This window comes from Neospora caninum, chromosome Ia (genome assembly GCF_000208865.1).
Source record: "Neospora caninum Liverpool complete genome, chromosome Ia".
Taxonomy (NCBI): Eukaryota; Apicomplexa; class Conoidasida; order Eucoccidiorida; family Sarcocystidae; genus Neospora; species Neospora caninum.
The window spans coordinates 1,954,754-2,092,986 of NC_018385.1; the positions used below are offsets into that span (position 1 = coordinate 1,954,754).

General features: G+C 57.4%; 12 protein-coding genes across 12 annotated transcripts; 3 read left to right on the forward strand and 9 right to left on the reverse strand.

The window, feature by feature from the left end:
- Nucleotides 1-1,580: 1,580 nt before the first annotated feature.
- NCLIV_002115 (uncharacterized protein) lies at nucleotides 1,581-6,129 on the forward strand (the record flags this gene model as incomplete). The annotated part of the gene is made up of 7 exons (XM_003879710.1): nucleotides 1,581-2,024; nucleotides 2,757-2,990; nucleotides 3,377-3,441; nucleotides 3,650-3,715; nucleotides 4,009-4,317; nucleotides 5,038-5,213; nucleotides 5,969-6,129. The coding sequence occupies 7 exons, from the start codon at nucleotides 1,581-1,583 to the stop codon at nucleotides 6,127-6,129; spliced, it is 1,455 nt and encodes a 484-aa protein (XP_003879759.1).
- A 2,823-nt stretch (nucleotides 6,130-8,952) lies between these two features.
- On the reverse strand, nucleotides 8,953-39,285 carry NCLIV_002120 (hypothetical protein; the record flags this gene model as incomplete). The annotated part of the gene is made up of 17 exons (XM_003879711.1): nucleotides 8,953-9,094; nucleotides 9,485-9,615; nucleotides 9,861-10,118; nucleotides 10,254-10,320; nucleotides 10,703-10,883; nucleotides 11,292-11,519; nucleotides 11,933-14,165; nucleotides 14,396-20,545; nucleotides 21,006-25,415; nucleotides 25,977-28,345; nucleotides 28,483-30,235; nucleotides 30,725-31,574; nucleotides 32,044-32,600; nucleotides 33,019-33,564; nucleotides 33,894-35,087; nucleotides 35,404-35,634; nucleotides 35,854-39,285. The coding sequence occupies 17 exons, from the start codon at nucleotides 39,283-39,285 to the stop codon at nucleotides 8,953-8,955; spliced, it is 24,732 nt and encodes an 8,243-aa protein (XP_003879760.1).
- Nucleotides 39,286-43,999: 4,714 nt separating this feature from the next.
- On the reverse strand, nucleotides 44,000-45,397 carry NCLIV_002130 (putative ubiquinone/menaquinone biosynthesis methyltransferae; the record flags this gene model as incomplete). Its single annotated transcript, XM_003879712.1, has 1 exon — nucleotides 44,000-45,397. The coding sequence occupies one exon, from the start codon at nucleotides 45,395-45,397 to the stop codon at nucleotides 44,000-44,002; it is 1,398 nt and encodes a 465-aa protein (XP_003879761.1).
- A 2,074-nt stretch (nucleotides 45,398-47,471) lies between these two features.
- NCLIV_002140 (wd repeat protein, related) lies at nucleotides 47,472-56,101 on the reverse strand (the record flags this gene model as incomplete). The annotated part of the gene is made up of 10 exons (XM_003879713.1): nucleotides 47,472-47,638; nucleotides 48,750-48,987; nucleotides 49,321-49,443; nucleotides 50,101-50,250; nucleotides 50,413-50,495; nucleotides 50,828-51,050; nucleotides 51,481-51,750; nucleotides 52,306-52,612; nucleotides 53,146-54,674; nucleotides 55,520-56,101. 10 exons carry the CDS (start codon nucleotides 56,099-56,101, stop codon nucleotides 47,472-47,474), a joined length of 3,672 nt encoding a protein of 1,223 aa, XP_003879762.1.
- A 4,204-nt stretch (nucleotides 56,102-60,305) lies between these two features.
- Nucleotides 60,306-61,391, reverse strand: NCLIV_002150 (hypothetical protein; the record flags this gene model as incomplete). The annotated part of the gene is made up of 3 exons (XM_003879714.1): nucleotides 60,306-60,784; nucleotides 61,005-61,115; nucleotides 61,334-61,391. The coding sequence occupies 3 exons, from the start codon at nucleotides 61,389-61,391 to the stop codon at nucleotides 60,306-60,308; spliced, it is 648 nt and encodes a 215-aa protein (XP_003879763.1).
- Nucleotides 61,392-64,924: 3,533 nt separating this feature from the next.
- Nucleotides 64,925-83,729, reverse strand: NCLIV_002160 (e3 ubiquitin-protein ligase ubr11, related; the record flags this gene model as incomplete). Its single annotated transcript, XM_003879715.1, has 14 exons — nucleotides 64,925-65,155; nucleotides 65,711-65,851; nucleotides 66,132-68,865; nucleotides 69,142-70,466; nucleotides 70,794-71,895; nucleotides 72,665-76,131; nucleotides 76,510-76,879; nucleotides 77,142-77,297; nucleotides 77,391-78,892; nucleotides 79,398-79,491; nucleotides 79,847-80,005; nucleotides 80,341-80,527; nucleotides 81,046-82,836; nucleotides 83,174-83,729. The coding sequence occupies 14 exons, from the start codon at nucleotides 83,727-83,729 to the stop codon at nucleotides 64,925-64,927; spliced, it is 13,815 nt and encodes a 4,604-aa protein (XP_003879764.1).
- A 3,362-nt stretch (nucleotides 83,730-87,091) lies between these two features.
- On the reverse strand, nucleotides 87,092-90,460 carry NCLIV_002170 (conserved hypothetical protein; the record flags this gene model as incomplete). Its single annotated transcript, XM_003879716.1, has 4 exons — nucleotides 87,092-87,124; nucleotides 87,635-87,799; nucleotides 88,354-89,123; nucleotides 89,491-90,460. The coding sequence occupies 4 exons, from the start codon at nucleotides 90,458-90,460 to the stop codon at nucleotides 87,092-87,094; spliced, it is 1,938 nt and encodes a 645-aa protein (XP_003879765.1).
- Nucleotides 90,461-94,582: 4,122 nt separating this feature from the next.
- NCLIV_002180 (hypothetical protein) lies at nucleotides 94,583-97,066 on the forward strand (the record flags this gene model as incomplete). Its single annotated transcript, XM_003879717.1, has 1 exon — nucleotides 94,583-97,066. The coding sequence occupies one exon, from the start codon at nucleotides 94,583-94,585 to the stop codon at nucleotides 97,064-97,066; it is 2,484 nt and encodes an 827-aa protein (XP_003879766.1).
- Nucleotides 97,067-100,397: 3,331 nt separating this feature from the next.
- On the reverse strand, nucleotides 100,398-101,654 carry NCLIV_002190 (conserved hypothetical protein; the record flags this gene model as incomplete). Its single annotated transcript, XM_003879718.1, has 3 exons — nucleotides 100,398-100,697; nucleotides 100,977-101,055; nucleotides 101,554-101,654. 3 exons carry the CDS (start codon nucleotides 101,652-101,654, stop codon nucleotides 100,398-100,400), a joined length of 480 nt encoding a protein of 159 aa, XP_003879767.1.
- A 4,617-nt stretch (nucleotides 101,655-106,271) lies between these two features.
- Nucleotides 106,272-110,644, forward strand: NCLIV_002200 (putative zinc finger (CCCH type) protein; the record flags this gene model as incomplete). Its single annotated transcript, XM_003879719.1, has 4 exons — nucleotides 106,272-107,124; nucleotides 107,328-107,460; nucleotides 107,606-107,657; nucleotides 107,900-110,644. The coding sequence occupies 4 exons, from the start codon at nucleotides 106,272-106,274 to the stop codon at nucleotides 110,642-110,644; spliced, it is 3,783 nt and encodes a 1,260-aa protein (XP_003879768.1).
- Nucleotides 110,645-114,236: 3,592 nt separating this feature from the next.
- On the reverse strand, nucleotides 114,237-133,951 carry NCLIV_002210 (putative SET domain-containing protein; the record flags this gene model as incomplete). The annotated part of the gene is made up of 11 exons (XM_003879720.1): nucleotides 114,237-114,306; nucleotides 114,897-114,988; nucleotides 115,271-115,418; nucleotides 115,784-115,876; nucleotides 116,154-116,262; nucleotides 116,570-116,654; nucleotides 117,302-118,095; nucleotides 118,616-119,110; nucleotides 119,500-125,597; nucleotides 126,132-128,661; nucleotides 129,025-133,951. The coding sequence occupies 11 exons, from the start codon at nucleotides 133,949-133,951 to the stop codon at nucleotides 114,237-114,239; spliced, it is 15,441 nt and encodes a 5,146-aa protein (XP_003879769.1).
- A 2,888-nt stretch (nucleotides 133,952-136,839) lies between these two features.
- Nucleotides 136,840-138,033, reverse strand: NCLIV_002220 (srs domain-containing protein; the record flags this gene model as incomplete). Its single annotated transcript, XM_003879721.1, has 1 exon — nucleotides 136,840-138,033. The coding sequence occupies one exon, from the start codon at nucleotides 138,031-138,033 to the stop codon at nucleotides 136,840-136,842; it is 1,194 nt and encodes a 397-aa protein (XP_003879770.1).
- Between the last annotated feature and the right edge of the window lie 200 nt (nucleotides 138,034-138,233).

Here is a 138,233-nt window from a genome sequence, read left to right on the forward strand (position 1 = left end):
AGTGCTATTCCACAAAACCCTGAGATCGCACCGTGCGTGTCGAGTGCCTAGCAAAAAAGGCCCGGTAAGAAGGTTCGAGTCTAGCCAGATAGAGGGGGGACACCCCCCGTTGCTCGAGCTTTTCTCCGTGTCTCCGTGGTCGGACCTCCGCGCGGTTCTTTGTAGACACGTGCAGCAGGCCGTCTCCTTTTCTAAACGGGAAAGGAAAAAGCAGTCTGAAGCACGTGTCTTGCGGCCAAGCTTCATTTGAACGAGGTCGAATGGTGCGCCTGTCTCAATCTTGACAAACGGCCCGGCGATGGCACGCAAAGTTCCTTCTTTTCACTCTGGAGCACAGCGTCATACCAGGACGTCTCGTTTCAGCGCAAACTGACTAGCGACTGTTCCCTCCTGGTAGTTTGCAACGGATTTTTTTCGCGCAAGCCTCGATCACACTTGAAGTGGTTCTACCGTCGCTCACTTGCATGTTTTGATCGGCTTCTTGGTCTCCTTTGCTTGTCTGCTTCTTTCGCCTTCCGCACGGTCAGGCGGTTGTGCTCAGCCAGCAGTTGCTTGGTAGCCGATCATTCTGACACGTCTTTCGAGCCTACCCGTCTCCGCCTCCATCTCTTATTCACCGTTGTCCTTTCTGGTGTTTTGTTCTTCCTCGTCGACAGGAGAGGGAAGGAGAGGGCCCAGCCTGCTTGCCTCTCTGTTCTCTCTTGTGGGCAAAAATGGTTTCCGTTTTGTCGGCGTGTATCTCTGTGCATTCGTCACGCTTTACCTGTCGGTGCATTCTCCGATGCATCGCGTCGCGACCGCATGCCTTTCCCTCACATTTTCAACAGGAAAGGCTGAATTCGCGGGCCTGCCTCGTAGGTGTCTTCTCGTCTACTCGCTATCCTCTCCCATTGCCTCCTCCCTGTCGTGAATCGGACCTTCAGCGTCTCACCCAGGCTTCCTTGCTTGCACACAGAGGGCGGGAGGTTTCAGCTTCTTTTCGTCTTCCCACTGGGTGCTCTGCCGGTGTTTTCCCTTCGACCTCGCGTCTCTGTGCCCGTCTTGTCTCCTACTCGTCTTTTGGTTCATCTCCGCCGCGGGCCTCCGTTTTACAGTCGTCCAATTCTCTCGCATGGCTTCGACATCCGAGTCAGGCAGAGAGGTCACCCGGTACGAGCCAAGAGGGCAAGGCATTGAACGAAAAGCGTCACAGGAGAAAGCAAAATGCCCATACTTACTGGCAAGAGGATTTTTCGTTATCTCCGTGGACCCTTGCTGTCGCTGCGCTTCTTTTGTCTTCTTTCTTCTCGTCTCGCCGGCCATCCTCATCTTCATCCTCTCCTGCCTTTCCCACCGCCCCTCGTAGGCTCAGCAATAAGGCTTTCGTCTGGTCGTGCCGTTATCGGTCTGAGGGCGTCCTGTGCAAGGGTATCTCTCCTTCTCCTCCGTCCGTTATCGCGTCTTCTGACCCAACTTCCTGTCCGTCTCCCGCTTCGCCTCCCTCTACCTCTCCTTCCCCTGTTGCTCTCTCAGCATCCTCCCCATCTGCATCTTCTCCACCATCCCACTCTTCCGCTTCTTCGTTTCCTTTGGCAGGCGAGATGCGAGAGGACCTGCCTTTCTACACTGTGTCAGATTTGAAAGAGCACGGGACAGTGGGAGAGGGGAAGCGGCTGTGGGTCGCGTATCGAAGGGGAATCTACGACGTGACGGATTTCCTGGACAAACATCCTGGTGGACGAGACCGTCTGCTGTTGGCTGTGGGCAGGGAGTTGGATCCGTTTTGGCGCGTTTATGGCCAGCATAACTTGGATTCTGTTCACGAGCTTCTAGAGTCGATGAGGATTGGAAACCTTGTAAAACTGGAAGAAGCAAGTGACTCTGCCCTCGAAGACGCTTATGGGAACGAGCCGCTTCGTCATCCGGCCTTGATTGTACGAAGTGAGAAGCCCTTCAATGCTGAGACGCCTCTTACCCTCTTGGCGGACGACTTTTTCACACCGAATGACCTTTTCTTTGTCCGAAACCACCTGCCAGTGCCCCAGGTAACAAAGACGAACTAGTTCTTGCGGAGCGACCTGGAATGCAGCCAATCCCAATATGCACTTCCCCGTTCTAAACCACCTGGTATCTCATGCAGAGAAAAGATAATCCTCTTCTGGCTGGTTTCTCTCGTTTTCGTTGTCTGTGGTGACGTTACCCGGAGAAAGGGTACCGGAAGCCGACAAAAAATTGATTGTAATGAAAGCATTCATTATATTCTCTTCTGTGTGTTTCTTTGCACCCGCGTCGAGACTGTGGTGTGGCCGGGTGGATGCTGCGCTTGGATACGATTCCTTGATCTCGCTCCCCTTAGGCAAATAAACACGTTTTGGAAACCGTAATCATATGGAGCGTTCTATGCATGGCAATATGAGTTCCGCAGTTATTCTCCTGCGTAGCCGCGTGCGTTATTTTTGTGGAGCAATATGCACCAAATATGCCTCGACCATTTGCTCAGCGTTTCTCTCGTCGTGAAGTGTCTGTTATTGCGTGCGCGACCTGTGACCTACCGAGTACATCCGGACAAGCCGTGCAACTCTAGTGTTACAACGATGCGGATGCAACCTGGATAAACAAGGGCGTCACATTCATGGCTACCGTTTGGGCGCTGGGATTCTTTTGCGGCTTCTAACAGGTGGATATATGCATATCGAATATTAAACGTATATACAAATGTTCATACGAATGTATACATTTTTGCACATCCACAAGTAAAATGTGAGCATCTGGCGGAGAAACTGAATGCACATTCATTTTCCGGCGTTCACTTTTTGCCGGGGTCTGTGCAGGTTGATAAGGAGAAATACGAGGTCGAGATAGAGGTCGAGCTCCCGGGTGGCGAAAAGAAGCGTCTTGCCTCCCTCTCCCTGTCTGACCTGCAAACGAAATTCTATCCCCATCACCTCCCTTGTGCACTCCAGTGTGCCGGGAATCGAAGGGACGATTTCAACAAAAAAGGCGGAAGACGAGTCAAAGGTGAAGGCTCAAGCAAGCTACCTCCTTCTCATGTTCCTTCTGTTTTGTCAAAATTAACCTAGATGGATCTTCCCTGATATGGTGCTCGTGAATCTGTATCCGAACAAATGCATCATGCAGATATCCAAGCGCAAAGGCGAAAGTGTGTGTGTGTGTGTGTGTGCGTATATCGTAAGACATTCATATCTGTGCTTGCCTGTTCATCCTCTTGCAGCGTCTCTTCATTACTCCTGGTCCGGCCTGTTTGCTCTTTCTGCCTTTCCTAGTGTCCCGTGGTCTTCACTGCTGCGCCTTCTCTTTTCGTTTCGGCATGTCGTTTTTTCAGTGGAAGTCGCGCTCTTTGTTTTTCTTCTCGTTTCCCTTCGTCGTTTTTTTTCAGGTCTTGAATGGCGCGGCGGTGCGATCGGCAATGCCATCTGGACAGGTGTGGTTGAATTGCTTCTCGTTGGTGTGCGTGTTTATGCTGTCTTCCCCTAATATCGCTTCTGTATAGAGGGGTGGAAATACAGGCCTCGAGTGTGGAACGACGCGGAAACTGGGAACCCGCGCATCTCCCTGGGCCTTTCGACAACACGGAGCAGGGGAAGCATTAAAAGAATCGGGTCTGCTTGTCTTGTGCGTTGCCAGGGTGCCTCCTAGCAGATGTGCTGAGGCACTGTAGTATTGGTGAGGAGGATGCGAGAAGGCTGGGCATTCGGCATGTCCATTTCGAAGGCCAGTGAGTAAACGAACGTAGGTAATACTGACCAGAAGTGTGAAGCCGACATGAACAGAAACCGCGTATACCCTCCAGTGAAACGGTAGCGAGAAGTCATTTCAGAAAAGGAACGCGTTGCCTTGCTTCTGTTGACAATCTTCCCCTTATGCCTTTCATCCGTTTCTCGTCTCCGCTTGCGTGCACATTTCTTCTGTATGCGCTGCCTCTCTCTTCTTGCTCGAGCATGGTTGGTTTTCTGATCGTCCCTCTCACACGCTTTAGGCTGCGTTTTGTTTTTTGGTCCCCTGCGTCAGCGACTGCGATCCTCTGACACACACTCACTATGCGGCTTCGATTCCGATTCACCGAGCTCTTCTCGGACAAACACTCGGCAGGTGGGGAGGGGAAAACGAAGAAGACCCTTTTCAGTCGACAACAAGTTTTGGCAGTCGAGACGTCCTTCTCGTCTACGAAATGAATGGCCGAGACCTCCCACCTGACCATGGAGCTCCAGTCCGTGTGCTGGTGCCGGGAACTGTGGGCGCGAGATCGGTGAAATGGCTAAAGAAAATTACTCTCAGTCCAAGAGAGTGTGGATCACACTGGCAACAACAGGATTACAAGTACGGAACACGAGTCTGAGAAAACGAAAGCAGACTAAAATGGAAGAAGAGGAGGAAACGAGTTCCCCACCATCTTTGTACATAGAATGCGAACCAAAAAGTTGTCTGAGGCGGCAGGCACGAGTTCCTCCAGAGGGGACTGCACAGGTTGAGCGGATACACACTCACTTAAGAGAAGCTTGTAAGCACCGAAAACAGATTCTGTCGGTTGAGCGTGAGGGGACAGAATCAAATACGTACGGGTGCATCACGAGAAACGCAGACCAAATCAGACCTCCGAATCAACACGCACCTTCCCAGCCCAAAGTGCTCGTGGGAGCGGGAACCTGTGAGGGCGAGGCAAAATGCCATAGGCTGGTAGCAGTGCACAGGCTGAGAGAAAATGCCCTCGCGACTATTTTTCGTCAGAGGTATGGGGACTAGGAGTAAGACAAGCGAACCTTGAAAATAAATTGAGGCGGGAAACGAAGAAAAATGAAGCATCAGTGGGTGAGCTTCTGGGAGGCACCGTGGAGTTGCAAAACAGATTGTGAATTAAGGACAAGGCATCCGAAAGTGGTTGTTGAAGTAGCTGCAAAACTGCGTTATGCCAGAACCGCAAGTTTAGGAGACAGGAGCAGAATGTGTTGGACTTTGCAGCATTTGGAAGGCAATCATGGGAAAGGGCGAGTGTCTTTTGTCTGCCCGCGCTCCTGCAAAGCGGAAGCAGTCTCTTGAAAGAGACTACGGGAATAGTACCGTTAAGACTGGGGTTGCCCTCGACATCGAAACAGCGAACGAGAAATGCAGCAGGATAGAGAGGATATGTGGGGGAGGAACAGAGCGAACGAGAGACCCTATGTCGACGGGCAATCACGACGATGCAATAGAAAGCTGCACAAGGCTCTGGCTTTACTGTTGCGCGTGGACAACGCAGACACTGCTTAACACATGACTTCACCAAACACCAGGCACACTTCAAAAAACATCGACGAAGCAGTCGCGGCAATTAGGTAGTAGACGGCTGCATGGCACCATGGGAATAACGTTAAAAATGAGCCGTAGCTCATGTATAGGTCTAACGTCCATCGCGATGCAAGAGCGAAGCGAGGCCAGTGCGAAGGACTGGGACACTCGTGGGGAAATTCTTTTCTTTCGTCTGCTTTATTTGCTAAAACGTCGTACAGAATTATGTCTCCGACGGACGAGCCTTCAAGCACGGATGAGTGGCGCTCCAAGCCTTCTATTGTGGACCTTCCCGTCCAGTCGGCAATTTGTCTCCCAACTCCAGAATCCGTCCTCCCCCCTGGCACAGAAGAGGTAGACCTAAAGTAAGTGTCCCCTCCGTTGTCTTACATTGTTAACGAGAGACCAGGAAATCAAGCTTTTCAACTGTTTTGCGGCCTTATAAAGTCGTGTCTCATGGGTGCCTCTCGATATGCCTCTCCACAGGCACGCATACAGAAACGAAACCAGACGTTCGAATGCATCGGGTGGTCATTTCCAAAGTCACATTACATTTATGTACATATACCATACTCGTATATATACATACATATATAATGAGATAGCCTAGACGTGTGTGCATGGGCGCGCTGCATGTAAACATTTCTGCAGATGTATGAATGACTACCCTCCTGCGTGTACATGTACATCTGTATCTGCCACTGAGCTCCCATCAGGGTACCGCCGTGTATGCGCATTTGGCCTGCTTTATATTCGTCCGTCCAGTTTATTTTTCTCAACCGGTCTATTTACCTGTTGGTCAATCTATGGTGGTGCGTTCCAAAACGTGCGGGCTACCGATTCTGTCGCTGCATGCGTTGTGCGTAAGTCTACATCGTCCAGAATTCTACAATATATATATATATATATATATATGAGGCGGAGGGGAGAAGATCGCAACTCTGACCAACACGAGGGAGCGGAGCTTTCAAAGCGGAGAGTCGCCTACCAAAGTCATCATCACGGGAGGTCGATGAAAACAGCACTTTCTTTCGGTTTTGCATGCCGCCTGCTCGAGACAAGACGACAGTGCAAATGATTTCAGATTTCCTTATCGTTTTGGATGCATTTCCTCAGGGGGTATGCGTGGTGTGGAGGAGGAAGGCGTGTTGTGCGCGTAGATGTGTCTCTAGACGGCGGGGAGACCTGGACGGAAGCAGACCTTCAGCGCCGGCCAACGAGGCAGGAGAACAACGGAGATGCAGGGACAAAGATGGAGAGCGCGTCAAATGAAACCCACGAAGATAAGACTTGGTCGTGGTAAGAGGAACGGGGAGCGATCCACTTCCCCGGAAACAACGACATCCCTCATTTTTTGACGTATGAATCGATCGTGATAGACTGAAGTTCTAACATAGAAAACGACACAGTGACACACATTATAAGGCGACGCAGAAAAAAAGTAGGAGAGTCACACGAAACAGGAAAGGAGTAGTGGCCAGGCTCGGGAGGAGCATCGGCTGCGCGAACTGCTAAAAGCCAGGAAATACTGAACCAGTGGCAGCTCCACACATGATGTTTGCCGAGGCAACGCAACGGTGGAGCAGACGTGTGTATTCTCGCAGTCGTCTATATCTATCAGTCGGTGGCAGAATCTATGTGTCTAAAACCCCTTTTCGCATCCTGTGTAGCGGTCGGCATCTGCCTTTGCAACTCGGTTCAGCCGAATTCACACGTTTGTAGAATTCCAAAGATGTACAAAACCGTAGACGTAAATAAATGGATAGACCGCGACCTCACTGTCACGGGAAAAGGGGAGGATGATTGGCCTGGCGGGTAGGAAAAGAGGCGGGAGAGGTACGCATGAATATCTAGGAGCACGTCTAACAGTTTGTTTCATACAGGGTACTGCTGTATTCCTACTCATAGATATGTTTCTTGGATATGGACATAACCTCGCATTTTGTAACGACAAACGAAACAAATTCGCCGACTGCTCTGCTTTAGCCTCTGTCTGCGTGTCGACAGTTCTCCACAATATCTTGGGCTCTTCCTTCTCTCCTCTCTTCTGGTGTATTTTCTTCCTGGCCAGGGTTCTGTGGACAGCCACACTTCCACTTCCTTCCCCTGAAGTTCTGTCTGCTATAGCATCTTCGCCCTGTTCTTCTGGACCAATGCTGGCGACAGGCCAAGGAAGCTCCTCGAGTAGCTCTGTTTCTGCGCTGGTGGACGGACACGAGAAAAAGCAGGACAGGAATTTAATTCCTGTTCATGTGCTCTGTCGCGCGGTCGATGCACACAGTAATTCACAACCGGAGACATGCAAACCGATCTGGAATGTTCGTGGATGTCTTAACAACTCGTGGCACACCGTGACCCTTTACGTGTCTCCTCCGCCTGAGAGGACATGCGGCGCACGAGAAGAAAACGATTAACTGACAGCTGCGAACGAAACGGTGACTGACTTTATGTAGCAGAGTTTTTTAATCGACTTCGCAACTGAGGCCTGCCTGTGCCCAGACCCTTTCATGTCATGCACGTGCAAACCCCAACCGGGCTGTTTCAGGCGTATGAGACCATGTGCGTGATCATTTTTGTGTAGCTGTCCTCATATGTGCGATGCTGTGTAGCCAGACAAGTGCACACCATGGCAAGCCTGGGAAACTGGGCGTCGCTATGTGGCCACGGTTCCTATCCAGAAGTAGATGGTCCGTCGCCTAGTTCCCCTGTCCGCTTAATAATAAAATATGTGAAGTTTCTCATTGCCCGAATCAACGCTGCTGAGCGAGGGGGCAGTCGCACCGCCACATCTACAGTGGAAACCAAGAAAAAGGCATGTGCAAATACCTAAATTGAGGAAGTGTATATGAATAGACGCAATGGATAGAGAATGGTAGATCGCCTAATCGAGGTGAGGCTGCGTTTATTCGACAGATGCTGTGCATGTTACTACTCAGGGGAAAAGACTAGATCCAGAGAAACAAGAAAGTGTGCGTCCAGGGAAAGCCGCGCGCGCGTTTCCCAGCGGTCGGAATTGATGTGTTTTCTTCCTTTCGTCCACGTTGGTCACAGCGACTACCGCGTTTCTCATGCATCACGCAGGCTGCCTTCAAAAGCAGAAGAAAACAGATGACGGAAACAGGCCTCAGCAACATCCGCGCCTTAGTACACAAAAACCTAGAACGCAAAAACGCTTCTTGGGTCCGGCGCGCTACAACTATACGTCGAGCTCGCGCGTATGCGAAAACAACACCACACGAAAACGCGTGTACACCGCAGCCACAGGGAAACGCGTTCCAAGTCTTGTCTTCGAAGGGACGAGTCTCTGACAACGGCGTATAAACACAACCATATGTGCAAGCGTATACGTGAACTTGTTCATCACACTATGCAGGTGTACATCCCGCGGCTTGGATTGAGTCACGCAACCGCCGCACGCAGACGTCACGAAGGAAAAGGTGAACAAGACACAAACACCACGAAACCAGGTGGGGGAGAAGGGAGACAGAAAAGGCGAATCAAGCAGTGGGGGAAACGTCTGAGTTTTCTTCCCCCGTGCTCCTCGCGGCGCCACTGCCACAAGCGGAGGCAGATTACCGTCAGCATGCATCCGCAACCCTGTACATTTATCTTTCAACAGCGACAGGTACACCGTGCAACCACGAAAATCACGACAGGCCCCAATCGCTGTGCACTTTTGGTGAGGCCGCTTTAGACAAACCCAAATCCTTCCTTGCCCTCCGTAATCGCCAGCAGAAGCTTCTTCTTCAGCAGCTGCTTGCTGCTGTATCCCGGTAGATCCAGTTGATTGAAGCACGTGTGCGCAGTCGGCAGCTTGTTTTCGCCGTACGCTCTAAAAGCACCAGCACACAAACATGACAGACTCGCCAAGGAGATTTGGAACGCTTCGCAGTGACCGCGAATGCGTTTCTAACTGCGGAGGGCTTGTGTTTGCCGAAACAGCTGTACCACCCGAGAGAGCCGCCCGCGAACACACCGCTCACGCCATTTCTGTGTGCACGGACACCAAAGAAAATATCTCTCGTCTCCTTTTACGCGCCCATCGTAGAATCGCTGCTGTGGCCTTTCTCAATAGCGGCACGGGCAGGCACACGGTAAAACCCGAGAAAAGAAGAGCGTGTCCCCGGACCGGGCGGCTACAGATACACTCTCCTACGGCCAGTGCATGCGTAGGAGACTTTCCTCGTGCAAACCAAGTTCCGTTTCGCGAAACGTCGCTTACCTCTGGATGGAGAATTTTTGCGGCCCGCGCATGCCAACGAGGAACTTGAAGCCCCCGAGCGGTACCCGCGACGTCCCTGTGACGAACTGGAGGAAAGCCGCACGCTGCTGTTCATCCAACTCGTTCATGACCTGAAGAGAAAGCACACCACACCAAAGCGTACCGCACCGACATGGCCTCTCGTGTTTTTCGCGAAGATCTGCCACGGTGAATGCGGAGAATGCGGAGCATGCAAACCCGTTCATGCCCAAAAGTGCGTTGGATCTCTTTGTCTTGAGTGAATCGAAAATGCGTCTGCCTTCCGCAGTGAAGGATCTCCACCCTTGAGCCGCCCCTTTTTCCACTTGTCTAACTGCCGAGACGTCGCTGCACTCACCTCCCAGAACCAGATGATTGTTTGATCGGTCGGGAGGAAGTTCACGTAATCGGTGTTGGCTTTCAAGTCCTCGAGGTTGACGGTGGGGAGACCGGAGAGAAGAAGTTCGAGTTCCTTGTCGTCGAAAATCGAGATAAGCGCCGGCGGAATCAACTCGTGAAAGCCCGAAAGGAAGGCTTCCAGTTGCTGTTGAATGCCGCCGACAATCTTCCGCTGGCATATGAGCTGTACGTACAGGTGCTTGTTGGCGTCCGTCACCTGCGAACGCCAGAAAGCCAAACCGCAAACAGCGACACGACGCATCCACTTCCTCTCTCAGTTCCCGACCTCCCCCCTGGAGAAAGAAGAGAGTCTCGACACGAAAAACAAAGAGAACGCCGCAAAAAGACATACCGGGATCGTTCGGCCCTTCGGAATGAGGTCCTCGACTCGGTGCATGCCGAACTCGTCGACTTCGGTGCTGCAGAAAAGGAACCGCCGGCAGAAGGGGAAGGAAATATGCAATGCGGGGTTCTCCAGTGTCTTCCTTTCGACACCCAAAGACTCGCTCCACTTCGCATTCCCGGCCAGACAGGGAGAAACGGAAGACCACTTGGTGCGGCCGCGTCCCCGCTTCACCCCTTCTCGGTCTTCCCCGACTCTCACCATTCCACACACGCCCAAACGCGCAAAGACACACACCTGCATGCAAAAGCGCACAACCCCCTTATCCCAGCGTACGACAGAGACACGCCTTGCATCCCAACCGTAATTATCTGCACTCTTTTACCCCCGGTTCATTCGTTCCTCTCTCGTTACAAACGCGTGGAGAGGCGACGGGGCGGCAGAGTGGGGTGCCTTACCTGAAGGTGAGTTCGAGCCCGAGGTCCTCGAGGGAATACTGGAGCATTTTCAGCAGGTTGTTGTACAGCGTCGGATCGATGCTCTCTGCATCGGCTGTCACGCAGCGCCTCCCGAGCATGTGCTTGTAGAACGACCGACAAAAGTACGCGTTCAAGTGCTGCCCGTCGAAAAGAGCCTTTCCTGGAAACGGAAAAGGCAGCCCACGAGCAGCCACTTCCGTCAACGCACTGAACGCCAGTCCCGAGCACGCCCGCGGCTTCGGTTCAGGAATCGAAGCCGCCCAACCCCCCACGAAAACGCAAAGCACGAACTGTCACCTGGACAGACACCCCATGTGCGCCTATCAGCGAGAGTGCACAGTCTTGCGCTTCAGAGCGCCTCCCAGCGCCCTCTCCATCGAGACTGAAATCGAGAAGCACTGCCTACACACATCCACGTATCTGAAAATAGGTCCACACATAACATACATATATACGTATATATGTACATTTATATATAAATGAATATATATATATATATATATATATATGCATATAAGCTGAGAGGGAAGTGCGTGCCTAGTGGTACACTGGTTGTGTCGGGTCCTACCGATGATTCGGCCGATGAATTTGAAGTAGTGCAAGTGCTCGGGGTTGATGGAGGAGAGCGGATTGGGGTGATTGAACTCGCTCTTCGCTCCCTCTCTGCGGAAGAGGGCGTAGTTCGGATTGAACATGTCCCGAGCCAGCAGCGAGAACCACTCCCTGGTCAGGCCGCCTGCGTCGACGCCTTCTTCGCCGGTGAAGTGCACGTTCAGTTTCCCTTTCATTTCTTCGCCTGAGGAAAAAGGGAAGCATGACACGCAACAGCCAGTGAGAAGCAAGGCCGGCGAGCCGCGAGATCCGCAACGGAATATATATATATATATATATATATATATATATATATATGTGCATAGATACGTAAAGGTAAGGATGTGGAGAGGACGGCGTACGCGTGGACACGCATGCACACGAGAGGACACCATTCAGTGGGTGAGAGAGGGGGAGGCGAGAGAGCGGGGGCAAGAGACGGACGGAAGATGGCAAATGCGCGCGTTCAGGACATCAGAGTGTCGCCCCCGCCGGGCACTTCCGTCTCTCTCTCGAGTTTACACTTCGTCCAGAGAGTCTGGGCTCTTTTCGCCTTTCTCGCCTCTGCGCATTTTCTCCCTCTCTCCAGGCGCTTTTTCGCTGCTGCGTGTGGCGTACCCGATCGCATGCGAATTTGGTGGTAGGAGTCGGTGAAGACTTGGTCGCGGCGGACCGACAGGCGGATGGTCTCGAAGCGGGCACTCTGGCGCATTTCGCGGATTTTGTGGCGGAAGTAGAGCCGTTTGTTTTCGAAGGCCACGGTCATCGGGGCGAGCTTCAAGAGCGGCTGCAGGGAACTCGTCAACAGCGACGGGGTTTGCTTGATCAGGGCGTTGATCGACGCCTTGTGCTTCTCGCCGAATCGGCACAGCTCTGCGTGCCGCTGGCTCGGGCTTGCCACCGCTGCCGATGCAGGCGGCGACGAAGTCGGAGACAGAGGAGAGAACTGCGAGTCGGAAGCGTTGCGGGTGTCCACGCGCGGCGAGAGCGCGTCTTCTTGCGTGGTTGTTCTCCGTTTCTCCTCGTCGAAGCCACGCACAGCACTGTCGGCGGGTTTGCCGCTGAGGCACGGCGCATTGGCGGCCTCCGAAGCGAGAGAAAACAGGTCCAGCTGCCCCAACTCCGCGACGTCCTTCACCTCGTAGTCGGCTGCGATGCATGTCTGGTGCACCTGAAGATAGGCCTCGAGAATCGGAAGCAACTGGGAGAGAATGAGAGGCGCTGCGTCATCTGTCGGCGCCGAGCTCGACGCCCCGCTCCCCGACTGCCAGGCCTCGCGGCCTCCCGCGAGCGAGGTGTCTTCTTCGCGGCGGCGACCGTCTTCTTCCTCCTCCGCTACATCTTCGCGCGGCGCCCGTCTTCTGCCCTCACGGGCTCTGTCCTCGCCACTCTCCTCTCGTCGACTCTCGCCTTCGTCCTCGTTCCGCGGCCCGCGCCCTGACCCTGCGATCGACCGTCTTCGTCCCTCCCCCGCAGGGAAAACGCCCGTCGAGGCCACCTGCGTGGTGAGCGACGGGTAGCACTCTTCCACGGCAGTAAGGACCTCGTCCAGTTCGTCCCAGATCAACGCGACTCCCGACTCGTCGAAGAAGTTCCGGAACGCGACCAGGGCGCCTTCGCGACTCTCCAGCTCGCCCCGCCTCCCGTCGCGACCGGCTCGGCCGCCCTGTCGAGAAGACGCCGTCGCCATGGCCACAGTGTTCAAAGATTCGATCGCCTTGAGAGCCGCTGCTTCCAGAGACTGCAGCGCGGTATCGCGTCCGTCGGGTGTCCCCCTTCCTTCACCGCCCGGAGACGCTGAGTCCGCAGGCGCTGCGTCTCGCGGTGCGGGGTGCGGCGACGAAGTCGAAGGCGCAGTCTCCCGCGTCTCTCTCATCTCGGCCTCTTCGTCCTGTGCTGCGCCGTTCTGTGCTTCTCTGCCGGCGCCCCCACGGGTCCCCCGAGACGCCGAGGCGGAGGCGTCGCCCTGCGACCGCGGGGTGCTTCTTTCTTCGCGCTCTCTCTCCTTGCCGCTCCCCGCTTGTTCTTCGATCTGGCTGAGCACGTCGCTCAGCGTCGAGCACAGCCGGTTGAAGGCCGCGAGTTGCGGATCCAAAAGGTCCCGGCGCCTCCACAAGTCGTCGTGGGGGCTGAGTGCGGGCGCTGCGGGCGCGTCCACGCGGGACGAAGAGAACCGGGCCGACGTTCGCAGAGTCTCTGCAAGCAGGTCCAACTCGTCGCTGATGCCCTGACTGAGCATCGTCGCGTTCCGCTTCAGCGCCTCCTCGACCCAGGCGCGGTGCTGCGTCGAGCTGTACAGACACCCGACGACCTTGGCGACCAAGTTCAGCTGCTGCTGGTGCGCCTCGCGCTGCTGCGGCGTGTAGACGCCTTGCGACCAGGACGCCGCGACGCTCGGCGAGCACAACAGCTGACACAACGCGCGGCCAGCTGTCGGAGAGACCACCCGCAACATCGCGTTCTCCTTCTTTTCCTCCCGCGACGAGCCCGCGCCGAGCGCCCCGCCGCTCCCTGTTTCCTCTCTCCGGGCCTTGCCGGCCGCCGGAGTCGTCGACGCCGCGCCGCTGTCTCCGGAGACAGTGGAGGCGCCAGCCGGGGCTGTCTCCAAGTGGGGACTCGCGCCCTCCGCGGAACTCGCGCCGGACTCGGTCCCCGAACCGTGCACCCCCGGTGAGCCCTCGCGTTCAGGGCCTGACGCCGAGGCGCCCGAGCGGCGCTGCGAACTGCCTGGGCTTTCGCTTTCCCGGGGACCTGTCGCGTTTCCGCCACCCACGAGAAGGAAGTAGACGGCCGAGAGCAAATGGTTCATGAGGCGCGGGGAAGACTGGAACAGCGTACCACTCGTCAGCGTCTGCAACACGAACAACAACCGGACGGAATCGCGTGGGTGAAAAGGAGGGACACAAGAAAGAAGCAAAGACCGATCGCAACGGAGACGTCGCCCTGTCGTGTTTCCGGGCCGATTTCGGAAAAGCGGTCTGGGTTCAAAATCGATAGAGGCGAGACACGAGCGGCGACACGCGAGAAAAGAAACGCCTGAGACGCACCCCGCCGCGCCCTCCTCTTCTGCGTCGACCTTACCATAAGGACGTTGATAGGGTACTCGAGGGCGGCGTCCTCGACGCCGTCTCCAGGCGTCTTTTTCTCGTCGTCGGCCTTTCCAGCTGAACACGATTGAGACCCTGAGCTGCCTGTCGCTCCAGACTTCTCGTGTCGCGACCCTCGTCCCGCTGAGGTTGCAGCCTTCTCTTCCTTCTTCTCTTCCTTTTCTTCGTCCTGGCCTCTCTCGGCCTTCTCTCTCGTCTGCGACGCACGCTCAGTCGCTCCTGCGCCGGAGGCGGCCATGCGAGAAGAAGAATCGAGAGAGGCTTCCGCTGCGAATGCACTGTTTTCGGTTTCCTTCTTGACCCCTTGTGCCCCAGGAACCCCTTGGGGTCCAGAAGCCGAGACCACCGTCCCCGGCACTCCTGTCTCCTTCTTCTCTCCGCTCTTCTCGCCTAGGCCCGCTCGCGTCCCGTCGACTGATGAGAGAGCAGAAGCACTGGTTGCGCTGCCGACTCCAAAGCTCAGAGCCCCGTTCCAGTCTCTTCGCTTTTTCTTCCTCCGCAGTTCGTTGACGAGGTCTTCGCCGTCTCCGCTTCCTGATCTTCTCGATCCCAGTGCGTCGTCTTCCTCGCATGCGCTGCCAAAGCGGCTGGTTCCGAACACCGCGCCTCCGTCTTCTCTTCCTCTCGCTCGCGCTTCGTCGTCCGTTCCTCGTCCCGTTCTCCGCAGCCACGCGGCTGAAGCGAATGGGGAGTCGCGTCCTTTCTCCGAGCCGGCAAGGTCTCCGTTCTGCGCACCGACCGCGCCTTCTTTCTTCGCGCCGCCTCGAGCTTTGGGGCCTTGACTCTCTTCGCCTCCAGTTGCATCACTCGCCCGCGACGCGTCGCCAAGTCGTTCTTCCTGTCCCTCTCCGCGCTCGCTTGCCGCCCCTCTGTCCCTGGTGCCTCCCTTTTCCTTCTTCCCACTCTTCTCCTCGCCGTCCTGCGGCCTGCGGTCGTCGCCTGGGCCGCGCCCGCGCCCGCTCCGCCCTCCACCGCCCTTGCCCAAGTGGCTTTCGCGCTTTTTGTCCTCGCCCTTCCTCGGGTCGTCCTTCCCGTTCCCAGAAGGCCCGCCGTCGTCTGGAGCGCCTGCGGCCACGCGCGGGCCGGCCGGCTTCTCCTCCTTCTTCGCGAAGAGCGAAGACACGGAAGAGAGCGAAGACGGGTACGCGATGTCGCGCAGCGTCACTGCCTGTGGATGGCGCATGCGATGCGCAAAGGCCGCCGACGCAGAAGGCAACACCGTCAGGAGACTTCGCAGCTGCTCGAGAACGCGCTCGGTCGCCACGGCGGCGGCGGACGGCCGCTCGAAGAGTGCGGCGGCATTCGAGGCCCCGTCGAACAGAGCCCCGTACAGCGCAGAGGGCGGGAAACCCACTGAGGAGAGCGGAGGCGAGGGCGACGCCCCCGAGAGCCCCGCCGGCGACTCGTGCACGTGGCAGTCCGGGGCTGCCGACCAGCAGATCACCAGGAAGAGGAGCACGAGGACGTGCCACGCGTCCTGGTGCGCGGAAGCGACATTGCAGAGGAGGGTGAAGAAGAGTTTCCTGTTCATTTCTTTCCGCAAGTAGAAGAGTCTGCAGATTCCCAGGACTCCCAAGGGGTGGAAAGGCGGCCGCGGACCTCGCGACGGGCCGCCATACAAGAAGCCAGCGGCGCCGCGGGACACCACCTCGTAGCCGCCGTCGCTCCCGCGGCGGCTTCCCGCCGCTGCACGCACGCCTCTGTCGCTCTGGAGCCCAGAGGCGAAGGACGGATGCCCCGAGGCGTTCAGAGGGGGAGACAAGAGCAGCCACTCGTTCAGCGCCGAGAGGCCGTCGACGACGCCGTCGGGCCGCGTCACGACCGTCCCGGACAGGCCTCCGCCCGAGGTCGCCGCGAAGCTCAAACCGTCGCCGAGCAAGTCGCGTCCACTCGCCACCATCGCCGGGCGCCCCCCTGCGCCGAGAATCGAAGAGGACAAGAGCGAGAGAAGGTTCCCGCTGCTCTGTCCCAGAAGGGCGCGCGGCAGGAGCACATTCACCTGGCCCGCGCCGGCTGAGTGCGGCACGCCAAAGAGGCCCAAAGGGACGCCCGACAGCGGGTTCGCGGCTCCGCTCGCCTGCGCAGAGACGGCCTGGTTCCCCGGCGCGACGCCGGCTCCGATGAGGAAGGAAGGGTACGTCGAAGAGCTCGGATTCACAATCAAGGCGCTGCGAGACGAAGGAATCCCCGAAATGGTCACGCCTCCGAAGGAGGGCGAGTTGGACGCCGCAGCGGCGATCGCCGCCCACGTGCCTTGCAGGAACCGCTCGAGAGTCGAGTTGGACGTGTACAGTTGGCGGTCGCCCTGGAACGCTCGGGCAGCAGCTTGGGCGCCTCGAGGGAGCGCGAGCGCGTCGGCGCCCGCCCCGGCCGGGCTCGCGGGTGTCCCCGAGAGCGACGACGGCGGATTCTCCGCCTGCAGATTTCCAGAGGCAGACAAAGCAAGATTCCGGCCTTCGCCGAGGCCCGCGCCGCCGCGGACGCCTCGCGTGCCCAAGAAGGCCGCGCCCTCGCGCTCACTGGACCGCCCCCGACCGCCAGCTGCGCCCACACCCCCCGCGTCCTCACCGGACGGCGAGACGAAGCTGTGGACGCCGAACAAGGGCGCCGCGCCGCCTCGGCTCTGCAGGCGACCCAGCGCGGCTCTGCCGTTCTCGTCCAGAGAGTTGAACTGGCCGCCCTGCAAGATCTGGGAGTCGAGGAAGTCGAATAAGCCCGCCAAGTACAAGTCGCCAGTCCCGCGTTCGCCGAGCAAGTTCTCAGCCCCGCCGTCGAAACCGTTCGCGCGGTTGAAGGCAAAGATCGGTGCCTGTCCGGCCGCCCCGTTCCCAGCAGCCGGTCCGCCTCGACTCTGCGACGAACTCGCCGCTCCGTTCGCGCCCCGTCCCCGCGAGGCGGGCTGGCCTGCGCCGCTGGAGGCCCCCGCGGCGTTCGCGCCTCTCACGTCCACGCCGTAGAACAGCCGCCCGGCGCCGTTCGCGCTCCCCGCGCCGCCTGCGTTGTTCCCGCGAATAAATCCGAGGAAGTGCTGGAGACCCGCCCGTTCGCGTTCGCGGTCTCCGCGGCCGTGCGCCGACGCGTTCCCGCTGCGGGCTCTCTCGCCGTCTCGCCCCTGCGACGCTGCGCCGCGGTCGCGCCCGCCGGCGCTCCGGGCGTGCTGGGAGCGGTGGAGAACGCGCTCGCGCAGCAGGGACGCCTCGGCCATGACCTCTGTGGGCAAGGTGCGGAGGAAGTCGCTGCCCGCCGTGAGGAGAACTTCCTGCCGCAGCGCCGGGTCCAGCGTCGCCAGGAACGTCGCGTTGTCGAGGTCCGTCCCTGCGTCGCTTTGCTCCTGAGAGGCCACCCGCTGACTGCCTTCGCCGGGCGCAGCCCCGTCCTGCTCGGTCGCGCGCCGACACGCCGCGATCACTTGCTGACGCAGTGCCGACGGCAACGCACTGAGATATTCCCGGCGAATCTCACTCAGCGGTGGTGCAATGCCGGGGCGACGAGAACCCGAGACCGGCTGTGTGGGGCCAGAGCCTCCACTGGCGGGCGGCTGGGCGCCTTCTGCCTCTCCGCGTTCTGCGGTCGCGGGGGGCGCAGACGCCGGAGACGAGGCAGAATCCGAAAGATTCTCGTTTTCCGACCGCCGCTGCTCGACAGCTTGCAACGTCAATTGCCGCAGTTGCTGCACGACGATCTCCTCCCTCAGGTCCTCCGGAAGCGCCTCCAGGAAGGATGGATCCATCCCGGCCGCGTCAAACAGCTGCGCCTCCGTCAGTCCTAAAGCTCGGGCCAACGGAGCAAGGGGACCACCCCCTTCCTCCGGCGACGACGAAGGAGAAGAGGAAGAAGAGGAAGAAGAGGAAGAAGAGGAAGAAGAGGAAGAAGGAGAAGGGGAGGAGGTAGACGAGGAAGAGGACGAAGCAGAGGTAGTGGCGGGGTGTTCATTTCCGCCTGCAGCGGCGTCTGCGGTTGGCGCTTCGTCTGTGGCCATGGAAGCCTGAATCGCACGCTGGAGGATCCTTTCGTCCGATTCTTCGCCCGTCTCGTCCACTTCCCTCCGCTCGGTCCTCTCCGACCTCTCTGCCTCGTTCTGCGGGGCCTGAACCGGAGCGCGCGAGGCCTCCGGCATGTCGACCTCCATTTCTTCTCTGCCTCGGGAAGCGGAAGCAGCTTCTTCCGGAGCGAAAGGAGCCACGTCCACGTCCATGGCCGCTCGGGCCAGCGCGCGCTCTTCGGCCGGTCTCTGAGACTGAGTGGAAGCCGATGCGACCGCCGATGCAGCTGCCGACGCCGCCGCCGATGCGACCGCCGATGCAGCTGCCGATGCCGTCGCCGATGCAGCTGCCGATGCCGTCGCAGATGCAGCTGCCGATGCAACCGCCGACGCTCCCGTCAGCGCCGTTTCCGCTGGGGTCTCGCCCTCGCCGGCCCCCAAAGTTGAGTCTGTCCCCTGTCCCTCTTCCGCAGGGCTCGCGCCTTCCCCGTGCTCGGCAGCCGGCGCGGCATCCATCTCTTCTTCTCTCTCGCCTGTCTCCTCGCCCCACTCGTGGTCCTCGGGCTGCGTGGGCGGGGTCGCGGCGACGGGGAACGGCACCGCCTCCAGACTGAGGAAGGCGCCGCTGCCTCCCGTGGCGGCGAGCCGCGAGAGAACAGCAGCGGTGGCCAGGCGCTGTTGGTGCGCGTGCTCGACTTCTTCGAAGAAGTTCACGTGGTAAAGCGACTCGAAGCCGACGCCGTCTTCGCGTCCACCATCTCTTCGCGGTCTCCCCTCGAGGTCCTGGCCAGGTCGGCCTTCTTCCCCTTCTCCCGCGCTCCGGCCTGAGCCGGCTGCGCCTTGGCGCGGTGACTCCAGATTTTGAGAGGACGAGGACGTGAGGCGGCGCGTGGTCGAGCCTCCACTGGGCGGCGTCCTGGCACTCTCCGTGCCGAGGGCTTGAGACAGATCCTCGAGCAAGTGCTGAATGAGGAACCGTTCGTTGATCCGGCCTTCGCGCCCACTCGCTGGCCTTCCAGCCCCACTCCCGCGCGCGCCGGAAAACGCCGCGGCGCCCCGATCTGTCCCTGCGCCGCCCAGCGCACCCCCCCCAGCAGCAGACGCGCCCGGGGCTGGCGAGGCCGAAGTCGAAGTGTGGTTCGCGCTCCGGTACACTGAAGAAAACAGCGGATGCTCGGCAGGTATCGCAGAGACGTCCCAACTTGTCCACTGCTGGGTCCCAGCCTGACCCGTGAGCGTCGCCAGCGTCGGGTGCGCACCAGTCTGCGCAGTGCCTGCCAGCGCCGCGTCGAGGATCGAGCCCAAGCCCGGGGTGCCGAGAAGCGAGACCGCGGCAGAGCCTCCGGCGGGGTTGCCCAAATAGGACGCAAACGCCGAGGCCTGCGGCGTGGCCAAGAACGGCGAGCGCGCACTCCCGCCGGCTGCTTGCGCGCCGAAGCCGCCGCCTCGGCCAATGAAGAAATGCGCCGCGCCGGCGCTGCCGCCCAGGCCACCGTCTCCGCCTGCCGCATGCGTCCGGAAGAAGTTCGAGGCCGCGCCGCCCAAGCCGCGGGCCCCAGCGTCGCGCCCTCTGTCTCCGGCGCCCCCCGCGGAGACTCGCCCCGCCAAGGGCCCGCTGCTCGAGCGCTGAGAAGAGCCCAAGTGCACGTCAACGGAGAACTCGTCGTCGAAGCCGTCGCGGCCTGTGCCGTGGCGGCGGCCAGACACGACCCCGCGAACAGCCGAGACGAGTTCTCGGTGAGCGTCTGCGGAGAGATGGAAATGGAAGCGGAGCTCATCTGCGTCGTCGTCTTCCTCGTCGTCGTCTTCGTCGAGGTCGTCGTCCTCGTCGTCCAAATCATCCGGGGAAAAGCCCGGCAAGCTCGACGCGGGCGGACGCGCGCTGCCCGGAAGCGGACCCGGTGTCTCCGAAGGCGCGCCCGAGACAGCGAAGGCGCCGGGGAGGCCTGTCTCCTCCTCCCCGGCCGCGGACGACCCGAGGAAGCGAAGCCGAGTCCCCCGAGACGCCTCGCCTCCCTGGCCGCTTGCCGACGCCTCCGAGGTGCCCGCGACGGCCAACGCGGAAGACGCGCTCGTCTCCGCCGTCGAAGAAGCTCCAGACCCGCTTGCCGCACCGTCCAAATGTGGTCCTGCCGCCGAAATCTGGAGACGGACAAACCCCAGAACGAGAGAGAAAAAAGGGGCATGAGGTTAAACAAAAGACCCAGTTCAAAGGATAATGAGCAATACCCGGTCACCGACAAACAACCGAAGTTGGGCACGCGAGAAACACCCCAGAGCGATCGCCCCACAGACGCCGACAAACCCCTGCGTCAACGAGCAGACCTCGAAACGAGAGGTCCGAACAGAGGCAAAAGAGACGCGCTTCAAAGAAGGGACGCTTCGCCGGGAAGATCACATCTAAACCACAGCACAAAGCAAGGCTCTCAGTGTGGCACGCGAAAAGGCGTGCGTGCTGGTATCGACTCGGCAACGGGTCTGAAAACGAGAATCAATCGATTGTGTTTTTTACTGATTTTTCTGCACACACGCCTATCGCGCTGTCAGCCAGTGGTTTCCGTGAGATCCACGCAGCACGCAAATACGAGGTTTACGCCCCTACTTCATCTTCCGCCAAGTCGGGCGCCTCGTCAGACGCGCTGTCCGTGTCGTCGCCCTCGTGCTCGTCTTCTCCAAGATCCGGGGGGCCTTCGTCGTCGCTGCTTGCGTCTGGCGAGGAGTCGCCGTCGCCTGCGTCTCGCCTTCTTCGGGCCCCAGTGAGCGAGGAGACGAGGTCGGAGACATCGTCCTCCATCAGGGCTTCTTCTTCGTGGGGTTGCAACTCGTCGTCTTCGTCTTCCTCATCGAGGAGTTCCTCGTAATCCAGGTCGCCGCGCTCCCGGATTCTCGGCGCGTCGTCGTCGTCTTCCTCGTCTTCCTCATCCTCTTCTTCATCTTCTTCTTCCTCCACTTCGCCTGTTTCGCGAAGAAGCTCTTCTTCTTCCTCAACCTCATGCGGCAACTCCCGCGTGCTCGTCAGGCCCGCGCCCGCCGCTGCCGGCGCTTCGTCGTCTTCACTCTCCGCGGAGTCTGCGTCGACTTCTTCCTCTTCTTCGTCCTCCGTGAGACCTACCGCCTCGTCATCGTCTTCCCCAGCCATCTCATCGTCTTCATCGTCCTCATCGTCGTCGTCGTCCTCCAAATCGAACAATTCGCACTGAAGCGCCACGTCGCCGTCTTCGTCTTCCTCCTCGGGCTCTTCCTCAATGTCCCAGTCATCTTCGTCCTCATCCTGTTCACTGTCGTCCTCTTCATCATCGTCTTCCTCGTCGTCTTCATCTTCCTCATCTTCTTCCTCGGCGCTGACGGGTTCCGCGCTTGGCCTCCCCCCGCGCCTCTCCGCCGCCGCCTTGCCTCGCACGCGGTCCTTCTGGGGCGCGTCGCGGGCCACCGGCAGACCCATGAGCTCCGGGGACGTCAAAAACGCGAGGCAGCGCACTGCAATCGTGACTGAGACAAAGGCGTCTTCGCTGTGCAACGGCAGTTGAAAGAGAAAGAGCGAAAGCGAGTCTCGGAGACGCTGCATATCGTCCAAAGACAGCCCGTACTGGCTCTTCAGCGACGGCGTCGGGGCCGGCGCCGGCACAGGCCGCGCCGATCCCCCCTGACCAGAAGCGTCGTTTTTACAGTTGCCGCCCGAGAAGAGATTCGCCGCAGCCGGGCGCTTCGGGGGGTCTCCGTCTCCTTCTCCCGACGAGCCGGAGCCTGGAGACCGCGAAGCAGAAGAGCGACTGTCACTCGGCGTGCTTCTCGACGACGCCGACCGTCCCCCTCCTCCCTGGTGTCGCGAAGAAGAGGCTTGACTGCTGCTCACTGACAAACATGTAGTTGGAGGCAGTCCCGCATCTGCCAGGGACACTGCGTCCCCTTCAGGGCCTTCTCGCGGGTCGTGCGCTCCACTCTCACCATCACCGCTGTCCAGCATCGACGCAGCCCTTTCCCGGAATCCGCTAGACGCCCCGCCGGCTCGGCCTTCTCGCGCACCGTCAGGCGGTGCCGCTCTCGACCCGGCTACGCGTCCTCCCGAGGACGCGCCGCTCGACGACGAAGCACTTCCATCGGATTCTTCGTCGTCGTCTCTGCGGCCTCCCCGACCGGAGCACGCGCCTGACCCGCCGTTTCCGGGGCCGCGACTCGCACTGGCCGAGTTGGAGTTCCCCTCCGCGTTCTCGTGCGGCGGGGGCGAAGAGGACAGGGGGAGAAGCAGGGGGTTTGGCGGGAGGTCTTTTGGAAGGGTGAAGAGGCGGTAGAGCAGCGACGACAGCGTGTAGAAGGCTGTGACTTGCAAGTCCGCCGGCAGGAGATACTGCATCAAGACAACAGAGTTCGACGCGTGGCTCTCGCGCGTCTCCTTGTCGCCCCGCATCGCCCCGGGGAAGAGGGACGCGCCCGCAGAAGCCGCGAACGGGTGGCCAGCGACACCAGGAAGTCCCAGCGCCTTCGCCAGATGCGCATGCGTCGAGCCCCTTCGCGCGCCGTCCTTCGTCCCAGAGCCCCGGGCGTTGTTTCCGGTGGCGGCCGCTGAGGCAACCGCGGCGGCGAGCGCATAGCAGTCGGCGCCTTCCGCGCCGCGCCGCTCTTCGGCCGCAAGCAACTGGATCTGTTCTCTCTGCTGGGACCTCAGGACGTCCTGTTCGATGTCGAAAACGGCGTCGCCTGCGCTCTCGGGGCGTTCCCGGCCCTTCTTGAGCAGCGCCGGGAACGAGGCGAAGCAGACGCCTCTCGCCAGCGACGTGAGTGCTCCGCTGACTTGCTGGAAGAGGATCTTCCGGATTTCCAGGCTGCAGCACGCCATCGCGCCGAGGAGTTGGAGGAAATGGTTCAGCGCGACCAATGCGGGGCTGTTCCCGAGCGCCAGCGAAGACGCAGGCAGCTTCTTTTCGCGCTGGAGCTCCAGGGCGGCCGCGTACGTTTTGTCTGTGCAAGCAAAGGGCGGCAGCGTGAGGGTCAGCAGGCGGGAGAAGACGTCCCGCAACAGATAGTCCAACAAAAACGGGCGCACAGGCGCGGAAGAGACCGAACTATGGGCGCCGCTCTGAGACGCAGGCGCCCCGCCCCCACAGGGCGAGACAGCCGCCTCGCAGGCTTCCGACGCGAACGAGGCGAAAGCCTCCTTGTCGTCTGCGCCTCCTGAACGCGCGGTGGAACTGCCGCCCGATCCTGGCGCATTCGCGCCCTCCTCTTTCTTCTCTCCGCGGGCCACGCAGCTGCCGCGCCGCTCGGGCCCCGCAGAGAGCGGGCCGTGGTGCGAGTGCAGGAGCGCGCGGCTGAGGTCGAAGCCGCTGGGCGCGGAGGCCGAGTCGCCAACCAGCGACGGCAAGGAGCTCGTGAAGGCCCACGGAGGCGACTGCGGCAGATACAGACGAATCATCTCCGCCCCTGGAGTCCCGGAAGCCGGACTCGCCCCGCCCGCAGCCGCGCCAGAATGGGGGTTGTCTCGGGAGTGTCCCGCGGCGTCCACGCCCGCCAACGAGGCAGCCGACTCCAGCGAAGGCGCGCCCGCGTGGTGGGGCCCGCCTCTCCCTTTGTGGAGCGGCGGCCGCGGGACGGAGAGCGGGACTGGCATCTTGCCTTTCCCGTCTGGCGAGACGAGGTCGGCGGGGTCATCGCCTCTCGGCGCACCAGCCCCGTCGTCGCCGCGCTCCTTCTCTCTCCCTGGACGGCCTTCCTGGAGAGGGCCCGTGTCGAGCAAGGCCCCAGACGAAGCGGGCGAGACAAGCGGCATCGTCTTGCACAGGAGAGGAAGGACCGACGGGTACGAGCTAATCAGTTGAATCATGATGTAGAAGAGCGAGTCGGCAGTCAAGGCAAACGGGTACATGGGCCTGACATTCGACGCCCAGCTGTTGTCTTCTCTCAAGGCTCTCGGACGGAGAACAGCGTCGAGACTCCTCCACGCCCCTGACACGCCGTCCGCGTCCTCCTTCCGCTTCTCGCCGGCTTTTTCGTTCTCGCCGGGCTTTCCCGCATCCTGTCCGTTCGAATCGCCTGCGCCGTCTCCGTTCGCTCTCTTGTCCGACGGCTCCGAACCTTTGGCCTCGCCCTTCTCCTTGCTTTGCTGAAGCGGCGCCGACGCCAGGCGCGTCATCGCCTCGACGTTCAAGAACATCACTGAGTAGTCGGTCAGCACACCCATGAGAATGGCGGCGACACTCGGGCTCTTCCGAGCCTGGAAAAGCAGCCGCTTCACTCTCTTCTGGTGCGGATGCGTCTGTGGGCGTTCGTGGTCTTCCAACCACCGAAGAAGCACGACGGGCTCTTCTCCCTTCCCCTCCCCTGCACTCTGCTCAGTCTCACCTTCTGGGTAGTAGCCAACTCCCTGGAGACCTCGGCGGAACACGTGTCCCTTCTTGTGCCCGACGTAGATCCCGCACGGAATCGCCTCGGGTGGCTGCGGCAGGAGGGTGGATTTCTCAGAGTCCTTCCCTGCTGTCTGTTCCGTCTCTTCCGCGGTCGGCCCTTGCTCACGATTGTTCTTCCCCGAACCTCCATCCCTCTCCCCAAACACCTCTCCCGCGCCCTCCATGTGGACATCCACCTCGCTCGCCTCGCCTACACCTCCACTCTGCGAAGCGACGGGACCAGCCTGCTCTTCCCCAGTCTTCGCCGGGTCTTGCGGCCCTCGCTCGCCTTCGGGCCCGGGCGTCACGGCGGCCGACGGCGGACTCCTCTTCTCGTCGTTTCTCGCCGACCTGCGAGAGCACGCACCTCCCTCGGGGTCTCCGAGTCCCTCCGACTGTCTCTGGTCGGCAGCCTGCAGCGGGCCAGCAGTCTTCTTCCCGCGCCCGCCTTCGCCGTCTTCTCCGCGAGGCGCCGACGCAGTGGAACAGAACTGACAGCACGCGCGAAGAATCTGCTCCACGAGCGCCGGCGCCCGCTGCACGAACGGATGGAGCGTCTCGAGGATCGCCTCCGCAGGCACCAGTGGCCGCAGGTTCTCCTCCTCCGCCGTCGGCGGCGGGGCTCCATGAACCTGCACGCGCAGAGAACGAGAAGACGGCGGGGCCCATGGAAGAGAGACATACAAAGGAGACACCTCAGAGAGCTAAAAAACACACGCCCCAATGTGCAGGCGCGGCGCACGCACACACGCACGACAGCGGGAAAGCCGGACACTGAGAATTGAAGCACCTCTGCGGGAGAAACTGACCGTCTTGTATGCCAACTTTCTGCGGTAGATTTCAGATCCCCTCAGCAGCTCCAAGAACGCCACATCCTCCCGGCTTCTTCTCCACGGCCTTTCTCCTCAGCTCATCTTTTTTTTCTGCTTCCTGTCTTGCCTGTTTCTCTGCGCCTCTTCCCTCTCTCTTCCTCTCTGCCCCGTCTTCCTCGTTCACCTGTGTATCCCTCTCCTACGCCCGGTCTTTTCTCCCGCTCGACTCCTCAGCCTCTGTCGCGCCTGCCTCCTTGCTTTTTCTGCTCTTTCCCCCGCTCTGTCTGTGTCTCTCTCCCTCCGGTTTCCCCCCGACGTCATCCACTTTCTCCGCGCGTCTCCTCTTCTCCTCTTTCTTTCACACCTCCCACTTCCTCTTACCCGTCTGTACAAAGTCCTGCTCGCGAGTTGCGCCCGCTTGAAGAGGTGTCGGATTTCGTTCTCAATGAAGGCCGCCAAGACCGACTGTTCTTCGCAAGCATGCGACACGATCTGCTGGATGAGACTGAGCATTCCGCTGCATCCCGCCGTCCTCGGCACACTCAGGAGAAGACCCAGGCCGCCCCCCAGGGCCCCGCTCGCTGCTCGCTCGCCGCACACCGCGTCACCGCTCGCGAGCACTCTGGGATTCTCTTTGCCTCCCTCTTTTGCATGCGTCTCCGGCTGAGAAGCCAGAAGCCTTGGGGGATTCGGCAGCAGAGAGGTGTGCGTTTCGAGCGACGACGTGGCGTGCGCGAGCGCTGCGGAGATGGAGAAGAAGGGGAGAGACGCCAGCTTGCACGAGAGGAACTTGGAGCAGACCGAAGACCGCGAGGGGCCCAACGCGGCCGCCGAAGAGATCGAAGGCGTATGCGAAACCCCACATTTGGAGTCTCCAGCCCCGTCCCCTTCACCCATGACGGCATCCTCCGGCTCGTCTCTTTCTTCCGATCTGCCTCCCGATGGAAGAGAGAGGAGACTGCCCTTTGGTGTATACAGAAGAAGGTGAAGAGCGTTCGAGGGGACAACTGTGAGGTGCTGGAGGATCTGCAGGACGGCGAGAGTGGTGTCTCCGTCGACACCCGGGTAGAAATGCAGGAGGTCCAGGCAGCTTCCGACGATTTGCTTTTGCTCCTGCGCCGCCAGCACGCGCCCCGGACTCCCACTCGTCGGCGCGAGACTGCCCGCCCCGTCTCCCTCCGGGCCGCCGGGAGCTGTCTCTCTCTCTTTCAGCCCAGCTCCTCCAGCAGAGGAGGCGAGAGAGCCGGAGCCTGCATTCTGGCTCGACGCTGAGGCGGAGCCCTGTAAGGAACTTGCACGTAGCGCGCTGGGAAGAAGGCCTGGGTGATCTGAAGACGCGGCAGGGTGCCCACGGCCTGTTTTTGCTTTCCCTTCTGAAGCGGCAGGTGCGGCGGGGCGAGAAGACGCGCGAGAGCGCGCCGGCCGATGCGGTTCTCCAGCGCCGCCTGTCTCGACACCGCCTGCATGCGCATGCGAGGAAGTCACGGGAGGAGTCGCTGGACGCTCGTGAAGCAGGTAGAGAGGCAACAGCTCCTGAACGCACAGCAGGGCTGGGAGAATGAAGGGGGGTGGGCGCGCGGTCGCCGGCACCGCCGCAGCCAAACACGTTGGAGCGGCAGCTGCGCAAGAACAGGCAGGCGCGGAGCGACAGCACAGCGGGATTTGAGGGCCAGACGGGAACGGGACAATCGACGCCACTTTGGCATCGGTCATTAGTGGCGCGGAAGAGGAGGGAGACGCTGCCGGTGTGGCAGGGAGATCGAGTAAGCACCAGGAAGCAATCGGGAGAACAGGCGCGGCTGCTCCTGCCGCGCATCCAGCAGACGTTCGCGGTTCGCCCTCGGTTTTGACTCCAGGTTCTCTCGCGAGAGAAGAACCCGAGCGGCCGTCTCCTGCAAGCGCGGCGCCGCCACTCGCAGCTGACGCATCCCTGAACAGCTGCGGGAAAAGGAAAACGCCCTTGGTCTCCGACAAATAGAAGGGGTGCGCAGAAGCAACAAGGGCCTCTTCAGAGAGGCTGGAGGCGATCAGTTTCCAGAAGATGCCGACCGGATGGTTGCAGCCGAGCGTGGCTGCTGCGCTGATCCACCCTTCGCGTTCTCGACCTCCCCCACCTCCTGTCCTTCCTTTCTCCGCAGGTGCGCCTCTCGCACCGAGGCCCGACCCCTGCAGCGCCGCATGCAAGGAGGCATGCAAGTTTCTCGAGTCGGGCGCACTCCCGCGCTCCCCCTTCTTTGCGAGCGACGACGCAACGCCCGCAGCCGGTTTGGCCGCAGCCGTCTGCGCGCCCTTGAGCGCCGCCTTCTTCCCCGGAAGCTCGTCCCTGTCGCCGGCGCTTCTGCGGCGCATCAGCGCAGCCGTCGCGTGGAAGACGGCCAACAACATTCCCTTCGCGTGGCGCTTGCGATGCAGTAGGTGAGCGAGAAGGAAGCACGTGCCGTACAGTTGCTGCTGAAGCCGGAGGGCAAGAAGGGCCGCCCGGAAACCCCACAGTTTGGAGACGCCGCCAGAGTCGGAGACAGCGTCCTGGAAGTCGGCGTCCCCAGCCCGGAGCGACGGTGCGGCGTTCGCGCAGAAGAACGAAGGCAGCGCAGGAAGACGGAACGCGAGATCGGGGACACACAGGCAGAGCTGCCGGAGGTGGAGAAGACGTGAGGTCAACAGCCGCATGGCCACAAACAGATTGCGCTCGCCCATCTGCTGGAGCAGGACAGCTGGCGAGAGAGACGTTCCGGCTTCCAAAGTCTCTGCTGAAGACAGAAAGCAGAGGCAACCACAAAGAGATCAGTTCTGAGCAGAAGCCACGCTGGTCGAGCCGTCCCGCGCGGCCGCAAAGTGGCGCAGGCTTTGCGTGATGTCCCGACCCTCTCTCTTCATCTACGCTTACCGCCCGTCGCGGATTTCTCGAAAGGTCCTTGCTTCGAATCCGAGGCGCCATGTCCCGTTTCATGCCGAGGTTCTTTTCCTTCTTGGCTCGCCGGCGTGGTGCCTTGCTGTGAGGCGTCGCCCTCCGGGCCTCCGGCTCCTGGCGCCGGCTTGTCGTCAGCCTCCCGACGCTTGGTCTCTCGGTCGCCTTCCTCTCTCTTGTCTCCCGCTTCGGGTGTCTCTGCGTGTCCGCGCTTCGAGTCCACGGACAGATCCAGCGGGGCGCCGAGGAGTTTCATGAGGGCCTCACAGAGCGAAGACACGCTCTGCGGCAGCACGCAGACGAGGTTGAGGAGCTGCGGAACGATCTGTCTCCTCAGCTTCTCCGCGAATTCCAGAGCCTCCCGGTCGCTGATATGCGTCGAGATCGATCCATCCCACACCGCGGTGCGGCAACGGACCTCTCTTGCAGCCTCGCCGCTTTTCTGTGTCTCTTTTTCGGAGGCTGCCGCCTCTGGCCTTCTCGCTGTCTCCGACATCGCCTCGCCTGCCTCCTCGCTTGTCGCCTCCGCGCCCAGTCTCTCCCCGCGACTTCCGCCGGTCCAGGCCTCGTCCAGCTCGAGGCGGCCAGCCAGAGACGCCGAAGCTGCCACGAAAAACAGAGCCTCTGTCGCCTGGCCCGTGCCTCTGTCGCTTGCACCCGTTGAGCTGCGCCCGCCCCGCGAACCCCCGAACCCGTAGAAGGCCGAGGAAGAGAGGCTGCGTCCGAAGCTCGGACTCGCCCCCGGCGTCGCCCCTGCGCCGCCCGTGATTGCGGCCACAAGAGCGCGCGTGACGTTTGCGAGCTCCGACGCGCTGGAGACACTCTCGTCTGCGCTTAAGCTGGGGAGCAAAAAGGCACCAAAGTAGTCGAAAGAGGGACCCACCTCGCCCATCAAGGCCGACGCCGCCGCGACCGCCGCGGCCCGCGACGAGGCGAGAGGCGACGCAGTCTGGGCGTGCGCCGAAGACGGAGACGGTGGCTGCGACCCCGTCGACAGGCGCGCGCCAGCCCTCGGGCCCTGGCGAGACGGGCTCGATGCCTGCGAGCCTCCCGGCGTCGGGGGGCCGTCTGGCCGCGAGGTGTCTTCGGCTGTCTCTGTCGCGGTCGGAGACGCCGCAGAGGCTGCCTCGCCCGCACCTGCGGAGCCCGGCGTGCTGCTGGCCTGCGAGTAGCTCTCACTCCGCGTCTCTGTCTCCGTTCCCGAGGCGGGCGCCGTCCCTGATGTGGAGCCGCTCTCCGCTCCCAAAGAGGGCCCGGAACGTTCGGCGCCACTGCCTGCGGGCGGCCTTTCGTCTCCAGGTCCAGACCCCACAGAGTGCGGGCCGTCCCGATTTGGGCTGCCAGCGCTCGCGCTCTCTCCACCCGCTCCAGGTGGACTCGCATTCGCCACAACCGTCGATGACGGTCCCGTAGAGGCCGCAGCTTCTTCTTCGCGCTGCCGCTCAAAGAGCCATTCCATGGCGAGCTCGATGCTTCGGCCGTTCGTTGCGTCGACCGCGCGCTGAGCTAGGCCCTCGTCGAAACCCATCTCCGTTAGCTGCTCCACCATGGCCGCCCGGAGGACCGCTGCGCGCCGCGCATGCAAAGAGCCGCGCCCCGCGCCGCCCGCGCTCGCTCGCCCTCCAGACGCAGTCGCCCCCGCCGCGCCGGAGCCGTAGGGACCCGTCCCCGTCCGAGAGGGCGGCGGCAAGTCCATGAAGACGCTGTAGATCCACGCGCGCCGCTGCGGAGTCTGCAGAGAGAGACAGACCCAAACCGCAGAGAGGGGAACACGGCAATGTAAAAGAAGAGAAAGATCGAGAACAGACATTTTGGGGCGGACTTCCAACTGCGAAACCCCGAAGCAGCAGAAACAGGGAAAGAACCTGTCTCTGGCTAGCCGAAAAGAAAGTTCGCGTGAGGTTACGAGATGGGGCGCTTCCACGTCCGACTCTTCCCCCGCTGTAAAACGATCCACCACAGCGGGCACGCCAGCTGTGTTTCCTTGGATCGCCGCGCACGGTGCATGCAAAGGTGTAGCTCCATCGATGGATTTTTCAAAACCCCTCGCATGGGAAACGTGGGAACAGAAGCGCACGTTCTCTTTGCACGCCTCTGGAGTTTACGGCCAGTCGTACGCGCGCGGGGGAGAGGCCTCCGTGCCCACAGGTGGTCTTCCGCCCGTCAAACGCCTTCTCTTCCTGTCAGTTTCAAAGCCGAAAAAACGCGTCTCTGTTCTCACCATTGTATCGAAAAGGTGGTAGGTGATCTTGTGGGCAAAGCCTGTGACGCGTTGCAAGAAGGGAGCGAGGAGAGGCCCCAAGAGCCAGTCTTTCTCGGAGACGTGTTTCTCCACGTCGTCGTGATCGCCCGCCTTCCGAGTCCTGTCCCGCGCGTCTCGCTCTTTGTCTCCGTCCCCTCTGTCTCCGCTCCCTCTGTCTCCTTTGTGTCGCCCCACAGTCGTCGCGACGAGGGCCTCGGCGACCTGCTGCTGCGCATGCAGACGCCGCGCCGCAAGAGAGCCCGCCGGACCCGTCCCTTTGCCGCCTCCGGCCAGCGACGCCGGGGAGGCGAGCGCGAGCACGGCGGGGTCGTCCGGAAGACGCGGAGACGCCCCACACTTGGCAGCCAAGGACCACCAAACCAGCACATGGGCAGTCGCATCGCACTGAACGGAGCGCAGGAGCCCGACGACGTCGCAGGTTCCGAAGTCCTCGTGAGGAAGGAGACGCGGCACAGCCGCAGCTGCCTGAGAGGTTTGCGCGCCGTTGGCCTGGAGGCGCAGATAGGCCTGGTGAATGCCTTCGGGAGTGTACGAGAAACCAAGGGACGGTTGCGCTTCCTTTTTCTCGCCAGCCGATGTCGAGGTCCCCTCCGGCGCCCAGGCACCCTCGTTCCCTCCCACCGCGCTCGACACCGTTTGACCAGAATTTCCTTCCTCTACACTGCTCGCTTCCCCAGCGCCGCCGAGAGCAGCAGCAGCCTCGCCCCTTGACGCAGAGGGTGAAGAGGGCGACGAGCTCGGATCTGCCGAACTGCGGACTCCCTGAGGCTCTTGCATGCGCTGGAAGTACGAAGGCCGCTCCAAATTTCTGAGGGGTGCACATGCAGCGAGAGACACAACACGCGCGGGTTTGAACAGGCAAAAGAAAGCAGACGCAAAGACACACTCGGAATCCTCGAAGCAACGACATCGGGGCGTATCCGCACACACTTGTCCCCAGTAGATAGCGCGAATGCATCCACAGAAAACCTCTATCTACATATATATGTATATATATGGATTGATGTGCATAGCACTCGAGAGCTTCTCGGGAGTTTCACGCGTGTTCACCCTCGGGCGAGGTCTTGGTTTTCCATGGATGCATCCGTCTCGGCTGCCCTCGGCTCTCTCTCCTTTCCTCTCTCGCCTTCTTTCCTCTCTCGCCTTCTGTTCTATCTCTCTCCGTTCGTTCGTTTCTCTTCCCCGCCGCAGCCTGAACGCCCCTGGAACGGGTTCTTCCTGCCGGCTCTTCGCTCTCGCCCTCCACGTCTGTGTGTCTCCTTTGTTGTCGGGCTCACCCCTGAAGAAACTGCGATACTGGGGAATTCAAGCACCGTTTCCAAGACGTGATTTTGTCGCAGTACGCGAGTGCACACTGGAGGCATTTGCTCGCGAGGTCACGGACGATCTTCATTTGGCTTTCAGGCAGTTCGTCGAACTTCTTCATCAGTTCGCGCATCCAGCTCAGAAACGCTGTGCGCCGCCTCTCGGCCGCCGCGTCTTCCTCGCAGGGCGCGGCCTTCTTCGCCTCTCTCCTCTCGACGCTTCCTTCTCGCTTCCGGCCGTTCTTCGCGCCTGTGTCCTCGGCACCCTCGGATCTGCTGGACGCCGAGAAACAGGACAACGGGATCTCGCTCTCGTCGTCGCCCGTGAAAGATCTCCGCCTCTTGGTCTCGTCCTGGAAGAGAAAGAGCGGCAGCAGCGCCTCCAACGACAGCAATGGGGACTGTCTCCCCTCATCGCCCTCCACCGCGACACCCGCCGTGAAGGCGCGCCGCGCAAAGAAACAGTGAACTGTCAGGTTGACGGCGAAGGCGTAGTCCACCACGCGCATCAGCTGCGTGACGCCTCCAACCTGAGAAGCAGCAAGCGACGAGGCGAGAGAACAGGGCTTTTCAGGCCAGCAGACGCCCATCCCTACGCAGCATTCGTCACCAGACTCTCGCACCACCACACGAGATAGCAGACGCGAGGGTCCCCGCTACAAAAACACGAGGCGCAGACTTGCTGCCGGAGAACGCTTCCCAGGACGCGTGTGTGGTGTCTCTCCACGACAAACGGCGACGCGCGAAGCAGGAACGAGCGTGCGAGAGAAGAGATCGAGGCGGAAAACCAGAACGTGACGAGGGAGGACCTCCGCGGGGGAGCGGCACAGAAACAAGACGCGAGACACGAAGGGGTGAAGCGTCTCTCCAGCACACTGCCTCTGCGTGTGGGCTAGAGAGAACCTAAGCAGAACTCCTTTCTTCTTCGCAGTGGCGCTTTCCCCGTACCTTGTGGAAGGCGTCAAAAGTCATGGTCAGGAGAAGGCCGCGGTTCTTTTCGTCGACATGCAGCTTGTAGAGCCAGTCCAGGACGTCGCAGATGTAAGCGAGGGTGCTAATGACGCCGAGACCCTCAATCACGACGGTCGTCCCTGCTCGCGCTTTCGCGGATTCTTTCGCAGGTCGCGCCGCCTCGCCCATCGGTTCTTCGCCGTCCTTTTCTTCTCGCGGCTGCACTCCCCGGTGGCTCTTGCCGACCCCCGTCGCTCGCTCTTCCTGTTTCGCCTCGCCGTCCTGCACGGCCTCACCGCTAGAGCCAGCTCCTACCTCGCTCTCCGTCGGAGCGTCCGCGGCGTCCTCACGCGCCCCTCCTGTCTCCTCGCAGGGACACAGGAGACGTGTGGGCAACGGCACCAAAGGGACAGGCCGCAGGAGATCCCGACACTGCAACCCGATAGAAAGACAGTGAAGCTGTGCAACCTGCAGGTGGATCTGCTGCTGCTGTGGGGTCCCGCCTTTGCTGCGAATTGCATTCGTGTTCAGCATGCGACTTGCCTGAGAAAACATGCGCCAGGAAAGGACACAAAAAGCAGAAACGTGCACCCTTTTAGTACACCCACACACGCATCAATGGCCTCCCGTCAAAAAGCTCCTATCTCCATCCTTTGTCCCCTATCTATCTCCAGTCTCTGTCCCCTATCTATCTCCAGCCCTTGTCCCCTATCTATCTCCAGCCTTTGTCCCCTGTCTATCTCCAGCCTTTGTCCCCTGTCTATCTCCAGCCTTTGTCCCCTGTCTATCTCCAGTCGTTGTGCCTGCTCGCCCCTCTTGTTTTCCTGTTTCTTATGCAGACCGGTGTCGAAGGAAGCCGCTGTCGAACTTACGTTGACGACGATGGCCCGGACAGTTTGGAGCATGCCCCGGAGGGTCTCGGTCAGAACAATAGGGGATTCTGCAGCTTCCGTCGAGATTCGTGCATGGGCGTCATCCCTGGGTGTGCCTTCGTCTCTTCGTCCGTCTGTCCGTCCGGCGTCTTCGCCTTGCCGTCCCGGCTTCTCCCTCTCTTTCCTTTCCTCTTCCATGTCCACAGACAGGTCTCCTTGCTTTAGGCCTTCTCGGGCCTCGCCCCTCGCGCCCCCAGCAGGCGGTCGCCTGTCGGTGTCGGCCGTCTCCACCTTCGCGTGCGCGTTTTCGCCTGTGCCGCTCTCGGCAGGGACACTGTAGGCGTATTCGACTAAGCTGCTCCACAGCATGTCGTTGCTGGAGAGGAGAAGCGAGTCGTTCGCAGTTGCGTACGACGACTTGCTCGCGTTCTGAGCGATGTACTTGCTTGCGCGAATCGCAGGGTGTTCGTGGGCGTTGTGGCGGCTGCTGAGGAGCGACGGAGTTCCCTCGGCGTCGGAGAGCGGCGGCGCCGCTGCGTAGAGAAGCCGCAGCGCAAACGGGGTGACGCGCTGCAGCTGAAGAAGAAGGTGACCGAGGTGCTGAAGAAGAAACAGCTGGTGGTGCGACGCAAACCGCGTGGTCAGGCCCACGCTGTAGGCCTGGCCTAGCTCGCGCCCGAGCATCGCCGCCACCTGCAGCGCACTCGAGCACGCATCCACTGAGGCAATGAGAGCCTTCTTGTCTGCGAGGGAAACCATTTTCTCGCCCCTCGCCGTCTCGGAGAGTCCCGACGACGAGAGAGACGCCCGGCGTCCGCGCTGGCCGTGCATCAGCGCCGGCGGCACACCCCCCGTCTCGGGCCACCGGTCCAGCGTCCAAGTCTCCGCGAGGTTGCCGAGCTGCTCGGTGTTTTTGGACGCCCTGGCGAGGAGAAGAAGTTGCAGGAGGAGGTGAGGAAGCGAGAAGGACGCAGAGGCGACGTAGCGGAGCGTGACGACGAGTGGATGCTGGGGGTAGAGGTGAAGAAAGGCCGGCGGAAGAGACGGAGACGAACACAGAGAGAGAAGCAGAGACACGCCGCCCTTGGCGATGAAACACCGGAGCGTCTCCGAGTTCTGAAGAAACGTCCCGAGCAACTTCCCCACATTCGCCAGACGGTCCGCCAGCCACAGCGAGGGAGGCGCAGGAGGCAACTGCAGGGAAAAAACAGAGAAGAACTCGAAAATGGAAAGAACGCGAGAAACGAGACGCACCCTTTCGCTTCCCCCGATCCACGCAGTACAAATATTCTCGAATAAAAGGCGTCCCTCGTCGCCTGGTTCTCTTCTTCGCCATTCCACGTCCGTCGCCCTCCGTTCGTCTCCGTCGACCTACGGCAAAACGCTTAGAAACAGGCTCGAATGTCACTTGCACGCGGCTCGCCTCCGCTCTCTCCTGTGTCCTGTGAGCTGCGTCTTCTTTCTCTCTTTCCAAAGCCACTTTCCCGCGCAGCAGCACCCCTCTTCTCACCTCGAGGTCTGCCAAGAGGAGCGGGCGCAAGTATTTGGAGGCTTCGATCCGTCGCTCGGCCTCCTCAGGGGGGACAGGTCGCCACAGCGGGAGGCGCCGCTCCTGACTCTTGAGGTGTCGAAGAAGCACGAGAAGGTGCTCGACGAAAGACGTGCACGTGTCGGATGCTGCCGAGGACGACGACGCTGCAGCCGCGACGCTGCGCAAAACTTCATCCAGGGAGCTTCCGAGCTGCAAAAGCAAACCAGCAAAACAGACGCAATCCGTCAAGGCCGAGGCGCGAGAAAATCACCCTCCTCTCCTTCCCTCCTCCCATATGTCTCTCTCCCTCTCTCCGTCTTCCTGCTCCTCTCCACCGCTCTTCCTCTCCGACTCTCTGTCTCTTCCCTGTCTCTTTGTTTCGCGGGTACTCCTCGCTGCATATCCCCGCTGGCTTGTCCCGTCGCTTACCCCTGCAGCGGATTCTCCGAAGCGGTCGAGGAGCACCGCTTGCGGCGCTGCGGTCGCCCGCATGAGCAGTGTCGATACACTCCATCTCTGAGGGTCGGTGGAGTCGGCGTTCGCGGATGCCCCGGACCCCGCATTCGCCACTTGTCTCTCGAGCGCCTTAGCTGCGCGCTCGACCTCCAAGGCCTGGCCCGCGAGGACCAGCCCGCTCGCCATGGAGAGCGTCGGCGCGGCCGAGGCATCGGCGAGCGCAGGGCGAGAGGCGGGGCGGGAAACGGCGTCTGAGCCAAGATGGAGGCCCCCGGGCCGCGCGCGCTGCAGCAGTTGCACTCCGGTCGGGTGGAGAACGAGGGACGACAGGAAGGGACCGATGGAGCCGAGAACTTGATCGTTTCGCAGGTGAGCTTCCGTCAGGGAAGAGAGCAGCAGAGGAACGAGACCAAGCGACGAGAGAGACGACAGACACAGGGGGTCGTCGGAGATCACCTCCGAGAGCGACGTCAACAGCGAGGAGACGCAGCCGAGGCCGAACCACTGCGGCAGCAGAATGATGTCTTTGCACAGGGCCGTGAGCTGAGAAGTCTCCGTGAAGAGGTCCAGGAACGCGGGCGGCTGTCTCCCGTTTCCAAGCGCCGCCGTGTGCAGACCCTGTCGCATCGTCATGACGTAAAAGTCCTTCAAGAGAGCCTTCAAAAGACACCGCCTGGTCTCGACCTCGCACACCGACAGCCAGTAGCACGCGCGGTCCTCGTCTGACCCATCTGCGGGGTATCTGGAGGCTTCCAGAATGTCTTTGTCCGCGGGATTTTCCAGCTCCGCTTCGCACGCGTCGCTGGCCGGCATGTCGTTCTCGCCGTCCGCTCTCTCTCCCGGCCCGCGGCCTTCTCCCGCCTCACTCGCCTGCTCGTCTCCCGCCGCGGCTCCGCTCCGCGCGCGGCCTCGACCTTGGCCGCCTTTCGCGGCCTCGTCCGGTCTCGCTTCCGCAGGCTGAGCGCTCCCTTGGGAACTGCCTGCCCAGACGCCCAGCTGGACGCGCTGCACGAGGCAGGCTGCGTCGTACAAAATCCGCTCCTCGAAGCGCCGCGCGAGTTCGAGGTCTTGCTGCAGAAGCAAAATGACCGAGTTGTTGCTGCTGTGCTGCTGCTGCTCCATCAGCGCCTCGATCGCCCGCACCGCAAAGAGCTGGACAGGAATGACGAGAGGCTCCCGGTTGCGGAGGAACCCGACGAGCGCAGCCAACAGGCTCGGCTGCACAAACGCTGGAATGGTGTGGTTGTTCATTGCAATGATCGACGCGTACGCAGCCAGAAGATGCAGCAACGTCTGCATGCGATCCATGTCGTCTTGAAGCTTCTGCACGCCTTCTGGCTCCTGCAGGCGACTTCGCCAGTCCCGCAGCTTACGCTCCGCCTCCGGCTCCGCCACCAGCGTGTACACGATCCGCCCGGCCTGAGGCTCCTCATAGGCCGCCTTCTCCCCTCCCTCTGCGCCGCCGCCCGCGCCGCCCGCGTTCTCTTGCTTCCCCGAAGCGTCTTCCATTTCGGTGTCTCCGGCCTTCGCTCCTGCCGAGGCTTGCTGGCTCTCGGGAACTTCTCCGCTCGCCGTCTCTTCCCGGCGGCCGTGCGCCCTTCGCCCCACTGCCTCGGCATCGCCCGCGTCGTCCATCGTCACGTCCTGCGGAAGACCTGCCGCGTTTCTGCCCGCGCCGTTGGCGGCCTGTCCCGCGATCTCCGCGGGGTCTCCGCACCCCGCCGCGCCGCCCAGCGTTTCGGACTCGCGCAGCGGCAGGAACTCGCGCTTGACGCGCAGCGGCTGCCCCGACCAGGGGTGTCTCAGGAGGCGGCGCAGAATCGAGAGGAAAAGGCCGTGAGGCGAGAAGAGGCCGAGAGTCGGCGCCAGCTGCTTGTAGAAGTTCCGCTCTTCGAGGAGCACGGAGAGTAGGTCCGCGCAGAGCAGCATCGTGCGCGGGGTGAGCTTTTGGTGGTGTTTCAAAAGGCGAATGAAGTCGATGAAGAAGAAGGGATGCGACGCGACGTAGGACGAGAAGAGCGTCGGATTCACCACCAGGAGACACGAGAGAGACGAGAGCTGCGTGTTCAGCAAGTCGCGCCGGTACGACTCACTCTGCAGGCCATGCAGGAGGCGAATTCTGTGGCGCAGAGTCGTGAAATGCTCAGGCGGAATGCCGTACTTCTTCACCACGCTGTGAAACAGCCCCTCCAGCGCGTCCGTCTGGCCCTTGCTCGGCCGCCCTCGGGCGTCTTCGCCCCTCGCGTCTTGGGTCGCACCCCCCTGCGGGAGCATCAGCTCTGCACAGGGAATCCGCACCGTTTTAACTCGCGGCGCAGAGTAGTCTTCGTCTCTCCTAGAAGGAACTGGCGTCTCGTCCGGGCGCGGGGCCTGATTTTCAGCAGCGCTGTCGCCCTGCCTCTCTTTCCGCGTCGCCCCCGCCAGGGAAGAAGGGGGAGGAGACACCTCCCGATCGGACGGGGCGACGACGGGCGAGCCGGCCGGCGTGCCCGTTCGGGAGGCCAGCTCGGGCGAAGTGACGATGATCTGGAACTCGGCGAAGCCGTCAAAGTCGAGGGGGAAACTCTCGGCGAGGTAAAAGGTCAGAGGATCCACGCGGCGCGCGAACGCCTCGTCCGGCTCCCCGGCTCCGCCTGCTTCCGCTCTCAGGTTCCGCAGGGCGCCGCGCCGCAAGCCGCTCTCGCGCCTTCGCCCTCGGCCTCGCTCCGCGGTCTGCGGGGACGCAGACGCGCGCCCATGCCCGCCAGGCGTCTCCGCCGGCGAGTCGCCCCCGCCGTCGTAGAGGACACCTGGCGGCAGCTGAATGCGGGAGCGGTCCGGCTGGCGCGTGAGCACGAAGGCCTCGTACGCCACAGGGGACTCACAGAGCAGCGGGAGACGCGCCGTCAGTTCCGGGCATTCGCGCGGCAGGCCGGTGCGCCGGTTGCGCTTCACGAAGCCGTAGCAGACAGCCATGACTTGGACTGCGCTGCACACGATGGGCAAGTAGAAGGCGTCCACGAGGCATGTGACGACGTCGACGGAGCTGTAGAGACATTTGGAGGAGCAGTTCTCCAGGACGATGCATGAGGTCTCCAGAACTGCGAGAATGAGCTCGTCTGAGGGCACGAACGCCGATTCCGCCTCCGCCGCGCGACACGTGGCTTCGCTGTCGTCCGCATGCGGCAGCAGGCCTTTGCGGCGTGCGTAAGCGAACATGAGATCGTCGAAGCGGTTCAACGCGGGCGCCCAAGCAGTCACATCGCCCTGTTTCTCCCACATCCAACCCCGAAAGGGCTGGAGATGGTGAATCAGCTCTTCATCGGGACACGTGGCGAGAACCTCGATGAGTTGTCTCTGTGTCTCCGGCAGCGAAGACACAGCGAGTTGGAAATTGTCACTCAAACTCAGCGGAATCTTCCCCATCTTCTCGCGCCGTGTTTTTTTCTGCGGAGCTGTCCCAGCAACCTCGCTTCTCACAGAACCGCGCCCGAAGAAAAACGCCGCGGCGTCGCTCCAAAGACTTCCTCAAACCCCTCAACCGCTGGTTTTCCCCCACCGTTAGAAAAACACGACGCGGGGCCGTGCCGCCTGTGCCGGTGTTTCCACTCCTGTCTCCTCTTTTCTCCCCACAAGGAGCAATGGAAAGCCGCCGCCGGCGCTCGCTCCCACTTGCTACGCCCAGGCCTCGGCGGCTCTAAGGAAGAGCGAACGCGCCCGGACACGGCGCGAGGCGCAGCGGCAGATCGCGGCCACGTCCCTCGAGACACCGCCTTTTTTCCCGCTTCTTCGCTGCTGGCTCTCCCGCAGTCGGTCGGAGGGCGCACAAAGAGGAGGACTGCGCACCCAAGGAATGGTACAGGCGTCCGGACAGTAGAAAAGAAAGGGGAGAGATGTACGGGGAAGGGTACGGGAAGGCTTTCTGAGGGAACGGAAGAGGAAGAACAGGCTACGAGGCCGCGGGGAAACGAGGAAGAACGCCTGGCTTCCCAGTGTGCTCGCCTAACTCAGAGCCAGCGCAGTGTGGCCTCGCGAGCGGACGGTAAGCGAGGACGTGGCAGAGAGAGACCGATTAAAACATGTGAAAGCAAGACAGAGACGAAGGATAAGGTTGCGAGTGCGTGCGCTTCTCAGCGTTTTTGCAGCTCAGCAGAGCTTAACGAGCTCCGTGAGAGAAGGACCAGTCAAAAAACCGTGGTCGGAGTTCGATTTCCAAGCAGCAGGAAAAACAAGCAAAGGTCGAGAAAAGGACGAAAAAGCTACCGTCAAAAAGAGCGGAAACGCCGTACGCCGCTGGCAACGAAGAAGAGGGAGCAGATGGAAAAGAAGCGGAAGACAGGAACCAGGGGACAAAACCAACTCCGAACAGGCAGGACAAACAGTGTCAAACACGAAATATGCGGGAGAAAAGGAAGGCAAAGGAGAGCATGAACGCACGTGCACGGAATGCAAGACGGCGAGATGGTAGAGGACCAAAACAAGGCTCGTGTGCGGAAAACACCCAGAAGTCCGTGAGAGTTAAAGCAATCACCTGGTTGTGTCCGGCGGAACGAAATGGCTGCCTTCCGTGAACGGGATGCGTCACGTTAGAAAGAGGACCGCCGGCGCTGCAGCTCAAAAAAAGCACGGGCACTCGTGTACCAAAAAAGGCTGAACTGTGTCACTGGCAGACGAAAACAAACGCTGCACTGTCGCATCTGTGCGCAATGGAGTACGAAAAACACACAAAGCGCAGAAGCGAGAGGAACGGGGGCGACCTCCGCGAAAGACAAACGTTGAGGAGTAAAGTGGAGCCGAATCGAGAGCAAAATACAAGATTGAACTGCGTGCGGGCGGATGGGGAAACGAAGGGTATTTGTTTCACGTGACTGGAATCCAAGTGAAGGGAATGAAGCTGCTCACTGTGTCAACCCGTATTTGCGCCTGTTCCCTCGCCTCCCGCAACTCAGTCGCTGCCGGCCCGCCCAACTGCTGTCCGAACTGAAGACACAAATGGGGAAGTTGTCACTCATTGAGTCCTGTTTCGGCGCCTTTCCGCAACTCGACCGATCCAGAGTGTGTTACGCTGAGCTGTACATACAGCTCCACGTAGGCCAGTCAACACGGCAGAAACACCGATCCTCTTGTCCCGAATCCCTCCTTTTCTGCCCGAGAAACGAGGGGGATTCCAACACGGTTCTCTCCCGCCGGCTGCCCACGAAGGGGCGCCTGGGAAATGGCGAAAAGGAACACTTAGACGAACCGGAGGAGGCAAGAAAAACGGGACGGAAAGGCAAGGAGAAACAGAAAGAATTCCCCCGATCGACGGTAGAAAGGGGAGGTAAGAGTGTCGGGCGTTTTGTGGGCTCAGGTGTCCTCCTTCTCAAATCCGCAGTTTAGGGAAAGAGAGGAGAAACGAAAAGCACAAAAGGTTGACTCGAGTGCTTGTTTGGCGTACAAGAATTGGAAATTTTTCAGGCGAGAAACGAAAGTGAGTCACCCTTCTCTCAACGGGACGAAGAAGGGAGACGCAAGGAAGCAGATATCTGCAGTGATGAGGAAACTGAAGAAGAAAGTCCACTAAACAGGAAAACCCAGAGAAGCGATAAACACGGGTATCTTAAACAAATTCGGCGTTTCTTTATCAGCACACCCTCAGTGCATGGCAATTGTTTCATGCAGTCCAATACACGGAGAGTAGAAAAATGAGTGGTTCCCTTTCCGTTTTCGCGGGCGCTCGACGCCTTCTGAAGTCCTCTTTTCTCCTTGCTGCCTCAGTGTGTCGTGTTCAAAACCGCAAGCGCTCTCTCTCTCTGTGTTTCAACACAATGCAATTGCACCCTCGCCTCTGTAACATAAATCCAGCACTCCCCCTGTCCTGGCCTCGGTCTTTTGAAAAAAGGCTATTCTCTGGCATAGTTGTGAAGAAATCGTGTGCTCTCCCCTGTCATTTGAAAGAAAGCAGCAGGCTACACCATGCCCGCCTCCAGCCTACTCCTGTGAGTGTTGCGCCGTCCTCATTTTTAGCCCCCAAAAAGAGCGAGACACAGGGAGCACAGCCGTTCGCTCGTCTCGTCGGTTTCCGTTCAATAGCCGACCCCCCACGAGGCCAACAAAAAGTACACCGACGACCGACGAGATCAACACGGTCCTGTTTGGTACGTTCGAAACGAAAATCACGCCTCTTTCATGTTAGCACTTTTAAAACTGCCTAGTAAGCTGAAAAAGGCCATTCGTGTACGATATGAAGGAATGATACAGCCCGCTTCCTTTCGCATACAGTTTTTTCTACTGCTGTTTTTCTACCTAGCTGTAAATCAACAGCGGTTCAACCGTTCTTGAACGAGACAAACCACCGAGTCACCAGTGCAGGAAACAGATCTTTCCTGTAAACGCACAGTATGTATCTCACAGATATCCAGGGCATTTTCGGGTTCCGTTTGTAGAGTCTAGGCACATAAAACGAGGTTGCAAATACGGTCCACGGGGAAGCGTCCGAGGGAAGCGGCGCGAGTCTTCTCGGAACATCGGGACGCATGGCTGGTAGTTACACATACCCGACACTGCTAAATTCCTTCCTTTCCTTCCCCCTCCCGTAGGCTGCGTTCAAAATACAACTTTTCATGGGAAACCGCTTTGTTGCCTGGAAGGGTACAAGCGCAGGGAGAGGGGTAGAAACCCGCCGACCGGAAGATACGGCAATCCGTGCCTATCGTTCCGTGACGCCGCGGTTGAATGTCCGCTCACTGCGTTTCCAGTCGACGACGGACCAAGTCTGTAAAGAATGAAATGACGCGGCAGACTATGTATCGTCCTATATTTTCCGTGTCCAATTCCTTCCTGGGGCTGAGTGAAGGCTACACACCCGCAGAGAAGGGGGGGAAATGAGCTCTTCACAGTGCGGTAGGATCCTATGGCGTGCAAGACTGAGGGTGGTTTCATATGCATCAGCAATACTCTGTTGCGCTCCTTTGTCGAAAGCCCCAGATGCTTTGAGAGAAGACACGAGATGTGCAAAACGGCGATCCAATCAGCCATCAGAAAACCAGACCGCTTAGTCTTCAGCGCGGCCAGAGCAAGTGTCTACATCGTTCCGCCGGAACCCCCCCCCCCCCCTTCCCCTCGGGGTCCCCACCGGCTACTGCGGATTGAACAAATAAGATTTGTTTTCCTGGAGCAAGCGGTGGGCCGATATGCTTTCGCTGGAAAGAGGGAAACGACAGTGAGCATGAGCTGCGTTTTCCTCGAAAGGCTTCGAAAAGCGTGGCGCGAGCGAGCTTCACTTTTTCGCAGCGAATCTTTTGCGGTGTGGAATCAATCGAACGCAGCGCGAAAATGCAATCACGTGGTAACGCGTTGTTCCCCGCAAAAAATGAAAGTTGTGAGTACAGCTTCACCAAGTGAAATGGTGAAGCCTGTGGGCGTCTGGCAACAGCGCACCGTCCCAGTGTGTCAGTGAAGATGTAAACGAGTCACTGTTCAGACCTGTCTCATTCTGAAGCGAAGCTGCAGTGACGCTGACTTTGTTCCTGTCAAAGAAGGCGGTGCGGGAATTGGTGTACTGTACGTGGGTGTAGAGATAGATACCAACTGAACGCGAAGAAGCAGTGCAATACCTTGTCCGAGTGCATACATCTACGACTAAACAGCAGCAACTCGAATAACGGATATGAAGCTTTAAGAGCTTTCGCCTCTTTGAAAAGCCGCAACGAAGCGCATTCGCGCTACGGCGTGCACACCTGTGAACAGCCCATCTACGTGTTGTTTTGTTGAGAAAGTCGCATGGCCGACAGCCGCGAAGGGGATCTCAGGTGGAAACAGTTTCGGTACTTGTGCGACCACGTGGGGCTCTAAGACGCATTTCAAGGTTTCTACAGCCAGGACTCATTTCGTTTTTTTGGATGGCCACGACTTGGACAGGCAAAGACGCCAGCAAAGCCTCGAGGGAAAACGAAGTTCAGCCTGGCACTGAACAAATCTCGCCTTAGCGGATAAACATGTGTCGCTCCATCAGAGAAGGACTGAAAAAAGTGTCCAGCTGCATTGCATGCGCACGGCGTTTCTGCCACGCGGCTCTTTGAACATTCCTCCGCGCTCTCCGGGCGCAGAACTAGTTCTCTTTTGACAGGGACGCCGCTTGCCTCAGGAACAACGTGTGTTTCTAATGCTTCCCCAGTTTGAAGCCAGAGTGTATGGCGACCGTCCCGAAGGTAAGATTTGAGAAAGCCACGTGGTGGAATCCCGCGTCGGCCATCATAGCTGCAAATTCTTCTTGAGGCGGAAATTTCCGGATGCTCTCGACTAGGTACTGGTACGCCTCGCGATCCCCCGCAACCACGCTCCCCATCAAAGGAAGCGCATTGAAAGAGAAGATGTCATAGAGCGCAGCAAGAGTCGGATTCTCAACGCGGCTGAACTCGAGACAGAGAAACCGTCCTCCCGGACGGAGAACCCGCGCGGCTTCTTTGAGGCCTTTTTTCACGTCCGTGAAATTTCGAATGCCGAAGGCAATCGTCACGACGTCGTAACTTTCGTCAGCGAACGGCAGCTGTTCTCCATTTCCGCAGACCCACTGGAGAAGCAACGGGACACCATCGCTCTCGGCCCCCACGAAGCGACTCTCGCTCGCCTCCGCTGCGCTCCATCTCCCGTCGAAGCCGCCTTTCGTCCTCTCGGACGCTTCTTGGAGTCTCTGCTTGGCGAGTTGCATCTCCACTTCCTGGTGCGAGTGGACAATGGGCGAGACCGGCAGACCCCGCTCGACCGCTCGCTGCTGTCCAACGCGGAGCATGTCTGCGTTGATATCGCACACCGTCACATCTATTCCCGAGAACGACGCCGGAGTTGTCTGCGCCTCCGCGCGCTTCTCGCCCTCCACATCCCCTTCAGAATCGCGCTCTCCTGCGAGGCACGCACTCGACGCAGCCTGACGCTTTCGGCGAATCGCCTGTTGCTGACTCCACTGCGCCTCGGCCTTCTCAACGAAACGAAAGGCAATGTCTCCGGTCCCGCCCGCGAGGTCGAGGATTCGAAAGCGTCTTGACTGCTGGTCTCCTGAGCACGCGGGGTGCCGACTGTTTGGCTGCAAGGTGGGGAACTGGACGAGGTCCACGAACGCGTCCTTCCAACAACGGTGTAACCCCATGCTCATCAGATCGTTCATCAAGTCATACCGCTCGGCTACCGAGGAAAACACGGACGCAACCATCTGCTGCTTCTGTGCCTTCGGAACTTGACGGTAGCCGAAAGACGCAGTCGCGTCGCTCGCCTCGCTGCTGTCTGCGCCTGGGCTGGCGCGATGCGGCGCCGAGTGCAAAGAATGTTGGAAGCGAGCGAAAACGTGGCGAGACAGCAAAGACGTCGACGCATCGACGGTGGAAGGCCGAGACAGAGCCGCGCGGGGATGCCCCGCAAAGGGAGAGGCAGAAGAGCTTACCGTAGAGGCGAGCGTGCAGCGACTGGTTTTGAGAGCAGAGAAAGCCTGCCTCTGTCCTAGGAATGAAATCGGCGACAGCCCCGACGCATATTCGTGGCTGCAGGCGACAGTTCCACGTCTCATGGACACGGCAGGCGGGAGATTCGCCCCTTTTCTAGAAAGCGCCAGTGTGGCGGGGGGGGCGAGTGTGGAGCGGCGACCGGGATCGTCACTCACGAACCGGGGAGGGAAAACCCGAGACTCTCTCTGTCCAGTCGGTGTCTCTGATCGACTGGCATCTCTCCCCGACTTCAAGGCCCGCGCATACGCCGCTTGGGACGCTAGCGGCAAGCGGTGAAATCCGCTGGCGTGCGTCTCCCCCCCGCACCGCGCACACGGAACGGCAAATGCCCTCATCTTGGGGATCCCATTCACCCGGCAACGCGACCTGAGTGTAGCTGACCTAATATGAGCAGCAGACCTAGCAGAACGAGGATGCACGGTTTTCACTTTTTTGAGACAGCGTCTCGGGCCCATTCGAGTACTGCAGGAATAGGCCGGCGTGTGCGCTGGAACAGCTGCGGCGATAAAAACGAGAAGGGAAGGCTGACAGGCAAGGAAAAATGGGAAATGACGCAGCAGCCTAGATATGAGCCGAAGAACCTAAGAAAGACGCGCCATAGTTTTGTGTTGACCGCCGACAGCACAAAGAAAGGCGGAGCATTTAAACGAGAAACGGCAAGCGCGAAAAACAGCACAGAAGCACGCTCGTGCTGCTCCGGCCCGTTGCATGCACAAAAATCCAGTCACGCCGAGGACGACCGTCGGGGTCTGGTGGAATCTCCTCAGTGGTGTGTGTGTGTGTGTGTGAGGGCAGTCATCTGTTTTGAATGTGCAGAGCACAGGTTGGTTCCAGAACAAATTCTGGAAATTCCCTCTGTAGAGAAGAGTTCGCTCGAAAATAGACTTCGCGACACCAAGGGAGCTGACCTGCACACGCCATATCGACCACGCCTGATTCGTCCAGGGTGCCGTCAATGCATCGTCACCGTTCTGTTCCCATTCTCGGGAACCTGCAGATCTGTCTAAGGAAAGCGCTCTGTCTGCTTAGATAAGCAGGATACACATGTACACGACATGGCCGATGGTCAGCCAGAGACGCCGGCAGCTCCAGATAAGCCGTACACGCCTCGGTGTGTGTCTTGGTGTGCCACGGGGGCAACTCTCTCAATAGGTGAGAGGGATTTTCTTGACTACGCGAACGATCCGATTGCAAAAAGCAAAGGATTCCGGCCGCTCTAAGATATCCTGCCGAACGTGGCCACACCGAAAGCTGGGCAGGTGCTCATTTTTAATGGGGATCTTGTCTTTGAATGGATAGGGGCGCACGTCTCCGCTAGTCCGGAGGTCAGATAAGTGGTATGCGTTCCTGTATCGGTAACCCTTTTCGCTTCGGTTTTGTGATATCTATCGGACGAGGGAGACAGTAAGTGCTCAGGTACAGGAATGGACGGTCCGGCGTGCTCTGCCATAGAAAAACAGTGTTTCATGGCATGCTTTCCTTTCCCGTGTACACTGCAAATCCGTGGAAAAAAGAAAGGGTGTTTAACTGCGAATCGTCGTGATGCACATCCATCGGAACACGGACGACGGTGTTTTGGAGTCGTTCCCTTCTTCGTCGAGGATCTGTGTCCAGTGCCTCAGAAACTCGTTCTGTATCCGGCTGCAGCTCCACCGTAGAGATTTTGACGGGGGAACAGCATGCGTCAGCATTTTTCCTTCTTGTTCGACTCCTGTCCTTGAATCGGATGTTCAGCAGAAGGTGAGAATTGCACCGTCTGGTACATGAGTTTGCAGTCGCTGTCCGTCTTTGCTTCAACGCGTTTCTTCCCTACGAAGATAGTCTCCGTTTCCCAACGGCAAAAAACATTAGTCCTTTCAAAGAAAACGCAACCTTGACTGGGATAGTGAAAAAGTACGTCGTTGCTAGAGAATACGGTTAGTGGGGGAAGTCAACCGGCAGCTTGGACCTGGGCAATGGAAAGAATGTGTACGGGAGAGTTAGATTCAAAAGGTTTATGGTTGCTCAGTCTCCTTCGAGCAAACTGTGGAACCACCATAGGTTTTAGGGGGGTCGGCGAAAGAAGCTACAAGCAAGAACAACACAGTGTCAGTCCTGATACGGATGCACCCGGAGTGAGACTAGTCCCCGGCGCAATCAACTGGGACAGAGGGCCTCCTGCTCGGGTCGGTTGTTTCTGATCGACGCGTTGATGAAGGCGAGAGTGTGAAGATTGGAGCAGAATGGCGCATGAAGGTTCGCCTGTTGCTGTTGTAACTGGCGGAGAATCAACAGGAAGAGCGTTCGCAGATCGACAGAGACCCCTGCGCAGAAAAGTGTCAAATACAACACAAGCGAAGTGGTCAGTGAACGCTACTTCTTATTTCAAAAAGTCGACATGTCTCTTCTTCAGTCCTGGGGTTCTCTGGAGCACGCGATAGGAGCAAGCTCTGCAGTACGGATGTCGCGAACGAACGCGACTGGGCTTAGAGTTCCCGTTCTATTTCGGTTCGCCTCCGAAAATGGGGGCCCGTTCTAATCCAGGAAAAGTCGATGCTACGTGTGAAGGCCAGGTATTTGATGTCGCAGTTCCCGTGTACATCAATGGTTTTCACCGCACGCCTCCGGCTGAACAGCCCAGCACACGGTAGTCAGTCAAACTGCCCATGCCGCGATATTCCTCACTTGTCAAACGCTCGAATGCTTCGTTTGCTCTGGCGCCTTGATTTTTGGAATCCTTCCTCGCTCCAGATCGGCTGGAGGATCCAGTCGACGGTGACCACAAAGCAGCCAAGTCGCCTGCATTGCATGCACACCAGCGCTTTGATGCCGTTTTGAGAATCACCTTTGGCGTGAAGACGTACGCAAACAAACAGTGCACCTTTCTAATCGGCTCGATTCGCTGGCCGCGTCGCACTCCCACCACGAGGCGTGCCGCGAACACGTCTTGCCGCTCCTCTCCGCACCTCTCAAGAGGCACACGTGGACAGTCGCCTTACGCCAAGGATGTAAAGAACGGAATGACGCGGCTCTGCATGAGGAGGAGGCATCGGCAACAGCTCCTTCACAAGCGTATGCTTGCACGATCAGGGCAAAATCGGCACGCATGTTTTTTAAAATCGCTAGGAACCACTCCCGACGCAGAGAGCCAAAAGCAAGACTGATTGCTTCTCTAGCCGAAGCCGTACGTGCCACGTCTCGGAAACGAAGCAAGAGAGCTGTTGTTGCCCGTCGAGGCAGGACGCGTCAGCGACGCAAAGCACACCAAAAGGACCGCCCCATTCAAGTGCATGACATGTGAACGCGGCCGTTGGAAGGTCTCAAGTTTTAAAAAAACGGCTTCACCGGTGGACCTGCGAACCTCGTAGTAATCCTCAGCAACACCGGGGCCCGAAAAGCACGCCGGAGAAAATCGGCCAGAAGAAAGGCACGCACCTTGGAATACGTGCATGTGGAGCTTCATGACGCTCCGTAGCCACAGAAGATGCAACTGAAGGTGGGGCGTCCCCACGCCGACGTCCGTGGAGACCAGAAGATGGAGGAAGAAGAGGAGAGGAGGCAGCAACGCCGGCGCAAGAGAGGAACAGACAAGAACGACGGAAGACGGAGGGATCGCCTCGTAGATCGACAACAGTGTCGGCAGGTCATTCAACACCAAGCTGAGGATGAACGCCTGAACGGGCAAGCACATGTCACAAAAACCGGCGTCCTTGTTACGATCTGCACTGCACTGATTCAGCAGAGTGGGTAACACCGGAAGGTATCCTCCCAGCGTCCATTCGGAAGCGAACGCGTTCTGCGCGGGTGTCTCGGCACCTAGCAGAAACGTGGATTTCGCAGTTTCTTTCGACGGCAAGCAAGACCTAGACTGTGAAACGTGGGCTGTCTCGAAGCTCCTCCGGAGGACCCGAAACAGTTGGTCTCTTCCGGTCATCGGAGCTCTCCGAGGCAAAAGCAAAGGCCAGGAAGGATGTGCAATGGACCTGCAACGAAAGCTTCGACGCACCTTCGCATATTCGCGCCGGTCCAGCGCTCGTGAGATGCTTCCCGTCGTGACGTTCGCCGTCAGCATCGGTGGCGGTGCGCATGCAAGTCGTGAGGAGGTTCCGAAGGCCGCGTACATTCCGCTCTACGCGTCAGCACAGAGACCGAGCACTGGTCTTGACCCTACACTGTTTCGGTTCGACAGGGCTCCGCCCTCACTTTCCAGGTAACCACCTTTCTCAGAGAGCCAGTGGAAGCATGCCGCCGCTTTTCCATGTCGTAAATGATCCAGAAGCGACCGTCCCTAGAACGCCTCTTAAGCGGGAAACTCGTGTGTAGCCTTCGCCCACCCCGAAACGGATTCCACTACGGCGAGTAGCACACACTTGATTTACTGCCGCCGAGAATGGAAAGATAATCGCAGCTGCAACATCCGTAACAAGGCTTCACCGTACCAAAGCCTGCCTCTCTCGCCAATATATATATATATATATATATATATATATATATATATGCATACGAAAACAGAGTACGTAAAAAAGTGCAAAGCTTGTTGCCCGTGAAGTGGTGTCACCATCGTAAACAGAAAAATTCTCGGCGGCACATATGCCCAACAAATATGAGTACATACACATATGCATATATATATATATATATATATTTGTGGAAGCGGAAGTGAGTGTGTGTATACTTGCAGGTATATTCCACCTCTTTTTGTTGGTACATGCTCAGGGAGAATACAGCATATCAACTTTTTCCCGCACGGAGGCAAGCGCCGCCCGTCTGACTGCGCGACCCTCACCTTCGAGTCTAAGCTGAAGATATAAAGACCGTGTGAAGTAGCCACAGCCCAGCTTCTGCTGTCTGCGGAAAAGGCGACCTGGTGAAGAAGGAAGAGGCGCGATTTCTTCGAGGCGAACTGGCCAGCTTGGACACCTGGCAAGGCGAAATGCTGAAGACGCGACGAACACAGCAGCGAGGCACAGAACGCAGGCGAAACAGATTGTCATCCAGAGCTTCTGGAATAACAAAGCGACATCAAGACAGGGGCAACGGAGATATGTGTGCCGCACAACACTTTGGCGCAAAGATCAATAGAGAGGCAAAGACGCACTTGTTTGATTCTCCGGCGTTCGCGCACTCCTTCGTTTAGCGCATCGTCTTCATCGGAGAGATCGTATTCTTGTAGGGGGTCACCTAGCGAGCAAGAGAAAGACACAAACCAAAAGTAACAATTTGGGGCTCCGTCAGACAACACACGGCATGGCCTTTTCACCACCTCTCAAACCACCCAGTCTTCTGCGGCTCTTGAGCTCTGTGGAAAGGTGAGCGAAGGAAAGCGTTCGAGTCCAAAACGTTTAGCCACCAAGAAGCCGCACTAGCCAGGCGCCCGGCCGACTCGGCACAGACTTGCGTCTCCACGAGCTGCTCAGGCAAAAACGTGTGGAGGGGCAACCGTGCTCGAGACGGGCGAGAGACCGAAGCCAGGCACCCCTTCGTTTCCCTTGAATTCGGTAACAGGGCCCTACCGCTGTCGGTAATAAAGCGGGAATTCAACTCTCTTAGGATCCCATCAAGCAGACGATTCCGCGTCAGCGAGAACCTCGCCAGGAGGGCGCCACTTCGCGCCTCGTACAAGAAAGTAGTCGCGCAGTGTCGACTGCCGACAAGCAACAGACTGCCCGTGGACGAGAAGGCGAGAGAGTCCACAGATACGTTCAAGTCCAGTCCTGCTGTGTTCCCGAGAGCCTCCTGAAGAGGACAAAAAGACACAAACCGGAGACTCGCCTCGTAGAAGACACGATACAAACTTGCTCGTGCTCCCCTCACCGACAGACACAAACCGGAGACTCGCCTCGTAAACGACACGATACACACTTGCTCGTGCTCCCCTCACCGACAGACACAACAAACTCTGCAGATGTTCCCTTCGCGGCCCGACCGCTGACGTGCCCGAGCCGTACGACTCCCTACGCGAGCCTGCAGCCGTGAAAAACCGCGGCAATAAACGGAAAGCATGTGAGGCATCTCTGGCCTCCAAACCTCGCTGAGGACAGCATCCACCCCGTTCCTGGGCTTCTGAAGAAGTAAGCAGCCTGAGATAAAAAAGGCGACAGCTGCCGCTTTGCAGAAACGAAGTCCTCCGATCCCACTGGTCCCTGCGAGGGCGTCTGTGCCGTACCTTCTTCTCTTTTGAAACCCAGTTGTTCCTTGCTCGGCGGTCGTTCTGACTGGCGCGGCCTCCTTGGATGTCCCGAACGAGATCGAGAGTCGCGACGACGCCTTCGTCGCCTCCGAGCGAAGTGTCCCAAAGGATGACTCGGCCGCCTTCTCCGCCCACCGCGAGGAGATCCGAGCCGCGAGGATCGAAGGCCAGGCACAGAACGCCTCCTGCCTGCTGGAGAGTCTCGGGGGCTCCGCCGTGAGATCGCCGCGCGTAGAGGTCCCACACCTGGAGGCCCAGCAGCACATGCAGCACACAAGGGTATCCACGTTCCGGCACACGTACATGGCCAGAGGTTTCCAGTGGAACCGAATGACGACTCAAACGTGTATATGCGCTTGAGAGTTGGCCTGTCCACGGGCCGAAGGCTATTCGCGTAAAAAAGCGTGTTACCAAGAGACGAAGGGTCAAGTGTCGAAGTCCCTCCCTGGTCACGACACACTGGCATTGTTAGGCGGCGAGTCGCCACGCGGATCACTGGAAAGCGGCCGTTTACAGAAGTGGGACTGTCCACTGCGCTGCCAGCGCCGTGGTTACTGAAACCCGACAGAGAAAAGAGGTGTGCAGGAAAGAAAGCTCTCCGCCTCAAAAGGCGAGCAGGAGAGACCCTTTCGAGCCTTCTATCCCTCATCGACCGCTCGAAGCTCGTGGGGTTTGTCTTCGTTCTCCTGCTGCCTTTACGTTCCTGTTTGTTCAACGCACTCCCCCTGTGTTCCCTTCTTCTCTTGCTCGTGTCTGGGCAGGACGCAAACTCGAAAGCATTTCTTGCATGCGCACCTTTACTTTTTTGTCCCAGCTTCCTGTGACAACCAGTCCCTGCTTATTCGGATGCGGATGAAAGGCGACCGCGACGATGGGCCCCTCGTGCCCGGTCAGCTCATCGACTACTTTGCCTGTCTGGATGCTCCAAACGAAGACCGAATACACGCTCCCCTGGCCGCCTGCGACCAGAAGCTCGCCGCCGGCGTCAATGGCAAGCGAGGAGAACTGCACACTGCCGCTGGGTAGGTCCGCGAGAAGCGACGTCTTGGAGGCGGCTCCACTGGCCCCAAACCCTGCATCCGCTCGCCCGGGTTTCGCCGTGAAGATACTGCGATGAAGAGCACAGAACAAAACAAAGGCATGCCACGACCTCGAGAGGACGATGTTTGGCATCTCGAACTAAAGACAGGCAGACGCAGATACGGCAACGGTACCAAGAACAGAGAGAGTCAACCTGCGCTAGAGGTGTACATTTCGAGGGCGAGGAAAGCGCGACAAGCCAGTTGCTTTCCTCGACAAGGACAACAGGAAAGCCTTCCAAGGTTTTCTTCGTCTTTTTTGCCGGCCACACGCCGCCCATATGCGACCAGGGCTGTTTTTGCAACCCTGCAGTGACACACCAAGCCGCTCGTCGCCCGCGTGTCGCGCGGGAACCCCGCCGCGTATTCATGCTTCTTCCCTTGCCTCCCGCGTTGGAACTTTGCCTGGACCTCCCTCCAAACTCATTCACGTGCCTTCGCATCCCTTGATGCCTTCCCTTCTCTGCGTGTCCCCCCTCGCTCCCACATGTCGCCTGTAGTCCTCTGTTTTGGGCCAGTGTGTGCGGGCGCCTTTGTTTGCGAAGTCTCCCGCCCGACTCACCGGAACTGGCGGTAACGCAGGAGATCGTAGCCCCGCACTGTGCCGTCAAGCGAGGCGGTGAAGACCGCGTTGCCGCCGGGTGCAAACACCAGGGCTGTGACGGCGGCTGCGTGGTCGGCGAAGCTGCAGCAACAGAAGCCTGTTTCTGCATCGAAGAGCTTGACGCGGCCGTCTGTGCTCCCTGTGGCGACAATTCCTCGGGAGTTGCCGAGCCCGAGGCTTCCCCCAGCTCCTTGGAACTGCTGCGCTGCCCCGCCTACGCCGGCCTTGGCCCCAATGCGAGAGGCACCCGAGAGCGCGGCGTCGCCTGCGGGCGAGAACGCGACCGCGCGAAGGCCATGTGCATGCGACTGCTGGCGAAGAACGTACGTCTCGCTTCTCCACTCCCAGACGACTAGCGTCTGCGACTCCACCGCCAGGGCGCCAATCCATTCGCCGTCAAAAGAGAGCGTGATGGCATCCAGAGACGCCAAGCCGAGAGACAGCTTACAGAGGACAGCGAGCGTGGGGAGTTCGTACAACTGGAAAGCACCTCCCGAGAAAGCCACCAAGAGGTACTGCGAAGGGGAGGAAGAGCAAGGATACGAGGCAGAATAGTAGGGACTGAGGTTAGTACACGCTTGGGTTACGTGGTGCCCCCGTCCTAATGAACAGAGAGCCTTTGTCTCCGTCTTCCACACACCGCGCATGTAGTTGACTGGCGCAGAAGACGAACCACTCGAAGCCTGGGGCTCTCCAGATCGTCGCTTCCTGGTTTTCTGATCTCCAGCCCTGTCCCCGGCCGTAGCGCTCCCCTCCTGTTCTTCGTCCGATGTCGGCTCAGAGTCTTCATCGCTACAGCTCCCTTGGTTGAGCTCGGCCTTTCGCTGGTTCCTTGCCTCAAGCAATTTCCGTCCCAACTCGCGGCGCCCAGGATGAATAACATACGCATCTCCTCCGGCCTTTCTCCTCTTCTTCAATCTTTTTTTTAGCGACTGAGTTTCCGCGGTAGGATCACACTTGAGAAGCTTCAGACGGACCATTTCGTGTTCCTCTTCAGTTCGCTGTTTCTCAGTCCATTTCCACAAGACAATGCCTCCCTCACGGTTGACAGATATGATGCGTGTGAGACAGCCGGAGAAACACGCGAATCGAAGGGGATACTTATGGGAGACAAACGCGACGGGTATGAACTCGTCGTCTCCACATGTCTCTCCTGGCTCTGATTTCTTGTGTGATCCACTTCCAGGACGTCCAAAGTTCCCCTTCTCTTCCTCTAGCACCCCCCCATCAGGTCGCGTTATATTCTCTTCTTCATCTCGGATAACCAGACCCTCCGCGCCGTTGCCTTCCGCAGAAACTGACGTAGAAACGAAGGCAGACTTGGCTGCTTTCGCTCGCCACAGTCGCACAGTGCAATCCAAACTGCCAGTCACCAGGTGAGTCGAGTCCGGGGACCATGACAGCGTGGTGATCGTCTGCTGGTGAAGAGTCATGGTTCGGAGAAGGCGAAGCTGATACGCATGGCGGGCTGTGGGAGCATGCCAGACCTGAACGTATGCAAAGTGTCAAAGGGGGAAATATCGAGACAAACGGGACAAAAAGAGGATTGAACGCCGGAGGCAACACCCGTGATACACACTGCCAAGAGGGTGCGAACTCCACGAGCGCTTTTTGATGAATGCAGTTTGTATCCGGTGCGTGGGACAGAATAACTCCCTCCTAAGCTGCGATGTGGGAGTCCAACGAGGAACCGCGTTCACTATCACGGGCTTGCAGCAGCACGAAATGTATGGGTTGCTTTTCCGTTTACTCGATTTGAGTTTGACAGTTCTGGATAGCGGATCATTTGTACGGAGACAATATCTAGTCATAATGTGATAAAACAATACATGGTCTAGCTATGATCTATTTATGTTCTTAATGTCGGAATTGTACGAAGGAGATGGTAACTTCTTTGTACCAATCTATATTGGGGGTAGAAAGCAGAACAAAGTGGCAAGCAAGTGGAGCTTTTCGGTAACCAGCGGAAACCAATGGAGAAAGACAAACAGAAAACACACAGGCGGTCCTGCGGAAAGCAAAAGCGGCCGCACTACAGGAAGACACGCGAAATAGCTTTGACGCAGTAGGCATCGTCAAAACAGAGACACGGACGGAATTAGCTCCTCAACGAGAAAATCACACCTCGAAAACGCAAGTGTCTCCAGCAAGGCGCAGGGTAGATGCCTTCGGTGTGTGGTTTTCTGCAGCCGAATATCATCAACAGTTCTACCAGCAGTCACAGGTTATGCACGAGTCTTCCTCAAAAGGCAATTGTGACAAAACAACCAGTCGACATGCGGACGCAACGAAAATATGTCGTGTGCTACTCGATTTGTGGTTAGTGTAATACCTGAACAGATCGTCCGACAGCGACGGCGAAGAAGCGATCATCTGGGGAAAAGGCAGCTCCGGTAACAGCATGCTGGAGGTCTTTCACTGCGTCCCATTTCCGTTTCTGTTCGGCGCTGGTATTGCTTTTGAATTGAATTCGGTTCACGACACAGCCCTTTGCAAGGTTGACGACCATGCCCTGACCGTGGAGATCGATACAGATGGCTAGCAGATTGTCTGATCTAATGGCGAACCAGGCAACATCCACACGAGCCTCAAAAGGCAAAGTGAAGACTCCGCTGCTACCCGTCGTCTGGTCCGCATGGTGCGAATCCTCCTGAGAGATTCCATCTTCTCGGCCCTCCTGTTCTAAGCGCCTTTGAGAGGACCCTCGGTTCTGACTCGATGCTGACGCTTCCGAGGTCGAAGAAAGACTAGAAACGAGTGCATTTGCAGAATGGTCCTGGGTGTGGAGGCGGTAGCATGCGACCCTATTGCTTGTTGGGGTGTACAGACACTGTACGCGCTTGTCGAAAGCAATGCGCGCCTGAGCGCTGTCGAAGGGTGCCCCCAGAAGATTTGTGAATGAATACGAAAACATTCTGCCGAAGGTAAAGAAAACAGACAAGTAAGCGCGAAAGAGATTCTCACGGGCTTGCACTCAACACTCAACTGGCACGTCCATTGCCAAAACTAGGGAGAGAATACACAAGCTAGTGACTGCGAACGGGGACACCCAGTGGTGGAGGCTTGCCACAATCTGCTTCCTTCCATGCCGTATTCCGAGGCTAATCCCACCTCAATGACATCGCCATGAAAGAGTTTCATAGAAAAAGTCGCGAAGAGTGGGTCCGTGAAGAATCGACGATCCTGAGAGCATGCGCATGTGGGGCCTCGGTGAGTGAAGGCCACGGAAAGCCGTGGGCGACAACCAACAGCCTTGCTAAACTCAAAATCACAGCAAGGTACACGAACACAAAAGCAATGGTCACTAAAAAATATTATGCAGTTACATCCCCGTAGGAGAGAGATATGCTCGTCCAGCGGATGAGCGGCGGGCATGCGAATCCGGAGCCCGCCAGTGTTGGCAACGCATGCCTTGTCACTGTTTACCGCGCACGGATGTGTGGACAGACGTCGCGCCAGCAACACTAGTTGTGGCTTTCAGCAAAAACTTGCATTCAAACTTTTCATGTAGCTTTTTTTTTTGGAACCCGCTCACTTACAAGCAAAGTCTCAGTAACGGCTAGATCTAAGGTAACTCCGGCGGACTGCACTCCCGACACCGCAGCTCGTCAGTCCCCAGGGAACCATCGAAGGAGTAGTTCACAGTCTGCCAGCAAGGATTTGTATCCAATATTAGGCTGCAGTTTCCTACAGGCACGGAGTCTTATGGATAAATAAAAGGCTTGTCTCCTCTGGGGTGGGAGCCCACGTGGGACCGGATCCCCTGGGAAACAAGACAGCCAAGTCGTTCCCACGACAGCCTAGCAACCTAGCAACGCGAATACATTCAGGGAGATCTACCCTGTACGGCTTTTAGCGCTGAAGACGGGCTGGCCGAAAAGAAATTTGGAACGCAGGTTGCAGAGGAGAATGAAAGAGGATATGCGCGGGTAGCTCGAGTAGAGTAGAGATATGGAATCGACGGTTTCAGGATGCTCCTCAGAATAGCAAGGGTTGGTCCTCCACCTCAGGTAACACAACGTAGCCTAGAGTGCCACGCTACTGAAGTATTGAAGCGAGAAGGTCTGACTTTCAACTCCCTGAGATGGTTCGACATGCTTTTGTCTGCTTTTCCGTCTGATACGGGTGAAGATGTGCCCGGCGCTGTAGTGCTGCGGGCGGCATCACTACTAGCCTACAGCTCCTCGTCCACCCCAATGCCAGCTTCTGGAAGCGTATACCCACATGAATTTCCTCTATCTGAAGGCAACCGCTTACAGGTGCCCGTTCAGAGAACGACGACGAAAGGGCCAACAGTAGTGGTAAACGTACTGAGACAGTGGACTACCTGTGGAGTTCAACGCATGACACAGTGGTACGCAACAACACAACGGAGTCGCTCGGTTATATTATCACCACTGACTCCACGTTTCTTCTTATGCCTCATCGAAGAACATAGCGATACTGCCGTCTCCTCTAGAAAAGCCAGCGCTGGTCGAAACTCAGTATCGTTGCCTTCCAATTGTGAGTCTACAGCCGCTTTTCTGTCTTAGAAGTGTCTCCCGAATAATGCGTTTGCGGAGGACGATCAGCGTACTATTTTCAGAAGCAGCCAGTCCGAAGTGGACTGACGGCCGCAAATGCCAGGACCATCGAGTCTTCTCACGCAGGATCTGGCCATGCGGAGACTCGGTTCCCGGGACACCGCGTTGGGCACGACCTTGTCCTGAAAGTGTTATGTGCTCTTGGTGGCGGACCCTGTGTCCAGTACCTTGAATTGGATGCTGTGTATCGTGGTGAAGACCTACTGCACGGCAAGTGGAACGGTCATTTGCGTGGACCGTTTGTTCGAATGGCTGTCACCAGTGTGAAGACGAAACGAGAAGGTTCGCGGCGCTTGCAACGAGTCCCTCGAACACCAACAACATCACTGTCCTGTTAGCGCACCGTCTAGTTGTCTTATCGCCTTACGCCACCAAGGAGCTGTCGCCACTGTATATATGCGACAGTGTGCTAGAAACACACAGTGACTGCATGCAGCTGACTAAGTGCCCTAGACTTTTACTATAAGATAAAAAATGTTTCAATATTTCGAAAGAAATGAAATCCTTGTAATATCCTTCAAGCAGATTACTTTTTCTAATAAAATTTTAACAACATATTTATTAGAAAGTTCTTTAACATACATCGTTTCAAATAGAAAATTTAGTTCTTGATTATATTAAACTTTTTTCAATATCTGTGATATTATTAACCCTAGTATTTGAAGTTTACTTCGTTCTATATAATCAGAAAGTTTAAATAAAAATGAATAGGACTCCAAATTCTCCTTCAGCGAAGATTTTCTGTTGTTACGATATCCGTTGCACAAATCTGCACCGGAGCACATGAATGGCCATGATTGTCCTCTTCCATGTACCTGCCCTTGCCTTTTGTAGATTACGATGATTCAGTGCTTCACCGGGGCTACTTGACGCTGTGGGGATATTTTACAACTGTGACCAGCGTCTGAGACATTCTGGCCCCAGCTTCTCAAAGATCACTCCATTATCCGAACAAATGGCAACGCTCGATTGCACGCAGAGAATCAGTGAGACCCTAAGGCCGTTTATAAACTAGATGTGGCGTACACATGATGATGCGTGACAACTGCATCGAATAGTCGTAGTGTACTGCTGTCACTGTTACACATTGGAGGTACTGCACACACTAATCTTGAGGCCTTCCGTGCAGACCCAGAAAGAGGTGCGCAACTGGCCTGAACAGATGTTTACCAGCCTGATCAGAAAAGCAAGCATTAAATGTATATGCCGACTACGCGTGACTGCCACATGATGCATAAACTTAATGTGGACGAACACACTATGGGGGGAGACACCCTGGTCGCTTCAGTCGACTGCAGCAGCGACAACACCGTGCTGGGATCCATAACACTCTCTGATCACGAATCACTCACCACCCGAATAAAAAGTGCCAACTCGATCACCTTTATACAAAAAACGTAGAGACGGATCAGCAACATGGCATTTCGTCGAGAGCTGACTAGTAGGCGGACGTCATCGCCCGCTTGCACAGCTTTCGCGCCGTCCGCATCAATAGACAAGGATTGAACATAGGCAGGGTGACCCATTATTGTAAATTGTCGCATTCAGTCCATGTAGCCCCAAGCGGCTTAACATTTCGACGTGGACCGTTCTAAGGCGTGAAGTCATGTTACGCAACTATCCGGTAGGTCACCTGCGTCATTTTCCAAGACAACCAGGTATTTAGTGTATGCGGGCGTCATTTGTTTTGTCGCAAGGTGTACACAATAGTAAAAGCCAGAGCGAGACATGGACTGATTTTTCTCGTTGAAACCAGCATTCTATGTGGGCAAAACTACGGAGGAAGGCGAAGTGTAAGGATGCACAATTGAAATTGTTCAAGAGAACGTTACGGCTAGAAGCAAAAGGTTAAATACACACTGCGCCGCAAAAAGCGGAGAGACAGCCAGAGTTGCACGCTGCGGACAGGTAAAGGCATGTGTGGAACACAACAGCCGGCCCCAAAGTGTAGAGCTACCAGTCGGGTGCCAGAACACGGGATTGTGCGATGTCGATTCTCCGGGTAAGCCGATAACGGCTGCAACTAGCAAACCTAGGTCAAACGCCATGGTGGGAAGCTCGTCAGTTGAAAAGTTTGCCAGCACGGCAATACGATGCATGACCAAGGATTACTTCGTGAAGGGGTAATCGATGTTTGGGTGCCCTGGATGCATAGTTAGGATGCATATCCAGGGGGCGGGCGCATGTAGCAGCCAACGAAAAAACAAAACCACTAAGCAAAGACGGCGTATGCCGTCATTCCCGTACGAGAGACCCATGGTGTAACCATGACAAATGGGGGGAAGCCCATTTAGACCAAGAATCGGCTCCACGTCGTTCAGGGGCGGAGGATGACAAGATGAACTCAAATCTTCATTGACCCCTCGTTACTAACGAGGGGGGGCGTGTGGCTACACTTGCCAACGGCCTCAGATGAATAACACACCATTTCAAGAACGACAGAGCGGACGGGGACATGGCACAGGAAGCTCATCCCTGCCCAGGCAAAGACCCGTCAGAGGCGTCGACAAGAAAAGCAGCTCCGGGCGAGGCCACTCAGGCGGTCGCGTTCTCGAGGCTGTCCTTTGCTTTCTCGCAGACAGAGGAAATCATCTGCGCGAGCTTTTCCTGCAGGAGGGGTTTGACTTTGCTGAGCAAGTCCATGAGTACCTTGGAGATATTCTCCTTCACCTTAGAGACAAGGGGCTGTGTGACTTTCTTGACAGTGCCTGCCACTTGCTTTAGGGCCTTCTTCGCGGATTCCCAGAACTGCTGCTCCACCAGCGAAAGGGCCTTCTCGGCATCATGAGGAGCAATGTCTGTCACGCGGGTGTTGGAGATCTGTGCGAACCCGACTTCGGATTCCAGCTCTTCCTCGTCGGCGTTTTGCTGGAAGGTCGCGACCTCGTTCACGATATCAGTGCAGACGTTGCTGACGGTAGGTTTCACGGCAGCGAGCAGCTCCTTTCCAAAGCCGCTCATAGTTTGCTTAAGGACGCTGCTGAAGTCAGCCTCAACGCCCAGCTCCTCCATCACTGCAAAAAACAGAATAGTTAGGGGAGCACGTCGTTGAAGTGCGACGTTCGGAGAGGCCGGTCGCTGTCCCATGACATTCCCCCAAAGAGCCTAGTGTCCTGGTCTGGCGTGGGAGGAATTTTGTCTAGCTGGCCTGTGGCAGCGTGGATAGATCCGGCTAACCGGGAGGTGCAAGGATACCAGTCCCAAGTTTAAAATTGGTGATGGAATGGAACTTACATTGGGCCGTAGCCAGCTGTGAGAGTCTGTCTTGCATCTGAACCTGGAGCATCGAGACCTGAGCCTCGGTGGCCATAGCAAGACCTTGGTTGCTGCCGGCAGGCTGAACCGCTGCACACACGCAAACCAGAGGACAAACGACTCGTAGTTAAGGCGTAAACTACAAACGATATGCACTCCCAGGACGAAATTTGTTGTTTCGGGAAATCTTTTCGTCGGCTTTTTACGGGAGCCTTCACTGTCATGCACACACTAGCCCGAGGGACAGGGTAGCGCGTCTTGGTGCGGTGGAGCGACCTCGGGTCCCGTTGTCGAGCCCAGATACTTACCAGCCGCGGTGCCGAGGGAGCCGAGAACGGCAACGAGGGAGAGGATCTTGGGCGCCATTGTTGGAAATAGGGTTGAAAAGGAAAGACTGAGTTTTGCAATAAACGCGACGGGAGACATTGAAAGAGCAGAAAAATGGAAGTGACGGATTCCTTAAGGGAGTGAGACTCGAAGTGCTCCCCTATCGATCGCTCCTCGACAGAGGTGTCGCGAGCGGGGGGTGGTTGGTCTGTGTCGATGCAGAGGGGCACGACATGTCCAGGTGTGAGTTAGCTAACCGCCCAGCTCTGTTTGTAGGTAGTGTATTGCTCTCCCGCCCCGTGACCGGCTTGACCGATGCTATCGAGCGCAGCAAACATGTTACACCGGTTGTGAAAATCGATCCATGCAGCTAGCGGAGGAGATAATTGGACAGACGTGCACCTCTAGGTGCACCCGTCTTACCGATGGACAGACTGTTGCCTGTGGCTGATTTCTAAAATTCAATTCTACCAGGGGTCGCGCCTACCACAAAAACTGCGCACGAGCTGCCCAATTACTTGAATGCACAACGGCGGATCTCTACACCCTGCTGTGTGTGTCACGGCGGAAAAGCGGCGTTGTCCATGTTCCCTGTACACGGGCTGTCCAGTTTCAGAGAAGACAGGGCAGCCCACCGCGCTGAGCAAAACGTTCCACTCCGATGTCGCACGTTTTCCGGAACAGCACTTTTGCCAAGAGCCGGGAATAACAAGACATTGATGGTTTCGCAGGTGTCTCTCTGTCTTCGATCAAGGGGCCAACCGGTTGGAGAATGCCTGAAGTGTTGCTGGAGATCACGAGGGGACAGAGACCCAGCAAGAGCGCCGGGAACGTTTTACTGTGTCCGTTTCTCCGCCTCTCCGCCCCTTTCCCGGAAGGGATCTATTGTACGTGCCCAACCCCCACGGCTTCTTCGGGTTTCTTCCCGGGCGCTTGTACGAGTCGGACAGAATCATACCGGTAGCGAACGGCTCTGTAGCTCATCGACGCGTTCCGCCTTTCTGCGATTCCAGTTGTCATGGATGTCAACACGAAAATGACCATGCTTTTCAGAGCCCCGTACTAGTCCGAACGAACCAGCTTCACGCCTCAACAGACCACGCCCGCTTTGCTCCTGCCAATATCGCATAATTAACAAATTCCTGTTCACCAGAAACCGTGGGTCCTCATTCTGGAGACGCTATGACTTGCAGCGTTTTGGAGATTCACTCACTCAGCTCGGTCCAGTCAGGTCGAATGCTGTGACAGCGAACACTTAGGGATCGGAATGCGTGAGCCGAACTTCTGCAGTAGAAGCGGTGGAACCACACCCTGTTTGTACAGGTTGCTCTAAGGATATACCTTTTGTGCAATTCGCCATCCCAACAGAGCGGTGCTGCAACCATTCTTCTGTAGGGAGGTGTCCCCATCACAACAACACAGTATTGCTATAACCAGTCTCCTGTAGGGATACGTTCACATCACGACAACACAGTGTTGCTGTGACCAATCTCCTGTGTGGAAGCTCGCTTGTTCAGATAGGGCGGTGCTCTGACCGTTCGCCTTTTGTGCAGTTCGCCATCCCAACAGAGCGGTGCTGCAACCATTCTTCTGTAGGGAGGTGTTCCCATCACAACAACACAGTATTGCTATAACCATTCTCCTGTAGGGATACGTTCACATCACGACAACACAGTGTTGCTGTGACCAATCTCCTCTGTGGAAGCTCGCTTGTTCAGATAGGGCGGTGCTCTGATCGTTCGCCTTTTGTGCAGTTCGCCATCCCAACAGAGCGGTGCTGCAACCATTCTTCTGTAGGGAGGTGTTCCCATCACAACAACACAGTATTGCTATAACCATTCTCCTGTAGGGATACGTTCACATCACGACAACACAGTGTTGCTGTGACCAATCTCCTCTGTGGAAGCTCGCTTGTTCAGATAGGGCGGTGCTCTGACCGTTCGCCTTTTGTGCAGTTCGCCATCCCAACAGAGCGGTGCTGCAACCATTCTTCTGTAGGGAGGTGTTCCCATCACAACAACACAGTATTGCTATAACCATTCTCCTGTAGGGATACGTTCACATCACGACAACACAGTGTTGCTGTGACCAATCTCCTGTGTGGAAGCTCGCTTGTTCAGATAGGGCGGTGCTCTGACCGTTCGCCTTTTGTGCAGTTCGCCATCCCAACAGAGCGGTGCTGCAACCATTCTTCTGTAGGGAGGTGTTCCCATCACAACAACACAGTATTGCTATAACCATTCTCCTGTAGGGAGGTGTTCCCATCACGACAACACCGTGTAGCTGTAATTATTGTGCTGTACGGAGGTTCGCTGACCACATTGCGTAGAGCGTCTAAGACCCGGTATCTGCAAGTCTAATCCGAAGCACAGTTAGTGAGGTTGCTCATTGCAAGTCAGCGAAGCGTTGGAGCCTGATAGTGCGGCGGAAGCAGGGGACAAGACAGGCACCTTGCTGGCGTGTTCGAAGGAAAGGATCTCTAGAGACAATGGAAGAAATATGTTGTCATGCCTGGGAGTTACTACTGCCTACAACTTGCCTTGAGGACCATCAGGGTGTCGCCTCGGGGGGGCTCGAAATCGAAACGCAATTTTTACGCCATTTCTGTAGTGCTAAAGTTTGCCGTTGTGGTTAAACGAAGGCTACTCGTTTTTTAGGCAGAGCATTTCCTGCAGGAGGATTCATGGAGCAGCCCTTTCGCCTGTCCCACTAGCACAGTTCCCGGATAACTCAAATCTATTACCGTTTTCTCGATGATCGTTTACGAAGACAACTTGGCACTCTGCCGACTACAATGGCTATTTTTCGAATCGTTTTGGCGGGCACAGTAGTTAGAAGCCTGGTCAAGATAAACCGCATGGTTAGCTTTCACCCCGCTCCTTCGTAGAGCGCGTCAGCAAACTGGCTTCTGATAGATGGCTTCACTCAGCTGCAGCTGCATACGATCGGCCGCAGTCCACTCCGACTCTGTGAAATGAACTTTCGATGCCAATGCTGCTTACAGACTCAGAGCGTGTTCTTACGTTTGATATTAGCCGACTCGAACGTCCTTGTTTCCATTGAGGGCCTTTACCCCCGACTTCGAAGGGTTGAATTAAGCTTGCCTGCACGATCCGCCGCGGTGTGTGTTCTAGTATGGAATGCAGATATGCGGCCACTCGATGACTACGTGAGCGTTTGGCAGCATCTGTGGCTGAAGGAGACGCCCTGCGGCTCGATTGCTTTTCTCCCCTAATAGCGGATCCGTTCGAAAATAGGTATGACCGAACGCCTTCTTGATGTTGCTGGTTTCACTACCGTGCACCTCAAATGTCTGTTACTCATGGTGGCCCACTATACAGACAGGGAAAGACTGTTGAAAATTGGCGCCGTGTGGCACACGACTACAGTGCCAAGAGCATCTTCGCGTTTGACGGGTCCGCATTCACTCTTCTACGATAAATGAGAATTCTGCGTATATTCTAGATGATTTCAGTACGGCCTATGACCATTCTCTGTTCTCTTGTTTGTCTAGAAATTATCCGTACACTGCGGAAGAACGCTCGGAGCAAAACGAAAAAAACCCGACTCTATCATGGCCAGCGCACTGTCATCGCGTCACTCAAAGAGAAAGGCCGGATATACGAGCGACTGACGAACGGGAGCAGGCGGCCATTCATAAGCAACCATGACAACTGACGAGCACAGGCTTCGTGCAAAGTCAGCCTCCCAAGGCCTCGCCGGAAACGAGCGTCCGATTCGCCCCCGTCGTCTACGTAGACACTCTCGAGAGGGAACCACGAACTGCCGTCCACGGCGAACAGCTGAAAAACCGACACAAAAGAGGGGAACAAAGACCAAAGACTGACGCCCAATAGAGACCACCGCATTCCACGTCTGTGTTGTACAACCAATAAGCGAGTAACAGCCCATGTACGACACCATCCCGTCATTCTCTGGAGGCACAAAACCCATGACATCCGATCTACTCTTGTACACTCTTCCCAGATATCCTCCTTGCTGCGCGGCAAGACACCAGCGTACGATGAATAGATAACTAGATAACTAAATATATGTGCGGTTGCATATGCAAATCGACATGATTAACGGGTCCTCGAAATGAAGAATGAACGACTTGCATACTGGATATATGATTGCACGTGCGCTTAGATACCCCTAGTACATTTACCCCCCTAAGGCACCAGAACCAAAATATATAGATGCATCATCATATATATATATATATATATATATACCTATAGGGGCACGCTTTCAAAACCAACGAACACGAATTGAAGTAGCCACACGAAATTGTAGATGTGGACTCGATGTCTTTGCCTCTGTGCTCTCGAGTGAAGCAGGTTTGTTCGAAAGCTTACCATCGACTGTTCAACAAGAAGAAATAGACCCGAGCCGCCGCCACAGGTGTGCGCGTGTAGCATGCATTCCCCCCACGCTGCGTCTCGCGTGCTGCCTTCCTCCTTGCAGCACGACGAGCCGACGCACACCACGGCGCCGCACTGCAAAAGACAACCAGGAAATCCCAAGCGTGCATATAGATGACCGCAAGCTTATCGACGGCTGCGGGAACAGTGGTCTGACCGTTCCCAAGCTGATGTATACGCATGTATGCGGTAGCTTGTCCTGTGTTGCCTGGTCTTGACTGGTTCTTCTGTTTAAGACTGTTTGCTGCCTGCAGATAGCCCGCCTCTCCGTTAACTCTGTCTCTCCTCGACTGTTAGCACCTTTCCCTCCCTGCTCCCTGGCTCAGATTCCCCTTCGTTTCCACAGTCCGCTTACCACGAGACACAGGGCCTTGTGCTCGGGACAATCTCCACAGTGGGGGCACTTGCGCAGCAGCGTTTGACGCAGAAGATCGAGGAAATCTTTAGGCAAATGAAGAGGAACAAGTTCGAGATTGTCAGTTCCCGGCGGACTGAGGTCGATGCGGCGCTCCGTAGCTGCGGCCACCCCCTCGACGACTACGGGACTGAACATGAGGCGGCAGATCGTCGACAGAATAGTCTCCTTCGGAACGAAAGAGAAGGAACAAGTGCGAGGAGTCGGCGATGAAAACGAGAGGCGTGACGGACCCTCCGCATAACGCAGGGTGGCGCTTTCCGAGGTTGCCTTAGGAATGGACGCGCAGTCAACAGGGGATTTCCCCAGCGTTTCGTCCCCGTTCTCTTGTGTACCGGAGAGATCTGTTGAGCTCGTTTTCCGTTTCCGCTCCTCTCCGCTGCGCCTCTTCTCCCCTCTCCTCGTCTTTGAGTCTCGCCCTCCTGGGCTGACACGCGCCTCTGCCGTGCTTTGCTTCTTCCTTGCCGCGCGCCCCTCCGCCTCTGTCGCTTCTCCGGCAGCTCTGTGGTCTGGCTGCTCTTCAAAGTGAAGTGGAAGGTGGAGAATCTGAAGAAGAAGACGAAGTTGCGGCTCCCCTGGAGGGTCACGCAGAGACGCGCGAAGGCGAGACAGAAGAGAGGCATCGAGGCGCCAGACAGCGGAAATGAGCCACACTGCGAAGCGTAGAAAACTGGCCATCGCTTCGACAAACCGCTCCTCGAACCGCCTCCAGAGGACCTGGACATATTCTCGAACTTCTGCTTCGGGGGCGGTAAAGCAGGTCCAACACAGACCCGGAGGATACAGTTGGGACTCCTCTGAGGAAGACCAAGGAGTCGCGAAACCCCCACCGTCACCGCCCTCTCTTCCACAAGGCTTCTCGGATTTCCCACTCTCGCTGCCTTCCTCACTCGCTCCACAGCCACGTCGCCGGTGCGGCTGAACACGACGCACAGACCCTATCCTCGCTGCGTCTTCGAATTCCCACCTCTCCTCCCTCCCCTCGTCTTCCATCGGGGCCTTCTCCCCTGCTGCAAAGCCTTCGCCCTCCGTCAGTCCGTCAACACTCATCCTGCGTCGGTCGTCCTCACTCTCTGCGTCGATGCTCCCGCGTCCACTGAAGTGGTCTCCACGCTTGCTTGTGTAAAAACCATCTGGTGTCTCGCTCGACCTTTCCTTTGGAGCACAGAACGTTTCTTTGCACTCTGAAGAGGCGAGGGAAGGACCATACCGAAGACAGCCGCGACGCATGAGTTGCCACGTCAGTGCTTCGAAGAGCTGCGGCAGACCCTCCGCGTGTGCCTGTAGCCAGGAAGCTAAGAGAGATGAAGAGTGCCCTGTCTGTTCCACTTTTCCAGCCCGCTTGCCTCTCCTCTCACCGACGCCCGACATGTCCGTCGCGTTCGCTTCTTGTTCCTGTTCCGCGTTGAGCAGCAGACCCTCTTGGCCGCGTTTCCGCTTCACATTCACAACTCCGCTTCTCCCGAGCGCGGCGGCCTCGCCTTCTTTCTTCCTGGCACGTGTCTCCTCCCCTTCCCGTCTCTTCCTCTGCCCGCAGCTTGCCCCTGCGTCGCCGGTCTCCTCCCGCGCCTCCTCGTCGCTTCTGGAAACGGTCCATCTTTTTCTCGCGCTTTCGGTTTCGTCGCCGGCAGCTTGCGTCTCTCCACCCCTAGACGCCCTGCGCGTCGCGACAGCACCTTGGCGCTTCAACAGGGACAGCAGCGAAGGCTTTTGAGGCAATTTCCCCGCCAGCAGCTTCCAGAAGATTTCCCGCGTTTCGCCTTCGCCGAGGAGGCGGTCGAGCCGATGGAGACGATCTGGACCGGCGTACGCGGTTCCCGATGCCCCCAACAGAGGCGTCGCGTTGACCTCTTTGTTCTGGTCAGCCTTGAACGCCACCCCATTGGCCAGAGCACGGTAGATGGGGCTGACGGCTGACAGCGGCGCCGGCGTGGCAGGCACAGAAGGTCGGGGAACTGCGTTCGAAAACGCGACGTCTGCAGAACCGGAGGCAGGCCCCCTCTCTCCCTCGTTCCCGGGCGAAAAGTGCGCAGTGTCTCCGGGCATTTTCTCCTCGGAAACAACCAGAAGCGCCGAGACATCCGCCCCCCGGCGACAGGCCCGATAGAGCCACTGGACGCCCTCCTTGCTGCAGTCCGGCGCACATCTCGAGAGGTAGCGGGAAGAAAAGGAGAGGTTCTCCTTCTCAGCGTCCGTCAAGGCCACAGGCGGAAACATCGAAGGGAGAGGGACCGCGGCAAAGTGTCCAGACACTGCAGAGACCGCAGAAGGAACACCAGACGGAGCGAACGGGGAGAGCGCCGACGCGCGAGGAAACGGTTCTTGAACGCGCTCCGTTCCTGGAGTCGGAGCTTCCCGATCGCCCCGCAGCGTTTGTCGAAGCTGCGAAAGACTTTCGAGATATGAGAAGCCATACCAAGAGAGACTCTCGCCCAGAGTCCCCGGGAGGTCACCACTCGCCTCCCACGGCTGCAGCCAGTCTCTCCAGAAGGCCGCAAAGGCGTTCCGATGGACTGGATGCTCAATGGGAAACCGCAAGCTGTCCTCCGCAGACCCAGCAGCGGAAGCCGGCGAAGGCGAGGGGAATCGCGATGCGAAGACGGCGCCTGCTTCGTCGACAAGGATGTCGTTCGCAACTTGAAGCGCACGAATGCAAAGGAGCTCGCTCAAGCGCCTTACAAGGGACACACACATGGAATTGGGAGAGCAAAGAGAAAGATGAGGAACTGCAGAAGACAGCCGCAGCGAGCGATAGGCACGCTCACAAACACGTTAGGAAAGTGCCGTGAGTTTGCATACATTTCTACACATCGAAAGTGCATGTGCACGGACTCCCCGGCCGCCCTGGGGTTTGTGCGGGAGAAGCAAACGGCCAAGCGAAACCACGCAAAACAAGTGAGGGGTTCTGGCAAAAGCCTCTTCCACCAGCACAGTGCCTGGCGTGCCTCACCTTCTGATTTGTTGTGGGGTCTTCAGGACGCGCGAGAAAAATGCCTTCAAGAACTCGCCTTTCACGTCGCATGCCCACGGATTGAAGAGAAGCATCTTGCGGTCGAGATCCATTTCCCACACGGGACACACTTCCTCAATCTGCAGGAGTCTCAGCCGTTGTCTCTGCGCTTTGTCCTCTTCAAAGCGCTCGTCGTGTCTCTTCTTCGCCTTCTTGCGGCCAAGCGTCTCGGAGGTTCCAACCCGCTGAGCCTCGCCCCTCTTCCGCGCCGTCTCCTTTCCTCGTCTGTCGCGGCGCGTCCGCGACTCTCGCGCTGTGTCTCCGCCTCGTCGCTCTCTACGCGATCTCTGACGCTCTCTCACCGAAGGGGCGGCAGACGCGGAGTCGCGGCTTCCCTCGTCGGTACCGGCTCGCCTCTGTCCCCCTGCTGCGGCGTCCGTGTCAGCTGCTTCGCCTCGCTCCAGGTCGGTTTCCTGGGGATCCGAGAGAGCGCGTTTCTCTCGCGCTCTCCGCACGCGACGAGAAGCGCCGGCTCGGCCGCCGAGCTGACCCTTCGCCTCCGTCTCCGATTCGAACGCGGAAGACGCGAAGGACGCGTCGGAAGAAGATCCGTCTCTGGCCGCAGCGCCGAGACGTCTCCAGACCGTTGGAGCCGGAGGAAGCCAGCGAAGCTCTCGTGTGTTTTCACGTAGCCTGGCGCGGCTATCTTCTTCGAGGTCGAGTCCGCATTTGTCTTCGTCTGTCGTGAAAAGAGAAGTCTCAGATTCTTCGCCCTGCAGACCACTCACACTCTCTTCTGCTCGGCCTCGCGCCTCCTCTGTCCCGTTCGCCTGGTCTTCGCTCTGGTTCTCCCGCTGCCTCGCCCTCTCGCTGTGCCTCTTTGCCCCCGAGGCGGCTTCTCTCTTAGGGGTTTGGCTGGGAGACGCACCGGCGGCGCCGCGCTCTACGGACTCGTTGCCTGCGCGTGCGGAGGCGAAGAAGGCAGAGAAAAACGACGGAAAGGAAGCGGAGGCAGAAACTGTTGCTCCGCGGTCAGGCTCCCCACACTTTGACTCGCCGTCTCTCCGGGGCGTTCTGTCTCCCCCGACCGCCGCTGTGGAAGAGGACGACTTGCATGTCCTGTCGCCTCCTCGCTCGTCGCGGCGTTTCCGCGCCCCTCTGGCCGCCGCGCGCTCTCTCACTCGTCTCCTCGCCTCGGCTTCCTGCTCAGGCGTCAACGCCGCCATTCCCAGTTCGAGATACGAGCGAGGGAAGCGATTGGCAGCGCTCCAGTAGCCAAAGTGCGTGATGCTGGCTAGCCACGCGAAGCAGCGAGCCGGAAACGCCTAAAGAAAACAGAGATTGACACAGACGTTCAAGACAGCGATTCAAACAGGAACTGAGAAACAGCGATTCACACGCGGAAACTGGAGAGAGAGATTGAAACAGAGGTTCGCAACAGAGAGACGATGCAAAATCTCTCTTCTCGACGACGGCACACTCACAGCAGCGGCACATGAGCGGACCGCGGCTAGGGTGTCCATACACACACGGAAGGCCGAAACACGGCTCGGAGCGCAGATTGCCTGGAAGACGCGGATCTTCCCCGTGGTGTGCGGGGCAACTGAGGACACATCGTTTTCGGGTGACCGCGAAAAAGAGAGTCAACTTACATCAAGCAAGAAGCAATTGCGAACCATTTGCACCCACGGTTCTCTCTCTTCACAGAACACGACTCCCGAGTCTTCCCTGCTGCCCGGAGCCTCGAGGCTGCTGTGCAGCAGCACACTGGTGTACGCACACCACTCGAGAATTTCCATGTGGAGGCCCGCGCCGGCGCCCCGCCACGCGCAGAGCTCGTCGAGCGTCCAACACGAGCACGGCGACAGCTGGTTGACGAGCTCAGGCGGGAGGGTGTTTGCGTGTGGACTTTCGCTGTCTCGGGCCCTCAGCCGCGCAACGCGCACGCCCCCACAGTCTGGACAGAGAGGCAGGCGCGCGGGAAGAGGCCCGCGAGCCGCCCAGGCGTCCTCGCCTTCGCTGCCGCAGTTCTCCTCGCCTTCGCTGCCGCAGTTCTCCTCGCCTTCGCTGCCGCAGTTCTCCTCGCCGTGCGGTAGGCGTGCGCTTGGCCGCTCGGAAGCGTCTCCGAGGCCTGGACGACCGCCCCGAGCGGTAACCGGCTGGGGAGCAGCCAGCGAAGTTAGGTCTCGGCGATCCAAGGTGGACGAAGCTCCTGAGGAGACGACGTCCTCCGACGCCTCGCCTCGATCCTGTCTCCGCGCGGCTGCGGCCGCGTCGCGGGCGCCCTCCAACCGTCCGCTTGCGTGGCCGAGACGCGCCGCAGCAAAGAGCGGGAGAAAAGTCGAGTCTTCAAAAAGCGCACGCATGGCCTGTCCTCGCGCTCGGCGACCGCATGCGCCTCTGCGCCCGCGGCCCGCTTCCTCGCTCGCCCTGTGCGCGGAGCTGTCTCCTCCCAGCGGCGGCGCGCCAGGGAAGAGCCGAGCCATGCTCTCAAAGGAGCGGCGGCTGTGGTCGCACACTTTGGTGTGCAAGTTGAAGTACGCATGCGTCACAGGAGAAGCCGCAGGGTGGGGAGGCAGGCTCCAGTTCGAGGGACAGGGGTAGAACGGCAGGTAGTGGAGCTCGCGAAGTTCCCGCCAAGGCGGCGACCCCACAGTGTGCGCCAGACGACCGGGAAGGCGCCGATTCGCAGACGCGAACGCGCTGATGGCCGAGTCGAGGAAGGCCTCAGCGGAGTCACGGCGCGAAACCCACCTGAAAAAACGCTCACACCCACGCCACAGGCGAGTTAGACAAGACCTAGACGTGGACTACGGTCCGTTCTCGCCAAGCGTCAGAATCCCCCGTCTCCTTTCCTCCCTTTCGTGGCCCTCCACTTCACATGCAAAAATGCCTACACATATACTTTTTAGAGTCACGATAGATTCATGCATGCAATAGAAGGATCCGGAGTCGAATCGTCGCGACTCGCGAGAGGGGGAAGTTCCTTTCCAAGGCCAAGGCAGTGATAACAGGAATCCATATATTACGCCTAGAACATAGCCGATGTGGAGTAGCCTTCACGTAGCAAGACACCATCAGATACACTCTGTCTGAAGGGCCATCTGCCTCTCGCTACGTCAAGTTTTGTGTGCTGGAATCAGGAGACACCGGAGGGCGCCGCAGCGGGCACAGAAGCATGCATGCACTCGAGAGAGGATCCTGCCGGGGTGTGCCTGTCGGTGCCAGGACTGCCTCTCCCCCAACCTTGCAGGCGACAAGCCCAGCCATAAACGGCCCACCAGAAGTGGGATGCTTGCGTTGACACAAACATGCAGCTCACATATATCGATATGCATATAGATGTGCATCGATATACACCACGATGCAAGCACGTCAATGTTTTGTCTGTTGCGCCGTCCTTCCTCCCGCTGAATATGCGTGGCGAGGACAGCATCAGTCGACCTTCGCTACGCTGCCCGCCAATAGGGGGCGCGCGTCGACCACGGTTCCTTCGCCAGCTCCTCTTTCCGCATGCACTTACGAGATGTGGCCGAGCCGTTCGATGCTTCGCCAAGCTGCAATGAAGACGTCTGGATGTATGGGGCCGCCGTTTCGCCTTCTGCAGAGCAGGGTATCGACTTGGGCGTGTGTGGGGACACCTGCGGCGCTGGAGCACGGGCCGTGCGTCTTCCGCTTTGGCTTTGAAAACGCATGCACGCGGAAAAAGCGATTTCGGAACTGGCATGCGTCGCACAGCGCGCCCCAGCGGAACACCTCGCTGTCGGCTCTGCCGCCGGAGTCGTCGGACTCGAGGCCGTCGTCTGCGGTGAAGCCTGCGTCTCCAAAAAGAGCGAGAGACGCGGGGGACGCCTCTCTTTCCCTCTCTCGGATTCGCCTTCTTGCACGCCTTCCCGTCAACCCGCGGCGCGTAGGCGCGCGTCGGGGTGTTTCCCACTCGTAGTCTGGAAGAGGGCGCGTGGCCCCGACTGGATAGAAACGGGTCTTCGCCTTGGCTTCTTCCACCTCGGAATCCGCCAGCGTGTCTGCAGGAAAGTAGTCGCCGTCCTGCGCGAGAGAGGAATCCTCTGACGTGGCGCTCGGTGCGTCCTCACATTCTTCCGCGAACGCCGGTCTCTCACAGGCGTCGTTGCGGCTCCTCGACGACGCCTCAGAAGGCCCCGAGGCCGCGGGCGCCATCTCCGCGTCGTTGTCCACATCCCCGGTTTCCGTTCTTTGCTGTCTCTCGTCTGTGTCCTCGTGGTTGCCCGCCCTTCGCGGAGACGACGCGGGCCTCGCAGTGCGACTTGTCGGGAACGCGTTGGAGTCGCTCGAAGCCGCGAGGCGATCCGGCGATCCGCAAACCCTCGGGAAGCTCCCGCCCGTCCCTTCGTGGTTCGTTGCCTTCTGTCTCTCTCGACGTTTCCGCCCGCGCCGACTCGCCTCGAACCCCACACCGACGCCGATGCTCGGGCGCCACACCCCGTACCACGCAAAGCGTCCTCCTGGAGGATCCGAAGAAGAAAACAGGGAAGAAGAGGGAGATGAGGAGCGCACGGGTGGCGTGGCCGCAGCCTGACTTACAGGAGCTGTGCCGGGTTTGATTCTTTCCAAGACGGAGAGGGAGGCAGCCTCAGGAACTGAGTGTCCATTCTCTAACTGACGCGGGCGCTCCGAGGGGCCCTTGCTCCCGGAACGAGACGACAACGGGGTGCGACGACACCAACAGCCCCACAGGCTGATTCCGCTGCCACTACAGCACCCCGAGCACTGTCGATTCTGGCATGCCTCGCTTTCCCGCTCTTCTGCGTGTTCTTCCACTTTCTCTTCGTCCTCCTCCTCTTTGAGACAACTCGAGTTCCTTTGCTTTCTCCGGGGTTTGACGGCTCCAGAAAGGTCAGCCGCCATTTCGTCGCCTCCAGGGCGGCTGCGCTTCTTCGATTCGCCGTCCTTGCGCAAATCACTCTCGTCTTCTTGGCAGGCGTCCTGGAGGCGCATCCTCACCGCGCAGCCTCTGTCTGATTCTTCTCGCGGCCAGTCCTTGATCGAGCCGTCAACTGTGAGAGATGTGCGTGGCACGTAGACCAGGTAGCAGTTGCCTATCCGCCGGCATGTTGGACAGGCAAACGTGGAGAAACGTTGCTTGTCCAGTCTCCTCCTCTCGCCGTCCTCCGTTCTTCGCGTTGCCGCCAAAGCCGCTCGGCGCTCGCGTCCTGCGCCCTGTTCGTGTCTCCGCCCGCCTTCGCGGCCGCCCGCGGCCTCTGCGGCCCCGGCCGCGACCCCGTCGTCTCCGTTGCGGGCCCCGGCGCGACCGGAGGCACCTGTCTCCTGGAGGGCGCGGAGACACGCCACGTGGGCGACGTGCCCGCAGGAGCTGAAGGCGGGATGCGAGGCCGGGAGGCTTCCTCGGCCCGTCCGGGCCAAACGCCGGAGCATGTTTGTCTGGGAAAGGTGACCGAGAAGCGCAAGGGGCCGCACCACGGAGTGTCCCTCTAGACACACCCCACACCGCATTTCTTCCTCCTCCTTCGTCAGCAACTGTCTCCTCTGCAGAGACACCTTGTGGGGGAGCGGCTTCGGAGAACGCTGCACAGAGACAGGGGACACTTCCAAAGGGACAGGCGCGCTGGGGCCTATGGGCGCGCGACCCGGAGACAGAGAAGGAGACACAGGAAGGCTAGTGTCTCCTCTTGAGCGTATCTCTTCCCGGCTCCCGCCCTCTCGCGGAGAAGACACCGCCTCGGTTTCGATTTGTGCGGGGCGCGAATCTTGGCTAGCGCCGGTGGCGAAGCCTGTCTCGCTCGGCGGGGGCACCAGGACTGGTGCCCGCATTCGCGAGTCTCTTTCTGCGCCTGGCGCTCCGGTTTCGCGCGTTTCTAGAGGCTCCACATGCGAGGGCGCGGCCGAGCCCCCGCCGCTGGTTTCCTCCGCGTCACTGCTGTCCGAAAGCATGTCTGCATCTTCGAGGAAGGAGTGGAAGTCCCTCTGTCTCTGCTGCATCGCCAGCAACATTTGTCTCTGTTTCCGGGCTCCTTCACTCAGCCCGGCGTCTTCCTTCTGGTCCTGCGCGCCTGCTGCTGTCTCCTCTGGCGCCCCCTCCCCCACACGGGCGTCGCCCTCCTGGTCTCCTCTCGCCCCATAGCCAACAGCCTGACGGTTGTCACACGTCTCCGTGGTCGTGGTCGCGCCTGCATGCCCCGCGCGCTCTCGCTCTCCGCTGGTGTCCCCACCGCGCATCGCAGGGCCATGTTTGCCAAGGCTCTCTCCTGCCTCCGGCCTCTCGGCGGGCATGCGGGAGAGAAGCGTGCGGCAGTAGCGCCTGACCTCCGCGAACGTCGACTCCGCCTCCTGGAGTCTCTCGATCTCCGACCGGAGACGCCCCACAAACGAAGGCGGAATCACCCCACTCTCTGAACTGCGGCTCTCGACCGTCTCTGTTTCGGTGCCCAGTGGGGCGCGTGAACCCCGGAAATCGCGACTGGCCGCGCCGCCCTTCTCGCCTGGCTGCTTTCCGCCAAATCCGGTGCTGCGCTTCCGTGCTTGAGCTAAGGCATCCAGCAGCTTCAAAGCGCTGCACACCGGGTCATGCAAAAACGCCCCACACGAAGAAGGCGCAGACGCAGATGACGCAGAAGACGAAGCGAGAGAAGAAGAGACAGAAGAAGAGACAGAAGAAGAGAGAGAAGAAGAGAGAGAAGGAGAGAGAGAAGAAGAGACAGAAGAAGAGAGAGAACTAGATGGAGAGGCTGCAGTGCCCGAGGCGGGCGGGGTGGATGTCGGAGAGGCGGGATGGGAATTGGAGGGACGGACGGCGACGAAATCGGGGCCTCGATTCTTTGCCTGGAGAAGCTGAAGAAGAAGATGAAAAAGAAGATGGTGATCGTCGTCTCCTACCATCGCGTCCACCAGGAGGTCTTGCATGTGGAAAAATTCGGGCGACATGTCCCCGGCCGCCCGCGAAGGCCACAAGAGAGGCGCGTCAGGGTGGCGAAGTGCTTCTTCTTCTGCTACCTGCGCGGAACCAGGAAAACCAAACCGGAAAACTGTGAGCTTTGAAAAAGAAGCGACTCCCCGCGTCTCCGTGCTGGGACTCTTCTCACGTGCACGTCCTCTCCATCTCTGCGCATCTCTCCGGCGATGCACCCAACAGAGCTCCGCACAGAGTTCCACCACGAAAAAGCCTCAAAAGACCCAATCTCTCTACACACCGGCACACTGAGTCCCTATCTCAATGCCGCCTTTGGTCCTTTTCTGCTCCACAGCTACTTGTATCTGTGCGGAGCTCCATATACATACATATGCATATATCCACATATATGGGGATTTGTGTTTCCTGTCTGGGCTCTCCGCACTTCTCTCCCTGAAAGCTTTGCGTCTCGCACTTCTTACTTGCATGTCTGCCTTGGCAGTGCCGAGGTGTTCTCTCTTCCGGGACACGCCGGCTGCGACGAGTCGCTCCGCGGCGCCAAACGCATCGAACAACTTCCAGCTTTCTTTCTTCAGCCGCAGGATCGGCGCCGAGACGGAGGCCTGGCCCGAGCCGCCGTGCAGAAACCCCCGCGACGAACGGATCTGCGGCACTGCGTTCGCGCCCCCCCTCTGCGCCCGGGAAACCGAGTAAGTCGTCAGCTCGTCCAGGAGCGCCGGAAACGAAGGATGCAGCCGCCCCGAACGCCCCACGGCTCGCTCCAGACGCGCCAGCGTGCACGGCTGAATCGCAAGCAACTGAACAATTTGCCGCCGCAACAGATGCGAATACCTGAGACGGAGAAAGAACGAGGGTGAAGGAGAGTGAAGGAGAGTGAAGGAGAACGAGGAACGGAGAGAGGCGAGTCTCAAGCGGCGAGATCCGAAAGGGAAACTGGCCATGGAGAAACGGCGAGAAAAATCAAACATTCTCACACGGTGAAACACGCAACTGCCAGAGCAAGCGCGTGCCTCCTACAGACACACATACAAATATATATATATATATAGACAGATATGTTTCCACTTTTGTATGTGTACTGTTGCATCCGCACCTCAGAGGGATAGAGTGGCACGTCTCCTTTCTCGCCACATCTTCATTCCCAGTTGCTTCGTCCTTTTCTCGTTCCTCAGGGTTTCGGGCTTCGTCTGCCCAGCTGCCAAACCCCGGGCGTCTCAAGACCCATCGCTCTGCACACTTCCCTCGACCCCTGAAAAGGCCAACCCAGAACAAACCTTCACACACGATGCCTGCAGGTATACATCTAGAAGCACATCGTTTAGTCTGCCTCCTCTCCGCTCACCGACTGAGGTATTTGTCTTTCGCCGTGAGGCGGTGAAGATTCATTCTTTCGAGGAAGAAGAGCGACGCAGCGACGCTCGCGAGCATTTTCCACAGCTCCAGCAAGATGAATTCGGCGGCGATCGCCTGCGAATCAATCGTCGCGGGATCCCACACCGTCTCGTGGCTCGCCGCTTCGCGCAGGAGCGCGGCGTGGAAGGCGAGAATTGCGTCTGCAGCTCTCTTCTCCAAAGAGTCGCTGCACACAGAGGAAGAGGGAGACGGCGTCGCGCGGGCATCCGTTGTCCCTGTCGATCCTCCCCCAGGTGTCGGTTGCGGCAGGCCGGGAGGGAGGAAGGAAGAGAGTTGAAGAGAAGAAAGAGGCGCGGCGTCGCTGCGAAGCGACAAGAGCGGGAACGGCACGCCGCCGCGCATGAAGGAAAACGACGAACGCGCGGGAGGACCGTCCACCGGGGTCTGTTGCTCGAGGAGCTTTTGCGGGGAAAAGTGGAGAGGACAAAAAGCCAGGAAAAAGACGACCAGCGGGTGAAACTCGCGCGCAGCGGTTTCTTCTAGAGCCTCATTCGTTTCCAGTCCCGATCGCCCCGCCTCCTGGATCTCGTCTTGACGCCTGGAGCCGCCCGCGAAACGTTCCGCCTTCTCGTTTCCTTCCTGGTCCCGTGCTCCCTCTCCACATTCGTCCTCGCGAGGTCTGTCAGCCCTGTCTCGCCTTCGCTGCGACGCCCCAACGTTGTTCTCTCCCTCCCCTTCTCTGTCTTCCTTCTCGTCTAGGTCCGCTGCGTCTTCTCGCTTTTTCCCTTCTTCGCGTGCCTGGCTCTCCCTGCCATCCGGTTTCTCTTCCGGAACCTTCCCCTGATCTGTCGCCACACCACACCACACGGCGTCTCGGTCTGTTGCGTGAAGGCGGAACTTTCTCTGGAGCGCGAGAAGCAGAAATCCGATTTGCACGGAGACCAAGTCAAGGCCGTCGGCGCGGCTCCGCTCGTACTCGCGCACGTGTTCCTTCATCAGCGCCTCCCCGTTCCTCACCCAGTACCCCGCGCGCAAGGCGCCGGCGAAGAGAAGCGACGCCGTCCCCTCGCGAATCAAGAGAAACGCGACACGGGGCGGACACAGAGACAGCAGCTCTCGCGCAGAAGCGAAACGCGAAACCGCGGAGACAGAGACAGACGGCGAAGAAGCAGAGCTGGAGAGGCCAGAAACGCCGGACGAGGCAGGGGAGGCAGCAGCGGCAGGCGAGACCGGAGGGACAGACGCAGGGTCGAGGGAGGTGCGGAGAAGATCGGGACACAGGCAGAAGACGAATGCGCGAGTTAGCGGCGAGTGGAGAGAACCGATCGCGCATCCGTGGGCGGAGAGGAAAAGCGAGGAGGGAGGTGAAGACGGAGGCGCCGCCCGCATAGCCGGCACAGGAGGCAAGCGAAGAAGCGCCGGGAGAAAGGTCGAGAGCAGCGGCACCAGAGGGGCGAAGCTAGAGTGCGACGAGGATCGACAACCGTTCGCCTAAACGGGGAGAGGGAAAAAAAAGTTCACGATCGACGAGCCAGAAAAAAGAAGCGAAGGACGAAAGCAAAACGCAGGACAGGCGAGCACACCTACCCACACACACCACGAAGGAAAAAATGCGGGACAAATGGGAAAAGACTCCATGCAGTTCTGCGCCTATGCACGCACACGTAAGCAAGAATATATATAAACAAATACACGCAAACACACGCATATACACACAATGCGGACAACGAGAGCGACACAGAGGTAATTCTCCTCTGTTTACATACACACTAATGGACAACGACATATATATATATATATATATATATATATGAAAACCAGATGTGGGTAAGAGGAAGATCCTCTAATGTGTAGAAAGAGTCGCATGCACATTCTTACTCATTTAATATATATATATATATATATATTTGCGTGTATGCATATAGGTGTATTGGTGCATGTGCATGGTGATGAAAATATGCAGCTCCAGGGTAAAAAAAAAAGGGGCGACTCTCACCAGTCTCTTGACTATGCGGAGCATCTCGTCCTCGAGGATGCATGCATTGTGCCACTGATGGAGCATTTCGTACATCACATGCTCGCGGGCGTGCCTGCAGAGAAAAAGTAAAAACCGTCCCTTTCCTCATCCCTTTCTGTCTCAGCCTCTTTTCCGTGCTCCTGAAGATTCCACACAGAGTGGCATGCGCGTCGGCACACACACCCAGGGCGGTCGAGGCGTTAATAGTGAGCAGGTCGATGGGGCTGCATGCACGCGGATGCATGCACTCTCCCGCTGGCGGGGCGGCGCACACTCGAACTAGCCGGAAATAGAGCACAGCGCGAAACGGACCAAGAGAAGAAGGAGACTAAGGAGTTGATGTTGCGAGACTATACATACCTATACCTACCAACAAATTTAAGTGCATCTCGCCAAGGGACATGCACGAGAAAGGGGCCAAGACGTACCTGACTTGCAGATTTGCGCGGTGGAACTGGAGCATGAATGCCCAGAGCGGCTGCAGGATTCTGCAAATTGTCAGCACGTCTGCTTGAAAGAAGCGCCGCCACACAGTCTCTTCGGACATGACGTAGCACAAATCCTGAAGCACGCGCTTCTCCGGACCTCTGTGCATGGAACCCACACGCAGGCATACACACAAACCATATACAAATAAATAAATATACAAATATTTACATATATATATATATATATATATGTATCTATGTATATATGTATATATGTGTATGTGTGTATGCGTGTATGCGTGCAGAGAGGGAGAGTTCGTCGAACGGTGAGTCAACGGCGAGATGGAATCGGGTGCGAGAAGGCCGGGCCCCTCCGGAGAACCTTCCTCCGCCAAGTGAGTGGCGACATCCACAAAGAAAGCGAAACAGACATCCGGACCATGGACCCAGACGCTTTTTCACCGCTAGATATGAGTGTCCCAGCGTTGTTTTACTTGAGTTTTGGGTTGATATATTCGAGGCCGTTCAGCATGAGTTCGACTTCGTGAGGCGAGCTCATCGTCGGCGCTTCCTTGAGCAGGCTGACGCCTCGGGCAACGAGGCCCTTATCCCACACCGCCGTCTCTGCGAGATTCGGGACTGTGAACAGCTGGACCGTCAGCGAGCCGAGGTCACAAGACTCTGGAAAACGGACACAAATGCCGCACGCACACACGCGAGTTGCTGAGACGCGTTCCCCCACGGAGCTCCACAAGAACAGAGAGAAGGCCTCCCGGAAAGCACAAGGCGACACGCCGAACCAACCGCAAAAAATGCGCGTCGGACGAAAAGATCAAAGGACGAGAAAATCTACGAAAAAGAAGAGCTCGCCGGACCAAAATGCCGAAACACCGCAAACCCACAAAACCTGATGTACAAGAATATATATATATATATATATATATGCATGTGTATGTGTGTATGCATGTGTCGAAACACATATATATATATATATATCTAGAGGTACGGGAGTCTGTGGGAGGGGATCTCTGTATGTGGGGCATCGAGAGGAGCCTGCGTGTGGACACAGACAAGACAGAACATACAAGCGGGCGAGTGCCCTGTGCATGGGAGGAGCAGACACATATATCGGTAACACCCCCGGGACGGGTGCGAACAAGGCTCTGAAAAACCGGGAACTTGGGTGTGCAGCTGCGCACCTGCGTCTGCGTCTCGGCGGGAGTCGTCCTCGCTGGGGGGGACTCCCCTGGCGACGTGCGTGTAGTGATCGAGGATGAGGCCCGCGAACTTGGCTTTGAACTTGGGCGAGGCGAAGAGGAGCATGTAGAAGTCGTGGAGCTGTCTCTGGAGACTCGCGCCGAAAGTCCCGTGCTCGCAGAGCCAGCGGACGAGGGCGCTGGGGACGAGACTGGAGGTGACCAACCACCGGTAGCCCAGGTGTTTCGAGGCGAGCTCAAAGAGCCAGGAAATCACAGCCTGCGTGAGGAGCAGAGCCCCGTTGGAAGCCTCCGAGGCAACGGGCGGAGACAGCGCCGTCCCAAGGGAACGCGTCTGCCGCAAACCGTCGCCCCTTTCGCGTTCGCGGCGGTCGCCTGGATTCTGCGACCCCCGAAAAGGCGACGGGGCCCGCGGGAGACGACCGGAGCCTCGCCCACCAGAAACCGCGCCGTCTCCAGTTCGACTCTCTCGCCCGCCTCGGCCGCTCAGCTGCGCGCGGAGGTCGAGTAGATCGCCCAGGCCTGGCGGCGCAACGGCGGGGCTGAAGAGCGACAGCCTCTGCGAACTGCCTTCTCTCTCTTCGCGAGACGCGCCTCCTGGAGCCGGAGACGCCGCAGCGGCGACCAGCCGATCGAGAAAGAAGAGCGACATCGTTGAGGCGTAGCTGAGGGCAGAGGAGGTCGGCGGCGGCGCGTCGGCGGACCCGCAGCGCCGAGAGTCCGTGGAGCCGAGAAGCGCGGCGCGACGCGCGTCCCCAGAAACGCCCTCGGTTCCTGCGGCCTCGGCCCCCTCGCCGTCGCCGCCGTCCTCGTCGCCCCACCAGCGCGAAGAAGGAGACACTGCGCGTCTCTCGCGCCGTCGAGTGGTCTCGGCCCGTGTGCCGGCACCGGAGCCGGACAGCGCAGAGGAGGCGGAGGAAGACGAGTGCCGCGCAGACGGCGCTCCCGAAACAGAAGAAGAGACGTTCGGTTGTTCCTCTCGAGCCTGGACTGCGGCCAGCGCAGCTCGGGCTCCTGCGTCGATCGCACTCTGTTCGTCGAAGCCGCGCCCGGCGACCGCTGCAACCGTCAGCGCGGCGACTTCCTCCGGGGTGAGGCGAAGAGCCTCGCCCCACAACTGAAAGTCGAAGGGGTTTCGAGGCGTCTCCTCGCGAAGCGCAGCTGGAGATTCTGGCGCCTCGCTCGCGTCTGCTCCGGGCGGCTCCGGAGTGTGCGGACGAAGATGCCGACGCCGCCGAGTCGCCCCCTGCTCTCTCTCCAAGCTGACGCCTCGCACGTCTCCGTCTTCTCCCTGTCTGTCTCTGGGGGACTGCGGGCGACCCTCAGCTCGAGAAGAGGCCTGGGAACTCGCGCGAGTCTCCGGGGCGCGTGCGCCGTCTCGGGGCGTCGCCTGCAGGCGTTGCGCCTCGAGATCTCGCTGCTGCCTGTGGAAGAGCTCGAGTTCGCGCTGCGCAGAGAGGAGGACGTCAGCGAGACTCTCCTGGAGGTGGCGCCGGGACGCCGAGCGCCAGAGCGTCTCGCGCGGAAGCTTTCGCAGGCGCTGCGTGACAAAGCCGACGCATGCAGAGATGTGCCGCTGGCTGCGGAGACGCAGGAAAGGCGGCAGAGACAGCGTGGACGCGGGCCCGTCCATCTCGGGAGTCACGCCCCGATGCTTCGAGCAAAACCCCGCGGGCGCCCAAGACGAAGGATCTCCGCAGTCGCAGCAACCCCCGCTCGCCTGGATAATCATGTAATGGTGCGACGCGTGGTCTGCATTCAAGAAACACGGAGCTAAGAACACACACAACAGAGAACACAGCGAGATGAGCAGATGCCACGCACGCCTCGGTAAACCAAGACCTCTCTTCCAGCCCCAAATGCCGCCACACACCCCATCTCCAGATATAGATATATATATATACATACACAAATATACAAATAGACATATACACACATATACATATATATATATATACATTTGTAACTGCATAGATCAGTAGGTAATAAGTCCAGATACGAACAAAAATGAATATATGCATATGCACAGGTGTGTAGAGAGGCGCGTGAATGCATCGACGCGTATAAGCGCCTCTGGTGGACATCATTCGCTTTTCTGTTTCTTGCTTACCACAGACGACGCAGGTGGAGTCGTGTTCGCAATCGAGGCACCGAAAACCGATGTCGCCTTTTTTTAAATGTGCTCCGCAAGCACCGCCGCCGTCCTCCATCGCGATGCGTTCGTGCTCCAGGAGACAGGGGCAAGGCGCGGCGACTTCCACGAGCCAGCCCCGGAGCTTCGCAGTCGCCAGAGGCCGAGGTTTCCCCACAGTTGCGGGGCGGGGCCTTCGCGAGCATCCCGGCGAAGACCGCCGACAGTACAGAGAGCGGCGCAGCAGAGCCACCAGGGTTGTGACGTCTCCAGCAGTGACAATCGAGTCCAAGTCCCGAAACAGTTCTTCAGGATCTACCGAATCTAGCGCGGATGAAAGAGACGACGCAAAAGAGGAAGAAGAGGGAGAAGAAGAGGAAGAGGGGGAAGAGGAAGAAGAGGGGGAAGAGGAAGAAGAAGGGGAAGAGGAAGAAGAGGAAGAAGGGGGGGAAAAAGAGGAAGAGGAGGTAGAGGAAGAAGAGGAGGAAGAGGGGGGAAAAGAGGAAGAAGAGGGGGAAGAAGAGTCGAGATCCATTTTTGCTGGTGTGGCGAGAGTCGTGTTGGACAAGTGGAGAGGATCAGTTCTCTGGAGAGAGGAAACGAGGCATCTTGTCGGGCAGAGCAGGGAGGGAAAAGTTTCGGTGAAGTCCAAGTTTGAGCAGAACTGAGACTCGAGAAAGCACAAAACTATCGTCAGCCAAGGAAGCGAACGACGAGGAGGGAAAACAGGGGCAGAGAGAAGGTGCCAGACGGAGAGGGAACGAGGAGGGAAGAGAAAAAAAGGTAAACGATACGAAGGGACAAGTGCTCGAGCCGAAAAGTGTTTCTAAAATTTCGTTCTCGGCAGACCAGCAGAGAGAACAACACACAGTTTCCGCCTAGACACAGAGGAGCGGCGCGTCCCAAAAGAACGCCTTCAGAGACACAAAGAACACGGTCTACATCGGCGACAGAATCGGGGGGAGAAGGGTAGGCGCATCACGCCTTCTCTGAGTTGTGAGGAAACTGGGAGGCGATTCGCAGAAAAAAGAAGGCATCTGAGACGAGAGAAGCGTCACGTTTTGACTCTGTTCTTGTTCACTCCGCAGGGAATCCCCAGGCATCCGCGCCTCTCAACTCTTCAACAGCCCCCTTCTGCCCGCCTCACTCGGCCCGTGGCGGCGAACCCCTCCACGTGGTGCCCGACGGTCCTTTTCTCTTTCGAGATGGCATGCGCACATCGACAAACTCTAAGATTCTGAAGGAAACCGCTCCCAGATACACACAGACGCACACAAATCGAGAAAAAACCCAGAGGCGCTGGAGACAAGAGAGGCAGGCGACCTCTCGCGCTGCCCTGCTAGATCTCCCGAACGTCGGCGCGCGCGAGCGAAGATCCGTGACTGATCGTGTGACGGAACAGCCGGTGGAAGCGAGGAAAAAAACGTTTGCTCGGGCCTCGACGCGACAGCGACGCATCAAAGAGAAGGCAGTTTTGGCCCTCGAGGGAAAAAAAATGACAGACCGGAAGCGAGAAGGCTCTGGGGGGTGTACAACGCATGCGGGAAAAACGCGAAAAGAGACTCTCGACGTAGTTCTGCGTGAAAGAGACACCGCGAAAAGAAGAACGTAGATGCTCATGCGCAAAGGACGCAAACATATCACCCACAAAACTGTCCCTGCAAATGCTTTTGAATGGACGCAACTATGCATATCTGTGTGTACGATATGAAGTCATGTAGAGGTGGTTTTTTGTCGTTGCAGCGATGTGCGTCGACGCGGAATATGATCAGACGACGCAAAGCGGGGGGCTAATTTGTTTCTTCTCGGGGCACACAGCGCTGGGCAGAACAAAAATCGGAGTCGGTGTGCTCGTCGCAGGGATCGGGATGCGCTTGCATATCCGTCTGAGATGCCTTTCCCAAAATAGCCTACGCGGACTTTCATTTTCTCCGCTGGGGCTCAGGGAAAACCAATCCAAAATGAACAGAAGCCGTGAACAAGAAACAGCTATTCGTCCCGGCGGTCGGCAACAAAGGGGAGAATAGACAAGTACAGCAAAGATACAGACACACATCTATATACACATCTTTATGGTAGATGCGTACCATCCTGGATCCGAAGTGGCTTTCTACTAGCCCCAACATGTAGTCAGGTATATATATATATATATATATATATGCATGTATGTCGAACTGCGTTGGAAAGTGACGGAAGCAAGCCGACGTGGCCAGTACCGGCCGACATCCCACGAAGACACTTGGCATGCGAAAGAAAATGTTTCCAGTGCGTTACAGCGGAGACTGCTTTGATACAACCAAGTTCTTTATGACTGCTGTACTCCGCCACAGCCGACAGCCCGGGAAAGATTCTTCTCTTGAGGGGCGGAATCCAGTCTCGCCACATGAGTGCATGCGTCCATACACTATATATATATATATATATATATATATATATATATATGTATATGTATATATATATATATATGTATATGTATATATATATATATGTATATATATATATGTATACTCCCCTGTTGGTAGATACGGAGGTACTGCAGAAATTCTGCACCGACTCTGCGAGCCCAATGCATCTTTCTCTATCTTCCATGTAGATATAATTATTTATCTGACCTAGCGCTCTGGGTGGGAGTCTCCAAAAGTCGTGGAACCTGAGAGCGTCTACGAGATCGGCTGTCCCAGAGGCCTCCGCCGTTTGCGTTCACCTGGGTTTATCCGCAGTGATCAAGGAAGCAGTGGCTGTCTGGTGCCGATGACGCGAAGCAAGTACAGCGAAGCAAACCGTTTCCATGCAAGAAAAGAGAGAAATGACAACCGAAAACGTCCTCATATCGGCATGGAGGAAAACCCGAGAAAAACGCTCACATGCCTGGCATACCAACGGAAGCAGAGCTGCTCCTCCTTCTCTTCGTGAGCGCCGCTTTTCTTTGGGCACCAGGTGTATCTTTTGAAAGTCTTTTGAGACATCGTGGGAACGCGTTTCTTTCCTCTGTCGAGGACCACAAGCGCGGCGAGAACAAGACAGCGACGCTCGGGACACGAATAAAACAAAAGAGAAATGTTTTCTATATCTCTTCGTGGCCGTCTATGATGAATCAGGTGAACTGCACAATCTGCATTTGTGGGTACTTCCACGGGAGTCTCGGCGCCCTCTCCTATTTAAGAGTGTGAGCCTCTTTCTCTGCCGATTTATGCGGACGAGAACGCGAGTTACATCTCAAATGGCTTTTGGCAGTTGCCGCTCCCAAGAATCTGCGCCAACCCTCCCCGCTTGCGAAAAAGCATCCAAATACTATCTCGATCTGCCCAACGTGAGTACGCCTCCATATCTGTGAAGTGTGCATGCATGCACTGTATGTACACGCACATTAACCGATGGCGTTTTTTGCGATACGTCTGAGACCCTAGCCGCGTTTTGTCCCCGACTGTCTCCTTTCGGTCCCCTCTTCAGCGCACACCAGCTATGTTTCCAGCTCGCCGCTTTTTCGCTCATGTTGCCTCTCTAGATTGTCAAGGCACCTGCATTTGCACGCGTCCTTGAACAACGCCTCGACATGCAGTGTCATCGGCGGGTGCGGCGCCCTGCGTCCCCCCGCGCACTTTCACATTCGAAGACGCGCAGGAGGCCGACCCCTGTTGCGCGGCGAGGGGAGACAAAATCGGCAAGTGTGTGCGAACTTCGCATGTGGGAAGGTGTCGCCGGGGCCTTTGCTGCTCAAGACGAAAAGCTGCATTTTTAGAGAGAAGAAAAACGTGAATCCCGCGGCGCTCTCACGCTCCGCACCTCCTGCTTCTGCCTTCTCGCGTGCCGCTGACTGCCCGAAGGCGACAAAGGAAAGGAGCCATCCCCGTTCGGGGCGAACCGAGCCTTCTCATTTTTTTGACACGATCGCGACTGTCACGCGACAGGCGAATCTGGCATCGCCAAGACCTGGAGTCGCACGAAGAAGCACATCAAAGATCCGCGAAAATACACGCACGGGGGCTCCGCTCGCCCCCGCGACTGACAGGTACTTGCGCATGTTCACATGGATATGCCTGCACAGACCGACAGGTGTCCAAATGCCTGTATGCTGATCGCTAGACGTCCCCGCAATGCAGAGAAGGACAAAGGCAGGGACAACGCGTGTCTCGTGGCTCTGGAAATCAAAAATGGTGCAGGGGCGGCCCAGCAATTGAGTGGCGGAACGTCCCGCAGCAAAAAGGAAAAAACGCAGAGCCGTTCGAGGACGAAGGAACGAAACAAAAACGTTAGCTGTTGCCTCTCTCCCTGCGGATCTACGCAGCAGCCCTGGAACTATCCACACGTGCAGCTGTACAGAACGGTCCCAGTCTATCCCTACGGCAACCCGGGACTTGGCCCACGTTACTTGTTCACACACAAATGAACTTGCATTCCTTTTAGGGAGGGGTCAGACTCGGCTGCGCTCCGCACTCTTACCTGGAAAGACTTTACCGGGCCACGAAGCAGCCCGCAAAGCAACGCGTACGCTGCGTGAAAGAGGGCGCGTCCATCTGAGACCGTTCGCTTCACTCGGTTCGTCAGCTTCTTGCAGCTCTCGGCCAGCACCGTCTGGGCGAGGTCAAACGCCTCCACATGCCAGGTCTGCCGGGAAGAGAAAGGAAGGCTCAGGACTCCCTCCAACGCTTTTCAAAGAAGAAAGCAAACCAACGCGGCCTCGAGCAAACGCCCGGAGCCCATACACATATTTGAATATGCATCGAGGACACACGCACATTCCCCCCCTACAGAGAGACAAATGCAAAACCATGGACTCACACCTGTACATATATATATATATATATATATATTGGAAGACGTATCTATGCGTCAATATCTGTATATTTCTGCAACTGTTTGTCCCCACTGTAGACAGAGCTGGAACAGCGGCACTGGGTGAGCCAAGAGGGGTCTCCGGTCCACGAGAAAGCGTGCCTGATCGAGTGAGCACAAGCGCTTGGGCGTATTTCCGCGATCCAGAGCTGTATGACGCGAATCGAAAGGAAAAAGCGAGAAAATTTAGCGTCAAGATGCGGCTGTTCTTCACACTCCATCTTTCCCTGGGTGGAGAGACCGGCTCTGCGCTGTCCCACGCACCTTCAGTTCTTTGGACTTTTTTTCGCTTTTTCTCCAGCCCGACAACGCAGTCCTCGCCTCACCTGAGCTCGATCGCAGGCCTTCCGAAGTCTCTCGAGCATCGATTGTCCTCGCGGGTGCATGTCATCGTCAGATACTTCCTCTTCGGAATCGCTTTCGTGTTCTCTCTCGTCCGCCTCTGCCGGATTTGCCGGCGCTTCCGCGGGCGTTTGGCGCGCCTGGCGCGACACGCAGGCCAGCGTCTCGGACACGAATCGCGAGAGAGAAGAAACGGAGACGCCCTCGTTAACAAGCTGTCGCGCTTTGCCCTCGAGCTCAGTTAGAAGCGCACGAAGGCCCCGCAGCGCCTCGTGCATGCAGTTGTATCTGTCAAGAGCGGCCGCAGCTAGTTCGGTGAATTCCTGCGGTAGCCACGCGGCCGCCGCTTCAAACTGGTTCACTGCTTTTCTCTTCAAGACGGCGACGGCGGAGACAAAGAAGGCACACACCGAAAGCGGGCTCCTCTCCCTCTTGTGTGTGTCTTGTGCGTCGCTTCCCCCGTGTCTCTCTCGTCTCTCTGCTTCTCTGGTCTCGCAGGTCTCTTCCTCCGACTGGAGTTCGCCTCCGGAAAGGACACAGGGGCCAGCAGCAGGTGACGCGAGGCGCTGTCTCTCCTCTGTCGCGCCGAAGAGCGACAGCCGCCATTCGTCGCTGTCTGGAAACGCCCATTCCCGGCTCGCCTTCAGCGGCTCCACCCAGGCGAGGGCGCGTCTCTTGGCAAACTGGACTGGCGAAGAGCTGGACAAGGCGACTTGGACGGAGGGAAGCGACACCCACTCCCAAGCCTCAGTCGCTGAAGGCGCACGAAAGGAAAAGAGCAGACGCGCGGCTGAGTGTTGTGCGGTGCGTGACGCAGTTCGGGAGTTCCAGAGTCGGTTTCCAAAAACATGCAGTCTACTTCCTAGTGCCACTAGGTTCTGTGCGAGTTGAGCAGAGTATCTGTTCAGAAATCGCTTGACTTTCCCACACAAGCACACATCACGTCCACGCGAGACGGAGAAACCCGTGAGCAGGAGACAGAAGTCTACGAGACGAGGGGCGCGCCAGAAAACACACGAACGCCTTCTCCGCTAGACAAAAACGCTCTGAAGGCCGCCACTGTCGACACAGGAAAATGCACACCCGCAGGACGTCCGATGCCCACTCAGCGGCGGACTTACCGAGGGTGAGCAGCTCCTCGGGGGTGAGACGAAGAAGGTCGGCTTCTCCGTCCTCGTCTCGAGCTTTTCTTTCGCGTAGGACTCTCGGGCTCGCCGTCCCTCCGCGTTGTTCTCTCCCTCCTGCAGCGCGTAGCTCCGAGGTGAGGGCGACAGGAGAAGAGACAGAAGGGAACGCAGACGGAGACAACGACGGAGATCGTGGAGAGCAGGCGTCCTCGTTCTTTTCGCGCGACTTGCAAATGACCAGGATGCTGGCTCTGCGCGTGTGCGATTCGACGAGTTCCACGAGAGAGACAGGCAGAACCGCGCGAGCGAGAGCTGCCCAGAGAAAGCGCAGAAAACGCAGCAGACGAATGGTCTGGCGCATGCAGAAGAGCGAAACGCGCCTAGCGAAGACCTGCCTTCGGCTCGGAGTGGACACAGAGACCAGCACGGATCGGCCCGCGAGGTGCGTCGCGCCATGCTGACTGCTCTGACAGCCCGCAGGCTCGAGATGCTTGACTCGTCCGTGGGGAAGGAAGCGGGGAAACGCAGACTGCTGCGCACTCTCATCCGTCCCTTCGCACGCGTCGTCAGCCTCGCTCGCAGTCGTCGTGGCCTCGCGCGGCGCGCGCCCGGAGACGCCCAGCGCCGCGTCGGACTCGTCAGCGCACTTCGCGGAAACACGGAAGCGGCTCCCCGCCGAGTCGCCTCCAAAGGGCGGAATCTTGCTCCAGCTCTCCTCCGTCCCTGTGTCATCTTCTTCCTGTTCTTCGCCCGCTTTGTCGTGGACGCCTTCTGCGCCTCTTGCGCCTCGCCATTCGGGGGGATTTCGGCACAGCGCTGGCTTCGGACGGAAGCGTAGCGGCTTCATGTCCGCGGACCTTTTTCTCGACGTCTCGCCAGAGTTCCCAAGTCTCGAGGCTCCGCCTTTTGCCGGAGCCGCGCCCTCTCCGATTTCTTCTGTGCAGTTTCCGCATCGGCCTTCCATTTCTGCCCCCAAGTGGGGTGTATGTACACCCGAAGCGATGGCTTCCATGTTGGCTGGCTGTTCGACTTTCGCGCCAGGGAGTGCGCCTTTCTGTTGCTTTCCGTGAGAAGTCGCTTTTTCGGCTTATTTTTCTAGGACGGAGAGAGGCGAAGACGCGCGCTTTTCGCCGAGGTGTCGACGCGCGGGCCGTCTTCTCGTCGGCCTCGAAATGGCTCGAGATCGGCTCCCGCAAAAACCGGGCGCACGAGGGCTGCGGGGGAGCACGACAGCAAGAAGAGCGGAACGCGAGCACGAAGGAGGCACAGACAAAGCACGAGGCCCGGGACAGCCAGGTGAGGGAGAATCAAGGGAGAGGAGTGAGACGGACGACAGGCAAATACCCTGGGGGCGCACTCCTTTCACATCGAGCGAGGAGCTCGCCCTGCGTTCTCTTTGATTTTCCCCTCCGCTTTCCTCGACATCTGACCCCGAAAATGTGCAGATCGTTTCCTCGGTTCAATTTGGAGGCAGTTGGAAACGGTTTTCCACTGCATCTCTGCCGACACAGCTTTTTGCCTGCCACCGCCGACTGCTGTTTCTGTTTCGGTTCCGCAAGACACGTTCGCTTGACTCAAAAAGGGACTCTGTTTGCGTCGAGAAACACAAGTTTTCCCCAGGAGACTCCGTCTTTCTTTCTCCTCGGCGTCTGAAACCCCGGCGGACGAATAGAGGCGCACCTCTCGCCAGCGAGCGGTTCACGCTTTTTGGTGAGAAGACGGGCTGGGACGCTCGCGCTCTGTGAGGGGCAAGAGAGACAGGGGGCGCGTCGGGTCTCCAGACAAGAAAAGAGACCAAAAAGGCGAAAGGACAGGAAAAGCAGAGAGAAGAAGAACAAAGAAGTGATCAGTGAGTGGTGGGAAGACAGTGGATAGAACGGGTTCTCCAAAACTCGGGTCGTCCCCTTTTGAATGTGGAGAATCCCGAATTTGCCGTGTACGCGAGACACGCAAAGTGTGCAGGACGTTTCCCCCCCTCGGAAAGGGTTTTTTCCAAGGAGACTGCGAGACATACTTCCAAAACACACAGATCCAAGCATGTGCGGTGTAAGCCCAAAAACAGAAACGGAGAGAGAGAGAGGAGAGAGAGAGAGAGGAGAGAGAGAGAGAGGAGGGACTGAGCACAAGGCCACGCTCAGCGGGAGGGGCACTCGGCTGGGCGACCGCTCGCCGCACGCCGGACTGCAGCGCAGAGTCGCGCTGTTTCACGCAGTTCTGCACAAGTCTGTAGGGCGCGCGCCGGAGACGGACGATGCGCTTTGAGACAGGCAAGAGCGAGGGGAGACGGCGGAGAGTTTTGCTCGAAATCAGGCTTTTAGATGATTCTAGGACCGCCTCTATCGAGGTGGGAAAACGCGAGGAAAGAGCAGACACAAAAACCCAGAAGATTCGCCGCCCTCGCTGAAGCCCCTGCTTGGATTCTGCTCATGCCGACACAAGATACACGCAAATGTGCACACATCTCGCTCCTTTAGACACGTTGGTTGCGAAGGTAATACGCGTTTCTTGACAGGTTCTCTCCGAAGGTGCGCACCTTCTGAACCACGGGCGCGACATGGGGTTTAAGGCATGCGCTTGGAGACTGCTCGCTGCATCCGTGGAAACGTTTTTTCACAGGCGCGGGTCTCTGGAAAAGGGAACCGCATCAGGTTTCTTTAGGTGGAGGGCCCAAACGGGGGTTACGGAATCGCTGCACGAAAGCAATCGAGCGCTCCGTTATCAAACTTGCAAAAAATCCGTGCTCTCGAACACTGTTCTATTCCTTTTTTTCGGCTGATGGCTGCAGTATCCTGTCTCGATTGCTCCTCACGCCCCTTGAACAGCTCGCATACGCAGACACGCACCGCTCTCTCCTGCAGCGGCGGTTTCCCCGGTGAAACTGCCCCATTTCTACCGCGAATCGCCAACAATGACGGGCCCTATTCCCTGAACACATCGCTTTAGTTCTTGGGAAACGACTTCCGAACCCCCAATATAGATTGCTACAAAGAAGTTACCATATCCTCCGAACAAAGCCGCGTTCAACATCTAGTTAGAGAAGTAGCAGCAGGATGGGAATTTAGGATGTTGCATGCTACAACTGCCTCTTTCGTATTCTTGTGTATTTTAATTCACAACACCACGCAATAAACGCTCAAATCACGCTCAAGCAGAACACTGGAGGCGGAGCAAAACTACCGAGGGCACGAAGAAGGCATGCGCTCTCAGCGGCGTTTTTGGAGGCCGTGCAAGCCTCCTCTTAGTGACAGTGACTTTTTTACGGTTTTCCTTCGTTTCAGGCTTTCTCCATCAAGTTGCCTCTTCTTGCTCTCCTCTCTGCGTCTCTGTCTCACTCGCTTGTCTGAGTCGCCCATAGCGCAAAGTAGAAATCAACAAAAGCGGCAAAAAACGGTCCGTAGCATCGCAGAGAAGACCCGAAAGATGCCTGGGAAAGTACGTTTGTCAGGACCGGCCAAAACCGTTCGTTTGGGAACGACTCGCACAGTTCCTCTGCAGTGTTTTTTGAGGATGTGAAACAGGACGGCCTCAGTGGTTCACGGGAGACTAAGGTCGTTAATAGGTATCTGCATGGGTGTCTAAGTCTTTTCTGTTTCATGTGAGTGTAGAACCCGTTTGCCTATTCTCTGCCTCTTTTCGCGTTTGCCCTTTCCTCTGGTTTTTCGAAGTAGAAGTCTTCGCCGGCTATTTATGCTACTTATCTGGGCACTCGAAACTTGTTTATACCCAAGTTTGACGGTGCTGTGACTCCTCAGGCTTGACGTGGGTTGAAATCTGTGGCGAATCGCTATCTGTTGTTGTGGCCTCGCTCACACATACCTACACACATCAGCTTTGCTCACATTTCCAGATGCGGAGAGAGACAGCCCAATTTGCATTCATGCTTGTCTTGTACAGATCCGTCGACGTCGTCCCTCCATTGCTTGAGTCTTTCTCGAACGCAGCAGATGTCCTATTAAATAAGAATGCGTGCTTTTGTCTCGTAGACCTTCTGTATCGTTCTTGGGGGACATGTGAGTTCCGTAAGAAGATGAGATTTTGGCGACACGCAAAGATACGCAAAATCTCCCCGGTCCTGATATCCCAGTAGGGCACCCGTATAGAAGGCCACCTTGTTTGAGAACCCAACAACTACTCATTGATTTTTTGACTCTTGGAATCCCCTTTTTTCTCAGGAATGGCGAAACGTTGCCGAACAGCTCCTCGGTCCATAGATCAGTACCGTCAATAAGTGCATGTATATATGTATAAGTCGCCGTCGAGATTGTCCATTTCTCTTCTATCGCGTCAGCTTTCTATGTGTGTCCACGATACTTGCATTCGTTTTGCATAGTTGCGTGCGTCTGGGAACGCCGGTTAGTGCTGCCTTTCCTGTTGAATTTCTTCTAGACTCGTCTTTTCCCGCCGAGTGGAGAAGATGGGGTTGCTTCGGGAACCGCCACGGTTCATGCCTAAATTGCTTCTCTGTCTCTGGAGTTGCTCGTTTCTTGCATCGCTTCTGAAGACCACAGATGCATGCAGTGCACCTCAGTACCAACCAGATAATTTTGAGCCCACAAAAAGCCTCGAACGGCGACGGCTGGAACCCGTCTCTTGGCCGACGGAAAACGAAGCGTTCGCACCACCGAAGGCGCCCGGTCTTGCGCAGAATGCCGTGGCTGAAAACTCGATTCATTCTCGCAGCGTTTCAGGGGAGAGACAGGACAGACAGAGCAAGAAGGACGAAGGAATTGGCAACCTTGAACTCTTCTTCCTTGCTGCTGATGCAAAAAGTCGTGAGGGAGAGCGACACACTGGCGCAGTCAACGCCGACGAGCCGACCCTTGTTGATGCGTCTTCATCGTCGTCAGCGTTCCCTCTCTCGCGTCCTTCCTCGTCTCCGACTCTGTTTTCCGCCACTCGGCGGGAAGAAATCCTCTCTAGAGGGGGCGGACAGTCTCCTCTTGAACTGAAACAGACAAGCGAGCAGCAGGGCGGTGAGAGCGGAACTTTGAGGGATTCCCTTCCGCATCTGGAAGCTCCGAGGTCTTCTCCACTATCTTCGAATCTTTCGTGTGCAGACAGTGCTCAGTGTGCGAAGATTGCAGAAATGATAAAACGCGATATGAACCCACGAGCCGATCCTTGCTACGAGGTAGAGGAGTACTTTTGTGGCGGGTGGAAAGCCCGAACTTCTCTCCCAGCAGACGAGAGCTCGTGGACTCTGTCGTTTGACACTTTAGCACGCGACACAAGAGAGTACTTGAAAACAACGCTAGAGGCAAGAAGCTGCGCGGATATGCGGGCCGAGCTCCGGTCGAGAAGCCAGAGGGGGGGCGACAGGATAGTGAAAACGAACGCTCTCCATAGCGAACGCGATCCGAAAGTGTCGCTTTCCTCCAGCCACAGCTCCCCGTCTACTGTGTCCGGAGAAACAAGGGACCGGGTAGATGAGTGGGACGTGCTCGCTGCATGCATGTACGAAGCCTGCATGGATGAGGAGGCGATCGACGCTCGCGGGGCAACGCCCCTTACAGATCGCATGTTTGGTGGATCCGAGGCAGGTTATGTGTCTCTGGACTTCTTGCTCGATACGGACTTCGAAGCCGAAGCACGAGAACTCGCACGCGGAACGGCGCACCCAGATGCGTCGCCTTGGATGTTTTCTGAGTCGCGCGAAACAGTGCTTGTGCAGCGATTACAAGCGATATTCCACCGTCTGAAAGACGTGTTGTTCTGGTCGGCGTATGTGGGCCCAAATGAGCTACACCCCGACCAAGGACAAACTTTGAATCTGGGGAGTCTCAAACTCGGCTTGTCGTACCACTTCTACGAAGAGGGTCACGTGGACTATCAGATGTACTACAAAGAACACATCGCCAACATTCTCCAGATATTCGAGGCACACTTGCTGAAGACGCACCCCGAGTTGATTCAGGGAGCTCAACTGCGAAACCCGAATCTGAGACGCAGCTACTCCGAGCGAGCGCAGAGGATCTTTGACTTTGAAAAAAACGACCTTCGCCCTCTGGTCCTCTCTCCCGAAGAAACACGGAAAGTGACACAGTACACACACGAAATTACATTTGGCGAGCTGAAGGCTTCCACTGGGGCCTTGGATGTCGAGGCGCTGCTCCATCTGTATTTCGACATGCTGCCTCAGAAAGGAGAGCAGGCTTTGTCCCCCTGTTTGGACGGGAAGATCGCCTTCACGTCTTCAGGCGTCGTTGTAGACGACAGCCTTGTGCTCCTAATCCACGAAAAAGACTACTTTGCCAAACTCGAGACGACGCTGCGCTCTGTCGACTGGGCGGTCTTACACGACTACCTGCTGTACAAAGTTGTCAGAAGCGACGCGAGTCTGTTGTCTAGGGATTTTCGCGACGAGATTAAACGCTACTCGAAGCGGGTCACGAAGGCCGAGCCACTTCCCCGCTGGCGCACGTGCGTTTCGTCTGTGCCGCAGTGGATTTTGTCGCGGAGTTACGTGCTCGGGCGGTTCGACAGAGAGAAGAAGAAATCAGTCCAGCAGATGGTCTCAACCATCCGCACGGCATTCAAGAGCTTACTGGAAGAGTACGCGTGGATGGACCAGTCGACGCGTGATGAGGCGCTTGAAAAGCTCGCAGGGATGAAGGAGAAAATCGGCTTTCCTGACTGGCTTCTAGACGACTACGAAACGTACTTCACGCGATACTACGGGGACAAGTCCGCCGCACTGAAACTCGCAGACACCCACTTCGAGATCCAGTGGCGCCTCGGTCTCGAGGCGATTCGGTCCCAGCTCGCAGAATTCGGAGAACCTGTTGATCGCAACGAGTGGGCGATGAAGCCGCACAGTGTAAACGCGTATTTCTCGCCCTCGCAAAACGAGATTGCCTTCATGGCGGCGGTCCTCCAGGAGCCGTCGCTCTTTGTGGCCAGCCCCGGGGCAAGCCTGGGCGAGGAGACCGTCGTGAAGGCGCTGAGCTACGGCGCGATCGCCGGGGTGATTGCGCACGAAATCACTCACGGCTTCGACGACGTAGGGAAAGAATACGACGTCAACGGACGCCTGCGGAATTGGTGGACGCCGGAGAGTGAGGCAGCCTTCAAAGCAGAAGCCACGTGCATGAAAGACCAGTACAGCGGGTACAGCGTCGTTATCGCAGAGGTAGATGATGTTGCAGAGGCAGAGAGCAGACACGCGAGCCGGGAAGTGAAAGAGGTGAACACAGATACAAACACCAGACAGAAAACAGTTCGAGTGAGAGGCGACTTGACTCTAGGGGAGAATATCGCAGACAATGGCGGGATTCAGCTGGCCTGGGCAGCTTTGAAACTCGAATTGTCGCCTGAGCAACTTGCGTCGCGACCCCTGGAGAACTACGGGATCCCACTCACAACCGCGCAACTCTTCACTTTTTCCTGGGGACATTTCTGGTGTGAGATCGCTCTGGACAGCTTCATTCGCCGGCAGGTTGAAACTGACCCGCACTGTCCCGCGCGATTCCGCATTCAGGGCCCTCTAGCCAATTTCCACCTCTTTGCTGAGCAAGAACAGTGCCCAGTGGGAAGCGTGATGAATCCAGAGAAGAAATGCCGAGTGTGGTAACCGAGAAGGTTGGAGCGTTCGGAGGAAAACAACGCAAGCCTTGCACACAGCCTCTTGTAGTGCGCATCGGCTAGGGGGGATGCAGCCAACGGAAGGTTTTGCGACCGCATGCCGAAAGTATGTACGCACATTTTATGTAGCGGAGTGTGTCAGCGACAGTTTCTAGTTTGCGCTTGTCTCTCACTCTCTATATAGACAGATACCCAGATTTTAAGCTCAGCAGACACAGATGGTGAGGTGGGGCGAGTCGTACAGGAGACGCATTCTGAGTGAAACCATTCAATCCCGTAATACTCACATCTCTACCAACCATGCTGAACGCATACATCTCTTGGCCGGCAACGCGGGATACCGGCGAGTCGATTTATGTGATGCTTGGTATCTTTAAACTCCATCGTGGAGTCAATGTGCACACGTGTTGGCGAATCTTTCAGGACCGTGTAAAACGCTCAGTGTGCGTTAAAACCCCAATTAGATGACTCCCAGTTTGTTTTCTATCGCAACCTAGACGTGATATACACCACAGATTTTGAAACGACACGTGCTCTCTTGCAGATATGATGGTCTCTTTGCATATGTATTACCATGAGCCATGGCAACGTCTTCATGCTTGTAAATACGAGGGTTTATCCCAGCTGCAGATACATGCTCGTCGTCCCTTACCTTTTTCCTTTTCACGTTCTGATTCCTCCCGTTCTCTGTAACAGGTAGCTGTCTACGTAACGAAGGTGTGTGCGCGCGGCCCGTGAAATATCCGCGTTCTCCCTCCCTAATCGCAGAGAGACGCATTGTGTGTTCCCCATCGTGGGTTCGTGTTAAGCGTCAACGATGTTTCTTTATGCTCTCTACAACAGCATGTTTGTATACCTCGCAGGAACAAAAATGAAAACGACTAGGGAATGCATCGATGAACATACAGGAGCTCTGAATCTCGTTCCGGGACAAGTCGGCGGCTGCCTTACCGTAGTTCAGCGGTCCCGATTTTCACGACAGAAAGTGACATTTACCTGCTTTTTTTCTCCCACATCTTCGTTAAATACGCGCGCACCGCACTCACGCATCCGAATATGACGACGATGCCTTGCAGCTCGCGGGTAACTGCCTTCAGCACCATAGGAACTCTACTGGGTATCAAAACACGAAGATTGCATCTCTGTGGAGCCTCCCCACTGAACGCCTCTGTGGCACGCTCCTGCGCCTCGACAGGCTCTAGCGCCTTGTGTCTATGGCGCGAGGAGAAAAGGCTGCTGAAAAGCGGAAAGGCATGCGAGAGCGCAGGACAGACAACAGAGCGGAACATGCTTTCTTCATAGGATATTTGGTCTTCACGATAGAGCCGCGGATGGCACACCAATTCGTCTCAGGAAATGCGTTTTCCTAAAAAAAAACTGCGTTTGGCGGCAGACGCCGACTGCACCAAGACAAAGTTCGAGGACAAACGGGGAGGAAAAACGTGACTTCAGCGGCGTTGCCAGTAGCCTCTGTCGGCATGCACCGGTGCCAACCACGAAAAGTATGTAAAAGCGAAGTGAGATTTATGGAAGCTCCGAAAAGCACAGCAACCTAGGTACACAGTATAAATATACGCCGCAACCAAGATTTACCAATACACTTCATATCTGTATATACACACATGTGCTCCATAGGAATATGTGCCCATTCCAGTATGCATGCATACACAGATACATACGTATCTCTCTCTGCAAACATATGTAGTGCTTGTGTGGTTGTGTAAACAGGAGCGAGTGTGTCTTGCGGGGGAGACGACGGAGCAAAGGAGCAGTTTGTGTTCAATGACCTTTGTTTCTGTCATTCAACAGCGAAGGGGCCAGAACAACCAAAGCGGCCGATGGGCGCCATAAGGAAAGCAACTCGCCGAGAGATTCCACGTAGAAACAGAATCGGGAAAAAACGGACTTGCTCTCCTCCGCTCAAACCGACTGGACAGAGACATATGCACGCCCATGCATATATATACAAAAATGCATGTGAGTGTGTATTAAAAGCCGGTCCATACGATGCAAATGGCGTCCATACAGCTGACCGGAACCTGAGAGGTACAGAAGAAGTTTGCACCAGAGAGGTAAATCTCTCTGGCCCTTTTCCCCTCGCCTGCTTCAAATTCCTGCATGCCGCTCAAACAGCAGGCCCGAACCTGCGTGAAAAGTGAGACCCGACAACTCCAAACTGGTTTACCGGTATGTGTATATACATATCCAAAATCAATGTACACAGAATTATGCACGACACAGCATTGGGTCAGGCACTCCTGCGCCGTAGAGGTTCTCGACTCGTCGACACACACACACATGCGGAGAGGAGGCAGCAGGAACGGCTGACTCTCTAATTCAGACTCAACGCAGCACCGGCCACATGCAACCCCGTCGAAAACGCATCCACAATAAAAAAATGAATATATGCATGCACATCTGTGTATTTGTATTGGCCCCCGTACATGCTTACAAAGACGCATACACGCATTTAGGAATGTACACGTTTGCACAACTCTACGCATCGGGACTATACTCGCACATAGAGATAGACTTCCATCGACACAGACCGTGTGCCAAAGAGTCTGCATGTTGAAATGGGAAAGGCGTCACGGCCGCAGAAAGGCTCCCGTTTGACACAAGGTCGGGGGTAAACAACTAAATCCTGGCTGCTGTATCTCGAGACCTTGCCCGGTCTTTCCTCTTCGTGCCCCACGGCCCCCACCGAAGCTTGTGTCTTTTCCCCACTCAAGTGAACGGACCACGAATGCCATGAGGGACGGATGTCTCTTCTCTCCCGTTTTCACCCCCTCTTGCTTCCTTCTCGCTTTGCTCCTTTTGAACTTTTTTTGCGAATCGATGATGCCTCGGAATGGGGCCCGTCTCTCCACTCCGGTGTTTTTGAGACCCATTGGTTTCGAGTTTTCGAGAGTTCTTAAGGCGGAAACGCAGCTTAAAAAAAACCACTCTCGCTGAAGCCAGAAACGACTCTCTCGCCAAACCAGGAGAAAAAGGTCCTCGAACACTTGTCTTTCTCGCCCTCGCCGCCGTGCCTCTCGCCCTATCCACAAGACACTCTTTCACGACAACGGTATATACGCAGCCACCTACATTCAGCGTACATGTGCACGCTTGCACTGTATCTCGCAACGGGGCGCAGCTGCTCTGTGGCTCCCTCCTTTCGTGAATTCGTCAGTACCGGAGGACGCGCTCCGCAGAAGAAACAGCAACACTTCGCCTTTCATTCCTCGTTTTCGACCGCTCGCCACGAAATTCTTTGTTTCGCCCTCACGCCTTTGCGTCCACTGTCCATCTGCTTGAGTTTCCACGCTCTCCCTCGTTCACTTTTGCTTCTTCTTTCTCTTGTTGGTGACGACTTGCCACTCGCCTTCGCCGGCACCCTCTCCGTCTCGCGAGTCCACCGGCTCATTCGCCGCGCGCGAGCCCGTTCCACGTTCTTCGCCATCGCCTCGAGAAGTCTCTCCTTCTGCCATCCCTTGGTTTGTTCGGCGCTTCAGCTTGCCGTCCGGCGTCAGCGAAGCGCCCTCGCCTCGAGCGTCCGCGTCTTCACCCGAGGCAGAGAGCACGCCATCTGACCCCGACGCCGGCTTCTTCTTGCGAGAGCGGCTCTTCCCCCCTGCCTGAAGTGAGGCGCATACAAAAGGACAAGAACGCAAGCAGAAGAGTTGCTCACGAGCAACCCGGGAGGCGCGGGAGGGAGACGCTGGAAAAGGCGACTGACGGTAGATGTACAAACACACGTATATTTCTTTGTGGTGCGACGACGCTACGAAAAGGGGGTGCACGGTCAGAACAAATAGCGCCAGAGGTCCTCTGTTGATGTCCTCCGAAACATCCAGCGGAGACAGAAACACCGACACTCGAAAAAAGAACTCCGAACCGTTTTTTCACAGTCTTACGCGCTTGTGGACGGCTGCAGTTGGTTGGCGATATTGAAGGTACGAGACTCCGACCACTGCGAAGAAGGCGACAAAGAGGCTGAAAAAACAGAAAGAAAAACACGAGGGCAAACGTCGCCGGATCCTGGCTGTCACCCCCGCAGAATCGAACGGTGATCCGCGTTTCTGAGACGAAGACTAACGGAATTCACCGCGCCGACTCGAAAAGAAGCGTACATACACGCCTCGAGAGTTTCGTATACGCGGTGATTCACGCATATTTGCAGAGGCACATATACACACGCATACGCATTCAGGCCTGCACAAACATATGGCTAAGTCTGCTGATCAAGCCCAATACAAAGGGCGGTTACCATCCGTAGCACGTGCCTTCTATGCGGAAGTCTAGGAAAAAAGTGTCCTTGTGCATGCCTACGCACGTAGGTATATCTATATGTCGAGTTCGTCCCGTTAGAAAACACGTAACATTGCCACAACCATAGAAAAGACGGGGGATAAATAGCAGCTCGTCCCCGTATCCTTGGAAACGCGGTTCGCTGCCGGATTGCCTGCAGCCGATTTCAGTGCAGACACCTACGCAAGTGTTACGTAAATGGGATCGCCTTCTTGAACCTGAGCAGCATAGTGCTTGAGGGCGTGGGCGACTCTCTCGAACAACGGGGCTGCCCAGTTGGGCATGTGAGCCGCCATAGTTCTCGGCAGCTGGCGTTGGTGCCACGTGTTCTCGTTTTGTCTGTCTATACACTCCGGCTCGACCGGCCAGGATGCTTCTGAGTAGCAGTAACACGCCAGATCCTGTTTCCGAGGCGGCGTTTCCGCTAGTCAGCCAATTCGTTTTCAAGGCAGGGGACTGAACTGACGAGACTCTTTCCGGCGGCAGGCCGGCGGATCGGCACTGGGGAGCGAAGAGGAGAGCGAACAGGAAGCGATACGGTACGAACGGAGACGAGATAAAGATGAAGAAAAGAAAAGAAAAAACTGAACCAAGAGATTCCTGAAGAGGAAGAGAGGGAGCAGAAGACAGAGGATGGAGTTAGAAGCGAATGACAGCCTCGAGGTTGCGACACAGGCGTACTATACAGCACTGTCTCAATTAAGACGCCCGTAAAAAAGCCCCAGTCCAAGTTCCCCAAATACCGGAAAACGGAAAAGGAAAACTACCGGTAAGAACTCTTGACTATCGAGCACGGTGAAGAGGAGCGTACAAATGCCCAAAAACCAGCTTCGCGGTATGGGGGACACCTCCTTGCACGCGAACTAGACTGTCACATGCATGCACGAAAACACCGAAAGTTTCGGAAAAAAGAAACACGCCTTCACGTTTTAGCGTGAACACATGCATCTACCAACGGGTAAATATTGTTTTTTTTTGTGGCGAGAGTGAAGAGGCAGCTCCTCTCCTTTCTTGTGGCAACAGAGCGCCCGCTGGTTGCGGTCTCTTTACAGGGGAGAGCCCGCGCGCAAAGCACTCTGTTCTCTAGTGTGTGTCAGATGCAGGAGTCGCCAAAGGCGGAAGGGAACAGCGGGGAAACACACGCAGGACTGAAGAGAATAAAGCGAACCTGTTTCTTGGCACGATCCTTTTTGTTTTCCCTCTGTTCTGCAAAAGAAACTGCGTCAGGCACGTGTTGTGCTTTGTTGGCGTGGAGAGAACACAGACGCTCCGAGCGCTAAAGCTGTGGAAAACGATACCACGTGTAGCTCATGTTGGTACAGAAGACATGTTTAGTCTGTTTCCTTCCTTGAAGGAAAAAACTTACACATTTGTACAAAAGTAAGTGGAGGTTATGGCAGGCAGGAAACGCGGAAAGCTCGGGGACAAACAAACAACTTACAGAGCTGCTGTTGCCACCGAGAACCAGGAGGTTGCTGTTCTGCAACGGGCATCTGGCCACGCCGCCAGATGCCTGTTACCACTACCGCTCTTCATACACTGCTGAATGTGCGGTTATGAACGGCAACTATGAATATCTAGGTACAAGTGAGTAAACATCCATGCACATATGCATGTAAGGAGAGAGCGCGATCATTTGGACCTGAACGGAGCGGGAACAGCAGGTCAGCCCACTCACGTGCGCAGAGGTACTTTTGCAAAACCCTGAGCATAATCGTGGCGTGCTACGTACGGACGTACCAGTACGACGTGCCAAAGTTCTTGAAACACCTTATGCACCACGAGAGTGAGTCTACGGGATTATGAGTACGGTGCATTCAATTCGAACCAAAGATCCGTAGCCTACGGGAGGCGTCCCCACTCCTCGTGCTCAAGACTGTGCTGGGCACCCTGGGTCACATATACGGCATGTGAGTACATCCCCCTTTCCTGACTCGATTGCTGAACTCTTACATTTCCATATCCCGCGTAGAGATAAATGAAGAAGCTTGATCCTCAGGCAGAAACCTCAACGAGGGCACATCCCAGCGTAAAAGAATCGTCACCGGCGGGTGAGAGATACATTCGTGTCCGCTCCACGACGGTGACGTCTTAGAGAATAGCAACGAAAGTCAAAGTGTACTAACAGGTAAATAAAGCAAACAACACTCATGTTCCAAATTGGGGAAGAAACCTCCCCGTACGACTGTGGGCGTGTGCCTCTGTATGTACACTATCGTAGTTCGACTTCGTAGTGGAGGCGAAAAAAGCCCAGCTTCCCATTGAAAAACGAAATAAATCCTATCAACCTTCGGGAGCTTCCATAAGTTCGTGTTGAAGCTTAAAACGATAGACGTTTCACAGGTGTCTGTTGGTTTTGGTTTTGAGGGTCGCGCAGTCAACCGACGTGTCTTGTGCCGACAGCAAAGCGCCGACGCACGGGGGGGAAAGCGGCCGCGCGACGTTACCCGTGGCGCGAATTCCAGCTTCTGTTAGGTGAGGGAATTTCCCGAGACCGCCGCAGAGCTGGAAGACAGAAAAAGAGAGAATAGACACGAAAAAACAGTGAACGAAAGACCTGGAGAAAGAGAAAGGGAACTGAGCGCAGAACAGAAAAAAACTGCCATTGCCCCTCAACATGACGAGTCCCCCCACTGTGACAGATTTCGGCGTTTGTTGCTGTCGTCTCAAAGCCATGTGCGTCTTGGTCTCGCTTTTGCCCTTTCTATTCCATCTTTCTTCCAAAGATCAGCATGGATGCTCATCTTTTCCCCGTGCAAAAATTCCACCAAGTTTGCCCTGGACCCTCTGCGTGCGTCGCGGTTGAATTGCCACTCTGTCTTGTTCACTGAGGTCGACCGGGGGGAGTACCCTGCGCGGTATCGCCAAGTGTCCTCTCTCGCTTGAGCTTAGTTTCTTTCGAGAGGAAAACCGCGAGACATAAATCTTTTGTTTTTACTCTGGACCGAAAGAAGACAAACCATTCGGAGTCATTTCCGACTTTGAGGCTCCAGACGGCGTCAAAACCGCGTCTTCGGCTGGCTGGCGCTCTCGCACATGAGTACGGTTCTCAAGTCTCTTTGCCCGGCCAAGCAAGTTGCCCCGACTCGCTGAGCGCTTACCGTGTCTGGGATATGAGGGCTACGAGCACGCGCGACAAACACTTTCAATCTTGTTGCGTGTGTCTTTTCTCTTGGGTGCACTCCTCAGAGTCTTTCTCTTAGTTTATGAGAAACGTTTCGATTCAAGTAGAACACCGGGACAAAGAAGCTCCGGAAGACAGGAAACTACCCTCCGTGAGTGTACTACTTCCTGCCGATCGGAAGGCAAACGCCTACCACCATCCGACGCCGGTGAGATTGAGAGTCTCTTGAGTCAAGCCGCATCGTGTCACGGCTGAGAGCTCGGAATATTTTCTGCCTGGAAAAAGATCCGGTCTTCGTCGCACATCCCACAAAGTCTAAAAGAAGCATTGGTGAAAAGAACACCTCCGCGGTAACACGCCGGCGGACGCTCCGATGGCGAAGACAATTCGCCACCGCCTGACGATCATCTGTGCTGTGAAGGCGCACGCCTTTTTCAGCTGAAATTGCGCATTCCACTACCTGACCGTGCGGAAAATCTACGTTGAGAAATCAGCAGATTTGAGAATCTCGGTCTCAGCAAATACCGCCAAACACGCGAAGCCGAGTCGGCCAGGTCTTTGCTATTATATTTACGTGTACAGCGAAATTTGAAGAATTCGGGTGGCTCGTGACGTGAAGGAACGCACCAACTCAAGCGACTTTCGGCAAAAATTGAATATAACGCTTATCAACGCTTTCGGATCTCGGCGCTGTTGTTGGTGTTTTCTTTTTGCCTCGTTTTCCTCCGTGCTCTTTCGAGACACCGTTGCGGTCGCCTGTCTGTGGCTAGCCAGAAGCTCCTCAAATCTACTGGGCGCATATTCCGTGGACTCAAACTTTTCCTCTTCCTCCCCACGTTTAACTAACAGAATGTGTAACCGTTTTCGAAGGGGGGACAGGAAGGTCATCTCAAAATCAAAGCGGTCTATGGCGAGCTTCGTAGTGTGAACGAAATCCATAGAGAGTACCTTTCGCCGCTCAGGCGCATATCGAGCCGCCCGTACAGGACTGCACACTCCTCGGAAAAATATTCATTTGCCGCCATCTCAACAAGAAAATCCTCTGAATATATTCTGGTTGTTCCCTTTTTTTGTTTCGTCGAAATCGGAGGATTTTGACCTTTCTACGGTCTTCCCTGCGCCTCTGTTTCCAACTCCCTGGAATTAGACACGCACTTTGAGTGCGTCGAGTCCGCGTTTTCTCGCGGATCTCTCGCGAGTCTCGCGCAGTCCGGGTTGAGAAACTGGAACTCCGGCCTGTTGAAAAGACAGATCGGTGATGTGCCGCGTGGACGTGAAGCCGATTCCGTTTTTTCTCGTCCGAGCGCCGTGTTGTTTTTCCTGACTCTTGCTTCCGGTGGTTTTTAGACTTTGTTGAGAGGGGATTCGCGCAGTCGTTGCAGGACACCTACCGTGCCTTTCAGCCTCTCTCACCTTGTCCATCATCCATCCGTACACTTTTCTACCGCCGAGAGGTCCCGGAGTTCTACAGACACGGAGTGTGAGTGGCTTCGAGTGAGTCTGAAAGATAGAACCTCTCTCTTGCCGCTTTTTTTCCGAAACGTTTTCTCTGTCGTGTTTTCATGGACGGCTACGTGTTCAGTCGATTTCCGTGGGACAAGACAAACATCACTCTTTGAGGAGGGCGAAGTGCGAGATGATCAAGAGGACTACCGTGTTTCTTCCAAAGTGTCCAGGAGAGACATAAGTTGATTTCTACGCCTCCTCTTCCCGTTGAGGGTACATCTGCCGTGGTCTCACTGTTGCCTTTCAGTTCAGCTGGGCCTTTGCTCTCATCATGGATGTAACATCGATCTCAGGCGACGGGTTCGGCCCAGGAAAGGCCGAGAAGGGATCCTTTCCGTCCCTCCATCGCTATTCGGTTCAACCCTTGGGAGACAGCCGCAGTACCGCGCCGAGCTCCAGCAGCTCGCGTGGACAGTCTGCCGACGATCGCCGCGCGACGTGTGTGAACGCGAGGAATGGCCCGGATGCAGACGTCCAGTTTTCAACTCCGTGTTCAGGTTCACTAAATGAAATCGTCGCGCAAAGTCCGAAGAATGCAATCGCAAAAAAGACGGTTTCGCCGTTGTGTTCTGATGGCGTGGCGGAGCTAAAAACGCGAATGGACCGGGCTATTCTAGTGGACAAGACAAACGAAAAGGGTGTTGGCTCCAAAGCACAGAGTGGCGATTTCACTGGTGAAACCGCTTCTCCATTTCGGTCGTCTTCGCCGAGCACCGAAGAGCTTACTGTTGCAGCGGTCAGTGATGAAGGGACTGTCAGTCCGCCTAACGGCACTGAAGGGCCATCCGCGAGTGCGGAGAACGCGACTTCTGCGGAGGGTTCCGGTGACGGCGCGCTCAAATGGGACCGCGCATACTGCAAACATTTCCTTTTTGGGCGGTGCGCGCGCCGCCGTTGCCGATTTCTCCACGGAGATGCCGAAGTTGTGCAACAGCAAAGACGCCTCCTCGAAATGGACACGGCTGCGGCGGCGGCTGCTAATGGCTCCACACAGAGTGAAGAGTCGTCGACGAGAAACGCGGGAGCCGCAAATCCGCGACAGACGCGCGAAAGAAAAGCCGGACAAAACCCTTCCGGTGGCGGCGCAGTGCTGGTCCGGAACGACGATCGCCGAGACGACTCCAGTAAGACTCGAGGGGGTATCCACGAGTGAAGTGCACGCAGCTTGTGGGGCATTTATGCACACTAGGGTTTGCTTGGTCATTGAGTTTCCTTTTCAACGCTGCAACACCGAGGCAACGTAGAGATCAATCGTGGTCTAGTGTGGGACATCCGGTTTCCAGCGGCCTACGGCGCGGTGTTTCCTGCTTTGTCTTTGTCTCTTCAGATAAACTGACAAACCGCTTCTTCGCTTCACACGGAGGCAACTCGAACCAGCCACAGCGTCGTGGATCTCAAGGCCAGTACACTCCCATGGGCGTACCACCGCCATGCCGCTTCGGCAACTACCAGCAACCTAAGTAAGCCCCGGCAAGTGCTGAACACCTGGACGCAGCGGCCCTGCGGTGTTGAGACAGTCGGAGCGCTCGACTGGGAACACCATCACGTACAGCGGATATCTTTACTTTTACACGCATTCAGTCTTTTCTGTGTTGCCTGTTGCAGCCGCAGCTTGAATGGTATCGCCAGTCAAGAAGGGGAGAACCGGTGCAAACAGGTGAGTCGACTGAATGAGACACTTTTCAGTTGGCATGCGAGTTGAGGATTCGAAGGGCCCTCCCCGGACGAAGTGCTGCGTAGCCATGCGGAATAAATAGGTGAACTGCTCCATGCACGACAGCCATATTGTATAACACGGGTGGTGGGGAAATATACACGGTTCCACTGGTCAAAAACCAGGAGAGTTTTCTTGCAAACGCAACGGAACTTGCATATCTTCGCCGTTCCCTTTGCCTGCAGATTCCTGGCACCGGTGTCCATCGATGCCCCCCAGGCGTGCCCGGTCAGGCGCCGTACGTCCCCTTTTTCTACAGCAACACCGGGCCGAATGGGGGTACGAACCCAGTTCGATCCCCGTCGCCCCCAGGCACGTACCTCACATCGCCGATGTTTGCGTACGGCGGACCGTCCAATAGTGACGCGTCAGGAGGAAATGGGAGCTTTGTTCCCTCGTCACAGACCTACTTTGGAAACGGCCAGGGCGCCGCGCCGTGGGTGCCTGCTACTCCTGTGCCGCCGCCACCCGCTGCAGCCCCATCACCGTTCATGCCGCAAACTCTGTACGGCTCCGGAGCACCCTCGCCGGACCCTGCGCGACGCCCGCCTCCGCCGAGTGCTTCGCAGTTCCTGGTGGCCGACAATTCCACGCCGTTGAGGAGCGACTTGGACTTTGCGCTGGCCCTGGCCTCCGCAGCCGCCGAGCAGCTGTCGCGAAGTGAGGAGAAGTTCTCAGCAGCCAAGGTCGCTTCGGTCGCTGCCCAGGAGCTCGCGGCGCAGTTGCAGGCGTCGTCGGCTCAGCGTCGCCAAGACGGGGCGAATGCCAGTGCGTCCGGGTTTCCGTGGCCGAAAGGCCTTGCGGGCGCGACGCCTCCAGGTGGCTTTCAAGGGTCCCCCGCATCGCCGCCTTCAGATCTGCGCTTTGTGCAGGCTGCCGAGTCTCTCGCGGAGCGGTGCCACATCCCTTTCGTCAGCATCTATTTGCCGGGTCAGGGGTACGTCATCCAGTTCGTTGAAGGCGTGGCAGGCACAAACAGCCCAAACGGGAGTGCGGAAAGGCTGTCGGCCTTGGCCGACCGCCAGGGCGGCAACTCGGGGTATGGCGCAAAGCCGGAAGGCTCGACTCAAGCGACACATCTCGCGTCTAAGGAGTTTCCTGGAGGCGGCCTCGAGAAGGCGCAAGTGAACAATGCCCAAACAAGTGCAGCGAGTGCGTCTGCGACTGACTCGGGCGACCTCGCCGGAAAAAGAGAAAAGCCACTTGCAGGGAATCCACTTGTCTCGACGACGCGCTCGTGGCTCGACGTCCTGAAGGCTCCGGCTGCCAGCGGTCCGTGCAAACCCAAAGGTGGGGAGAAGAAGAGCGACCACACGGCCGCTGTAGGGTCGGGGGACAGGAAGACAACACATGCGTCTGGGAATCCCCTCAGCCTTTTTGACGCCCTACAAGACATGTCTCGGCCGGTTCCACCTGCAGGGGACTCCGCTCACGCGGTCGTCGCCCCTCCAGAAGAGGCTAGCACGAGCTCAGGCTGGCCCAGTCTGACGCATGTGCAAAGACAGGATGGCGCTCAGAGTCTGGAGAGTGGCGAAACCCGACAAACGAACGCGCCTTTAGAAAGAGACACCCAGCTGCTTCCCAACGTGGGCACGGATGTGTGGGCCCGAAGCGGCGCGCCTCTCGTGGACACGGGAGTCGTCCACCCGAGCCAACAAGTACAGACAGTCCTTTCCGGAAGGCCTCAAGAACCCGCACTGGGCGTGGGTCGGCGTCTCATTTCCGCGACGGAGAGCCGGCAGGCCGGACTTCGTCAGAATCGCCAGCCAGGGACGTCTGCGGCACTTTCTGCTCAAGGACCTTCGCATCCGCATGCCTGCATTCCGGCGGCAACGTTCTCGAGTCTTAACCAGGTCCCCGAAGACCGAGACCTGAATGGTCGCAAGGGTTTGGGGGCTGCAGGGAGTGGGTGTTTCTCTCCGTCGTTTTCCTCAGCTGGATTGTTCCTTGGCGCGGACAAAGAGGCGACTGACAGTCTCCGACCTGATTTCCTGCGTCTCGGCGCGATCCGACGCGAAGACCTCCAGAAACGGGAAGCAGGGAGAGGCGACGGGTGTGTAGCTTCGTCTCCCTTTCTCAACTCGGGCGCCCCCTCTTTGCAGGACACGCTCCTCTCGAAGCTCTCGGGGTCGTGCGCGCCTGCGCCGCTGCCTTTCCAGGCGCACGGCGACCTCCCGTCCCTTTCGCTTCAACAGCAGATGGCTGCGGCGCTTTCGCAAGCTCACACGACGACTGGCGGGGCAAACACCTTCTCGTCGGGCTCGTTTCCCTGGCTGGTCTCGGACTTTGCGGCGTCCACGACCGAGTGTGGCTTCGCGGGTGTCTCTGAGAGTGCGGGGGATCTGGGCGTCTTTTCGGGGCGCGGGACCAAGGTCGGAGACGTCTCAGGTGTCGGCAGGCCACGTCCTACGGGGGACGGATGCGAAGGCGCACAGGGCGAGGTCTTCTCCGGCCACGAAGGGGTGTGTGCACTCTCGGCATCCCACGACGCCGGCCTCCTGCGGTCCGACAGATCTGGGTCCAAGCTTGGCCTGAAGCCGAAATCGCCTCCTAGGAAGCTCTCTGGGTGGATCGCTTCGGCGTTTCAGAACCGCGTAGGATCCGACCCGCGGTTTTTCTTGGATGACTTCGCCGAGGAGTTGGGCAGAGGCTTCGACCACGAGGAGGACGACGATAAACTGAGCAAAATGGACACACACTTCACTCTGAAGAGTCTCGATTCAAGGCGCAACAGCAGTCCCGGCGGAGCCGGGAAAACTGCGGGGCTGTTCCACGGAGACATGTCGCTCTCGCCCACTGCCGCCCTCATTGCATCAATCTGGCAGAAGGCCGGAATCGACGACGACGAGATCCACGAGACCCTCGGAGCGGAGGAGAGCCAGCCAGCCCCGCGGGTGAACAAGGACGGGAAGATTCTCTCCTCGTTCTGAAAGAAGGCAGGCGACGCGACGGAGGGGTCTCGCGCTCGACGGAAAACGCATCTGCTTCATGGCCCGTTTCAACCCCCCCCCCCCCCCCCCCCCTTGCCCCTGGAGCCGAGGCGGAAGCCGTGCATGTGCGTTTCGGTGGGGAGAGAGACTCGGGACGAAAGCGTCGTGCAGCGCGCCCGCCTAGAAATGAAGAGGGCAGTTTTCCCGAGAACGAAGAGAGGTCCCGGGAAATGTAACAGTCTTCTCCTTCGTGCGTGCACTCGAGACACCCCGTTGCGCGAGTCTGCATGGACGAACGAGATTGGCTCTTGTTTTCGGAATCTTATATATGTGAAAAGGGTAGGGTTCCCGTAGTTTTTGTCAATATGCATACGCACTTAGGCCTAGAAAGCCCGCTTCGGGGGGGGCCCGCGGCGGCCAGAGGGGCGTATATATGCGGTTCGCAGCGTCCCCCCCAAATCTGGGCTTTTGCACAAGGCAGACTTTTCTCTTGGACGTGGTGTTGACCGAGCGCAAAACGCCAAAGGATTACGAAAAACGTCTGGCGGCGTGGACCGCCGAGATGCTTCACATGTCCCTGTGTGGAGCCTGCTCGCCTTGCGAGTGTAGCGACAGAGAGGAGTTCGGTCGAGTCGCGTCGGTTCCCCTGGCGCATCGAGGTACCAACACGTGCACAGCCTCCCCCGTGTCTCCAGGCGCGCAAGAGTCGCGCAGGAAGGACAGTCTTTTTTCGTTTTCCATGACACGTGGTGTCGCCCTTCCTCCGGGACGAGCGAGGGAGGCGAGAGGGAGATCAAAGAGGATCGGAGATGTGCTCCGCCTTTTCCGTCCCGCGTGTCCTCTCGTTTTCGGTTTTGAAAGGTTTAGGTCCCAGCAACGCGTGGCCTAAAATGCCCCTCGGGGGAAAGATTCTTCTGTCCCTTTCCCGCGGACCGCAGATGTGTTTGCGAGCAAGGAGAAATGTCCCTGGAGCTCGCTTCTCGACAGAAGCGAGGGTGTTCCTTCCTGTACACAGATCGCCCTCGAAACAGTTTCTCTCTTCCGTCTCCCCGCTAGCTCCTTTCTGAGAAGGGCGTTCGGATCTCTCAGAGGCAGTTTCCCGAGTTCTCTCGGGTCGCCTCATCTCCGTTCGCCGGACGAGGGCCGCTCGCCACCACAACAGAGAGGCCGTCACCAGTCAGAGCCCCGGAGCAGCAAAAACGCCGGAGGCAGAAGAGACGGAAAGCTGAGATCTGCACAGCACGCGTTCGAGGCCGGTGCGATACGGCGGCTTCTCTCTGCAACTCGCGCGGACGTTTTTCTGGCCGCGTTCTCAAGTTTGCGCGGCGTGCTGCTCGGAGTTTCACAGGAGACAGTATTTCTTTCGCTTGTCCAGGGTGGAAGGTTCCGAAGAATTGCGTCCAACGACCCGCGGCGACAAACGCGTGCAGGAAGAAACCGAACAAGGGGTACTTTCGCAGGACGCGAAAACACGTTTGGAGAGAGGACCGCAACGCGAGACAACCCAGTCTCATTTTTAGGTGCCTGAGAGGTAGCGAGCCGCATCGAATCAGGTGTGTGTGTGTGTGGCATACATATCCATGTATACACGTGTATACATGTATATATATTTATGTGTGTGGTCTCGTCCGAGTTCTCCGTTTTCCATGTCCATCTCGCCTGCGCAGCCCGAGCCCACGTTTCGTTCGCCGCCGAGAGGGGCGCCTTTTGGTGGTCCTTGCTGTTTTTTTCTTGTGCAAAGTGCAATTTTGTACCAACGCCTATTTCTGGCTGCCGCCGCTCGAAATCCCAGCGCAGTGGGCAGCCCAAAACGTTTCGCGTGCATGAAAAGTTCCGGCAAAAAAAGGCGTGCAGACCCCGCTCTGGCTGTCCAGACTCCAGTTACGAGATACAGACAACCAAGTTCTTTATGATTGCTGTACCCCACCACCCCACTGGACTGCTTAAGACAGCTAAAAGCGTTGGATTTCAATATCCTACTACATTAAGGTTATTCCACATCGGTTATGTTCAAGGCACTGGCACGCCTGAGTACGAAACCTGGTCCGATCTCGCAATCCACAACAGAGGACGGGTCAAAGAAATGTATGTACAGAAGAACTCGCGCGAGACCTGTTCAAATGTCGCAGCCGACACGTGTGCCGCTTCCACAAGTAAACTTTCTCATTTACTTTTTTTTGAATCACATGTAGGTTCGATCCCCTTAAAGACAGCCAGACAAGTCAGGGCCTAACCCCACTGTATACGAACACGTCTGTAATCTGCACAAACGCATGCATAGTCTATATATATATATATATAGAGGTGTACAGGATTGCGATCACAGTTCCGCAGATGGAAGAGCGCGTTTTGGCTAGCTGGGGCTGCGGCGGAAAACAGAGGAACAGCCCAGAGGCTGCGAACAGAAGCCGTGTTTCACTTTCGTACGAGCGCGGGTGATGAGCGCGTTTTCGCGACTCGGATCTCGCCGCTGGAGCCAATTCGGGCATTGTTTTTGCTCGAGGCCAGTGTGCAAGCATTTCTGCCTGCACATTTCGAGGCAGAAGAGATGGGATTTTCGGGCCTGTACACGCCTGCGTGCGGTCTCCACTGGATATGCCCAGACACACAAAGCGCGGCAGACGGGGGAAACCGATTTGTTCGCGCATGTGTTCTAAAAAACCTAACAAGAGAATCCTAATAGACACCTGAACACACGGGAGCGACCCTGGCTTGCCGACGTTAGGGCGACACGCGCCCAGACCAGTCCACCCCGCAGCAGCTCCCTGCCTGCGTATGCGTGCTGGTTCAATCGAGAGAAAAGAAATCGCCATGACATACACACATTTGCGGAGCAACGCACAGTTTTCAGATGGTTCTCCCTCTCCTTCCCTCATCCATCTTTCTTTCTCTTGGCCTAGTGCGCTGCGGAATGAAAAAACAAACACCGAACGAGGAACGGCAACGCCGCAGGTCTGTCTACATGCACGTAGGCGATCAGACGCAGATGCGACCGCTGCCAAGACGCTTCCCTCTCGTGACACTCCAGAGATGGGCCTCAAAGAGTCGCAGCCTCCCTCACTGCACATACATCCATATATCTATGCCTATCTGTCTGCAGATATATGTATTTATACGGGTACATCGAGACAGCTGGCTGTTTGTGCTGGTCCACGTCTTTAAAAAACATTCACATCCACCAAATGTTGCACACAAGCATATATATATATATATATATATATATATCTAAATATATATCATATATGGATATTACACATAACAAATACGTATGGGCTGGACTGGAACGACTCAAGCTGCCTTGAAACGGATCGGCGGCCAACTGGAGATTGACAAGAGACTCGGGAGAATACGCAAATGTCACCACAGAGATCCGGGTACACGCGCAGAGAAGGGAGCTCGCCGCATGTGGAGGAAACCGAAAGATGCGGATGCGCGTAGAGGAACCGAACGGGCCCCGATTAGGGGCAATCGTCGCTAGTTTGGACAGCTGCGTATACCACTAGGAGACGAACGCAGGAAGAGAGCAGTGGCGACGCGAGAAAGGAGAAACGAGAGGAACGCGAGTGATGCTTGGGTCTCCGCGTCGAGAGGGTTACATGACGCCCTTGCAGCCTTCAGCTCCACAGTAACACGCCTCATGGCCGAGCGCTCCCTCCGACAGGCTGAGCAAACGCAATCACAGGGAGAGGACACTTTTCGCCTTGGACCCTCTTCGACCAGCCTTTTGTTCAAAACACGCAAAGGCCAAAAACCGCTGCCTCGGCACACGGGCATGCTTTTGCGGTATAGAGACATATCTATCAATATATATACATATATATCTATAGATATAAATGCACATATGTGTTCAGTCTCAAAGGTCCGTCCATGTCCACCTGTCGGTGCCCACGGCTTTCGGTATTCGCACCAGCACAGTATCTCATGAAGAGAAACGTGAGAAAACAGTGAGAGAGATGGAGCATGCGGAGAGCAGGTCTGCTGGCAAAAGGGCCGCATGGCCGAAATGCGCAAAAACAATCAACGCATTTTTTCTGCAGGTGGTTTATATGCGTAGGTCCCTGCCATGAAAACACCCCGTCGACCACGGAGAAGCCTCGAGCGAGACGAGGGAGACGAGCAGAGAAAGCTCACTCATTCTCGCGCCTTGCGTGCAGCTGTCTCTGAGACCCTACAGACATATATATATATATATATATATGAAGAGACACCGGAATCTGCGTTTTCTTCTCTCGGGAGGTTCTGGGCACCTCACCTGTAATTGTAGAACAGTTCTTCTCCGATGGCGATGTCTCGGAGCGCGAAGATTCCCACGTGGCAGTGGCGGTTGTCGTCGTCGCTCCCACCCTGCACACGCCACGGAAAAGAGCGGGGTTCAGATTCAGCACCACCAAAGCGCTTTGCGCCACACAACGCACGCGTTCACGAACCTACACAGGTCAAACCACAGCGAGGAATCAAGCACGGAACAGAACCACGCTGAACATATGCTACCTCTAACTACATATATATATATATATGTACAAGCATGTATCTCTGTAGATGCATTAGATGTCTAAAGATGGATGTACGCATTTCTGGAGATTGAGAAGGAGAAGGGATGTGAATTTTGAGGTGAAGCGTACTTACACTGAGGTCTCTGGTTTGGCAGTTGGGGCGGCAAGAGTGATTGATGAATCTCGTGACTGCGCCGCTTTGAGTCGCGTCAACGATCGTGCTGTTCCTCAGCTTGAAGAGATAAGTGCTGCCTCCCATGCTCTGCATGTATTGCCATTCCCTGCGAGGCCAGAGCCAAAAACGAGAGGAACAGAGCGCGCACCAGCAGTTGCTAAGAGACGCCTCCCTTCTCTGCTACCGACCCGGCAGATGCTGTGCACCTGTTGCGTGGGGGCAGCAAACGCGCGAGAAAACAGGGGAAAACAGCCACAAAGACAGAAGGCACGCAAGCGGCAGCAGGCACCACAAACAGAAACACAGAGCGAAAGACTCTCCGACCATGGGAAACGAAAAAAACATGGACATCTATCTGTATATACGTCTGTGTAGAGAGGAAAAGGTGAAAAAGATGACAGTGGATGGACACACGCAGGGGTGCTTGCGGAGAGCGAGAGCGAGGAAAAGGTGGAGAGAGTGGGGACGAACCTGAAGTTTGCCATGGCCTCGCTGACGACTACTGCGGAGTATTCGATGACGAACTCGTCTTTGTAGATGGGCTCGGCCGCAAAGACGCCCCATCTGGAGAAGGCAAGAAGAGACGTGCGCCACAGGGAAGGAAGCAGACACACGCAGACAGTCCCCCGATTTCTTCGCCACATGTCTTTCGTCTTGTCCATTTGCAGTCGGCTACGCCTATATCTTCCATTGAGCAGAGCAGGATAATAAAGCTTTCGCATATATATATATATATATGTATTTGTATATCTACACGTGTGTATTCGCGTTTCGTCGTCGCTCAGCTTCCTGCGGAATGGTTCTGTTTTCCGGCTTGGCACTCCCACAGAACTTCTCTCACCCGTGGACGCGCGATTTTCCCAACTTGAGCAACTTCGTACGAACCACAAAGGGCGGCGTGCGAGCCCCCGAACGCGCAGCCGTGGCCTCCAGGAGATTTGCCGTTCGAGCTGAAGCCGAAGAAACAAAGGAAAGCTCTTATATATATATATATATATATATATATATATATATATATATGCATACACACATGTGTGTACATATACATCTACATACATATGAATAGATACACATAAACGCATATACATAAATGAATATGTACACGTAAGGGTAGAGCAATGCCTTCTCGACCAAGTTATATACCTTTCCGCAAACGAATGTATTCGCATATATTTGTATTCCTGTGTTTTGACACGGTGTAGAGGCAAGACACTGGAAAATGGGTCTCTTTATCGCGGTTTTGTAACTTCGACGTACTGAGGCGGTCTTGAGACTCGAGAGCGAAGAAAAGCTCATTTCTCTTCAACTGTAACTCGGCACTCTCTGGAAGTCTGCCGTCCTCCTGAAACAGCCACGCGCACATTTCGCACACGCGCACCTTCATATCAAAAACAAGCATGCAGAGACACGACACACTGGTATCCCCAGATCTAAAACGTTTTCCCTTACAATTGAAACTGTACACACAGAGATGCATCCACACATGTATATATATATATGTATATATATATATATATATGTTTACGGATGTCCGGAACCATCATGACGATGAAGGCTTTCCCTGCTGCGCATTCCTCCTCGTGAGAACAGGCAAATACGCATGCATCTAACACCACTCGCTTTTTCGTGTGTATGTACAGAGGCCGAGCAGACCCGCAGGGTTCCGTTTGTGGCCCGCTGTGGCGAGACCACGGGGCTTTCCTAACACTGTTTGCACATGCATCCATCGCAGGCTGGAAACGAGGCGGCCTTTTGAAGCGAAAAGAGCTAGCGAAGACGACAACTCAAAGCGCTGGAGCCCAATGGCCAGAAACCCCCACGCAGAAGCCTCGAGGGACGCAACGCGTGTCCCGGCTCCGAGAGGTTCAGAGACGCGGCCGCTCGCGGCACAGACAGACAAGGCACGAGCACAGCAAGACGAGTGTCGCAGATAAAACCCGTGTCTCCGAGCTCTCCCGCATCTGGCTCTTTGTGCCTCTGTTTGCTCACCCCGAGAAGGAGACCGTGGAAAGCCGAGAGGTTCCTCTCCTGCATTCTCTCCGCTGCTTGCGCCAAGAGCGCGGGGTCTGCTGTTTGCCACTGCGCCGCGAGAAGGCGACAGCTGCTCGACCCCACGAGCGGGGCGGCGTCTCGCGAGCTCCCAGCAAAGACTGAAGACGGAGACGGGTCCTTCTTCTTTCCGGGCACAGAACCCGAGGACACGTCGACTTGGTGCACACGAGAAGACGCCGTTGGTCTTGCGTCCCGGCCGGCCGTCCCTTTCCTTCTCTCTGTCTCTTCTCGAGGGGCGCAGACAGGCCCTGGGGCTGCCGGCGGCGAGGCAGGAACTGTTTGCGGCTTTTTCTTGAGAATGCCCCGCGAGGCAGTCACGAGTACGGCGCGGCCGCTCGCTCGGCGCTCTGCGCCCCGAGAAAGCGCGCGAGGCGGAAACGCGCAGTTTCTGCCAGAGACCGCGAGAGCCCGCGCTGGGGGCTGGCGACTCTGAGAGTCTCGCACGCGCGCCAGGGCCCCCAGCGTCTCGAACTGAGACGAAGCCGCCGAGCCGACGCCTCGCAGGACTCTCGCTTTCTTCTTGACCACCAACGACTGGCGTCTCCGGCGTTTTGTCTTCAAGTCGCCCGCCACGCTCGCCGCCTCCGGGGCGCTCTCACCCGCCGACCGGTCAGCACTCGCACCCCCCACAGAAGGCGAGGCAGAGAAAGAGGAGGAAGAAGAGGACGAAGGAGACGCGCGTGGCTTCAAGTCCTTCGGAGGGGCTTTGGCGGACTCGGGCCACGCCAGATCTGAGGAAAAAGCGGGGGAGAAAGAGCGTGGAGCAGGTCCCAGCAAGAAGGGGGGAAAGAGACGCCTCGAGACGCGGCCGGGGCGATGTACCACACAGCCACCGAACAGACGCACGAGGGAAGCAAACAGACGAGATGCGACCAGCGAAGATTAAAAAAGCGGCGGGAGGAGAAAGACGCTGAAGGGGAAGAAACCAATGAAAGAGAAACACGCTAGAGAGGAGAAAAAGCCAAACTGTGAGAACGACGCAAAACAGGGAGAGGATGCGTACGACGAGGCCGAGGAAAGCCCCATGAAAGAGAAACACGCTAGAGAGGAGAAAAAGCCAAACGGTGAGAACGACGCAAAACAGGGAGAGAGGATGCGTACGACGAGGCCGAGGAAAGCCTGGCAGCAAATGCGGAAGGTGAAAGGGAGTCTACAGCGACAGCGAGAGAAAAGGAAAAGGAGACGGAAACGCCGAGCGATTTATCGAAGACGTTCCACTCCAGGCGGAGAACGCGAAGGCGTCCCCCTTACCGTTTTCCGCCATCAGGTCCCAGGCGAACATGTCGACTCGCGTCCAATCCAGTTCCTCCTTTTTCTCTCTGTTTGTGGACTCGTCCTCTTTCTCCTCTGGTCTCAAGTCGGTTTTTTCGTCGCGTTTTCCACTTCTCTCGTCCTCTTTCTCCTCTCTGCGGCCTTTCGCTCGGCGACGCTCGTCCTCGGCGCCGTCTCGGGCATCTCTCTTCTCTGCGCCGCGCGCCAGCGCGGGCAGAAAAGGAGACAGAGAGGGCGAGAGAGAAGAAAGGGACGAACGGTCCGGAGACACCGAGCTGCGAAGGCTCTCCGACGCCGAGCTTCCCACTGGGGCAACGGAGAGAGACAACGCGGACGCAGGAAGGGAGGGATACGAAGCAAACAAATCGACGAGGTCGTGCTGCCGCAGACCGCTCCGCTGCAGCTGGTGGCGAAAGAGCAAAGGCATGCCTCGCTGCACACGAGCGAAAAACGGCGTCAGCTGAAAATGCAACCCTGCGAGAAGAACAAAAAACACAGAGAACCAGAACTTAACGAGCCAAAGGCGACGGAGATCCGTGATCAAATTCGTATACATACATATCCATGCACACATACACACATCCATATAAATATATATATGGTTACATTTATACTCACATATATACTTACAAATAGATATATCTACATATCTGTGTATATATATATATATATATTTGTAATATGAAGAGAGAAATGCCGGTGTGTCCATGCTTAAAGCAGTAGATTCAACGCCGACAGATGCAAGTTGACTCGTCTCTCTGATATTATGTCCTTCCCCGTCTGTTTTCCATGTTTCCCACATTCTGCTTTGGGTTTTCTGTTTTGCAGGAAATCCTCTCTCGCCTCCTCGCGCAGTCTCTCACCAGTGCGGGTGTCGTCGGGGAGTCTGCCGAAGCCTCCAAATGCCACGCACTCGCGCGCAATGGACGGAGACGGCAACACGACATTCGCCAATGCGCATTGCGCCCGCTCGACACGTCTTGCCTCGGGAAAACCTTTTCCCTCGTCTTCCCTTTCTTCTCTCGCATCTTTCAGTGCTGCTCGTCCTTCTTCTCGGGTTCTATTCAGGGTTCCGCTGTGGCTTTCAGTGCTTCCTGCGGCGGCATCCCATGCGTCGTCTGCCGTCTCGCCTAGAGTTTCCTTCCTGGTATCGCGTCCGCTCGCTTCTTCCTGTCTCCTGACGCCTGTCTCTCCGCGCTCTCTCCCGTCTTCTCCCTGGCTGTCCGGACCCGCGGTAGGGCACCGCCACGCTCCCCTTTCTCTCGCGTGGTCTCCCCTCACTCTTTCCTCCGCCGCGGCGCATGTGTGTCTCCTTCTCTTCCCTTCTCTCTCGCTCCCTCGGTTCGCCTCGAGCTCCTCATCTTCCGCAGCCGTCCACGCCCCGCGCTCTCTCTTGCTGCGCTCGCTCGTGCTCGTCACACCCGCAGACGAAGAATGGGGGGCCACCGTGGGGGAAAGAACGTGCTGATCGAAAGGCTCCCTTTGCGCTTCTTTCGCCCTCTCTCGCTCCCTGTGTTCTTCTTCTTGCTGGAGAAAGGCAAAGAAGACGGCGAGAAGCCGCGCGAAAACGAGCTCCGCCACAGTCGCCACCGCCGCGGGAAGAGGAGACACGGCGACGGAGAGAGAGAGAGAAGAGTCAGAAGACACAGGAGAAACTCCAGCGCCACGGGATCGGCCCGAACTTGCCTTCTGCCTCTCTTCGCTCGCACGTGAACTGTCTTGTCTTTCGCCCCTTCTCTCCTCTCGCAATCGCGCTTCTCTTTCTTCCTCAGCTTCAAGGCGGTGGGTTGCACTTGGACTCGCGAGTCTTGCCGGCTTCTTCCTTTCGAGAGAGAGACATGCAGACAAAGTGGAAGCGGCGAACTCACGTTTCTTCGCACACCCCCGTCTCGACACCCGATTGTTCCGAGCTTCTTCTCGTCCACTCGCGCTCTCTCCGCCTGCGTTCCCTCCTCCCACTTTGCCCCTTTCTTCCCCTTCTTCCTCCCACTCTCCGCGTTCGGTTTCTCCTCTCAGTTCGTCGTCTGAGCAGGCGAACTGCATCTCGAGTTCGACGATTTCCAGCAACTGCCTCAGGGCTGTAAGCCTGTCGCGTCCCAAGTCGGACACAGTTCTTGTTTCCTCTCGGCCACAGTCTGCCGTCGATCCTGCCTCTGCTTGAGCGAACCCGTCGTGCGAAGAAAAGTCGGAACTCGAGCAAGACGCTCCAGACGAACAGGGGAGAGGCGACGGCGAGGCGAAGCGCGCAGAATCCTGGGAGGCGCAGAGAGACGAGGTGGCTTCGCGTTTGTGTTCGGATTCGGCGAGCGTCTCCGATTCTCCTTGGTTGTCGAGATCGTCTTCCTCTCCTTCCGCTCGAATGGCAGTGAAATGCGCGGCCGATCTCTGCATGCGTGAACTGCTTTGCAGATCTGCATCGTGCTCCCTGGCCGTCACGTCTCGGTCGCGCCTCGCCGGTGAGCTCGAAAGACATCGGCCCTCTTCGTCGCGTTCTGCCCCGAAATGTCTCCGCTTTGCTTCGAGGTCGTCGTCTTCCGGGACGCTTGCGCCTCCCTCGTCCGGGTCCGCTCCGAGGAGAAGCTGCGCGGCCTCGCAGAAGAGCGGCATCCAAATCTGGAAGCACAGCGCCGCCACCGCGCCTGCTTGCGCCGCGGAGAAGTGCCATCGTTCCTTGATTTTCCTGTTCTCTTTGAAGCGCCTGACTCCGAGCTCTCCGTCACCGCGTCTCGCGGTCGTTCTTCGAATCTCTGCACGGTTATCTTCTCCCAGCGCCTCTTTGTCTCCTCCTCGCTTCTGGGTTGCCCCTCGGCCTGGAGAACGCGAAACGGCGACTTGCTGTCCCATCGGTTTAGGTCTTTCGTCCCCGTCTTCGTTTTCGTCTTGCGTCTCGCCGCCTTCTCCCCCGTTCCAGGTTCGGGATGGTCCTGCGCTACAGATCGACTCCTGGAAGATGAAGGAGAGGCGCGAGGAGTGCGAGGTAGCGAATCCGAGGAAGCGGCGAAAAAACGGAGACGCTTTCCTCCAGTTTCTTCTCTGGAGCGTTCTCCGAAGTTCGCGGCCGACGCTGCTTTTTTCCTCCAGTTCCGCTCCGCACGGAAGCGCAGGGCGATCTGCCGCGCACTCTGTCTCCGCTCTTCCCGCCCCCTCTGGTCTGTCCTTCTCAGCTTCTCTCGCCGAAACACACACCGCGCGCGCTCGCTCGCCTTCGTCGCCCGTCTCTGTTTCCCAGCGCAGACTCACGGGGAAGGAGACAAAGAGAAGCGAGTCCGGAAGAAGAGACGGCGTCATCTCCAGCAAGCCCTGACCCCACACTGACGCGGATGTCTCCACTGTGGAGAGGAGCGAAGACGACCAAGGAGACAGGGAGGGATCCCCACGCGGGGCGTCCTGGCGATGATGAATTTGCGTGAGATGAACGCCCGGTGAGCCAGTGAGAACGAACATGTCGCTTTCGCCCAAGACCATTTTCTGCGTCAACCTTTCTCCCCTTCCCGAAAGAGGGGCGTTCTGAATGGGTTCGCCTTTCCGGTTCTCTCGAGAGGGGTAGGGGGGAAGAGCGGCAGATGTCGCGAACTGCGAAGGTGAGGGGCGAAGAACAATCAAGTGACGCCGCGGGGAGCAAGAAACTGTCTCTGCCTCCTGCGTGTCTCCGCGCGTGTGCTCGGCAGTCCCGCGAAGCGCTGTCGAGGCCACCGCAGACGAATTGTGTGCACCCTCGACCGGAGCAGGAGACAGCCCAGTCTGAGAAGACGCGGGCGAAGCCGCGCGAGAACCAGACGCGCAGGGAAGGAGAGAAGACAAGGGATGGGAAGAAGGGGGAGAAAACGACGAGAAAGAAGCCGAGGCAGCAAGGCGAGAAGGCGACCCTGGAGAAGACGACCGCGGAAGGAAGGAAGGGAAGAAAGAAGGCGGGAGTCGGGGCGAAGACGCCGGACTCGTGGATGTCCCGGGACCGTTTTCCTTCGCGACGGGACCCACGCCGACACCGGAGACAGAAGAGACACGAGAAGAAAGCGAACTGTCGGCGCGCAGCCGGGGATTCGTCTTCGCGAGGCGGCGGGTAGTCAGCGAGAAAAGCGACGAGGCGTCGGTGCCCGTGGAGCGCAAACGAAGAGGAGTTAAAGCGAAGACTTCGTACCACGAAAAGCGCGTTGCTCGCATATACGGGAAATCGCTTGGTCTCACCTTCTGTCCTGTCTTTCTTTCTTCTCGAGCGAACACCTCACACCCCAAATCGCGGCTCGACGCCGAGAGATGCCTCACCTCTCCTCCCGCCTTGCGCTGCGTCTCGTATCCGCCACTCTCGCCGTCTCTCCCTCGATATCTCTCTTCGTCGATATCACTCTCTGTTTCTCGCTGTTCTTCTCGCGGGCCGCAGGCGTTGCGAGAAAGGAGACGAGAAGACGCGGGAGAGAGAGAAGGAAGGTGCGGTGACGCAGCCGTCGCCTCCGGCTCTGTGGCCTTTTTCGGAGCTGAGAGCCGGTCCTGTGCCGAGCCGTTCCCGGGCACCGAGTCTCGCCTCTGGAGCAAGTCATCGCGCGAAGAGCGTGAACGGAGAGGACTGCGGAGGCCCTGAGCTGGTGCGAGGACGGCGGCGCCGCCAGTTTCGTAGAGATCGTGGATGGCGAACCGACAGTTTTGCGACCGGTAGAGGAGTTCGAAAGGCGAGAAGGCCGTTCTCCCCCGCTTACCCTCGCGTTTTCTCGTCTCTCTCCTCACTTCTTCCTGGTGGAACGGATTCGAAACGCAAACATTTCCATCACTTCGCGCCCGTCCTATTTGTCGTGTCAGACTCGACATCCGCGACGCTACGTGGCCTTCTGTGATTCCTGACGCATCTCGCCGGCAGCGTCTGCCTCCAGACCCAGTGTCTGCTAGCTCCGTTTCTCGTGCGTCCTCCGTTTTTCCTTGCTCCACCCCGTCGCCTGTCCCCTTCTGTCCCTCGGGGTTCTGCTGGTTTTGCGTCTTTTCTCCGCGCGTCTTCTCGCCGCCCTCAGTCTCTTCCTGCGCTGCCTCGTCGCTCCCCGCCATGTCGCGCTCGCCTTCGTCTTCTCTCTTCCTCTCGTTCGCAAACCGCGTCGCGTTCTCCTTCTCCGCAGGCGCGCCTCCGCCGTTCCGCGGAGACGCTGAATCGCCAGTGGAGATGCGAGGGGACAGTGACGAGAACGAGGACGCGCGCGAAAGCGAGGAAGAGCGAGACGACGAGCCCGAGGGCCACACCACTTGAAGCGTGATCTCCTCCGGCGCGTCGAAGACCTGGGGTTCGCCTGCAAGACGCCTCCTTCCTTGTCCGCGCCACGCCCGCAGGCCTCGGTCGCTGCCAAGGCCCCGAGCTGTCTCGGCTCGGTCGTCCCCTGCGCGTCTTCCGCAAGTGCAGCCTGCCAAGGAAGCTCGAACGACCGAGGGAAGCAGCATCTTCGAGGAGCGAAAGACGGGGAGGAACTGGAGGAGGAATCGGCGGCCGTTCTCGCTGGCTGTGGCTTTCGGGGAAAAGCGCGCGAGAAGCGACGCGTGGGCCTCGGCGCCGGGCTCTCCACGGCGCGCGAGCGACGGCAGCAGCAGCGAAGAAGAGACCAGTGGCGAGAAGGCCGCAGGCAAGGGAGAGGGAGAAGCCAGCGGGCGCGAAAGAGCTGCCGCTGAGGTCTCTGGAGCTTTCGGCGAATCCACTCCACCCCCGCGCGAGGGGAGCGCGGCGCCTCCGCCGCCCGGGCTCGAGCTCCCCGGCTGCATGTCTTCGTAGATTTCGTATTCTTCGTTGCACAGCTGATTCACGCGCAGCGGCGGCTTCCGTCGGCGGTCGGGCCGGAACGGGAGCGACGCATCAAAAAGGGGAGACGCGCCGAAGGCAAGAGGCGAGGCCGCTGCGCAGGCTCGGCCGCGCCGTCGGTCCGTCTCTCCAGGAGGCACAACACGCGAAGACGACGCGAGCGACAGGCCGAACGGTTTCCCGCGCACGCCCAGAGGGAGCGCAGGGCTGACGGAAGAGAAGAAAAATGCGGACGGGAGGGTCGGCGGGGGCGGCGCTCGGGGCAGAAAGGCGCTTCTTTTCGGCGTCGTGGCGGGTTGCAGGTGCTGGGCGGACGTGCGAGAGAGTTCCTCGTCGGGCGCAGGGAACAACTGCTTTCTGTGGAGCGGCGAGACCGCCAAGGCGCGGAGAACAGCTTGGTCTTCCCGAGGGAGCAGGCGGAAGAAGCGCGTCGGACCGGCCTTTCCCGACTCCTGGGCGCCAGCGCAGAACGCAAGATGCAAGAGATGGACCGTCGTTCCAGAACCCGGAAGCTTCGCCTCCAAGACGCACTTGAGCAACGCAGACATGACGCGAGAAAGGGGCTGCTCGGTCGCCTTCGACAGGGAAAACGCGCAAGAGGAGCCAGAGGACGCGGCGCTGGCGGCAGAGAGATACTGTTCGGTTTCCTCGGAGAGAAGGAGACGAAGAAGAGCCGCAGCTGCCGAGACGCACCGCTGCTTGGCGAGCGCGTCTTTCACGTGCGCGAGGGCGGTCTCTAGCCGCTTCGCAGAGGGCGGAAACAGCAGCGATTCAAGGAGACGGCGTGTGAGCAAGGAGGCCCGCGGGGCAGCGCCAGGCCGTGTTCCGTCTCGCTCGCTCGTCCTTCTCGTCTTCTCGGGTCCAGACGCGTCTTCTGCCGCAGGCGCTCTTCTTTTCTCCCGCCGGTCGCCCTTCTCGCGCTCTCTGCGGCCTTCACTCCCCCCCTGGCCGTCCGCGCCGTCCCCCCGTTTGCCTCGAGCCTTCCCCGGCGGCGCGGCACCCACAGATGGCTTCTTGTCCAGGCGGGTAGAGACAACTTGGAGAAAGAGCGGCCGCGTCGAGAAAGGCACGGCGCGAATGTCCAGAAACAAAACCCAGAGAGGCGCGAGACGGCAGTGACGCTTCAACAAATGCAACAGGTGAACGTCCACGCTGTTCCGACAAGCCAAAGGGAAACTCACTTTTCCACACAACCTAAAAACACGCACCAGGCAACACGCACTCACAGGCCAACTCTCCAAATAAAAACATATACATATACACACATACATATACATACATACACATACATACTTATACATATGCATATACATACATATACATATGCATATACATACATATACATATGCATATACATACATACACATATATATAGAGAGACAGATACATACGGGAACATGTCTCTAGCTAGACATGACTGTAGATAGACATAAGAATAGATGTCGCAGTCAACTGACGTGTTCAGATGTTTGGATGTATGGCGATACGCATGTTTTGATGGGCGTGTGTCGATTGAGATACAAGCAGACTGTCCCACTTCATTCTCGAAGATACAGACCGGCCTGCAGGAGCGAGGTGAAATTCCCGTTTTTCGCACGCCGTGGAATCACCGCGATTCCTGGAATGGTTGCGACGGACCGCTCCCCAGAGCTGCGAGAAGCTGGAGAAAGCCGCGTAGATCCGAATTCACCGGTCGAGACAACCAGAGCAAAAGAGAGAACGACTTACGTGCATATAAGCGGAAATTTGCAGGCGAGTTCAAGGTCAAAGCCGTCCTCTTCGGTTTCGGCGCCGCCTGCCTTTCTGTCTCTCCTGACGTGCGCGTCCATCGCCTCAGGCTTCTCGCCGCCTGCCTCGCTCTCACCATTCTTGATCTGGGCGCTGTGCGCCAGCCCCAGAGCCTGCCGAGCGAGCGCCTCGAAGGACTGCTCGTGGCTGCACACAGAGAACGTCCAGCGCAGCAGATACAACGCGCGGCGTTTCTCGGTTTTGTCCGTCGAGCGATTGTCCGTCCATTTCTCTTCTATCCACTTCCGGGGGTGAAGCGGTGGGCGGCGCAGAACCTCGCGAACAGCTGCCCCGAGCCTCTCCATGTCGCGCTCTGTCTCGCGCAGAGCGGTCGCGCGTCTCCTCTCTTCCTCGCCCTGGCTGTCTGCGAGTCGCTTGAGAAAAAGCGCAAAGGCGGAAGGGAAGGAGGCGAGGGCGCCGCCCGACGGCGCACAGGCAGGAGACAGCGGAGCTGGCGGCAGGGACGAAGGGGACGCGACAGCCACGACGGAGTTCCATTCCTGGAGAAACAAAGAGAGACGAGGAGCCGTGAGGTGCTTCAGTTTCTGCCGAGGCACCACCTGGCCTCGGCCTTCGTCGCTCTCGAGTGCATGCGAAGCCGGGCACTTTTTCGCCCCAATGCGCGCGGCCTGCGCCAGCGCGAGCAACGGCTCGCGCTGGCGGTGCTTGAGGCGCGACGCAAACAGGCGAAGCCGGAGCGAGACCCAGAGGGAATCGCCGTCTTTCTCTCGCGCGCGCCCTTCGACCTCTGCGCGAGCGGGCGTGCCCGAGGGAGACGAACGCGGAGAGAAGTCAAGAGACATAAACAGAGTCGCAGCTGCAAGCAAGGCGAGCTCCATTCTGTGCTGGTCTTCATCTACGCACAGAGGCGCCACAGGCCTTGTAGCATTCTCCAGACTTCTTCCTTCCGCGCCATCGCCTCCCTCTCCTTGGCCTGCTTCGCCCTGCACGGGCTGCGGCGGTTGTGGCGCGGTCGCTCTGTCTCGGTCCCCTTCGATTGTCTCCCCTCCCGCGGCGGTTTCCTTCCTTCTCTTTTCCTCTCTCGCTCTCGCCTCTCGCCTTCGTGCCTTGCGCCGCAGGAGCGCAACGAGCGACGCCGGGGCCTGAGAGGCGAAGACAAAGTGACGCAGCGCTTCCCTTTCTTCTCTCTTGCCTTCTGTCTTGTCTCCGCCCTCGAGGGCCTTCGGGGCGGCGAGGCCTTCCGGCCCCTTCTCCGCATCTGTCTCTTCCCACAGAGAGAGACACGCCGCGTGCTGCTCGTGCACGCAGCTGATCGACGCCCGAGAGACGCGAAGAGACCAGAGCGGCCTGTCGCCCGTGCTGGACGCCGGCGACGGAGCGGCAGCTACGAGCGACGGAGACGCCCACACCGCAGTCGACGCAGAGTCGGAAGATGGCCCGGAGACAGACGGTGCGGAAGGAGGAGAAGAAGAAGAAGAGAGAGAGGAGGAGAGAGGAGAGGAGACAGGCGACAAAGAAGAAAAGGGAGAAATCCGAGAAGAAGGGGTTCGAACGTCGACGCTAGAGTGCCCGGTTCCGGCTGCTTGCTTCTCTTCCGCTGGAAGACGCGACAGTCGACAACAGCAGCACTGACACAGCGCTGAAGGCGACTGAGACTGGTCCGCCTCGCAGCAACATGCATGAGAAGAGGAAGACTGAGGCGAGGAAGAAGAGGAAAAATGAGGCGAGGAAGAAGAGGACGAATGAGGCGAGGAAGAAGAGGAAGACTGAGGATCGGAAGAGAGAGGCTGAGAGGAAGAGAGAGGAGACGGCGAGGAGCGGGAAGTTGAGCGGGAAGCAAGGCGAAACGGAAGAGGCAACGATGACGACAGCCGAGAGAGAGAACAACAGCAGCAAGGACAGGAGAGAAGAGATTCGGCCTCGCGCCCAGCAGTGGCAGAGATCGCCACGTCGACGTCAACCTGCGGAAACTGCTTCCACACGGGCAACTCTCGAAGTCTCTTTTCAGCCTCTGCAAGTCTCTCTGCTGTTCTCAACCGAGCTTCCACTCTCTCGAGAGACGCCTGACAAAAGAAGCGCATGCACTCGGTGCTCCTCTGCGCATGCGGACGCCGCGCTCTCTCCGCGCCAGACGGGAGCACACTCTTCGGGGGTTGGCGGGCCAGAGAGCTCGCGAGCGGCTTCGCCGAATGAGGGGCTACAGCAATCGACGAACAGACGGCGGTCGGCGCAAGCGAGGAAGCAGGAAACGAAGGGGCAAGCGACGGAGAAGAGGAAAAAGACGACGAAAGGGGAGAAGAGGAAGAAGAAGAGGAAGAAGCTGACAGGCAAGAAGAAACAGCCAAGGCAGGTCGGTCACTCGGCTGCGTGTGACCGGATGTGTCCCACGCAACCAAAAGGAGAAGCCGAAGAAGAACAGCTGCGAGAAGAGCAGCTGTATCGCCCCCGACGTGGTCAGGGTGGAAACAAGTGATGCATGGGTCTCGCTCGGTACCGCGCCATCCTTCACCTGCAAAGTCAGAAGAGAGAAACTGTTCCCCACATTCTTCACGCACTCAGGGTCGCCGTAAAACCCACTCATTCCACAAAACTTGAGGATCCTTGAAGCAAAACAGTAGAACTTACATATATATATATATAAGCACAATACATATATTCATATAACGGTTTCGAGAGCGAGGATGACTTAATCGAACGCGAGACGCCTCCGTAGACAAGTCACGTGGGCTATTTTGCACCTGTGCACATCCGCCTCTCCTCGTATGTCGATGTGTTGGATGTCAATGCACTGTGTTTCTGAGAACGTCGATTTCCAGCTCTTCTCGGCTGCATGCTTTAGAATCAGCTTGTCGCGGCATCAGCTGCAGCTCACGTGGCTTCAGAGTCGCGAGCGCCTCTTTGTCTCCGTCCCCTTGTCCCCGTAACTCGGAGTCGACCATCCAGACGTGCTTTCCGTCGAGCCACGTTTCTCGCCACACGCCTTTCAGGGGTCCTTCGACTCGACTTTTCCTGTCTCTCTCGTCTCTGTCCCCAAGCCCTCTGCACGCTCGCCCCCCCATCTCTTCTGCATGCGTCCGTTGCTCGACTCCCTCTTCTTTCCCCGTCCCTCCTTGTCCTTGGTGCGGATCGCGTTTTCCCGCATGCTGTGGCTTCCCCTGCGTTTGTTCGAGGTATCTGATGCACATCGAAACGGCGCGATTCTTCAAAAGCGGAAACAAAACACGCAGACCGAGCAGTCTCTGCTTCGCCAGCTCTGCGCTCCGAACTTGGTCCTCCTTTGCAATTGCAACCCCCAGACTCTCTCCTCCCCTCGGCGTCGACGCAGGCACGAATGCAGACGAAGAGAGCGAAGCACTCGGTGTCTCCTCTCTCTCACCTTCACCGCCTTCCGTTCCCTTCGCTGCGCCGCCTCCTGTCGGCCTTCCTGCCTCCTCGTTGTCTGCGGTTTCTCCAATCTCTCGCTCCGCTTCCCCCTGCCGGCTCCTGTAGGCCGTCGCCAGAATGCGGCGAGCGGCCTCCATCACCCGGAAGGCGACGACCTGAGCATGGGAAGCTCGGGCAGTTCCCGACGAGGCGTCCTTGGACGCCTGAGGCCGCGAAACGTCTTCCAGCCTCGACGGGGCGAGATCAAAACACGAAGAAACGCGATTCAGCGAAGCCGCCGCGATGCTCTCTCTTTTCCCGCCGCTCGCGCCTTCCCCCGCGCACGGCCCGCCAAGAGGCGAAGGCTTCTCTAGCTGCAAAGTCGCAGCGCAGACCTTCTCAAGCGAAGCCACAGAGGAAGCAGAAGACAAAGAGGACGAAAAGGACGAAGAGGAAGAAGAGGAACAAGAGGAAGAAGAAGAAGACAGAGAAGTGGACGTAGACAGACCAGTGGAAGTAGACAGAGAAGTGGACGCAGAAAGAGAAGTGGACGTAGACAGAGCAGTGGAAGTAGACAGAGAAGTGGACGCAGAAAGAGAAGTGGAAGTCGACAGTGAAGTGGAAGACGAACCAGAAGAAGACACAGCGGAAAATTGTGGCGTGTTGAAGCAGCAGCAACACGAGCATCCATTGGTGGCCAGAGGAAGGGGCGGTAGCTTTGCTTGCCAGTTAACGTCAGCGAGTCGAGCCTGCATTTCTTGCGCGGTCATTTCGGTGACGCAGAATAAGTGTCGCAGAGCCCCGTTGTCTTTCTCTTTTTTCAGATGGAGCTGCCGCGAGCCCGCCAGCACTTTTCTGTCTTGCGTCGCTTCCTCCTTGGTCTCTCTCTCTGCGGTTTCTCTCTTGGCCTTGCTCGCGCCTGTGTATTTCACAGACGCCAGACCTTGCAGAGAAGGCGCTTCGGACTCCCCGTGAAGCCCCACAGGCGACGCGAGTCCTGGCCTGAGAGAAGAGAACACATGTTTCTCTGCAATCTGGAGGAAGCGAATGACGTGCTGCTGGTCGGCCAAGCGATGCGTGCCTCTGAGGCTGATCGCGGGGAGTGCGGCAGCGGCGAGAAGAAGCGAGAAGCACATTTTCCATCTCTCGGCTTCTTCGTTCTCCTCTCCGTCCCCCTCCCGCGTCCGCCCCTCGCCTCGCTGGGCCTTCGCGCCTCCCGCAGGGACCAGCAGCGAGACGAGCTCGCCGCGCTTCGAGCCACGAAGCTGTTTGTCTAGGAGGGGCGTTCGGGGTGCGTCGTTTCCAAGAAACACGGCCGCTGAGGAAAAGCGCTTCAGCAAAGAAAGCATCTGCTGCCCGCCAGGATGCCGCTCGCCCTCGGCCGAAACAGCAAGCAGAAACAACGCACCTACGTCGCCGCCCGGGAGAAGCGGAGAAACCGGGGACAGCGACGAGCGCGCCGAGGGAGAAGCCGAGCGGGCTGCCAGCCTACACGACCGCCGCGACGACGGTTTCTCCTGTTCGCTTTCTTGCAGAGACGGAGGACCAAGGGAAGAAGAAAGAGCGCGACGCCACGTAGAAGTTTCTGTGTCGCTGTCTTCCACTTCCTCGTCCCACCGATAGAGCTCCTGCAGCCATCGGGCCACCCATCGAGCGTGTGGATCGCGTAGACAGCTGCTTCGAGCCCGAAGGCGAGAGAGATAGACCGTCTCCTTGTCTTTTTCTGCGTCTTCGTCTCTTCCCTTCTCCCGAGCGTTCTCTTCCTTTGCTTTGTGGAGCGGAACAGAGACGTCGCCATCGGCTTCGCCACGCGCCGCCGAGCTCTCAGTCTTCCGGGAATCGAGGACCGGGGACACCGCTGCATCAGTCTGGCCGTTCTTCGTCGCCTCCTTTTCGCTTCCTTTCTCAGGGAGCAGGGAGGAAACTGTCGCCGCTTTCACCCGCTTCTCCGCTCCGCACGGAAATCGCAATGACGGCCTCTTCTTCGCCAAGTTCTTCTCTTCCGGATTCGTGCCCTCGTCTTCACCCTCGCCCTCGCGAGCTCCCGCCAGTCCCTGTCTCCTCGTCTCCATCCTTGCCTGCTTGTGTGGCTTCAAGGAGTCTTTTTCGGCGCTGCGCAGCTGAAACCGCGCAACCTGGTTCTGGTCAGAAAGTGCTTGAAAAGGAGAAAGAGAGAAAAAGTCCTCTTTCGGCCTTCCCCAGGGCCGCGGTCGCTCGGTGTCCGAGACTACCTCCTTCTCACCCGCCGCGAGCGTGCTCCGAGTGAAACGCCGACTCGCTGACGAGTCAACCACAAACGACAGACGTCTCCCGCTCTTGGAGTTGTGTCCCCTGTCTTTTTTTTCGTCTCTTGCGGCCGCCTCGTCCCCTGCCTCGGCCGCCCCGTCTCCCGCCTCGGCCTCCTCCCGCTCAGCTGGCGCTGCGATGCGTCTCCTCTTCTTTGTCAGCTGTTCTCTGGAGGCTCGAGGCTCGAGAAGGTCGCTTTCTTCCTTCGCGTGAGGCAGCACCCGCTTTCGACTGAAGAAAGGCTGTTTCGCGTGCGCGGGCTTCGCGTGATCGGGTGACGCACCTGCGTGGTCTGAGCATTTTCGCGCTGGACGCTCCGACCCCGGGGTGGGTCTTCTTTGTGAATCAGGGCGTCGGCCGCAAGAAGAGACGCGACAGGAGACAGAAGAGACGGGCGAAAAAGAGGAGACCCGCGACGGAGAGAAGAACGGAAGCCGTGTGTTTGTCACGTGGTGATTTTCACGGTGCTTTCGTCGCACCACAGCGGACTCTCTGGGTGCCTCGCCCTCGAAGCCGTCCCCAGGGCTAGGAAGCGCAGAGTCTTCATCTTCCTTGTTTTCCAGGTTAGTTTCGGCGTTCCGTCTGCCCTTGACTCGCCTCCTCTCCTCTGCGTGTCTCGGGGTGTTTCTCGGGTTATCTCGTTCCCGAGATGCAGACGGACATCTATCCAAAGGAGCAATATCCCTGCGTGGGTCCGCACCCTCGCCCTCCCGCCTGCGACAGCTCCGCTTTTCCTGGCCTTTCTCAGGTTTGCCGTCCCCCCTTTGCGCCTCGTCTGTCTCTTCTTGCTCCCCTCCGCTGATCCGCCTCTCTGCTACCCCACAGGGTCGCGTGGCGGCAATCTTTGCCAAGCGAGAGGCCGCAGTCGCCTTCCTGGGCGTCTCCTCTACGTCCTTCTCCTCGTTCACGAAAGGCGAAGCGCCGGCAATGGCTCCGTCCGACACCGCACAAGGCGGCGAGGCCAGCAGAGAGAGGAAGCGCGTGCGAAGCTTCTCATCGATGCTTCCCACCAGCCGGCCCGCTCGAGCTCGCAAGACCTGTTGCTGGCGGCGAGCCTCCTCCACACGCCGTTCGGCCTCTGTGCGTCTCTGCCGAGCTTCCACGAGCTCCTGCATCAACAGCGCTGCGCTGCGTTTCTCCTCGGAGTCCAGCGAAGCAAGGAAATCCGAGAGAGAGGAAGGAAGGCCTGGAGCAGACGTGCGGGGGGAAAAGTTCACAGAAGAGGCGGAGCGAGAAGCAGACGACGGTACTGCTGAAGAATGCATGGAAGAAGCAGAGGAAGAAGAGGGTGACGAAGGGGCTACCGAAGAAGCCGAAGACGGAGAGGGGGGTGACGTCCAGGGGAGAGGAAGACGCTGAGGGATTGCCAGTCCCGAGGGGCGCAGAGACGTCGAGGGCGAGGCCGATTGTGGAGAACTCGGACGGGGAACAGACGAGGAAAAGCGACTTTTCCGAGAGACGGTCGAATGGCGGAAGGTGAATCGAGTGGAGGCTCTTTTGGGAGCTTTGTCGCTCAACAAGACAATCTGCCGACCTGGAGACTTACCCTTCTTTTCAGAATGCAACTGCGGTGGAAGACAGTCCCCGTCGGCCCCACGCTCGGACGAGACAGCCTGTACAGACACCCGAGCATTTGCACGAGCTGCGAGTCTGCAGCCAGTGCCTGGGGCGAGCCTAGTGAGACGGTGCGAAGACGGAGAGGAAAGGCGTGGCGAAGGAAAGTGACAAGACGTCTCTGGAAAAGACGAGGAACAGGTCTTGGATGCGAGGCGACGAGACGATCGGCAGTTCAACAGTGTACGTGACAGCCGTTCCTCCACGTCATGTACTCGATTTTCTCCCTTCGCGCCGGCATCGGGGCTAGCAGGCCGTCCGCTGGCCTCGTGTCTCTTCCTTGCAATTTCTCTCTCTCCTTCACTTCTGCTGCTGCCTCGCCGCTGTGAAGACGCTCTTGTCGCCAGAGAGACTGTTGGCTGTTGCAGTTGACCCGGCGGCAAAGGTTCGACCCTAGACGGGGGGGGCCTTCCTCGGGCGGGGCTTCCCCCCGGCGTTTTCCTCGTTTCCTCGTCGTCCCGCCTCTCGGCCCGACTGTGTGAGCTTGCATTCCGCTCTTGTGAAAAGGCGCCTCTGTGGGCCTTTCCTGGAGCCATCTTCGAGGCTGGCGACGCTTGGAATTGTCTTGGTTGCGGGGCCGAACGGAACAGTCAAGTGGGAGAACTGGAGGAAAATTAGGAAACCGAAGTCTCCCAGGTAGGGTCTTGCGCGCAGTTTTTGCGACCTTGAAAAGCCGTCAACTGGAAATCACGCGTGTCTCGGCAGTGGGGGGTTACCACCCTGCGGCACACACTCCGAGGGCGCACCCCCAAAACCGTGATTTCTCCCCTGTCAATGTAGACGTCCAATCTCTCTTAAAACACACGAAAAGGAAACTGAAGAGACGCAGTGGAAACCATGATGTGGACGAGGGTTTGGAACGCCAGGCGTCCTTCGTGTCCGCAGCGGCATGCTTCCGCACTATGGGAGCGTTGGAAAGGGCAGTTGTTGGCAGGTCCGAAAAGCAGGCGCACAAATGTCTCGAGGATCGCAAGAAGGTCGTCTAACTAAGTACCTTTAAGGAAACAGATGAGCTGCGGGACCTTTACCAGATTCGGTCTCTGAAAAAAGGGAAAATCGAGTCGTATCCAGGAAAGTACAAAGTGGAAAGTAGTAAATCCGGCCAACAAACCCGAATTCTTTTTAGCAGGAACGAGCTTTTAACGCAGTTGAAGGCCACCCAAAAGCACAAGAAACAGGAGTGGCTGTCCGTCTGTTCAAACGCTGAGAAGACAAGGAAGCCATGCCATAACAGGATTCGAGAAGGCTCATACGAGTTGGTCGGTCGACGACGAAACAACCTTTGCAGTCGTAAAGCTGATAAGGTGAGACGTAGGAAACACGGTGAAAAGGTGACAGCGGAGAACAGTTAAGGGGAAAAGGGAAAGATGAAGAAAGGGCGGCATGCTGTGTCCCATCCCGTCTCCCGTTATTGTCCTGCTTCTGACGGCCGCTTGGCAAGCGCCTACGACGCCAACTCACTACACCAGCAACGGTACAGGTGGGAGGGGTGGTTCTTTAGGATACTGTGTTGGGTAGGAAGCTCGAATGGACCGTGACACAATCCCTCAGAGACAAATAAATTTCCCAACTCCCTTTCTTAACTTTCCCCTATTTTTTCTGTGGAACTTACGGCGCTTTATTGTCTCAGGAACCACACTTGCTGTTGATGCATTGCTCACGTTGATACTCGTCTCCAAGCTACGAACCCCCTCAGTGCCTGTCTCCGGAGCATCCAGAGTGACGCGACGCTGGTCAAAGTAAACTCTGGTGGGTACCCGACACATTTCTGTTGCATTTCATACGTCTTGAAAATCCTCAACAAAAGGAACTTGAATACCAAGCGGGGTGAGACACAACCGAATTACGGTTGGGCGTTGGCCGCCTTCCGAGGCCGCAGCGAGAAGCTTCGGAGCACGTCGGTGCGTGTCAGCGTTGCTTGCGTGGGCAATGAGTGAATAAGTTTCAAAGACCTGGTTTCGAGCGAGATAGCCACCACCGCGAAGGTGTCTTTTCACTGTTCCGCAACATTAACGGCAAGAATTGCAGAAGTCTGCTCGATAGAAGCCACACAACGTCCAAACTCCTAATCACACCGCACTAGTGGCGCACCACAGTTGTTTTGCTTCGTGTTCGGGGCAGTTACTTGATGTTGTTCCTCCAGTGATCTGCTCCCACGTGTACTTTCCCCTGGCGTCGTCGAGGGGATAATTAAGAACTGCAGTCGTCCCTTCGCAAACGCTACACAGTCTTCAACGTCGGTTTGATTCACACCGCCTACTGTGCATGACTCGTTCCTGAGTGGAATGCTGTGCGAGGCAAAACCAGCGATGGATAAACGTTACATGTTTGCTGGCAACAGCATGGGCACTTAGGGTGAGCCCCCTGTTCTTGAAAACAGTCTAATTGCTGGTCTCCCTTGTTAAACGCTACGCCCCTGCGACGGTCCACGAATTTGATGTTCCACTAACGAAGTCGCCTCCCTCGTGCATCTACTTGTAATCTCATCTGCTGGGCTGAGCTGCCTGCCAATTCGCCCTAAGTCCCTGCCTCACCACAGCTGTTCCACGTTTGCAGGGCGAAAATGTCATTCCCCGTCGCATGCAGCGCTTACAGGAGGATTTCGTCCTCACACGTAGAAGCTAGTTGTACGAGTTCATTCGCCAGAAAGGGAGCCTCTCTGTGGTCTCGGGGAAACTCGACAAGAAGAGCGACGAAAAGCGCTGCGGTTGCTTCCCCATACCGGAACGCTGGTCGAGGCAGTTAGAGTGGCAATTATTACTGCTTCTATCATGGCAACAAAGCTAGAAAAAAGGTGGACACTGCAATCCTCAGTGTGGCAATAAGTGTTTCATTTCCTTAGGTCCGCTGCTCAGGGGCAGAGGCTCATGTGCTCCTCTCCCGTCTAGCGTTTGCCTGCTCATGCAACTACCGGAACCTAGCGCTGGCAGACTTATTTGCCAAATCGCGCTGGATTCGCTTATTCATGAGCGGAGGAACAGAAGTGAGTCCACGCAACACTTCCAGGCATCCCGGAGGCAAACCATTGCAGCCAGGCCTATCCCCCTCTGCAAACCGTTGGTGACAGTAGACCCGAGTCACGGTAATATGATGCAGGACTCAGCAGATCTCTGCGTGATTCCACGGAAAAAGCAGTGAATCAGGTAACGTGCCGAAGAGTGGAAACCGGGAAAAGCTCCAGGACATTCGCAGGAGAAACCCGTTGACACAGCGCACGTACCAAACTGGAAAGCATACTTAATAACCTCAATCGCTGATACCTGCTGGAGACAACTGATGTGTGGGCAAAAAATAGTCTACGGCGTTGCCCTCGCCTTGGAGCCAGTACCCCACAATGACTCACAGCTCCACCAGCGTAGAACGAATACTACTTGTCAGACTCCTTCAAAAAGACGCCTACACGCCAGCTCCCAAAACTGACTTCCTAATTCAGAAAAAGAAATCCGGCACCCAATACAACAGCAGTAGACAATGCCATGCCCTTCACAGAAGGAACACTCGCACCAGATGCTGCACTCGTGCTTGCAGAGATAGTCACGTCGACATTGCAGATGCTGCTCGTGGACGTACCGCCACCTTCGGCTTTTCCAGCTTTCGACTGTGCATATTTGCACCCTACGACGATCCTCTTCTCCTCCTCGGGAAACATGTCTGACGGAATCGCCAGCTTGTACGTGCCATTTTCTGGCGACGACGTCGTCCACCAGCTGTCTTCGTACTGCGGAATGATACTCTCGTAGGTTTCGGCACAGGATTCTTGCGCATTTCCGGTGGAACAGAAGTGTGTTCGGTAGTCTGTAGGCAGGATGGCGCTGTCATTGCCACAAATGAGGGTCAGGGTGTTTTGTGTCGGCGACAGCGTCACTTGCTGTCGGCTGGCGTTGCTGGTAGCTCCGTAGGCGCATTCGACAGTGTTCCCCGTTGTCTGAGACAGTTTGACGAGATTGACTGTCACTTTACAGGACGCGTCGGAGTTGGTTTTTTTCATGCATCCAACCGAGAAAGCTTTTTCGGAGAGAGGAAGGTTGGATCCAGGAATGGTTAGAGAATACGATTTTTTTCCCTGAGGGGCGGTGTCATTGATCCAGTGGATGGAGGCAGGATTTTCGCCGCTGAGCAGGTCTGCGAGGCTGACTGGCTGGTTTTCAGCTGGTGAGCCATCATTCCGGCATTTGCTCATGTCCGCATCCGCAGGACAGACTTTGCCTTTGCTGTAGTCAGGGACATGTTTTCCGTCGCAGATGAGTGTCAACTTGTTCGTTGATCCTGAAAACGTCAAGGAGGCCTCTTTTAGAGTTGATACGGGGGATTCGCCAGGTACTTTAGAAACCTGACGGCCTCTACCCTCGCTCTCAACGCAAGTACAGACAGTCACACCTTCGCTCTCACTTTGGCAAATATTATTTGCATTCTCGCCAGTGCTCGGTTCGGAGTCCTGCCCAGATGCTGCCCCTACCGTCGGAACAACAGCGCTTCCATTCCTGCGCATGCTCCCGCAGTCGACTCCAGCAACGACAAAAAACAACAGGAGACAGCCGAATGTCGCTCGACAGCTCGACCCGAACCCATAGCTGCGACGACGGTCGAGACTAATGGAATATCTGTCACCCAGCCCCATCCTGACGTTCAGCAAAAAACAGATCTGGTGATACGTTCCGCTTGAAGACAGTAGCGTCTTTCGCAACATGGGAGCTTCTCTTCGAAACAAATTCTCGCTCCTTAAACCGTACGGTGGAAAGGTGATGACTTGCTCCGACAAACACGACAATTCAGAAGATCTAACGAAATCGAATTATAGCGAGGAGTGCCTGTAGCGAA